The 143,221-nt window shown below is 42.1% G+C and overlaps 4 protein-coding genes across 4 annotated transcripts; all 4 read left to right on the top strand.

Annotated features, from left to right (window-relative positions):
* The first annotated feature begins 9,313 nt into the window (after positions 1-9,313).
* On the top strand, positions 9,314-19,911 carry EPCIP (exosomal polycystin 1 interacting protein). The gene is made up of 2 exons (XM_084262247.1): positions 9,314-9,512; positions 18,958-19,911. Exon 2 carries the CDS (start codon positions 19,026-19,028, stop codon positions 19,698-19,700), a length of 675 nt encoding a protein of 224 aa, XP_084118373.1. The 5' UTR covers positions 9,314-9,512; positions 18,958-19,025; the 3' UTR covers positions 19,701-19,911.
* A 3,726-nt stretch (positions 19,912-23,637) lies between these two features.
* On the top strand, positions 23,638-52,249 carry PAXBP1 (PAX3 and PAX7 binding protein 1). The gene is made up of 18 exons (XM_084279554.1): positions 23,638-24,094; positions 25,647-25,775; positions 27,333-27,506; positions 28,814-29,035; positions 29,666-29,769; positions 30,595-30,815; positions 31,750-31,939; positions 36,690-36,813; positions 39,100-39,199; positions 39,642-39,757; positions 41,218-41,417; positions 44,765-44,909; positions 45,064-45,185; positions 45,955-46,031; positions 46,293-46,359; positions 47,922-48,068; positions 48,473-48,627; positions 50,707-52,249. The coding sequence occupies exons 1-18, from the start codon at positions 23,644-23,646 to the stop codon at positions 50,822-50,824; spliced, it is 2,862 nt and encodes a 953-aa protein (XP_084135680.1). The 5' UTR covers positions 23,638-23,643; the 3' UTR covers positions 50,825-52,249.
* A 10,383-nt stretch (positions 52,250-62,632) lies between these two features.
* SYNJ1 (synaptojanin 1) lies at positions 62,633-128,987 on the top strand. The gene is made up of 30 exons (XM_084279531.1): positions 62,633-62,924; positions 74,862-74,948; positions 75,356-75,623; positions 78,013-78,238; positions 79,434-79,517; positions 80,307-80,368; positions 80,924-81,020; positions 82,348-82,517; positions 84,560-84,641; positions 87,295-87,447; positions 90,545-90,710; positions 96,821-97,012; positions 97,160-97,244; positions 98,570-98,710; positions 99,090-99,282; positions 100,571-100,729; positions 102,787-102,943; positions 103,256-103,373; positions 103,490-103,705; positions 104,512-104,590; positions 105,670-105,832; positions 107,949-108,155; positions 109,163-109,291; positions 109,911-109,949; positions 114,934-114,981; positions 116,671-116,709; positions 116,804-116,874; positions 120,783-120,891; positions 121,581-121,795; positions 126,196-128,987. The coding sequence occupies exons 1-30, from the start codon at positions 62,801-62,803 to the stop codon at positions 127,048-127,050; spliced, it is 4,734 nt and encodes a 1,577-aa protein (XP_084135657.1). The 5' UTR covers positions 62,633-62,800; the 3' UTR covers positions 127,051-128,987.
* Positions 128,988-129,499: 512 nt separating this feature from the next.
* Positions 129,500-140,438, top strand: LOC311192555 (cilia- and flagella-associated protein 298-like). Its single transcript, XM_084265071.1, has 7 exons — positions 129,500-129,901; positions 132,248-132,415; positions 134,793-134,860; positions 136,981-137,139; positions 137,640-137,771; positions 139,818-139,913; positions 140,019-140,438. Exons 1-7 carry the CDS (start codon positions 129,763-129,765, stop codon positions 140,127-140,129), a joined length of 873 nt encoding a protein of 290 aa, XP_084121197.1. The 5' UTR covers positions 129,500-129,762; the 3' UTR covers positions 140,130-140,438.
* Positions 140,439-143,221: the final 2,783 nt, after the last annotated feature.

Here is a 143,221-nt window from a genome sequence, read left to right as displayed (position 1 = left end):
ACCTTATGGTCTATTATTGGGCTGGCATTAAATGTCTTTGTGGTTTCAGTCCTCACCAACTCAAGTAAAACACGATTTCATCCTGTGACTTTATCACTTGTAAGAATTTCCAATGGTAAAACAAGTTCTCTTGAATGTGGGTGGTATTATTAAAAGCGGAATCATTTAGCATACACCCTCAAGAGTTATTAAGCCTTCTTCCAGTGGTGTATAGAAATATCATATGGTTTGTACTTCCAGCCACATGAGTATGGCTTATGGTCTCAGTTCTCAACCTAAGGAATGTTTATTTCAATAATTATTTCCAGCACAAGCAGCACCTGCAGAAGCAACACCCATCTAGGCGCCAGAGGTCAAATTCTTTGGGGCTATGATGTCCATTAAACTCAACACCTAATCCTCAGGTGCCCAGGTCCTGACATAAAATCCCCACTTCTCAGCTAGGCACCCAACTTTCCTGTTACTGAAAGAGGCTTGGTTTGGGGATGGGATGCCATTCACTGCAGCCAGCCCACCCGACCCAGCCCATAACATGTCCTGAAAAGGTACATCTGAAACACAAGCTTCACACATTTGACTCGAGCGATCCCATCTGCATTTGCACCATGCCACAACAGGCTGTCCCACAGGCCTCTCAAATGCTTATTTGCCTCCCTTTCTCTTTTCCCTTTGCTGTTCTTGAGCTCCTGCAATGCTGAGGATGCCTCACTAGCCTTTAAGAACAGACCACGAGATATACTTCATCCTAAGAGGAAAGTAGCTGTTGTGATGGCGGACCCCATTTCTTATGCAATGTCCCTGACATCCCTGTGAAATCTCCCCATTGGTGCCCCGTTGCCCAAACATCGTTTTGCTGGAGAGGCCATAAGTGCTGGTGAGGGGAAACCAAAGAGCAGAGCCCCTAAGGGAGCACAGCCATGGCACACACTCAGAAAGATTCAACTAGAAAGAGATAAGACAATGAAATATGTGGTCTCAAATCATGAGGATCCCCAAAGTCTGCAGGCATCACAACATGTAGTTAAATAGATTTCTCATTATTTTAGAGAAATAACTTCAGATCTGCTTAGGGCCAGAATATTCTCTCATCACAAAACAACTATCAGGACAGTGAACTTTTAGCTAAAGCAGTCATCTTTAAACAAACAGTAAAAATGTAAGGGGATGTTGCCTCTTGAAAGGCGACAATCTAAGATGATAGAAACCAACCTGAAGAGATTTTATATGAATACAGTTGTGCATATACTACCTTGGAAATAATTTGACAGAATTAACAAATTAACAAATTTGAACACCATCCTAGTTAAATGTCTCACATTTCTTCCCAAATCCTCACAATTCAATGTTTTTGAGACAAGTCCTGTTGGTATGTTGGGATTTATCCCTGCCAAGAAAAGGGAAAAGATGAGATTCCATCTTAGCAAAAAAAGAGAAAAAAAAAGTCATAACCTGCCCCCCCCCCCCCCCCCATGAAGTTAAGGTGAGGGAATGAAATGGAAAATTGTTTTCATATTAATAACTGAGATGATGAAGGCTGTATGAAGTACAAAGAATTGATACGTTAGAGTAGCAACAGTGTTAGGAGTCTTATGCCTCCACACTGACTGAAGTAATTGTAACAAAGTCAGTATCATGCTCAGTCTTGAGATTATTTCAGGGCTTTTTAGTGATTTAGTTTCTTAGTTATTTTCAGGGATTTTAATGATGTTTTTTCCCAGGGTATTTTTTTAGTGCAGCCAACAAACTACATGTTTGTAAACTGTTTCTGTTCTTTTACTGTGGTTTCTTAATTCTGTAAACTGAATTGTTCTGCAGGGCTGTTCAGCTGCTGCCCTCTGAATTCCAGGAGTAAAACACAGAGGTGATGTCCTTTTAGCAGGGAAGCTTCCTGCTCTCTGAAGATCCACCTGCTGCTCTATGAAATGTGTTAGTTTTCACATCCTCAGTCTTTTATTGGAGCAGAGGCAGAAACCTGGTAGGCAGGAGGGTTATTAAGAGTGCTAAGGAGTAAGTTAGCCTGCTGATCAAATTTGTTATTTATTTGGGTGTCACTGCTGGGAGCACAATAATCAGTGATGGACCTGAATCTTAAAGTAAACAAGCTTCCAGCCTTTGCTCCCAGTGCTTGCTGCTGGGTATGTTGTAGGAGAAGAGAGATCGGGGGTGAAGCTTGATGGAGGCTCTGCTTCACTGCATGTTCTGCACTTCTTTCCTCTGCCTGCTCTTTCAAAACCTGATTACATAAATTAAGGAAAGCCCTTTTGCCTTATCTAAAAAGATAAGGCTTGAGGGGAAGTTTGCTGGTACCTAGTTCATTCAGCCACACTTGCCTCATCCAATCCAAAGCCCCAAATGATGTCTGAACAAATTGTTCGGATTGAGATGTTAAAAGCTCTACTGTAAGGCTTCTTTCCTTCATTTTGCCTAAGGAGGTATCCTTTTCACTGGATGGTGCCTTATTTTGTGATAGCCAGTGAATATGGGAAAAGCAATTCATCTGGAGGATCCTAAGTAGGGACATTTTACATAGGAAACGAGAGGCACTTCTCAGCAAGAAATAAATGTGGGCTATTTAAATGCCATTCCTACCTTGAGTAATGAGATAAAGGCGGGACACAAAGGGAAGGATACATTATAGAAATCCTGTATGATACTTGGTGTGAGTGTACTGCATCAACATTTTAAAATGATTAGACGCTGATCATCAGTAAAGATACGATTGTTTCCAGCGTTCCGCTTCAAACACAGAAACGTATGAAAAGGAAACTCAGAGCATCAGTAATGAGACTTATCACTCTAAAGGTGAACTTGGGGTTCTTTAGGAAAACTGAGAAAGGATGTGCAGAGATGGGCTTGAAAAAATGGTAGGTAAGTGTATGTAAGAGTGGCGCAGTTTTTGGTCTTCAAACCTGGTTTTGATCAGATTTTTTTTACGTGAGGGATTTTAATGGCAATGAAAACTATTTGCTTTCTACTAGCATCACTGCCTCTGAGGGGTCGTGGATTTTCCTGTGAGCATATGGTCTAAATGCAGTTGGGAGTATCTTGCTCTCGCTTAAGCCAATTTCTTAACTGCCACTGAAGCCACCGAGTCTTAAGAAACCTTCTGCATTGTTTTCCTGACCAAGACATAACACTTCTCCATGATATCTCTAATATAAATCCTGCTTTCGTTTCCTTTCCCTGTTACCTTCAAGAATACAAACGAAGCCGGCATTTTCCCCTAACCAGACTCTTAGGAGGGTAATTCCAAAGGCTCGGGCAGGGAGACAGGTAACAGGAATCCCTCCCTCTATCCCCCACCCTCCCCAATAAAAGTTACCTTTGCCCAGTCCTAACACATAAGCTGTCCCCAGCTTCACAAACATCCCTGTTCCTCGGGGGGGAAATAAAAAGGGGTGGGGGGGAGGAGAAGATTTGTGATGGTAGCAGTACAGCCTAATGGCCAACACGCCGCCCACCCTGGGTGGTATGGAAGAGGGAGCCGCTCAGAGTACTGATGTCCAGGGCACCTGGAGAGGGGTCCTGCTCAGGAGCCCCTCACAACAGACACCTCTAGCCCCAGACAAGGCACCCCTGCCAGCGCTGGGACAGCCACGGGCACCCGTGGCTCGGCCGCCTGGGCCCAGAGCTGCCGGGACCACATCGGCAGGGGTTACCCCCAGTGCCCGCCTTGTTCCCCCCACGCCCCTGTCCCACTCCCTCCATGGCCAGGCAGGCTTCAGCGACGGCCTGCCCCGAGGGAGGGCAGCGGTCACCACGGGCTCCCTGAGCCTCGGTTCTCATCGAGACAAACCCCTCAGGTGCCCGCCCGGCCCCGGTGCCTCCCGGTTTGCGCAGACAGAGAGCCGTGCCCCGGAGCTGCCTGCGGCCAGGAAACGGAGCCGCCGGGGAGACCGCGGCGGGGGCTGAGGCACAGACCGAATGAGGGAAACTCAACCCACCTCCGGCTTCTCCCCGGCCACCTGCGCGTCCCACACCGTCCGCGGGGGAGCGGGAGGAGCGGCTACGCTCGCGCTGTGGGACTGGGGGGGTCTTCCTCCCCCGGGGGATCTGCTTGAACCGGCGTGGCAGGGAGCCGCCTGCCACCCATGCACGTCCTGCACAGCCTGCGGCGTGAGCAGAACAAGGAGCTCCTCTGCTGCGAATGACCCATCAAGGCTGCGGCGCACGATTCGCCCCCTCAGGCTGCTCACAGAGGAGGCTTGAACCCCTCACGTGACCTGGGCAGCACCGGCCAGGGAGCTGACCTTTCCCTTCGGCCGGGAAGGTCGGGTTTTCCACAGAAAGCGGGGAGGGAAGGGGGACGGGAGGGAACACAGGTCGGCATCGCAACACCACCCCGGCCCCGCTCCCGCCCCTGCTCCGCCACGCCGCCAGGAGGCGCTCTCCATTCGCGAGGCGGGGTGGGGAGGGCAGGGTGGCTCCGCTTCCCTCCCGCTTCTGCCGCCCCGGCGCGGCTGCCGAATCTGCGGGCGCCGCCTGTCGGCAGGGCCGGGCGCTGCGGGGTTGGCGGGGCCGGCCGCGTCCCGCCAGCGGCGGGAGAGGCAGCAGCACCCCCTGGTGGCCGTTAGCCGCTACTGCGCCGCCCGCCCCTCACGGCCGGCCAGGCGGACAGGCGTACCGGCCTGAGGGACCGTGCTGCCCGGTCCAGCCGCCCTCGCCTTGTTACCCCGCAACGCGGCCGGCAGCGGCAGCAGCAGCCTGGCCGGGGCGGTGGTTTTCGATCGGTGCTCCGTGGGGTGTGTGCGCCCCCTCCCCGCCCCCAGCTTTGCTCTCACATCTGTCTGTTATACAAACCCCTCCGACAGCACTGGGGATCCCTCTCCCCACGCCAGTTCCTTAATTTGCTGCTTACACCTTTGCAGTGTCTGCTGCGCGGACCCCAGGTATGTCTGGGCAGCATCTTGCCGGCGGGGACAAGGTCCCCCTGCCCCACACCCTGAGGCAGCTAAAGCAAAGCTGGCTGCAAATGGAAACTCTGCTGTAGGCTCTCTGTCCTCGTCCTTCCCGCTTCTACCCCACAGCCCCCCAGGAGGACCACAGAGACGGACGTGCCTGCAGCAACCGAGCTGCTCCTGTCCCTCCCGTGCTTCGGGCTGTCAAGATGAGCTGCCAGGCTGCCTCTCTGAAGATCAAACAGGTTGTTGATTGCTAGACGGGGTTTGTTATTAGTTATACTTAGTGATGTAGAAGCGCCTCAGAGACTGCCCGAGTGGGTAGTTGGTGCCCTGGAAGAAGAGGAATGCAAAGGAAAGGTTGGCGGGATAGGAAGTTTGGCCTTTATCTCAACAGCATGCTGGCACAGAGTTATGGACCTGCTACAGGTTGCATCTCTCTGAGGAACAGAAGGGCCCAGTCCCTCTCCTCCGCTCAGAGACCAGCAGCTCCAGCTGGCAGATGAGAGCTTCTTGCTGTCAAAGGACATGAAGGAATCGCACAGTTGGCTACCACATCACTCAACACCAGCAGTTCGATTTCCTTAATGATCTCTAAGCTGCTGAATCCGCACCCAACTGCTCAGTGGCAATGATGTTCGCAAAGCCAAGGTCAGCAGAGCCACACATCAGCCAAAATCTAGGCATAACCACCAAGGACCTGAACAGTGCCGTCTGCATGGAATCAGATGGAGGTTTTAGTTTAGCTGTTAGTGGATGACTGTCTCCGCAACAAAAACTACAGCCCTAACTGATGGTACAGTTCTTCTGGGGATTGTTGTATATGACCAAATCCAAGCCAACAGAAAGCCACGACATACAGCTCTAAACCAAACAATATTCTGTATAATGTATGTCCAGTCCTCGGTGCCTCATATGAGTACCAGCAGAAAAATGACTGTTTAGGGGAGGTGCATGGGGGAGGCACATGCTGCTCAGCCTTTTCAAATAACATTAATTCCTTTTTTTCCCCTACAGTGTGCAGTGATAAAATACAATTAAGCACCCTGCAGAATTATAGTCCTGAAATCACCTGTTGGCTTGGATGAAGTCAGTACAAGGTCTGACTTCAAGTGTTTTTAACAGGATTTTCATTGAGTCCTTTTTGTGTTATAAAATTACTTGTACTGTACGTCCAGCAGCAGCAGCAAGCATGGATGTGCTCTGGAAAGAACATTATGTCAGGAGGGGTTCACATTTTTGGCTAGGCACATCATTTTTTGCTTATTTCTGAGAAGAAACAAAAGTAAAGTCCTCTGAAATAAGCTGGCTGTCAGTACAGCTAGCTTCTTTCCTTGTTTTTCATCAGGTTGCTGGAGCCTGAGCTGGAAAGATTATCTCAATGTGTGTACGCAGTTCTTGGCCTGTGGGTTCAGAAGAGCACTGGTTGCCACCAAGTGAGGAAGTAGAGTTTTGGTGCTTACTTATTCATCCCTTGACAACAGGATATAACATCCGGTTCACTTTAAGGATGACACTGAACAGCGACTACCGACCGTAATGGTTAATGCTGTTTGACTCAGGAACAAGCATCCATTGCTCATACCCAATTATCATTCAATTCACATGGTTTTAATACTGTTGTTGTAAGTATATACAGGACATATGGGTTACTACTCTATGTCAGCATATGGGATATTATACTATTTCATACTGTGGGATGTTCGTTTCGTTCCATAAAACCTCTCTGCTACTCAGCCTCTTGCAGAGTTGCTGCTTGTTTTGATTCACCTCAGGCTGCAGCATTTCTGATGCCTGATAGGATTTCTCTTCCCATTCCCAGGAGAAGGATGCACAGGCCAAGGGGGAAAAGCACCCCACTCTCAAGCCTTCACGTTCTCCCTGGAGGAGCACTGACACTCGGAATAATTTCCCAGTTCCAGAAGCACACACAGAGAACAGCTAACAGTTACATTTCTTTTGCTGTAAAGACAAATGGCAAAATGTATTTATTATCTTACGCCAGCACTTCTGTCACACTCCACTTTGTGTGTAGACAGGAACATGTTACCTTTCCCCATGATGACATACTGAGAGATGCCAGCTGTAAGCAGGAGCACTGCTGGGCAGAAGCTGCTAGGCTCACCTATGAGTCTGTAGAACAGAGCCAAACCCAGACAGGGCTGACACCCCTCCCTTTGCCTGGCTCTGAACCCATTGGAGGTTGAGTCTGATCCTGCAGCATTGCGAGAGGTGAAATGACAGTGATGGGATTGCCTGGCATACTGCAGAACCTGGTCCTCTGGAAAGTAACTCAGCAATTAAGAAGAAATTGTTGCCTAATGGAGTATGGTAGTACAGGGATTGCTCACGGTACCCCCTTGGCTGAGCAGAGAGCTACCCTCAGGTAGAAAAGAGGGCTCGCTCCTGCCTTTCTGTGATTAATTTTGATTTGTCCAGCAGAGCCAGCCAACATGTCCACAACTAGACCACAGCAATGTGGGCAGTCTCTTTGCAGCAGGAAGGTGCAACTGAAACAACAAACTCTTGGACAGTTGGGTTGGATTTTTTTTCCTAGTTTTTGCATAGTTCAGACCCTTAGTTGGAATAGCAAGACTGTTCTCTCGTGTGGACAGGAAAGGCTTGATGACGAGGCTTATACCTCCAGGCAGACATGACAGAAAAGGTGCTGTCATTTCAATGGCAAAGCCCCCCAGTTTCCCCTCTGCTCCGCTGTGCAACTTGAGGAGCTCCCTGTTTCTTTCCGGACAGGCAAGGGCCTCCTCTCAGATTGTACAGCAGCTTGTGTAAACAGCAGTGTGGTGTTATTCAGGCTCAGAAGACATGACTCCAATGCAGATGCTAATAAGTGGTACCAACAGGTGTTGGAGATCCGGTCTGTGCCCACAGGCTGGCTGTGTGCCACAGGATGGCAGCCGTGCTCCTTGCACCAGGCCACCCCACAAACACCATTTTTCCACCTCCCTCTCCCCCTGCTAGATAAGCAGCTTGTAAAAAAAAGGGTGTCTTGAGGGAAACCACAGGCTTTGAAAACTGCTTCCCCTGCGTAGCTATAGCCAGGTACTGAAACCTCAGCTTTTTTAGCACAGGCCTGAACCTGCCAGCAGTTTGCTTCACCGTGTCGCCCAAGCGCTTTGGTTTGATGTTTTCAGAGCTGAAGCTATACAGTGACCTGAGGCAGGTGGTGTTTATCCTTTCTGGGAAGTGTAAACAGAGTCAAATTCATGCCGTAGGTGTGATATAAGGAGGGCAAAGTGTCTCTTACTGTGTTAACATTAATAAGAGAGAAGTACGCTAGTGAACAGATCCTATGAGCTCCTCCGATTTGCCTGATGCACACCCCATGCATTTTTTACAAAACAGGGCTTCCCAGAACATCATTTGGCTTCAGGAGCTGAATGGGCATCTTGTAATTTGAAAGGACAGGCCACTCATAAGCAGCTTCACAGAGGAAATTCATGTGTCTCAATGGGCCTAGATGACACTCTGACTTCTGGCTTTGAACAAATGCCCTTACTGAGGTAACAGCAGCAGCAGTTCCCAGAAGGCTCCTTGGGCGTGTAGAGGCCAGGTTGCTGGGTGGGTGTTTTGTGGGTTTATTTTTTTTTTAAATCACCAAATATCTGTTCATTTGAATCACAGTGATTCTTCCTCTTTGTTGCCCGCAGGTGCCTAGCCAGAGAACCTTTACCCCGCAGCATGTTGCCCCATGGTTTTTCTAGGTGTTTCCTTGTGAAGCTGCTTACAACTGGCCTGTCTTTACAAATAATCTCACCGGTTATTCTGGCTAGTCAGTACCAGGCTAGCAGCAGGGATTCTAGCTTCTGGTAGGTACTCCCCTGCAGTAACAGCATTCTACAACATGCCCCAAGTTGCTTTCTGTGCTGGATCATGGAGAAGGATTCACAGCATCTGAGCAGCGGCTGTGATGCTCTCAACCTCTGCTAAGGCTGAGCCTCTGTTTGAGCTTCTGTTAAGCTGTGAAATGAAACTCCTTCCAGGTGGGCAAATAGGCTTTCAAAAAGGACCTGGGATTTTTTTCTGTTTTAAACATATACACAAAGCCCCCAGAAAGCTGACAGAGCAGAATCCGTGCCATGGGGATGGCCACAGAGCTCCCCAAAAAAGGGCCAGCACAGTGCTGGGAGGGGAGCTCAGCACGCCAGAGGTCCCATCCCCCTCCCTGTGCACCACCAGACTGACCATCCCCTTGCGAAAATGGGTCACCATCTCCCACCACTCGGTTATACCCCAGCTCCCCTCCTGGAACAAGCAGGGAGGCTGTCGGTCACCCCTAAGCCTTTCTAGCCCTTCATGTGGGTCAGCACACCTGACCATGGGACCAGAGGTAACGAAGACAGGTAGGGATCCTTCCACTGTGGCGTTAATGATAAGGTTAGACCTTGGACCCCTCTCCTGGTTGTCGGGGGAACGGCAGGGGTTGCACGCCCGCGAAAACATAAAAGAGCAGCAGCGAGTGGGAGTGGAGCCACTGCCACCTGCCCCGCGGGCTGACCCCGCTCCCAGCCGCAGCCCAGCATCCCTGCCTCGGCAAGCTCAGCCAAGCGGGAAGACGGGCGGTGACGGACCCATCCGTTGGCATCCGGAGAAAGAGTAAGTCGCTGTCTTTGTTTCAGCTCTGAAGGGTGGGGGGAAAGAAGAGAGGGACGTTTAATAGCTTGCATTTTTTAGGAATGAGGCTGCTTCTCTTCCAGCACTATTATTTACTTGTTGGTAACTCTGTTCCTGGCAGGTTGTTGGGTGTTTTTTGTCAGACTTGTTGTTTTGTAATCATGGTGAAATAACAGATTCTGCAAAGTTTGCCTTTCAAGTGTTGCAATTGTTTATATGCTGTATCTGTGTGCCTTAGGTAATAATTAATACCTCTATGAATAGTACCCACAAAGAACAGTGGGTGCTTTTGCTTCATTTTGCAAACACTTCTTTAGGGAAATCTTTAAAGGTGACAGACGTGCTGGTGGGAATTATTCCAGTTGACAGGAGTTGAGTCGTTCAGTTAAAAGTGCCTTGGGAAGAGCACTGGCAGAGAAGGATCAGGGAAAGAGCAGCTAAGACCTGTGTTTTATTCTGCCATTTAATTTACCTGTGGTTTATACCTGTGGTTTATTGTGCCATTTAATTTACAAGTCAAGCCAGTGATACAGTAAGGACAGAACAAGGTGAATCCACCATCTCTACACATCTCAGTGATAACATCCAGTATCTGAGTGAGGGAAAGAGAGCAGAGATACCTGCCACCAGGGACCCCAACTCCTGAGTTTTGGTCTCCAGCGGCCTAGTGACCATTCACATTTCATAACAGCTTTCTACTGTGCAGCTTTCTCCTCTCAGTTATTTTTTTTCCTCCTCATTTAAGGTTTGAACAAGAGAAAATAAAGTGTTAAAGTATGCTTTTTATGCCATTTTCATTCATGAAGTAAGCATTACACTTGGGGCTTGGCAAATCTTTAATTTAGTGTAATGCTTAACTTGAACTTTTGTCCAGGTCAGGTTAGAAAGGGCACTGGGAAATAATAACAAAGAAATTGCAGTCAGGCTTTCTTCCCTAAAGTCCACTCACTGTAGGTACCCTTGCTCCAGGTAGTAGCTGGTTTGATGTAAAAAAAAAAAAAAAGATAATTTTTAAAAGTGGCTTTACCATTAATTTTTGTACTCAGTGTCCAAGTGCTCAGCTTGAGCCTCCCCAAGGATAACTCTGGTTTTCAGGCAGCGCTGACACCTCATTGCCCAGAAGGTGAGGACAGATGAATAATCAGGGATTTGATCGCATGTACCTCGCAATTACAAAATTACTTGCTGTTGGTGCTTGTGCGTTTGTGGGTGTATGAGTTCATGCTTTATGCAAGTGTACACACCTTCTTTTCTTTTGGTTTGTTTTTTTTTTTTAATACTTTAATTTTTTTAATACTCTAAGACTTTAAATCACAGAAAGCATAACCCCCCCAACATTGTAGCTTACATACATTCAGTGTGTTCAGAACCAGCACCATTATGATAGGAAATTGTATTTACTATGGGGTCTCATTTACAACAACAACAAAAAAAGAGGTTATTGAAAGGAAGAAGGCTAGATTGTTCAAGAAGCCAATGAGGAAATATTAAAAAGTCCTAACCTATAATTTAGAGTAGAAGTAAGATCCACAGTGTAACATATAACTATCTACTCTGGGGTTTCTCTCTAACACAAAGCCAGGGCGTGATTTTGTATTACTGACACACCTTTATGGTGCAGGGCTTTCTCATAAGCATCAGGACCAGAGTTCAAGCTGCTAGTGCTTCTGTTATTTGGAAGCTGCAGAAGGCACTGCAGAGAAGTATCGAACAGTCAACAGACTATAATAGATGCCTGGCTAGAGAGCAACAGGAAGAAACCTATTTTGCCTTCCCTCCCAGGCTCTCAAAGCACTTTGCAGCCACCCGTCAGACAACTGGGACTTGAGGTCCTAGGTTGTACTGGCCGGCGGGATGGAGGCACGCTGCCATAACAGTGCTGCTAGAAATAAAATCCTGATTTTCCATTTCATCAGATCAGATTTATACCACGGATTTCAGTGTGGTTCCAGAGGTGTAATAAATCCTGCCTATGGTGCTCGAGCGGATAAGGTACAAAGGATCTGCTGGTGCTTTTTAAAGCTGTGCAGAACAGTGCTCTCCTCCCAAATTGGTAAAGCTTTATACCACTTACCTCTCGCATTCCATATATGTAAATGCTTATCCTGGTGCAATTCAGAGGTGAATACCCAGATCAATGTGTGTCAGCCTTCCCGGACAGCATGTGCTGTGCACACCTCCAAGCTGGAACAGCTCCAGGTCTGGCTGGTATGGCAGAGCTAATCTTTGCCACTCATTTTAGCCCCTGGCTCTTTATCAGGAAGAGCGTAGTCTGCGTGTGTGCAGCGGGGCATGAAAATGAAGGCCAGGGCATGAAAATGAAGGCCTTACACATGCATCCTTTCTACTCTCTCGGGGATGGGAATAATCAGGCTGTGACCTGCCCCAGGGCGGCCTTCATCCAGGGGACAAAAGGGAGGTATCACCACTCCCTATTCTTTGGGAGGACCAGACTTCCTCCTTTCTCTTGAGTTTTCTCCAGTTAATTTGCCTCCCTGCAGTTACATGTCACGACCTTCCCCGCTGCAATGTTTTCCTCCAGTATGGACAGAAGCCTTGCACGGGACGGACAGGCCCGACCATCCCGCAGAGGGGTTTGTAGCTGAAATTATCTGCCCCGGCGTCTTCATACACCTGAATACCAAAATACCCCTATGGGAACATTTTCAAATGGTGGTGTTCAGGTTCAGTGCAACAGAACTGCTGATTTTATCATGCATTTTTGTCATTGCTGGGCAGGAATTTGCACCGCTACACTTGACAGCACCGTGGCTGCAGCAGCTGCTGCTCAGCCTACCGACAGCAGCCCAGGCTTTTGCTGCACAAGCAACCCAAGTACGGTTTTCAAGTCATTGCCAGCAGGCCAGGATCACGCTGCAGCCTGGAAGCCTGTACAGCATCAGCTTTTATCACACAGTTATTTTCCTACGTTTATCTGTGGAGTAACTAAATAAATACAGTCAATGTTTAAACAGAGGGATGGAAAACAAAATAGTACTTCTTCTGCAATCAACCCACTTACGGATCTCTTAAAACTCCCAGAGTAAAAAGGTCAAGACCAGCATTTTGTTTTCCCTGAGGCATGAGCCTCCCCAGGGCTTTCTGGTCAGATAAGGTAGCTGCTCTGCAGTGAAGGCTCAGGCTAGGCTTACTAAGGGACTGGCTATGCATTTTAGCTTAACCCTTTACACTTTCCTGTAATCTCATATTTTAACACCTGCTCAGTTGAGTAGATGTTAAAAGCTAACCTCACTTTCTCAGCTCCCTCTCTGCAAACCAGTAACAATTTCACCAAAAAAGTGTTTTGTTTTGTTTTGTTTTGTTTTCCAGAAGATCCGATAGGCTTTCAAGCAAATTGTTAGCATTATCTTTGAGGGGAAAAGGGGGGAAAAAAAGGGAGTCCGGTTTATTCTTTCGAATGCCAAAGAAATTGCACTTCAAAAAACTCCAGTTAGTCATGATGTGAACACAGCACAGCCCCCCAACAGTAACCCTGTGAAGTCTTTATGAACCCCTTTTTCAATAAACCTTTTACAGGTTAGACTGCTATTAAATATCACTGAAAGAGTACACAGATGAAGGCAAGCCTGGGGCATGCTTTGCCCCTTAGAGTAACAGGAGCTTGCCTGCTCTTCCCTCTGCACTCCCTTCCCCCCAGCTTTTTGGGGTTTCTGTTTGGCAGGTGAGTAACGTGCTGTCCCCAGTGAGGTCAGCCCAGTGAAGCTGCTGTATCTACGTCCTCGCTGTCACCTTCACTCTGAAATGCAGCGGGGGATTTTTTACACCTCCCTCCCATACCTGCGTGCAAATAGTAAAAGTAAGAGGCAGCCTTCATAGTTCTTCTAAACGCTTTTTGGTGTTGTCCAGCCTTTCATGCTATTTTGATCTAAATTGGGTGGTTTTGGTATTCATCCTGTGTACATTACTCAAGCTGCACAAGATTATATGGATTTAAGCTCCTCTTTGCTTAATACAGCACTTTCACATAGGCACATGTTAACACAAGAGATCAATGAGGGGTTTTAATTAGGTTTTTTTTCTGAATAGAGAATGGAAGAAAGCACCCTGTGAAGAAATTAATTGTATAGGCTCGGGACTTCCATTGAATAGGATTAACTTTCCTTGAGACAGTAGCATTCTCACACAACAGTCAAAGGCTTTTTATTGCTTTTTTGCAGTTTTCTTAATACACAGACCTGCAATTAGGAAAAACAAAATTAAAAAAAATAATTAGTGGAATGATCAAAGCAAATTCAGAAACCTGAAATGACACTATTACTAAATAAGCATTGAAAATCTCCTTTAGCTATCAGGAACCTGCAAAGAAAAAGGAGCGGGGATGGAATCTTGTGCTAGAAAACCAATGGGGTACCATGGAATAAAACAGGTGTTTCAATGCTGGAAAGAAGATGCACATCTTAAAAAATTGCATGGCTGAAGCAATCAAACCAGATTCGTGTTCTGCTGGTGTCCATGTCCAGTCTGATTTTCACTTGAAAGGCCCCCACTCAGCAGAAAAAAAATGAACAAATCATTTGCTAGATTTAGGTTACTCAGAATTGGGGTTTTTTAGATGCGGCTTATCTTATTGCTACAAGAAGCAGGTCAAATTTCCCTAAAATCATGAGGATTTTTTTTGCTGCTTCAGAGAGAAAATGCAGCTTCTCTTCTCCCCTCCCCTTTGCAGAGATCCCAGCTCCAAATCAGTGGTTGCCTTTCCCTTGCCCAGGCCGGCACTGCAGGCAGGAGGGACTATGAAGCAGCTGCTGAGATCTGGATTTTCTTTGGGTTTTTTTCAAGGCAGAAACAGTTCATTGCTGAACAACAAATACTGGATATTTTCAAAGCAGAAACAGAATGGGTGGCTCTCCTAGAGAAACACTGTTCCCTTTTTTTTACTTTCTGTCAAGTCATGCTTGTAAAGTGAGCAAAAAAACCTGCCCCAGGGACCTCAGTTTTGTACTCTTTCTGCATGTTCTGCCCTATCAAAGAGCCTCCTGATTTGCTGAGGAAGGCTTCCTACGCCTTCATTCTCCTTCATTCCTCCATCCCATCTCTGGTCTGGATTTGTCTGTCCTTCATCCAGCCACCCCTTCACCACCTTTCCCCTCTTCTTCTCTCTACAGCTGCCTCCACCCACAGCTACCTCCTGGGGTCTCCTCCTCACCCACCTGCACCTGCTGAGTCTGTGCTCCTAGATGCTCCTAGACATGCTTTACTATAGACTTATTTAGTTGTTATGGAGTTGCTCTTGGTGCTTAGGACTGACCTATCTGTTCTCCAAGCATTCAGCTTATAAGATCTGGTTATAACAGAGACCTCCAATCTGGGATGCTGCGAGGGCTTCCTTCCCTGCAATGTCAAGGAAGAGTCTTCTAAAGGAGTCTAAGAGGAAAACTGAATGGTAGCTTTGGACTTCAGGAAGCTTAAATGCCAGGTGAAAATCGAGCAAAGCCTTTTTGATGATTAACATCTTCAGGACAATTAAGAATCTCTTGAGCTTGAACATATCCTGCTTTCACCTCTTCATCTCCTAGAAGGCTCTTGCAGTGGTGGAGTTTCTATCAGCACTCTTTTTGTAATCACTGAACATTTGCCCTCTGGTACCTGAACTGAGGTATCTCCTCAGTTCCTAGAAACCAATATCCACACTTCAAAACCTTTCTGAGGTGTTTTAATGCAGTAATCAGCAGATAAAGCACAGGGGAAAGACTGCCAGGTGTCTGGAGGAGAACTGGATCCAAAGATCAGTAATTCCCAAGGGGTAGGGGTACTCTACCACTGCTCAGAGAAGTTGGGTGACTGCTTACCCAGCCATAAGGAAAATCAGACATAAGAAATGGGGCCAATGTTACGTGGAAAAAGGAGTATCACCCCTTTTGACTCAGACGGGAGTTTGAGATGTAGAAATGCTGAGTTTCCAATTAAAATCTCTCTTACTTAGTTCAAACTCATATTGTTAACATCATCTAGCAATTCTTCTTGCAAAAAATCACCTCCAAAAACAGTAAATCCAAATAATTTTATTGCATTGTGAAGGCTGAGAAAATAAGCACAGCATGGAAGTTTGGTAATAGGATTTTCATTGTGATGCATGATTAGATGCTTAGATACTGGAGACCAAATTAATCTAGCAGTAATGATACCAGAACAGCTACAGCTTGGATGAGTCTGACCTTTGAAGTTAAACATTAGCTAACAGTTGGACTGGTATTTCTGGTATGTTCCACGCCATGGATTAAACATTTAAGCATTAAAATGCCTGCGTCCTTCATTTAAGAGAACAACACACTAAATTAAATCACGTTTGAGTCAGTGTGCATACTTTTACACTATATAGGTCTTGTATGAGAATGGCCATGATCTGTCAGCTGGTCGAGTAGCCATCTCTGTGTGCAGCCGTACGAAGGTGCGTAGGAGAGATTTCAAACAGGACAAGAGCACCTGATACTTGCTGCTATGATTCTCTGTGCCTGCAAGTGTTTTCAGCACCGCAACGGGCCTTCTGTCACCAGGGCTGGTGTCTGTGTGCATGATCACTGCAGTGGGCTTCTCCTCACTGCCCTTACCCAGTCCTGCCCTGTATTTGTGAAAACGTTTTGCACCACCAGTATCCTTTGCTAAGAATCAACAAGTCAGCTGTGACCCTACTGCTTTTATTTGAGATGTCTTGCCCTTCTTCTTGGAAGAAGCAGTGAAAAACTGATCCTTACTCAACATCTCCATGCTATTTGCTCTGTTATAGGTCACCACCATATCCTGCCTCAACCCTCTCTTTTCCCACACAGAGTCCTACATTACCTAGTCCCGCCATACTTAAAAGGAAGGCCTTCCATATCTCACCAGTCTTGCTGTTCGTCCATATCTCATCATCCTTCCAGTTCTGTGGCATCCTTTCTGAAACAATGGAATCTGAACTGCACAAACCAGGCAAAGTCAGCAAACAAGTGATTTATGTCACTGGTGAACAGCACTGTCTCTTTTTCCCATCCTTTTCCTGTTGCATCTTAGCAATTTAATTACTTTTTGACTGCTTTTAAGCAACAAGCTGATGTTTTCATGCAACTGTCTATCACATGCTACAGATCACATCAGTGGAAAGGATCCAGTGGTAACATCTGGCCCAGAGTCCACTGCTCCTTATGTGCAGATTTTTCTCCCACGTGCATATAACTTTCTTTTTTCTTCCTTCTCCCATGAATGGCAAAATCCTGGTCACCTAAAAACCACCGTGGTTTCTACAGAGTCACTGACAGGAGACCAAACTTCAAAGAAAAAAGGTGGGCTAGAGGACTATACCCTCTTATAAGTGAGAAACGCAGGAAATAGGACACAAACTATTATATCAAGATGCACTTTTAGTGTTTTTTTTAAATGTAATATTAGTCAAAGAACACTCTCACTTGAATTTTCAGCAGGAATTGAACTTAAAACTTTTAGAGCTAAATCACATATTGGGTAAACTACCATGCAGTGTGGTGGGTTGATGCTGGCTGGAGGCCAGGTGCCACCCAAAGCCGCTTTGTCGCTGTGCTCCTCAGATGGACGGGAGAGAGAAGACAGAACAAAAGGCTCATGGGACAAGAGAATGACCAGGAAAGATCACTCACCAATTACCATCATGGGCAAAACAGACCCAAATTAGAAAAAAATTATTCTAATTTATTGTCAGAAAAACAGAACAGGGTAATGAGAAATAAATCCAAATCTTAAAACACCTCCCCCAACCCCTCCCTTCTTCCTGGGCTCAGCTTCATTCTCAATCTTTCTACATTTCTCCCCCGCAGCAGCAGCAAAGGGGGGTGGGTAATGGGGTTTGTGGTCAGTTCATCACACGTTGTCTTTGCCTCTCCTTCCTCCTCAGGGGGAGGACTCCTCACACTCTTCCCCTGCTCCAGCCTGTGGTCCCTCCCACAGGGGACAGTTCTCCACAAACTTCTCCAATGTGAGTGCTTCCCATAGGGTTTCAGTTCTTGACCAACTGGCCCAGCACAGGTCCCTTCCACAGGGTGCAGACCTTCAGGCCCAGACTGCTCCAGCATGGGTCTCCCATGGGGTCACAATTCTCCCCAGCAAAATTGCTCCAGTGTGGGCTTCCAATGGGGTCACAGCACCCTTCGTGTGCCTCCACCTGCTCCTGAGTGGGGTCCTCCCCAGGCTGCAGGTGGAATCTCTGCTCCACCATCATCCTCCACAGGCTGCAGAGGGACAGCCTGCCTCACCACGATCTTCATGGGCTGCAGGGGAATCTCCTTCGGTGCCTGGAGCACCTCCAATCCCTCCTTCCTCACTGACCTGGGTGTCTGCAGTTTTTTTTCACATCTCACTTCCTCACTCCTCTCTCTGGCTGAAAAAGCTGCTGCTCTTTTTTTTTTTTTTTTATATATATGTTATCACAAATGGTCTCCACTGTCACTGATGGGCTCAGCCTTGGCCAGTGGTGGCTGGTAGCTGAGAATTCAAGAGTCCCAACCAAACACACTCCCAACCATTTGAGGTGGAGCATGGCTGGGATGTTTCATGGTCATAAGGTTGTGTGGGAGCGCTGCTTTGTTTTGCCAGGGTGAATGAAGGGGGGCAGAGCAACCATTAAAGCCAGGATCTACCCTATGCTAGTTGCTGTATGGTGACACAGTGAGAGATGGTCCTTGGTCCCCAAAACTTAGTCTAAGGCTGGAGCAGATGTACCTTCATACAGATCAAAAGCAGGCTTTACTGGCACACCACCTAGCTCAGGATATGTGCTGCATCCAGCAGTGCTTCTGCCTTAACCTCCCTTTCCTCCTTTCTCTCCCCTTGCCCACTTGATTTAAAGTGAAGGTCATCACAACCTTTACTTAGCAATTCCAGTGTAAAACTGAACACTTGTCTTTAGCCCTTCTCAGACTGCCTCACTTGGTGAGTAGAGAACAGGGTCATTTGTTCATCCCTATCTCTTGGGAAGTGGATAAAGAGAAAGCAGAAAGGAGAACCAAGCAGGAGGCCTCCTAGCTTTACCTTAACTCCTGGGCAGGCTGAGGAGCTTCCTGGATAGAGAAAAGGGTGTCCAAGCTGCCTCATAATCAGATAAAACTGTTTAGAGCAACAGAAGAGTGAAAGAAAAATCCTGCTCACGAGTCACAATTCATTTTTCTCTGGAGATATTCAAGACCTGTCTGGACACCTTCCTGTGTGACCTGTCATAGGGAACCTGCTTTGGCAAGGGGGTTGGACCCGTTGACCTCTGGAGGTCCCTTCCAACCCCTACGTTTCTGTGATTCTGTGGTTCTGTGATCAGCGTAGTTGTGCTTCTCCTCTAATGCAGGGTGACCTGTAAAACTGCAACACAGTTCTGAATAGATGAGACAGATAATGAGTGGGGAAAGCAAAAGTAACATTAACTGTTGAGTGGTCTTTAGTATAATAAGGAAATTGTTTTTCCTCGTAGGTAAGGCCAAGCAATATAATTCACTGAGTTAAAAGAAGGAGACACTTGGCAGCTTGGCACCAGTACTAATGAAGCCAATAGCCTTCTCTGCTTTCTCCTTTTGGCTGGCTCTCCTTTTGGCTGGCTTCCTTGGCATACACATCACTGGCAGTTTTGTGAGAAGTCAGAAGAACCATACGCTGATTTTCACCAAGGAAAACACAATCCGCAACTGCAGCTGCTCAGCGGATATCCGCGACTGCGATTACTGCCTGGCAAACCTGATGTGCAATTGCAGAACGGTGCTGCCTGCTACCATAGAAAAAACTACCTACAACAGCCACCTGACCATCTGGTTCACAGACACCTCCGTGCTGGAGATGCTCCTCAACTTCACAAAGGTGTGGGATTTGAAGCTGTCCTTCTGCGGCACTGCTCCTCTCCCAACAGAGTACTTGGCCATTTGGGGACTTCGGAAGCTGCGGGTGAACAAGGTCAAGGGATGGTTTCCAGAGCAGAGTGTAACCATCTACAGCAGCAGCAGCAATGAAAAAGAAGACTCCCCTGCGGTGCAAAACAAAGACAGGCAAATGCTTGCATATATTTCTTTTCTGGACACCTCACTTTTCAACGGGTATTCTTTGCTGAAGTCATACAGTGTGGAAAACGTCTCCAGCATCACGGAGCACTTCTCCAGCCTGCTGTACTCTAATGTTTTCTCAACCTCGGATAACAAGAGCTATGTTGTAACATTCATTTACTGAGTTATTCACCATATTCAGTAGTTGGAGGCACGGCAAACTGCTAAGAGAGATGGGACTTCTTGAAGTCTGTTTGGCTTGGCCAGGAGGGGTTGTTATGGGATGGACCGTTCTGACTGTGGTAGCATTCTACAAGGAGGTGTTTAAAGCAATACAGGCTTATCAGACTAATTCAGTAAATGCTTTCTTAAAGAACAAAGAAAATGTGAAACAAGTGTTCTAGCAATGTTTGGTACACATTCTTTTTCTATATTGTAAGCTGAAGTCTGCAGATAGTTTTAAGGTTGTACCTCAGACAAAAAAAAAAAGACATAACCATGTGCCTCTGCTTGTAGAAGAACCAGAGCCTCATGGGGAATCAGTCAGGTTAGACAGCAGACCAAGAGGTCTCTGGTACAACCCCTTGCCTCAAGCAGGGCCACCTCTGGGATCACACCAAGCAGCGTGGGGCTTTCTGCACGCAGGTCCTTAAAACCCCCAAAGATGGAGCCTGAACAAGATCTTGTGCACAAGATCCTGCTCCACTGCCTGCCTGTCCTCATTGGGAAATGCTTTTCTATCTATGAACCCCAGCCTTCTATTTTCCAAGCTGAGCAAGCCCAACTCCCTCACGCTTTCCTCAGTCATATGTGCCAGTCCCTGACCATCTTGGCAGCTCGCCACTGGACTGCATTCGGTTGCTCATTATCCTCCTTACGCTGCGGGGTGTGTGGGGGGCAAAACTGCATGCAGTACTCCACATGCAGTCTAGTAAGTGCTGGGACAAGGGGAATAATCCTTTCCCTCCATCTGCTGGCTGTGCCCCTGTCGATACAGCCCACTGCTCTCAGATGCAAGGAGTGCAAGGTGGTCACAGGCTACTCAGACTAGGAGCGCTGCGTTGTCCTTGCCCTCCTCTGGTTCTCAGTCAGAGCTGGGAACCCTCTGCTCCCGCAGGGTAGCACAGCCTCTTAGGAAAGCAGGGACGAGTTACACAGGCAGCCACCGACCTCAGGGCACAACCACAGGTGTGTTTGGGGAATGACCAGGGAAGCTGGCACTCTCTGCCAGGACTTCATGGGAAAGCACTTGGGCAAGAGGCCCGGTGGCAAAGCAAAGATGTTTGTCCCAGGGAGAGGCCTGTCTCTGGCACACCTGGTGTGCCAATGCCGGCAAACACAGGGAACCTGACTTTTGTGGTTAATGGCAAGTCCTGCTCACGCTCTCCCCAAGGAGAAAAGAGAAAGACCTCCTCTGGTAAGGGAGATAAGGCTTCTGGCAGGCATGTAGCAGACGATTTTCAGATACGCTGCAGGAAAAAGATTAGCATCCCCTAAAATCCCACACATCAGGACTATATATATATATATGTATATATCCCAAAGACTGGTCCCTGCCTGCATCCACAGGATTTGTGTTCTATGACATACAATTAAGGCCAGGACCCATATAGTGCAACAAAGGCTTTGGAATAGCAAGCCCTAAGTCTTGCATTGCCAGCAAAGGATTACATGAAATTGGGATAAAAGACAAGTACTGAGGGGAATGGCTGTCTAGATTCCGAGGAACTGATGAAGTTGTTTCAGAGAGTTTAAAGAAAGACTTTTCCTGTAACTGTAATCAATGATGGATCAGTTTTGCTGATTTTTCAGAAGACTTAAATACACCTACACCTTCCACTACTGTGAGTCTTGTGTGCATGCGTGCGTGTTCTGAGCATGTTACGTGGCTGAAATGTATTACAGACACAGGCAATACATTCATGCTGTCTGCCCAGCAACCCGAAGCTACAAATATCTATGCCTTCACAAACTGGCTAGTCGCTAATCCTGTACAGGAAAATAAAATAAAATAAAATAAAATAAAATAAAATAAAATAAAATAAAATAAAATAAAATAAAATAAAATAAAATAAAATAAAATAAAATAAAATAAAATAAAATAAAATAAATAAAATAAAATAATTGAATTTTTAAAACTGCTGGCACAAGCAAATATATTGATTTCCAAGCATTACCAACCCTCTCTTTAAAATCAAGCCTAAATGACCTTCAGCGAATACACTGAGGCTCTGCTGCCCTCTAGTAAAAGATGTGGTGAACAACACAGCGCTTCCACATTGCCAGGGCAGTAGCGGTTGGCTGCTGCTGTGCGAAATTCACACCCACAGCACCGAGAATGGATGCGTCCTGGCCTCCTTGGGAAGAAACTATGAGATTAAGAAATCCATGGGTTTACTAACCCTGCAAATTACAGTTGCGGTTGTCTGCCACTGCAGTATTCTGAGTAAGGCTGATGTAAAAGACCTTTTTTCACTGTGCCCACGTAAGCACTGCAGAGATTTTCCCGGAATCAGGGAAAACTTTCCCAATTACACGCGCAGCAGAAATCCACGGTGCCAATATTGCAGTGATCTTTCCAACTCCCCTGTTCTTCGGCAGATACCAACAACCCAATTCTCCCCACCTCAATTTTATATGGCTTCACCACACGAAGCACTGGGCTCGAAGCTTGCAGGGTTTCTTCGGAGCAAGGCGTACAACGCGCATACCGAACACGTTGTGCGTCTCACCGGTTCTGTTGCTGGAGGTTTCTTTTGTCTGCATGTAAAGCACCGAGAGCGGTACATCAAGCATCCCTCTGCAGAACCAGTTATGTGATCTGGGGAATCTGTTTGAAAGCCCTGCGTAAGATACTTGCACTTCACCATGCTGGACACCCTGTGGCATCTGATCACGTATTTGTAACAGTATTTTTATACACGATGGTTTAATTCTCCAGGCATCAGCTTGAACCTCTTACGTACTGGCCAGCCTGTAACCTTGATGCGTGGTTACTGGATATGCCAATCAAGGAAATGTGATGCCGCTTTCTTTGCCCATCACAAAACAACAAACCCAGCGACGGGACATTTCCCTTCCTACTAGCAATTCCGGTGAGACGTTGGGAAGTCAATTCCGACTGTAAGCATGGAAGCAACGTGACGCGTTTGACAGATCTTGCAGCGAGAGGCTGCGGGCGGCCGCCCGGCCAGGCAGCCCCCAGCGTCTCCTCCTGGGCTGGCAGAGCCGGGCTGCGGCGGTGGGGGGGCCGTTCCCAACGGGCGGCACCTGGAGCGGCGGCCTCTGAAAAGGCCCGCCAGCGTTCTGCGCCTGACGCCAGCCTCGCCCCTCTCCCTTCCCGTCAGCGCGGGGGCCGCCGGCGCCGGCTCGACCGACTTCCGCGCCTCCCAGCCCAGGCGAGCCCGAACCCCAAGGGGCGCGGCGACGGGTCACCAGCGAACGGGACCCCACGTTACGCCCAGAAGCCCAGGGAGAGCAGGGACGCCCCGGCAGCGGACCCTGAGGCTGAGGCGCGCACCCCGGCCGCCGGGGAGATGGCGGGGGCCGGGCGCTGCCTGCGCGCCCTCCCCACGCCCGCTGCCGCCCTCCCCTGGCTGGTGGCGGGAAGCGAGCCCACCGGGACGGGGATGGGGAGGCCGGGGATGGCCGCCCTCTCGCCCGGGGGGCACACCGCGGCCATCCCCCCACACACACACACCAACATCCCCCTCCCCGAGTCGTGCAGCACTTCCACGGGGCCTGCGCGCGGACGCTCCCCGGGCCCGCTCGCGCGCTGCGCGGCCACGTGACGCGCGGCACCCGCTGGCGCCGCTTGTTCCACACAAGATGGCGGCAGCGGCGGCCGCCGGGAAAGGAAGGGGAGGGGAGCGGCGAGGCGGGCCGCTGTAGTTCCGGCTCTCCACGCTCCCCGCCGCGCACGCTCTATCCTCCGTATCCGCCGATCTCTCTATGGTTGGGCGGTCGCTCCCCGTTGGCGGGCGGGCAGCAGTGGGTGGCGGGCGGTAGGGGGCGCTGTGGCCGCCGGCGCGGCGGCTATCATGCTCGGAGAGCCGGGCCTGGGCCGCGGCGCGGGGTGGCGGGAGCGGGTGGTGCCGGAGCGGTGCGGGGGGTCGGTGCCTGCCGGGATGTTCCGCAAGGCGCGGAGGGTGAACGTGCGGAAGCGGAACGACTCGGAGGAGGAGGACGAGGAGCGCGACGAGGAGCCGCCCCAGGAGCCGGCGCCGGCGGCCGGGGGGGACGGGCCCGGCGAGGCCTCCATGGCGCTGGCGGCGGGCTCTGGGCTCCTGCCGCTGCCCGCCGGCTGCGTACCCCTCGCCCTGCCCGGCAGCCCCGCGGCCTTCGCCTGCGCCGCGAGTTACGGCGCGGCTCTCGGCTTGGGGCTGGGCCTGGTGGGAAGCGACAGGGCGGGCCTGGGGTCTCTGCCGGCGTCCGCCCTCCTGCCCCCCCCGCCGCCGCCTCCGCCGCAGCAGGGTAACGGGCTGCCGGGAGCCGGGCGCCCCAAGGAGAAGAAGCGGCCGCGGGAGAACAAAGAGGTGCCGCGGGCCAGCCTGCTCAGCTTCCAGGACGAGGAGGAGGGTGAGGCGGGGGGGCTGCCCGCCCGTGGGAACCGGGGCCGCGCGGCCTTTGCCTCGCTGCCTGCAGGGGCGGAAAGGACCCGGAGCTGCTCAGCATGCACCGGGCCTCCCCGCGTCGTCCCAAGTTTTACTTGGGTGTTTTTATGGCACCCGGCTTGCCCCGTGTGGCGCGGGGGTGGCAAGGGGGTGCGGAGGATGGGGAGAGCCCCGGGGCGCAGTGCGGGGGACAGGGGGATTACAGGGATGCAGGGAGCGCCTCATCGGCAGCCGCCTCCGCCGTGCTCGCTTCCCGGGCACAGCCCGGCTCCCGCCAGCCCAGCGTCCTCTGGGGAGGGAGAAGGCGTTTAATTCAGCTTTACCGGGGTAAATTGCTTCTGCTTCCGTGCTGCACTCGCTGCAGTTGGGTGGCTCTGCCGCTCAGGGTGCGGGCTTTAGCCTGACCCGGGTTTAGCAGGTTACAGGGCTCAGGGCCCGTGCAGCCTCGCCTGCCCACCCCCCAGGACCAGCAGTGATGCTCGAGGGGCATCTTTCCCGCGGCTTTGCATCGACTGTGTTTTAGTCTGACGAGGCTGGCGTTCGCAGGACATGTGGAACTGCCTGTTGTCCTAGTAAACTCCATGTGAAGCCGCTGGTGTTTTGTTGTAGTGTTAATTCCTGGTCCACAAGGCTTACCAGATTAACTTTCACAAAGAATGGAAAAAAGGGGTTGAGCAGTTTCTGGACTTAAGCTTTTGGAAAAATAGCATAGCTGTGCTTGTACAGTGCTTCAGCTGGTAATTCTGCAGGATTCCAGCAGGTACTGCACTTGTGAACTGGTCCATCCACGCTCAGATAATGATTATGGATAATCGTTATGACATATAAAAAATGATCAAAAAAGATATAGAAACACTGCTCAGACTGCAGAGTTTGCTGCATCTCAGAAGTTTGGTGTGTGGAATCACATTATAGACCTAAAAAAACCCAAGCCACTTGTGGATTTCCTGCATCAAACTTTGATTATTTGTTTTTTATTATTTGTTTCTTCTGTGTTATTTATTTCTTTAAGCTACCACATACCTTTTGGTAGGTTGTAGTGCTGCAGGCATTTGGACCGGTAGTACAACCAAAGCCAGCCATTCTCTAACTCAGTAGTTGTGTATATGCGTGGCTGTGAAAAAATCACCCAAAACGTTGGGGCTTCATGGTTGGGTTTGGTTTCTTTTTTATTCAAATTCATGGCCACAGCGAAGGATGAGCTGGTTTTTGTTTATGTGTTTTTAAAAAAAGATTCCTAGATTTGGATAAAGGCAGGCTGTGTGTGTACACTTTTGTTTAACTTCTGCCTTGCTTTTCTATGACTGTGAAGAATAGACTTGAAAACGACCTCAAAAAGATGAGGTAGATGTGAGACCTCGTGAAGGAATATAGGACTGGTTTTGTTGCAACAGTGCAGATGTGAAGTCACATTGTTAGTGATTGGTGGTGGCATTTATTAATTTTAAGAGGTTTAATATGTAAGTATTCTTCTTGGGGAGATCTAATGTAATGTTTTCCAACTTCTCTTTTTAAAGAAACTGAAGAAGTTTTTAAAGTGAAGAAATCAAGTTACAGCAAAAAAATTGTAAAACAATTGAAGAAAGAATACAAAGAAGATCTTGAAAAATCAAAAGTTAGAACAGAGGTCAATTCTCCAACAGATGGTAACTGCAAAACTAACAGTAACTTTTGTAATGGAAAAGTTTGAGGATTGTAAATGTGAATTATTTATTTTTGAGAACAAATTTTATTCTTCTTAGGGGATTTGGCATTAGAATTGGAAGTAAAGCATACGTTAGATGTCTATTTGAACCTTACAAATGCAGTTCTGAAGCTGGTAGAGAGTTCTTTGATTCTCTCTTATGCTCGGAAGGATGAAACTTTTCAGCTACTTGCCCTGTTGTCAGTAGACCTCAATAGTTGCCCTATTTCAGTTCTGCTAGATGAGTTTCTTCCTATTGAATTAGAGAAGAATTAAATTAGTTGAGAGCTATGTGTGGTGCCTATCTGACATGACAGGATGTGTCCCTGTAATGCATCTTCTCAAAAAGGAAGATTCTGAGATGAGCAGAGTGGTGTTCATTATTAAGTAAATTATTAAAGCTGCCTGTTTTGGGACTTGGACCTTAGTGTAGACTGGATGATTAAGGATGAAAGTTTTGGAGCAGAAGGATCTTTTAATGACATACAGTTCTCCAGATCTTGGAATAGAGCCTGGGATTTCAATTTCATTGTACTTCCACTATTGTTTTTTGGGAAACTCATTGGTAAAGCGTAATAAATCCTTTTCCAGTTAGGTTTTTGCGTAGAGTAGTAATCTATAAGGTTATGAGCACAAGCTGGTCTTTTAAAAATCTTTTTAAAAGATTTTAAGACTTGCATTTTAAAGGAGCCCCACACTTACTTTCTTACTAGAATCCTTAAGTTGCCTGTGTAGTGGTATGGGGCACGAGCGAAACCAGCAGTGATCATTTCTGTGACTAACGTGTAGGTGATCTGTGGAAACCTGGATCTTAACATTTGTTTCTGTTACAAAGATTCCTAAATAGCATGTTTTGTGCACAGCTAGTGTGGGCCTATTTTCTGTTTGTCTGTTTTGCAGCCTCTGAAATTGGTTTGGTTATAGCCCAAAGACCTCATGGCTGCTACCAAGTCATAGTCTGGATTCTCTAAACAGTTGCTGAAGTGGAAAAAATCAGATACAGGCAGTTTGGGTCAGACAGATGGGTTTAACTTGAGGTTTTATAACACTTGTACCTGCTGCCTGTATCTGTATATTGCCCACCTGGTGTAAGCTGGTGTTGCACCCAGCCCAAGAGGAAAATGAAAGGGTTTGGAATAAGTCTGTGCTTGTGGAAAAGTTTGGTGTGACACAGGCGATGTTCTGTAATTACATACGTAAGTGGCTCTGTGAAGGTTGCATCTGCTTCACTGTGCTGAACAATCTTTAATTGTTGAGTTCCCTCACTTTTTTACTACCTGGCAATATGGAGAATGTTTAGTGGGTTTTTGGGGTGTCTGGTTTGTCACGTTTCATTTTCAGGGGATGTCAGTGAGTTTTAATCCCAGTTAAAAAGGTGTATTTTACTAGAATTCAAACACTAAAATTACCCCTTGAAATTTTAATTTGATTTTTACTTTTGGTTATTAGACATTAAAAAAACTCTTCTGAATGATCCTTGTAAAAAGAGTAAAACGGGCCTTTGTTGTCTTACCGGTAGAACGACCACTAGAAAAGACAGGACATTCTAAGGATATAGGTCCAGAAGATGGGACTGCAAACAGTGAGCACGGTGAGGAAGAAATGGAAGTTGAAAGTGAGAAGGAAGAAGAAAAACCAAAAGCTGGTGGGGCTTTTTCAAGTGCTCTGTCATCACTGAACGTTCTCCGCCCAGGTTGGTGGTTGTGATAGGTCTGATGTGTGTGTTAAATGCTTTAGCCACTGTTTACAGCAGACCGATGTATTTGAGAGATTAGGAACTACTTTTCAGTATTATATCCAGCATCTGAGAATTCAGGAAACTGCTGTTTTCCAAAGCTGTTCAATTTTACAGGCCTTATCAGGGAAAATATTCTACTATAGAATGCTTCATCTGTATGTCAAAAGCAGGAATTAGTCTCTCAAAGCAATGTCAAACTGTAACAAAATCTAGATTTGGAATAGGTGACTTAACAGGAGTTTTAAATAGTTTCAGTTAAAATTCTGTCTCCTTGCAGACCTGTAGCTGCAAGATATCTCAAATGTTTTCCTATCTTATTTTGTCTATGGAGGTTCTGGGTGGGCCCCAAGGCCAAAGTTATCAGTCTGAGAAAGTGTTTTTAAAACTGGTCTACTGGTTGCTAGCTAACTTGTGGTAGTCTGCTCCCCAAATAGAAGATGGATGTCCTGGGTCCACAGACTTGGCCTATTTCAAGGGAAAAAGGCTTTCCTAGTTGACTCGCAAATAATATCTCCTTTTAGGGATAATCAGAGGGTGGTGCAGTATGTGTGTTATTGCACCTGTAAAGATACTGCTGGCTTGAGTAGAGTATCTCATGTCTAGTATAAAGAGAATCTAAAATGTAACCTTTTGCATGTGCCTAATTAAAGTAAAAAATATTAATATTTAAAAAAACATTTTTGGGAACCATTCTTTGTATGACTTATGTAAGTTGCTTTAATTTTGTGGTCGGGATCTTAGATTTTTTTTTTTTTTTTAATTAGAGCTGCTTTTCTTGTTTCCCCTCAATTGTGCAGTCTTCTCATCTTAGCTTTGGTTTGGTGTCCTTTTAAACTCTGAGCTGTCATCATCTGTTGAAATGGCCAATGTTTTTTGTTCCTCCAAAATAAGAGTTGGGAGCAATGTCAGGACAGGAAGCGACACAATCAAGTACCTCTTTTTTTTCCTCCCTTTGCAATAGCTCACGTAAAGGGCTTCCCCTTCTATAGGAATATTTTCGATGGGAGCATCAAGCTCCTGCTCTTAGAGCACGTGAGCTGCTGGAAGAAGAGCCAGACTTCTTGGGTACGATCCCAGCTTTGAGGGTTTGTGGTCTGAAGGTTTGCATGTGTACCTTATAAGTGGCTTTTTGTTCTTTGACTATGAATTCTTTTTTCCTCTCTCTTTTATTTTTTTTTTTTGCGTTTGCAAAAATGAATAAGAAGTTGTAATTCCTGTGTCTGTTGCTGTGGTGGTTTAACAGTGCAAACATCTGTCTTTAGGAGAAATTCCAGATGCTGCTTTTATTCATGCCGCTAGGAAAAAGCGTCAAATGGCCCGTGAACTTGGAGACTTTACCCCCGTTGACAGTGAGCCAGGTAAAGGCCGCCTTGTTCGAGAGGATGAAAATGATGCCAGTGATGATGAAGATGATGACGAGAAGAGGAGGATAGTTTTTGCAGTGAAGGAAAAGTCCCAAAGGCAAAAGATTGCTGAGGAAATAGGTAAAACCTTTTTAGAAGGACAGCTGATAAACATTCACACTGTTTTCACTGCAAGTGCTCCCGTTCAGTGTTTTTAAACAACATGTTTTTCAAGCAAGTGTGAATCTTGAGTTTGTGTTCCATTTCTAAGGAAAAGTATTACTTAATGGAATCTGCGTGTATAATTTTGGATCTAAACTATGTTCCTGTGCTTGGAAACACACAACTCCACTGGAACTGGTAGAAACTTTAAGGATCAATCAGCATTGTTCTTATATTTGATTTCTTTTTATTTAGGAAGTATATAGTTGTGAAAAGAAAAACATTTGTTCTTTGGTGTAGCACTCTTCTTGCTGACAAGCAGGGTAGAATAATCAATTGGAAAAGAACAATTAGTAACATATATAGGATTTTAACATCAAGGGGTTTTACCAGCGGTTAATAGCAAATTTATCCACTGGATTTTTTAGGCGGAACATCTGTCATGGTAATTCATTGGCTAGCATCCTTAATTCCTCATAAAGGGGAAGGGAGGATGCACTCAAATGTTCCCACCAAAGCATGATCGCTCAAGTGTTTGAACGTATGGCCCTGACTGTGAATAAATTATCTTCTCCTTTTTTGTTACCTGTCTGTTGCACTTGTATTAAGGTATTGAGGGAAGCGACGATGAAGCACTCGTGGCAGGGGAGCAAGATGAAGAACTCAGTAGATGGGAGCAAGAACAGATACGGAAAGGAATCAACATACCTCAGGCATGTATTTTGCTGTGAACTCTTTTTGATTTGTTTCTGCACATACTAGCTAAATCCATTACTATGGATGCTATTTAAGGAGACATAAGAGGTCAGATTTTAAGTATCCAGTGGTACCTGTCTCATTAGTCTCTCTGTTCTAGGTAGATACTGATTGTTTGTGGTGCTATTAACCAGCATTTCTTTGCAATCTAAAACAGAGCTAGAATAATGTCACGTTGAAGAGACCTCTGTTCTTGTTTATCACAGGGATTTTAGAGTCTACGTAACCAGTGTGTGATTCTCTGCTGTTTCTGTATCTTGTATTGCAGAGTAGGGTTGGAATTTGTAGCATATGTTGCCTGTGCATTTGCAGTGCAGTTGTGCTCAGTTGAAGAGGATAGGGTGGGTTTGGGGGTTGGTTTTTTGTTTTTAAATCGGCAAAATAGCAACCCAACATGCTGACTCTGAGAACCTGTGTCATTCTGTTAAAGAGTCTTTGCAAAATTTAGTATAGTTCCAAACCCTTGGTAATTTAAGGGTTACAGGCTGATTAACATTGTTATTAAATAACTTGTTATAAGTGATTTAGAATGATAATGATACAAAGAATTTGTCTGTTAGGGAAGTGTTTCTGAGGGAATTTGTTTCTTTGTGTTGGAAGTTCTACACTTAAATCCACTTGATAATTATGTTTTGTAAATACACCTGCCTCTGTTTTTCCACTTTAAGACCTGAGATGTGAAAGAAAATAAGTTTCTCTTTACTTTAGTAGTACAGTTTAGTTTCTCCTTCCTTTATTTCCTCCTTCCTAATACAGTACAACTGCGTTTCCTCTTCCGTTAGGTTCAACCAAGTCAGCCTGCTGAAGTGAATAATCTGTACTACCAGAACACTTACCAGACACTGTCTTATGGTTCATCATATGGCATTCCATACACTTATGCTGCGTATGGATCATCGGAAAACAAATCTCAAAAACCAGATAATACAGTTCCTTTCAAAACTCCCAGTAATGAGATGACTCCTGTTACTATTGATTTGGTAAAGAAACAGCTTAAAGACAGGTAGGACAGACCATCTTTTTAGACTTACAGACCTGTTCCCTAGCTTTCTGTTCCTCAGGCGTCTTTTAGTCTTGGTGAGCAAACACAGAGGTTCATCGCTGGAAGAGTACTGACTGGCACATCCGTTAAAAAAAATAAAAAGGCAAACAAAAAAAAGCTCAAAGTGAAGATGACATTGACACTTTGTTCGAAAATCTCCTTGGATTGCTTCTCTGGAAGTGAAGCTTAAAATATGAGGCCATTGATCTTGTTGAAGAGAGGTCTGAGTTGCGTCTTCTGGACACTGCACAGTCTTATAGTCAAGAATTGAAAGACCAATGAGGTGTTTAGGTTGTCAAATTGTGTTCTTTTAAACTGTGAATCAGATTTTCTCCCCTTAGTAGATAAAGAATGTAAGCTTTAGTGTACGTAGGGTGGGGTATTTTTGTTTGAAACACTGCAATCTGCTTGTCAAGTACGCAAAAGGTTCTGCTGCCTGAACAACCCCGTTGCAGGGAGAAATCATTGGTAATGAACAACTTGCACTTTACACGCCTTCAAAATTGGTTTGTATGTCCCTTGTAGTTTTACAGCCTTTGACAGCAGATCACGTTAGCAGAGGAGTAAGACTGCTTCGTATAAACTGTAGTGATTCCCCATGCCCCCCTGAAACCTTTCCTCCAGGTTTTACTTTGGGGCCAGCTTTGCAGTGTTGTAGGTGCTATCAGCTCCTGTACAAGGCTGTGGGAGTGGGCAGTGCAATGCATTGGGCACAGTCTAGCAGATTTACAGCGGGGGGTGTGTGGAGAAAGTGGCAAACGAAAGCTAGAGAAGAGGTCTTTGCAGGATTTCCCTTATATAGGCTTGCTGCTTGCACTGTCTGTTTAATATCTCAACGGTCTGAGATAACAGAGACTTTAGGATGTAAATTTGCTATTTATCCGTTGCCCTTCAGGTTGGACTCTATGAAAGAATTGCACAGAGCTAATCGGCAGCAATACGAGAAGCACCAGCAAAGCCGAGAGGACTCTACCAAGGCAATTGAAAGATTAGAAGGGTCTTCTGGGGGTATTGGTGAACAGTATAAGTTTTTGCAAGAAATGCGAGGGTATGTCCAAGACTTGCTTGAGTGTTTCAGTGAAAAGGTAAGGATGCAAAAACATTCATCTTTTTTCAAAAATTAAAAAAAAAAGTAGGGGCTCTTAGTACATTCCAAACACCACATCTCCCTCTTGATTTTTTTTTTTTTAAAAAAGTCCCCTGAGAATATGTTCTTCTAAAGGTTTGGTTATTTGAGGGTTGAAAAGATAACTTTTCATCATGCTAAGTTGTTTATGAGCAACCTGTCTTTCACAACGTGAGAGGTCACTGACTTTAGATTGCCCAAAATCACTTGTAGATTAGGATTTTGATAGATACTCTGGCATTTCAACTTTACTCAGGTGCTGCTTTTTACTTGTGTTGGGTATCAGGTTAACAAATATAAGGGCTGAATTACAGCATTGCTAATTTCTGGAATGAACTGTGGACACAGAAAGAGGGACTTGTATTTTGTGTGTTACAAACTTCCTACTGCCAGGCAGTTTCACATACTTAGATTAGAACTTGCTCTAATGTCTTAAGGAGAAAAGTTTTAAAACTAGTATAGCTGTCTGAGGACACCCAAACTTGAAAATATCCTTCTTTCCTGTAGTGCAATACTTTGGTTTATGTCTAATTCAAAAAAGTAGTTATTTTTACTTAGGTTATTTGTTATGCTTTAATTAATTACTTTGTTGTAAGTATAATAGGAGCTCCTGAATATATATTTTTATATATTACACATAGAAAGGAGCTGTAAAATTCAGTTAGTGGTACATAGGCTATCTCTTCATTGCCTTCTGACTTGAATACAATGCTGTGCTGTCTTAATACGTTTGGTGGCTGAACTACTTGAGTAGTCAAAGCTACTGCTTATGTAGCTTGTTATGTGTGGGAGAGGAATATAAAAGCAATCTGGTTGCTAATTGGTAAGTCATTAATTGTCCAGCATTAGTGGTAGTGGGAGAGTCCATCTTCAGTCCTCAAGTTGAAGAACAGCTGTCTCGTGAACAAGCCCAGGAAGCGTGGACCAGGTAATTCACGCAGTGAATTGATTAGTTGCAGTAGATGCTGTTCACCGACGAAGGAGTATTCCTGAGCTGTATTGGCATGAGCTGTTGAGGGATAGTAAAGGTACTCTCCTTTGCAGCTAGTGCTGGTTTTCCAGATGCCTAAATTTCTACTTCATGATAACAGTTTACATCCTTTCTCTGAGATAAATTTGTATTTCAAAAGACGAGTTAAATGCTTGTATTTCTCTTCAGCATTTGCTTTCTAAATACCTCTTGTTAAATCTCTTTTTTTGGTATCTATAAGCCATGCCTGGAGGTTCTCTTTGATAGCCTATGCTGTCTTATTCAAATGCTTTCTTCAAATTGTTTTAGAATGCAGTGTTCTGAGTATAAGCCAAGGCTTTTAGTCTCTCGGGTTTAGTATGAACCAGGAATATGTGCTGTTAAGTAATAAAGTAACAATTTCAGTTAAGTCTGTAGGAAGGTTATTGATCTATCTAGTTATACTAGTAAGGAAATCAGTCCCAGCCATTATACAGTAAATGACCTGCTGCTGATATAACAAACAGGCTTGTTGAAAGTTGCTTTCTTAAAATATACCTATGCTTTCCTGGCAGTTGGTCTTTCAAGGATTCTGCACCTGGACACCTTCCTCCCCATTCCCACCCTCCCCACACCCCACCTGCCATGCCAGTCTGTTGAAGCTGGCAGATGTGATCTTTATCATCTCATGTTTCTTAGGGGCATTCACAGAGTTTTGCTGTTTTCAGTTGGAGGCTGCTGCAGTACCTGGATGTACAATGAGTTGCAAAATTAGGAGGTGATGTTGTTTTAGAAGGAATATTTAATTTACTGTGATCTACGTATTTCTCAGTTTCTTGGCCAGATAATTGTTTTGGCATTCGGTGCTTTCAGCACCACAGAAGCACTGCCCAATTCAAACCCAGTAGCCCCCAGGAAACCACAAGGTTTTCTAAAAAGTAGATGGGAAGAGGGGACAAAATTAAGTATTAAACTCAGTGTCAGTTTTCATTTAAATGAAATAATGAAATGCAGCAAGACAGTATATTCTTTTGAGTGTAAATTACCTTCAGCTTTCTTGTAGAACCTGTGGCCCTGACTATTTCATGTTTACAGTGTGTTTCTAGTTAATAGACATACTTGTTATGATTATAATATATATATAAGCATATAAAATGTGTATCCATGGGGTGTGTGTGTGTATATGTAAGTTTATATGTATGCACACATGCATACATGAACACATATCCTAAATATGTGTAAAGCTAGGTTCCCCCCCATCCTTCAAATATGATGCTTTGATGTTTTCTCCTTATTTTAATACGGCTAGTCAAGGTGATTAGCCAGAGTTCACATTGGTACTGATCTGAATGAAAAAGTGGCTTGCTGAAGAAGCTCTAGTGGGTCCACAATATAATTCCCCACTCCAGTAGAGACCGTTTCCCTCCAGTTTTCTTGTATGTCTGTTGACTTAGTTTTGGAGAGCAAAATGCATCATCACAGATTAGACTGTCTGCTCCTACCATCTTGTTTCTGTACCTATTCACTGTGTTCAACCCTTTGTGACCCCCCAACTAAGGAAACCCATTTTGTTTGTATTCTGTTTTGAAGAGATTCTGAATGTTAGAAACGCTTTGCTTATTGGCAGTGTGCAGTGGAGAGTATAATGAGGCAGCCATTATGCAAATTTTAGAAACAAGCAATAGAAATGTCAAATCCTCTATGATGATTTTTTTTTCCCTGTAAATGATAAAACTAGTGGAGCAGAAGAGGCTTGCGTGACTTCCTTCACAAGTAATCACTGTCAGAGTTATGGTTTCTGAGAAGGCTAGAAAGTGGTAATGGTGTCTTGACAGTTTTAATGTGGGAATATGCAAGGGATGCAGAAAGATTAAACTGTTCCAAGCCTATCTTTGACAGCATGGTGAAATGAATTCTTATTTTACCTGTAGAAGCAAATTATCAAAACATACTCTGTGTCAGCGAGAGTTACTGTAGGTTAAAATTATTCTTGTCATCTAAGCATTCAGAAAGCTTTCCACTTCTCCTCTTGCACCGTTCGCAGTGACAGTGAAAGAAAAAAACCACCCAAAGTACCAAATTTAATGTATTGACTAAACAAAGCACAAGAAATGAGGGTTGTAACTTTGTAGTAGTCAGTGAAATTCAGTTACTTGCCAAGCACTGTATTGATTACAGAAGAATAGCAGCTTCTAAATCTCTTGTGTTTTAAATGGGAAGTATTTTGAGTGGATTCATCTATCCGAATACACAACTGGGTTTTTTAGTCCTGGTACAATTACAGGAAGAAACTCTAAAGAATGCTTTGAAAAAATTTCATTTAACTTTTCCTTTCTAGAATACCCTTAACATTTGTAAGGGAAGCAGCATGGAAAACTGCAGTAAACCTAGTATTTTTAAAATTATTATTTCTGTTTTCAAAGTTGTCTAAAATTCAGATTATACACTTCCAGCACTGGGATATTCCCTCCTCCTATCTCTCTCTACTCTTTTTCTCCAAAAGATGGTTGTATGGATTTTGCGTCAGTGCTGAGTTGCTTACATTTTGATCCCTGTAGCTCAGTTTACACCACAAAGATCTAATAATTCTTTCCTTCTAATATCTCCGCTGATGTGTGTGTGTCATTCTCAGATATCTGAAAAGGCCCTGTAGCTATAATCTCATAATCTTACATTTTACTTGAGGACTTTCTTTAATAGCTGCTGAGTCACATTTTAAATTACATCAGGAAACAGTTCCTGATTTTATCATTTGTCTTGAAAAAACCCAATCCCGGGTGGTAGGCAGCAGTAAAATATTGAGTTAAAAGGCTGGAAGACCATGGAGTAAGCATATGTCTTGGAGGTAAGGAGGATATGGCTTAAGTGTTCATACCCAAAGGACTTGCCTTTCCAAATTAAGAAACTGTGAAAGGTCTGTTTTGATTTTGAATCATTATAATAATCTAATTTTAATTTGCCCCCGGAAATGAATTTTTTGTAAAAGTGAGCAGTGAATCTGCTATTTAATTCCTAGTGGTGAGAACATCATCTGGTTTTGTTATAGGTGCTACTGAGATATGGCCTGCTTAAAAAAAGAAAAGAAAAAAGGTGGCAGGTCTGATCTGACCGAAGTCTGTTGTTCAGAGGTTATGCTGAATGCATAGCTGACACAAAAAGGACAATTTGGATGATAGGCTGTAGTAACATCTTACTGATTTGAGCTACCTGTTGGCACAGAGTGCTTACACAGTGTGGTGGTGTGTGTCAGTAGCAACATTACAGCATATGTTAGTAAGAGTTACAGCAAAGTGGTACCTGCTGGCTTCAGGAGGTTAGACTCGTGCTTTGTTTCTCACTGAGTACAGACAGGTTATTTTCTCATTGAAATACAGAATACTACTATGTTCTTGTTTAAAGAGGAAGAAATGAAGTCTGAGAATTGTCAGCGCCGTAGCACAATATGTAACACGCTTGGTAGAGAAACGAGCACTCAAAATAACACTTCACACTTTTTAAAATGGTTGTCTTACTGTGTAGGCTCATTCAATCCAGAGAAGTTACTTTCAGAACACTATTGCTACGGTTGAAAACTGTCAGTGTTAAATGCATGCCTTTTCATGTTGAAATACTTGCTGGTCCAAACGATGCAGATGGGTGAAAGGAAACAGTGTGTGCTGCTAGGAGTACAGTGACAGCGTTAAGCTTCGGAATAGTATGGTACCCCAGAAACTAAGGACCTGAAGAACTGGATATTACGTAGTGTGTTGTATTTTTACAGGTGCCTCTGATTAACGAACTTGAATCTGCAATGCACCAGCTGTACAAACAGCGAGCTTCCCGCCTTGTCCAAAGACGACAAGATGATATTAAAGATGAATCTTCGGAGTTTTCAAGCCATTCAAGTCAGTCCATCTTGAAGGTTTTTATTATTCATTAAACAACCTTGTTTACTTAGTATGGCTTAATTTAAATGTAAATGTTTAAAGTATCACTGTCTTATTAAAGCTTATCCTTCCTCTTGAGACAGGTGGAAGCAAGTTTAGATAAAAGTTCTCTAATCTGTTTTGTTTTAAACTCAGAGCCATTCTAACTCTGACTTTGTCTCACCTTTCTGTTGCTCTTAACTGTATTTTCTCTTTCCTAGCACTGAAAATGTGTGTGTGTGTGTGTGTGTGTGTGTGTGTGTGTGTGTCTGGTGGCAGTGGTAGCATGTGACTCCTGATTTTCCTCTTATGTCAGGACTACTTTTTTTTTTTTTTCCTAAACCTGCTTGAATCTGTAAATTTCCTGTAACATGTACAGTTAACTCTGTACAAAGCCGTGAAGGACAATGCTCTGTTTTGTAGGCAGCACAAGTGTTCTATTTTGGACACTATCTGCTAAAGCAAAAGAACTGGAAGAGATTGGTGTCACTGTTAAAAACCAGACTTACATAAAGTGTCTCTGTATGAAATACGGGTTAAAATTAGCCAGTTAAAATACCTGCTTGCTGTGAGTGTGGATGGGGGATTCTCATTGAGGACTCATTGTGGCAATTCTCAGTGTGTATATATATACATATATATATATGTGTATATATATGTATGTTAACTTGCATGGAAATACCTGTTCCTTGGAGGAAGTTTTACGCAGCATATAAAGCGACAGGTAAAATACATTAATAGTAGTGGCCTTTCTGCTTTGGAGAGGTTTCCATTTTTAAAAATGGCTTTCTTGTCTGTCCTGGTGCTGACCTAAAATCCTGTAATAGCAGTCATTTCCTACTCTGTCACAGTCTGTCCAGAGATAAAATTTTGTTCCTACCATTAGATAGAACTTTCAGAGGGCGTCAGGGTTGGTCGTCCCTTTATGGAAAGGTTAGTGTATGTATTCCCATTAGGGCTTTTTTTGGAGCTGTAGGCATCACAGGTAGGCCTTGCAGTTTTACCATGAAGATGCTGTCCGAACTAGAAGCCTAATGTACTAGAAGCTTATTTCCTAAAAGAAGCTTAGAATGGATTATTTTAGACTGGAATTTAATGGTGGGGTAGGAGTAGTTGTCATTATCAAGTCTGGGTTTAAAAGAGAGATCCTATTTAGTATCTGGGAGTCTTGAAAAAATGAATGTCACTATGTTTAGAAACAGTTCAGTTCTGTCCCTCAAATTATCACAGGAACTAGGAATCAGTGCCAGCCTTCAATTTGATGTGTTTTGCGGACACAAGCAATCTGCTTTTCCTTCATGTTGTGTCAGAACACTAAAGGGCTAGAAGTTTGTCTGCCAACTTTGGTTTACTTCTGCGTAAAGACAAGTGGCTCAGCGTCAAATAACGTTTTTAAAACTTGGACAAACGTGGCTTCATCTGTATGATAAGGTTCTTAGTAGTACTGGTATAGGATTGGAATATTGGCATAGATCATCATAATAAATATTTTTAATGATGGATTTCTAAATAGATTTAGTTAGAATATGTAGACCTACTTCTAAAATTTAGGTAGGTTTTTGGTTAAATTTTGTTTCTTGTATCTTTGTGGGTGGAATTGGCAACTGGTTAATGTTCAATCCACTTCTAAAACTTACCCAAGAAGGATGAGCTGGAAATACTCCTGGGTCTGCCTGCTGGTTGCAGAACAGCTTCACTGGTTAGCTGTGGTGTTTTCTATAACCAGGAACACCTGTAATCAACCACAGCTTAAAGTGAGGAGGGAAGATGAATTATTTTCCTGTAGATTTTGATATGTGTTAAACTTCGGGCAACCTTCAGCTTGTAAACTCAGAAAACACTATGGCTAGAACTCTGAAATATAATCTATTTCTGCCCCAGTCACTCTTCTCTACCTTTCTTTTTGTTCATTTTATTTTCAAAAGATACATGGTGAACACTTTTTTGGTCTTGAAAGATTCAATTCAAGCAGTTTCCATTAAGACCGGTTTTTACATAGTGGGCACTATTGTGAGAGGGACAAGAGCAAAGTATGGTGAAAACTATTTGATGTTTAAGTGGAGATTTTTCCAAACTCCACTGCTTCCTCTTTTAACCTCTACACTTACAAATTCAGGCTTCTGGGTCCATCTTTTTGAAAACTTCGACTTTCTACTTCAAATTACACTTAGTTTAAAGTAGGTAAAAGGCTCTTATGAAACTGCCTACAGCACATTTATATAATCACAGATAAGCATTTTAATTGTCATCCATGTAATTTTACAGATAAAGCACTGATGGCACCAAATCTTGAATCTTTTGGACGAGACAGAGTGATCTATCAGGAACAAGTAAAGCGTCGGACTGCAGAAAGAGAGGCTAGAAGGTAAAGTCCTGAGATTTCTTCTCCTTTAGGAGTCTCTGCTTGCAAAGTACAACTGTCCTATGTGACATACTAATGTTGGTAGCAATGTTTGCTCCTTTCCTGCAAAGGGAAGAAAACACTGAAGCTGGTGTGGTGAGCAGGGGTATTCTTGGATATCCCAGTGTGTCGTGCAGAACAAAACAAAGCACCATTAGATTGATACCGATATAAAATCGCTGAGAGGGTAGTAAACCCATCCAATATCCCTATGGTCTCTGTTGCCTTCTCTTCCTTCCATTGTTTGAGGCAGCAACGTAGTGGAATGTTTGGAGGTGGTGACGTAGTTAAGGATTTTTTTCAACCTGGATTTCCTTGCATTAAATGTTACTGCAAGATCGGGGGGGTCTGTTCATTGTTGGGAGGGGGGAAATAATAATGGGTGTATACTGCTGATCCTTTTCAGAGCTCGTCGTAGACAAGCGAGAGAGCAAACTGGGAAGATGGCAGATCACCTTGAAGGCCTTTCCAGCGATGACGAGGAAACTTCAACAGACATTACAAACTTCAACATGGAGCGAGGTTAGAAAAGCTACTGAAGCTTTGTAACACGGAAAATTTGACAGGAAAAAAATTTAAATTGATCCAAATGCACATTAAAAGAAATGTGGAGAAGGGGAGCGGGAAAGACCATATAAATGGAATGTTTGAGTTGTATGTGAGAAGGGATTAAATACTGGTTTTGTCTCTTCAGCTAGGAGGACGATGTTGACTTCTCACAATACGAGAGCTGGGGGACGTGAAGTGATAGGATAGGTTTAAAGTAAACAAGTCACTTCCCACAGAGAGCGTAATAAAAATACCAGAGTCATTGCTGTAGGTGGTTGTGGAGACCCAAAGTATCAACAGATTAAAAAAAGCAAGGAGAGAAACTGTCTAGCAGTTGTATCCTTCAGAAGTGCCAACAGCTTCGTCTTTAGTCACTGGATGATTTACCAAAACTGTGGATGCAATTTCTGCATGTTTGATAAACAAAGCAACTGTTAAGTGTTGTTAGGTGCTATAATTAACTTAGCAAAGTTTAAACATGGTGATTTTTAAAATCTAGATTATCTGCATTGGTCTTGGTAACCTGACTCGTGTACAAAAGCCTTTTGTGGGAGTGTCTGAGTAAGCATACTTCTAAAGCTTTTTTTAATAACTTGTAGCTTTCATGTTCAGAATATGCAAGCTATATGGAACAGAGGGGTGCACTTTGGCCTTGTTAACTTTGTGGCATCTCTTCTTGATCCCAGTGTAAGAAGTGCCTTTATATGATATAATCTCATATTCCCTCAGCCCTGCCTCTACCTACGGTGCCTGCTAGTTAGTTTTGTGCAGGTTACTACTGTATCTGAACATTTAAAGCTGGCTGCAGCAAAAATAACTCATTAAAATGAAACTAACCCTGTGAAGTAGAAAAGATGAAGGGAAATTAATATAGAGAGCAAACATTTTGGACTCCATACAATACTGTAGATACAAAACCCCCCAAAAGGTACCAAGGGATTGTAATGGTGCTAACAGCCATTCATCAGCATCTGCCAGGACCCGTTCCGTCCGAAGTGCCAATTCAGTTGGCTGATCTGAGGTGCCCTCTTGTACTTGCACTTGAATGAGCAAAGTTGTAGAATAAATTGGGTGGGAAGGGACCTGGAGATCAGCTCTTCCAAACTGCTGTGCAGAGCAAGGCCAGCTTTGGAGTTGGATCCACACTGAATACAGCCCAGTACATCCTGAGTCCAGTGCCTGGTAATTGAAGATCATTGTATGAAGCATTTAAAGCCAAACCTGTGGTGAAACAGGATATGGGAGACTACTTAGGCTTGTGTTTTTATCGCTTTGTGTATTTGAGGCAGAAGTAACAGAATTTTTGAAGGTGTTGGGTTTGTTGGTTTTGTTTATAGACGTTAGCTTATACCAGTGAGCATCAAAGTCTGTCTTCAGAGAAGGCGTGACAGGGAATAAGTGATTAACTTACTACTCTTTCTCTCCCCCACCAGATCGTATACTGAAAGAATCCAGCAAAGTTTTTGAAGATGTTTTGGAAAGCTTTTACTCCATTGATTGTATTAAGTCCCAGTTTGAAGCTTGGCGCTCAAAGTACTTCGCTTCTTATAAGGATGCTTACATTGGCCTCTGTTTACCAAAGCTGTTTAACCCTTTAATCCGACTTCAGCTTCTTATCTGGACTCCTTTGGAGGTAAGGCCCTCTGCAAGCAACTTCAACATAAGCTTCTCTATAGAGGTTCTTTCACAGTCCTGCAGAGCAAAGTAAAAGCACTTTTCATAACTGTGTGTTGTAGGCATGAAATTTAAAGTGTGAGCCTCTCTTGGGGTGTGGTGGTTTAGCCCTGGCTGGAGGCCAGACGCCCACCGAAGTCAGTCTGTTACTCCCCTTCTTAGTTGGACAGGGGAGAAAATATATATTAAGAGGCTCAGGAGTCAAAATAAGGACAGGGAGAGATCATTCGGTCATCCACGGCATGGGCAGAACAGATTCAACACAAAGTGACGAAGGCAGAGATAAACAACCTAATTTATTACACTACACTACAAAGAAGAAAAAAACTGGAGTTGGGAGCACGACCAGATCCTAAACCAAACATAACCAGATCTTAAAACACTTTTCCCCCCACCCCTCCCTTAGCAGACTTTAGTGAGGGTTTTGCTCCCTTCTTCCCCCTGTTCTCAGTACAGGGGGGGCAGGGACTGGGGAAGATGGGGTTCTTGGTAGCACCTTCCCCACACCCCTCCATTCTAAGCAGACTTGCCTTTAGCCATGGTCTTGCTCCCTTCTTCCCCCTGCTCACAGTACAGGGGGGCAGGGACTGGGAAAAGTGGGGTTCTCGGTTACTTCTTCATGAGCTGTTTTCCTCTTTCAGATCTTAAAACACCTCTAACCTCCCTCCCCACTCTCTTCTTAGCAGACTTCACTCTAGTCATGATTTCATTCCCATCTTCACCCCAATCACAGCACAGGGGTGCAGGGACTGGGAGATGGGGGCTTTGGTCAGTCCCATGCAAGTTGGTTTCCCTCTCGGCTGGGGTAGGGAGGGAGGGGGAGGCATTCATTCCACAGCCTCCCCCTGCTGCACCGTGGGGTCTCACCCACAGGAGATAGAGAAGCTCATGGAGGACTAACATGAATCCTTTCCCCAGGGCTTTATCTATTCACCAGCTGCCCTGGCGTGAGTCACTGCTATGGTGGGCAGTCATAAATCACAATGTCTCTCAGTCCCAGTACTCTGTGGGGTCACCAACCTCCCCCAGCAAACCTGTTCTGGTGCAAATCTCTCTCTCTCTCATTTCTGTGTCTCTGATTCTCCTCATGGCTGCAAGTGCTGGCAGGGGCTTATCCCACCGTAGGGTCACAGCATCTCCTCTATGTCTCCACCTGTTCCATCCAGCGTGGAGCCCCTCCACGGGCTGCAGGTGGGGTCTAGGCCTTTTCCATGGGTTTCTCCATGGGCTGCAGGGGCATCTTTCTCTCCGGCACCTGGGCCGCCTCCTCCCCTGCCCTGTTCAGGCCTTGGTGTCTGCACAGCTCGGTACATCTTCTCGCTCCCTTCTCCGGTGGCAAAATGCAGCTGCTTCTGGGTTGTTTTCTCCTCTATGTGATTCTCAGAGGCGCTTTGACTGTCTCTGGGGCTGCGACTTTGGCCTTGAATTGCTCGTTGTTTATAGTTTAGGCTGGCAGAAAACTCTTAACTGCTGCTTAAAGAAACGGTCTCAGCAGCACAGCCTCACAAAACTGCAACATGGGGTGAGATCCTTCTGCAGAGTTTCTGGGCTGTTGTCCCATGTGTTTGCAGCAGGCCAGAGTTCAGTTCAGCACATGCCAGTACCTTCTTAGTGAATGCTGTAGACCAGAAGGCCAGAGTGCTGCTTAAGCAATACATTTACGTTTTAAAATACTTTAAACTGTGATTCTAAAGATGTTGTTTCTTCAGAAGTGGAGCTAAGAAGCCTGTTTTTATGTTGACTTACAACCTGTGTTTCTATATTAGACATATTTTTCTCTCACCTTCATACCCTGTAGAACTCTGGCTGGCAATTTTCATGTCTTCCTCATAGTACTTGCTGCCCAGTTATTAGGTAGGGTACATGGGGAGGAGCAGGACAGCATTGTTGCACCCCTGGTACATGTTCATTGTCCAGCCTGCGTGTGTGTGCTGACGTGAGTAGCCATCAGGGCAAACAGTTCAAGGTAGCTTTTGACTCACACTCTGTTCTTCCTACCAGCAAAAGCTCTCATAAGGTATTTCTGCTGCAGTCAAGAGCTTATTTTCACAGTACTGGTAGAGACTTTTTTTCTCCCATACTGGCTTTTCCTGGGGAATGGAATTGAGTGTGAGTGCATAAGCTTGGTTTTGGTTTTTTTGTTGTTGGTTTGTTTGGGGGTTTTTTGTTGATTGTTGTTGGTTTGGTTTGGTTTGGTTTTTTTTAGAAGACTGGGCTAATAAGGCAAATAGACTTCTTCCCTTTCAAAACTTAGCTCATCTGTAGCCCAGTCAGCAGATGTGTCAGGTTATCTCACATATGTTTGAATCTCTCCTTTTTCAGAAATTTTTTTTTTCCTTAACTACTAAGTTAGGTAGAAAATATGAAGAGATATTTGTATAAGGGGATCTTCTGTTGCCTCTGCTGATTGCAGAGGAAGGGAAGCACAAGTCTTCTTTAGAGAGCATTTGAATAGGCAAGGGGAAATCTTTGAAGACGACCTCATTATATTTAAAACTGGTTTTGTACATTCTCCCTTCCCCTGTGCTATTTCTATGTGAGTTCCCAGGCTGGCAAAACAAGTTAGTTGTTGATATGGTACAGAATTCTCAAATCTAGTAATTTTCACTGCTGTGTGTTATTGGCCCTGGTAAGCACTTTAAGTTAGAGAGATGACAAGGCATTCATAAGAAGAGGTTTTTAATACAGAAAGTGTAACTTTATCATACAGCGTAAACTAACTACACATCTCACTTCAATCTGTGGGCTTTTATTTGGCTTAGATGTAATTAGAAGTTAAAAGCTGTATGGCAGTGGTCACTAAAGTCTTGCTTTCACCATTTTCACTTTCCTTGGAGGTGCTGGTGGCTGTAGAATGAGTTGGTTTGTTTGGCTGATCGTGGGAAGTTGCCCTTGCTCCCCAATTAGTAGTGACGGGGCAAAGAGGCAGAACATTTTCTTCCCAGGAATCAGCTTTGCCCAGTTTTGAAGGAAGTAATACCACAGCTTCACAATAGGGGAGTCAGAGTGGGTGAAGTAATTTGCCTGTCCTTGTGCCAGATTACGATATGGTTTGGTTTTGAAGTGGCTGCTGTTGTTACTTCCCGTGCAGGCGGGTACCTGACACACAGACAAAAAGGATTAGGTTTTCCAGTTGTTGCTGTGCTTCTCAGTTGTGGATTGCCCTGCCTGCTCATCACACTTGGTAGACTGTTTTAAAGCAGTTTTGTGAGTGTATCATACTTACATATATAATACTGCAGGTTTTTTTAATGTTGACTCCAAATATCAGTTTAGGAGTCTAACCTGAATTCTTTTTGTATTTAGGGCAAGTGTCGAGATTTTGAGACTATGTTGTGGTTTGAATCATTGCTGTTTTATGGCTGTGAAGAACAGGAGCAAGTGAAAGATGATGCTGATATTTCACTGTTGCCTACCATTGTAGAGAGAGTTGTTCTTCCTAAATTAACAGGTATAGTCTTAGAAAGTGGGGAAAAAAGGGGGGGTGTAAGCTGATACTTGTTTGTGCTTTTGGATTTTACTTGTTTGTAAATTACTCCCTCACTGTCTTAGTAGCTACATTTGAGTATTTGCAAAAAGTGGGGTAATTCTTTAATCTTTTACAGTGATTTCTGAAAATATATGGGATCCTTTTTCTACAACACAAACATCTAGAATGGTGGCAATTGTGCAGAAGCTAGTAGATGGATATCCTTCAGTGGTCAATGCAGAAAACAAAAATACACAAGTAAGTTGCTGTCTTTGTAAATATCTTGCTGTAAGTTAAGGAATTTAGGTATATCTTTAATCTACTATATTGGAGAGCACCACATCCTTAGTGAGGAGCAAGAGGGAGAATTTTGCAGTTATATGGTGCTCAGCAGCCTAGTTACAGCGAGTCAAGTAGAGTGATTAGTTAGGAGAAGGAATTCAGTGATGTCTCCCCCAAATAGATGCTAGAGATAAAAAGATACCTAATGTTCTAAGACTCAGTGGTCTGCAGTTCTGTTTTAAGGGTCAGCCTAAGTAGTCAGGCTTTCCTTTTTCTTTTTTGTTTTTTTTTTTTTTTAGGTTTTTATAACCTTTTCCAATGTATTGCTTTGGAATCCGATTGTTTTACTTGTAAGAGCCGATGTTGTGAGTTCAGGTGTCATAGCGAATGAAATGTGCGTATTACCTTTGGAGTAATGGGAGATAGGCCAAAGGGCATGTGCACAGGGAAGTTAGCAGAAGATTAAAAATTACAAAACCCTGACTTCACAGGAACTAATCATGTAGCCAGACTTAACCATAGAGCAATTCCATTGACTTCAGTTTTTTGAAAGTGTCACATTTTAGCTCTGTTAATTATTGTAGGCCTTTCTAAGACTTTATTTATATGTGGGCCTAAACATGTGTTGCTTTTACTGCTAGGGTCACAAATGTTCTTTGTTGCTTTGAAAAATCAATTTTTGGGTAGCTAACTACTGAGCAGTGCTTTGAACGCTTCTAAAAATATATGTATGTATCTGTTTCAGATGCTTTTAAAGGCATTGTTGCTAAGAATGAGGAGAACACTAGATGATGATGTATTCATGCCCTTATATCCAAAAAAGTAAGTGTGCTTTCAACTGTGACAAACACCTTTATTAGCAAGTTGGTGTCTTATGTCTGTAGCTACCAGGGCTTTTTCCCAGTATGGCTCGCTGGCTGGATACAGGAGCTCTTTCATTGTCATGCTGTGAGGATTTAGCAAAGGCAAGCAGGATAGAAGGGAATATTTATAGAAATGATCTGTGTGTGGGAAGGAGGAAACCAGCAAACTCCAGACAGAGGTGGTCGTGGTTGCTCATTAAAGAAATCTCTTACTTTCCAGCATCTTAGAAAACAAGAACTCTGGTCCATATTTGTTTTTCCAACGTCAGTTTTGGTCCTCTGTTAAGGTAAGTCAGTAAACACATCTGGTAAATCTTTGGTCTGGACATCATAGTATTAAATTCTTCTTCAAATCTATAGAAAATACAGATGGAATTGCTTTAACTTTACTTGGAAGAGCTCTAAATGAGGATTCTTAGCCTTGGACAGTGCACTTGTGCCATCTTCAGTAGGTTGCTGAATGGCAGCAACATCGTATTAACTTGTATGTTGGGGGTTTACTGAGCCTACTCAGCCCATTTTTTTTAAATGTCATTCTGCATGTCGGAATAAAATCTGATGCTTTTATTTCCCTTATGGAGGAATGAGAGCGTTTGGCTTGTTTGTTTTGTTTATATATTTATATAGTATGAGAATCTTCATAAAAATAACTTGGCCCCTTTTGGGAAACTCACTGCTATTTGTAAAGGGCAAAAGCTTTTCTAATCTTAGTTTAATTGAAATGATAAAGGTTGTGAAAGAAAGTCTCTCTATGTGGAATGTGCAATATAGAGTCTGCAAAGGTCTGTAAGAAGCTAAGACTGTTGTAGTTTATTTCAAATAAAAGGCTGTGAAGAAAATTATCGCTCAGCTAAACAGGCCTGTGATTGAACTGCTGACCTCCATGTTTACACAAACAACTCTTCTTTGGAGTTTTCTATTTAAATTGCAGCAGTGATGGAGACTGTATTCCAAATAGGTTTGCAAATACTTCGGTTACTTAAAATATTTGGCACTGAATTCTTTCACTTTGAAGTAAAAGTCAACTTCTTAAGTGCTGTCTGGAGCAAAAAATGCCCAAAGCCCGCTTTCTAAACTGCTGTTATTAAAAATGAAGCAAAGTGCTTGTTCAGGGCTTGTGTGTCTTTTAAGAATGAAATCCCCTGCTTCTAGCAATCTCTGCCAGAGCCTGGGCAGCTCGGAAGCATGCACGCCGTTACCACTGTTTTATTTTAGGGAAGCACTGAGAACAGCCCCCCTGTGCTAGCGAGTCAGTTACAGCTGCCCAGGCGAGCAGGAACAGCTGCTGGGAGGCCGGGGCTCCTTCCCTGCCCTGCAGCAGTAACCTGCTGACCATGTCTGCTTGTGCGAGGCTGGCAGCCGCTGTCCGCCGGCCACAGGCCAGTGGGGAGCAGCAGCTGTACAGCTGGCTTAGCCAGCACGGCCCGGTGACGCCTTCTGTCACCTATTACCCCATGCCTTGGAAATAGGATGTGTTGGCAGCGTAGCTGGGCATTCCGTTGACAAGGAGGGGCTGTGAATTTGCCCCTGGGTGGCATATGCTAGCTCTCACTTGGCTTGACATTGACACCACATTTTGAGAACAAGATGGCTTAAAACTTTTAATCCTTTTTTTTTTTTTTCTTGTACAAAACATGAGCAAAGTTGTGGTGGGGCTGGTTGCATGAGAATTCATAACACTCTTAAGCTGGTACTTTAAGGCTTCTGAACAGTTTTGAAACTGCCAGAGGGTATATTTCCACTGCTTACCTTGGCCTTGCTGTTGCATTTGAAGAGGCTCTAGAGTGTTTGTTCAACTTCCCTGTTTCCGTGTGTTTTTCCATGCTTATTTTCTGTCTTGTGTTTTCAGTTATTAGGAAACTTTCTCCAGTGGTATGGAATCCTTTCAAACAAAACTCTCCAGGAACTGTCAATAGACGGCCTGCTAAATAGATACATTCTTATGGCTTTCCAAAACTCTGAGTATGGAGAGGACAGCATTAAGAAAGCTCAAAGCGTGAGTAAAATCAAACCATGTTTCAAACTACTTGAAATTAGTGAGTTAAGGAAAAATGTAGATAAAATGTGATTTTTGACTATAAAATCCTGGCTTTGATAGATCAATATTGTAATGTCAGTGGGAAAATAGATATTTTTTTTTTTTTAAAATACAGAAACTAAACAAGCAAGCTTCTCTTGTTCATACCTGTTGACGGTTTAGGTTTCAATGTTTTACTGCTTGAATTTTGGACCTTATACACTTATACACCATGCCCCCGCCCCCTTTACCCCCACTTTCATACAGTTGGACCTTGTCAGTACAATCTTACCTGACAGACTTTGCAAATCACATTAAATAGCTTTTTTAAAAAAAAAACATTGTTGCATATTGTTTAACTTTCTTTTTCCTGTTATGTCTAGGTAATTGCTTGCTTTCCCAAACAGTGGTTCGCTAATCTAAAAGGAGACAAGACTATTTCTCAGTTAGAAAACTTCTGTAGATACCTTGTTCATCTGGCTGATACAATTTATAGGAACAGCATCGGTTGTTCTGATGTAGAGAAGAGAAATGCAAGGTAACTTCTTTGGACTTAATGCCCTATCTTGCACTGCAATTCTTGGGTTGTTCTGCTGATGCACACAAACATGGGTGAATTTCTCTGTGCTACTGCACGTCTTTAGAAACAACTCTTAATTCCAACATCAAAAATTCTGTGGTATGGTAGATGGGCAGATTTTTAAGGTGTCTGAAAACAGCGATTCCTAGAAACCTTGAAAGTTCCTAGCACGTTCTGCAGTACTGTTTAGCATCACTGATTCTGGCAAATTTTGTGGTTACTGCTCTTGCACTGTTTCACCTTGTTGCAGATTCCCACATAATGGCTTCTAAATTACAAACTGTGCTTTTGTACTGCAGTACCAAAGCTCTGGCTTTATTTACACAACCAACTAGATGAACCTGTTTTCCCTTAGATCAAAGAGTCATTTTACTTGTATCTGAGAACCAGCATAATTAGAAGTTCGGATGAGATGTGTAAATGTTACGTAAAAAGTAACCCGAAATGCTACGGGTATCTTGGGCTTTAAGTTCATCACTGCTTAAAAACCAAATCGTTGCACTGATACCCAGGAACCTAACAAGACTGGAAGTTTCTGTGCTATTGCATGAGGAGGAGAGGTTTCCAGGTCAATGGTTCGGTTGTTCCAGCAAACCTGAAACTTGGAAAGACGAACCCTTGCTACCTGCATTAGTCATTCCTGATAATTGAACTTGCTTGAGCCGTTGCTGAGTCGCTCTTCAATTATTGAGGCTCTCAGGGGCATTAGATCCTTCCCTCTTTTTGATCTTAGGCATAGGACTAAGACAGGGAGACAAGCATTTCCGTTAGCCAAGCTTTCTCTGCTGCAGTTCAGGAGGAGGGTTTGTTCCTGCTATCAGTTTGTTTTACTGTTGCTGTGCTGGTTATTAGATACTTTTCTGTCCTTAGAGACACTTTTAGCTGTGGTGAATGAATCATCTGGTTTCAGAGAACAGCAAGCTTTGGCGCCCGCTGGGTTGTGCTGAAGCAACTTTTTATCTGCTCACAGGTTATGCTTCAGAACTGTGTGTCCGCAGTGTAACAGCAGTGTTACCTACCGATTTAAATTTCCCCAGGAGTCAGATTCAGAGAGGACTTGTTTCTCTTTTCCTTTCTAAAAGCAAAATGACTAGCCTGGAATGGTGCTGGAATTGAAATGAAGGAGTTGAGAGAGAATCCAGTAGAGATCAAACTTTCTCTCTTTTTGGTAGCCTGTTTCTAAATGTGAAAGAATTTTCTTTACTAGATGAAATGATAACTCAGTAGAACTTTGTATTGGAAGAGAAACATCCAATTAATCCTTTTCCCGTATTAAGCAGAAAAATATAATCCTGCAGCAGGAAACACTACTTTTTATAACCAAAGAATATAATGTCTTTTCATATAAGACCCAGTACAGTTATTGAAAAAGGCATTAACTTCTGCTGATAAGGGAAGTACATCCTTACCTATGTCTGCTGGTGCTAGTTTTCCAAATGCTGGATGCTTTTTCACAGGTCAGCCAGGTTCCTTTTTAAGATTAATTTTGAACTTTTAGTGGGTTTTGTGCAACTGTTCTAAATTTCACGTCCATCCTCCTAGCAAGATGCCAAAATTGGTTTTGACAGCTGAAAAAATACGGTTCTCCCAGCAGTTTGCTTGCTGTGAGCTTCCTGGATTGGCCTGGGCTGTAACACAGTTCACTGGCGGTGAGCTCCTCACCCTTTTAAGGCACGCCTTAAAGCTTACTTGCTGCCTTTGGGGTTAGGGTTTTGGGGTTTTTTTTGGCTTACACAGTAGTGACTAAGAGAGTTGTGACTCACTGCATGGTGCTATAAGCAATCCATGACTTTGTCTTGAGGTTATACTGCATCTAGTAGTAAACCATATTGTATGATTAATTCCCACTCCCAAAATAAATGCTTCGATTTCAGTACAAGGCTCATAACCCACTTACCAGACTAAGCAAGCGGAGGAGGAGGAGGAGGAGGAGAACTAGTTTGCTATATGGATTCATAACGTCAACTGCTGTTGAAATACTAGTGCTTGTCCATGATTGTTGCGTTGCTGTATTGACTTCTCCTCCCTCTTTCTTAGGGAGCACATAAAGCAGATCATAAAGCTTCTGGCAAGCATCCGAGCGCTGGATCACGCTGTGACCGTCGCGAATGATCACAACGTCAAAGAGCTAAAGATTTTGATAGAAGGAAAATAAGACTTTTTCCAGCAACTCATTTTGAGCTTTAAAACCATTCCTGATGTGTAATTTATGTACATATGTAAAGTTTCTTAAACTGTAAAGTATTGATCTTTGTTTTAATACAAAGTGCATTCTTATATACAGCATCCTTACGAAAAAAAATTAAAACTTTGAAATCAAAAAAATGGAATCCCAAGATTGTCATATTTCCAGAAATCAAATTTTCCGTAAAGTTTTTCAGAATCTTGTTTACAAGAAATACTTTGTACCCCTGATTAGTCGCCCTCTACTCCTGTTAATTGTTCCATGGTTAACTGGAATGTGTATAATATATTACATGTAATGCAGTGTATGCATATATTTATACCACCATGTTGCTTTCACACTGGATGTAGAGATCTTGTACTGTTGGGATAAGCTTTTCATTTGCTAAAAGAATACCTATTTTGACAATAAAATGATCATATTATTGGTCAAAGGGCTGGCAAAACATTTCAACTACGTGAAAGTCATTTGAGCTGAAGAGTGGAGATGCTCTCAAATGGAGCCTGGCCTTCAAAAAGCAGCTGTGCTGTGATTAAATTGGCATAGCTAAAACAGTACTTGCATTCAGAATATGGAACTCTGAAGACTATTCTTAGAAACAAACAGAAAGGGAAACATAAACCAATGCTTAATTGGGTTGTTGGGTTGGGGTTTTTTTAGAACTTGTGATTATTGTGCAGATAAACACGGCACCGTATCCCAAGCCTTCCCCCCCCCCCCCATCTTTCATTTTGTAGGGGTAACAGTTTACCCATGAGTTCTGGACCCTCGTTCTTTGTGCGAGTTGGTTAAATTAACTGTGTCCTCTTTTTTTTTTTTCTTTGCTGTTTTTTTTGTGTTTGGGTTTTTTTTTCCCAGCCCCATAACTTCATACCTCAAATCTGTGTCTTCTGATCTGTATGGCTGAAGATGTCAAGACCAGTGAAGGTGATGAAAAGTTTATCTCCAATGATTTGAAGTACTGATATCATAGTAAATATTCAAATGTTACACTTCCCATTAAATACCATCTAAGAATAGTCTTTATAAAAAGTTTTTAATTTAAATGTAAATTAACAAGAAAACACTTTTTTAAAAATCTGTTGATTTACACCAAAACACATCTTGGGGCCCCAGGCACAGGAACAGCTGTAGTAGCTTTGGATGAAGAGCTATTTCCAGGTGTGCCCTGCTCTTTTTCGGGGAGCTGTAGCAATAAATTGGCATACTGAGTAACATAAGAAATCATTGTATTTTATGCTCATGTCGTGGTATAAATGAGTATATTAAAAATGTACAATCTGTAACATGCACACTTCATTTGGACACTGAACAATTGCTTTTCTGAACTGTTGGGAGTGATGGAGTACATTCAGAAATACCTGCTTTTAAAAATTGTTTCAATAAACTCGTCTGTCAAGGAGCTTTTTGCAGTGCAACTTGGTAAGTTATTCCTTTAGGATGGAGGTAAAGGAAATGATAGGCGTGCTGGCTGGCTCTGTTTTAGAACATAAGAAAACCGTTGGATTTTTGCAATGAACTTTGAAAAAACAATAGGATAAACAGGATTCATAGACCTGCATAAAAGGCAGTAAAGGTATTTTGAAAGGTTATTGTGCTGGTACTTACATGATATAATAGTGGCAGGTTGGACCTTTTCTGTGCTTAAAATCTTGGTGGGGTTAGTATTTTGTTAGACTGAGGAGGACACAATGCATGCTACCAACATTTCTAAACAAACCTTTATACTTAAGTGACTTAATTGTCAGATTCAGTGTTGTAGAATGTTTGGTTGAGGGAAAGGTGGTTATCGAAATACTCTAAAGTGAGGTTTTTAATTTTTTTCTTATATATGGAGGAATAATGCTGTATGGAGAACTCTATGCATTTTAATGTGTCCCTGTCTTCCAGTCCCACGATCTCCAGGATGCAGGTTGCATAGCTCCGACACCTTGTGCCCAGTCTGGCTTGGCTATGATTTCTAGTCCAGCCTCTGCAGTATAAGGCTTGGTGAGGGTTAGCGTCCTGGCTTTAGGATAAAGATGTGAACCTAGGCTTATATAGTATGACAAAAGTGCTGCTGGTACTCAGAAGAGCTCCTACACTACCCTTACACCTGGGTTATATATGAGGGGTGCGTATACACAGTGGACAGAATGAAATGCACTCAAGCAGTTGTAAGGCTTGTGCCACTAAGTTAGCACCCAGTTGGACAGCTGTCCTTACTGTTTGCAGGGGAGCAAACAGCTCATAGTGTGATAGGGGTGGAGATGTCTTTGGATATTGCAGACAATGGAATTTCTTTTGACTGAAATGGCTGAAGGAGTTGACCTCTCAGGATGTATTAATGGAAGCACCCGTTGTGTACCGTCAGATTCCTGCAGAATAACAGAAAACCTCAAATGCTAAAGCTTTTCACTAGTTTTCCTACCTCTGGAATACCAACTGCCATCCAATCCTGAAGCAGCGAAGTGGCTGATTCAGAGATTTCAGCACTGGAAAATAAGGGAAGTACCTGACCAGGAGGTGTCAGTTGGATTTTCAATCACTGGGGGTAATAAAGCTCCAGAGGGTGCAGGAAAGGGGTTGGAGTGGGCACTTTCTTTTGGCACCAGGTATCTGTCACAAAAGGTGTCCCATTCAGAAAACACAGTCACCAGTAAGTAATCCATGTGCCCTGAGAGCCCCTTCAGCCTCTCTTTGTGGCCCTCCCAGGCGCCCTGCAGGATTGGCAGCCTGGGCTGATAAACTGACAGTAACTGGATTTGGTTTGGGAATTATGTTTATTCACACACTTTAGTGCCTCTCTGGGAAGAATGCTTCTAATGAGTCATTCCTGTGCTCTCCCAGGCTATAGTTCAGGGGTGAGAAAAGCTGTAGGGTCAAGCCAGTTTACATCCCAAACTTTGCTCTGCTTCTGTCTGTATACGTATCTATCTATCTACATATTTATACATAAGCTACAGAACTGGAGTGCAGGTGTGTAACCACACTCGGTAGGTGTGCACACTACAAATGCAGCTCCAGACTAGCAGAGCAGCAAAGCTCAAGGCATTTACTATTGAAGGTACAGGCGCTTTGCTCCAGTTTGGATTGTGAGTAGGACTAAGGCAGGGAACGAAGAGCGTATCTTCCTCGTAACCTCATTATGAATTAGAACTATAAAGAATCTTTTCTTCAAGATAGCCTGTGGTCATTTTCCTAATTAACTACTGCAGAAGATCAGCTATTCATATCACACTTTGCCCGTCCTTCCTCAACTACAATGACAGCCCATGGCTATGGTGTCTCAGCGCTCACACACCTGAGGACTTTCTCGTCACGTTTGGAGAACAGTAACATGAAGAATCTTGCAGCACAGTATATTTATGGGTCATACATAATCTCCTTTTGGACAATGGTGTGCCTTTCCTATGTGTAAATGGTTGGACTTGTAGAGACTTTATGTAATTAATGTTACCCAGTTTTATTTATAAACAAATTAACCACTTCCAGTTCAACCACTTTCACTTCTACCACTTCACCTGTATCTCACCTATCGATACAAATTACGTGCTAGTAGCAAAGCGTTCATATTCTATGTAACCATCTGTTTCAGGTTTGGGTGGCAAGGTTTTGTCAGTGTGAGGAGGTGAGGGGGCTGGGGCTGCAGGGGTGGCTTCTGCAAGAAGCTGCGAGAAGCTTCCCCTAAGTCCACCAGAGCCAATACCAGCTGGCTCCAAGATGGACCTGCCGCTGGTCAAGGCCGAGCCAATCAGTAAGGGTGGTGGCACCTCTGTATTTATTAACATATTTAAGAAGGACAAAAAACCCAAATGGCTTTTGCAGCCAAGGAAGGATGTGAGAAGATGTAAGAAACTTTGCAGACACCAAGGTCAGTGAAGAAGGAGGAGGTCTCCAGGTGCTGGAGCAGAGATTCCCCTGCAGCCCATGGAGAAGACCATGGTGAGGCAGGCTGTCCCTCTGCAGCCCATGGAGGATGATGGTGGAGCGGAGATCCTACCTGCAGCCTGGGGCCACATGCTGAGCAGGTGAAGGCACCCAAAGGAGGCTGTGCTTCACCTGTGGGAAGCCTGCACTGGAGCAGGGTCCTGGCAGGACCCATGGCCCCGTAGAGAGAGGAGCCCAGGCCAGAGCAGGTTTGCTGGGGAGAATTGTGACCCCATGGGAGACCCATGCTGGAGCAGTCTGGGCCTGAAGGTCTGCACCCTGTGGAAGGGCTCCGTGCTGGGCCAATTGGTCAAGAACTGAAACCCTGTGGGAAGCACTCATGCTGGAGAAGTTTATGGAGAACTGTCCTCTGTAGGAGGGACCCCAGGCTAGAGCAGGGGAAGAGTGTGAGGAGTCCTCCCCCAGAGGAGGAAGGAGCAGCAGAGACAACATGTGATGAACTGACCACAATCCCCATTATCCATCCCTCTGTTCTGCTGTGGGGGAAGGAGGTAGCGAAATTGGGAGTGCAGCTGAGCCCAGGAAGAAGGGAGGGGTCAGGGGAGATGTTTTAAGATTTGGGTTTATTTCTCATTATCCTGCTCTGGTTTGACTGGGTAATAAATTAGAATAATTTTATTCCGTTTTGAGTCTGTTTTGCCTGTGATGGTAACTGATGATCAATTTCCCCCTGCCCTTGTCTCAACCCTGGAGCCTCTCTTTGTATCTTCTTTCCCCTGTCCAGCAGAAGAGGGCAGTGACAGAGCGGCTTTGGGGGTGCCTGGCCTCCAGCCAGCATCAACCCACCACACCATCTTTAAGCAATATAACACACAACTGCTGCTCAGTTCAGATATAACCTGAAGAGGACTGCTTTAATATTTTCTCCTGTAGTTTACCATGCATTCACCATCAAAATTAACAAATTATTACAGGATGTTTAGAGACTGATGTCCTAAATGATGGTGAAATCCCATGTGAGAAGGTACTAACACTTTTAGTGACGTGGCGATCTTATTTCTGCTCAGAACTCTACAGGGACTCTTGGAAAAGCCTAATAACCTCCTTAGTAGTTACTGGTGTTTAAGCAAAGGAAGGACGTAGAACATGTAAGAAAGAATTGCAAGTAAAATTGACTGTCACTGACATTTTTACAAACAGGCCCTGCCTGTGGCAGGGGGTTTGGAACTCTATGATCCTTGGGGTCCCTTCCAACCCAGACCATTCCAGGATTCTATGATATTACAGAATTACTTCCATTATTCTATTATTACAATTATCATTACAGTTAGTACAGAAAGGCCTTTCCCCTAAAGGTCACCGGTAACAACCACGAACTTTACAGTAAAGGAAACCAAAATGAAATCTGAGCTGTGAAATGGAGAAGTGGGAGGAAGAATCATGCAAATACAGGGAGTGATGTGATTGATGCCTCTTTCTCCTCCTTTCAGACACATCTAGTTTTCCACAAGTTTACTGATCGCTGGTTCTGCTTTCACTTGTCCCCAAGTTACTCTATGAAAAGGGCGTTTCTTAAGAAAGAACTTTAAATATATACACTGGAGGGGGGCAATATGCACCTGCAGTTTTGATGTGGTGTATAGCTTTGGTAGAATGACCCGGTGAGATGTGTTGTCCCAGGCTGAACTGTCCTCCTAACGTGTGGCAGTGCTTCAAAGCAGTATCCCTGTTACCTTGGCTTTATTAGTTGCCCAATGGAAATTACGTGTCCCGTGACCTAAAAGGGAATGATACCCGTGATCTGACCATGAGGCTTTCCCTGGGAAGGCACAAGTGAACCATTCCTGCCAGACACAGTAGCGGTGTGTACGAAAAGGAGAACTCCAAGGAGGCTTCAAAAAAAACATCATCACAAGAGAGGGAGAGGGTGGCTGTGGGTGTTTTGAGACACTTGCATGCAGCCACAGGATGGATCAGAGTTGAGCGGTTTTGCCTGCATGTGGCATAAAACAAACATCAATCGTTAGTTGAATTAGTCTGTCTGCGCCATGAAATAATGTAGGACTTCTTGCCCAAGAGTACTTAATTTCTCTATATAACCAAAACTCTTGCCCTAAATATGCAGAAATATTTGCACAGGAATAAAATAATTGCAATACTGTGAGGGCCTGCAGCTTAAGGTTCTGCTCCAAACCATGACTTAAGCATACAGTTTTGTTCAAATATGTGAACTACCCCACTGACTCATCTCACAGTACTTCTGTGCTTTATGGGCACAGTTGAATGTTTTCACAGAGCAGAGACCTTGAGGGAAGCACAGATGTATCTCCAAGGTTTGGTGTGGTATTTTTCTTACATGCTTAAGCCAAAACTTATATAGTCTAGATTTTGTACAAGACCTTGAGTATTGTCTAGTTACTGGTTACAGACTTGTGTGACACCAACCTAACAGAAAACACTAAGTGGGATGTAGGTTGCATCACTATGGACCTCACACACCTTGGGGACACCGGGCGTAAAATCACCATAGCGCACTTCAGTTGTGTATCGCCACTTTACCTCACAGCTCCCATCAGGGTAAGACACTCACTGACCTAGAGGTGCTGAAATTACAACGCACACACACAGTTACTACCCCGAGGAGCTAGCGGTTCAGAGAACCTGCGCCTGCAAACAAGTGGCGGACGGAGCAAACTCAGCCTTGAAGATTTAATGGGCAGCGGGAGCTTGCAGGAGTGAGGCCCAAGATAAAGGCTGGGGAGGCTATACACACTAAGCATGATTTCAAACCTTTGCTCTATCTGCTGTCAGTGTGCCAGTTTAGTGAGGTTCAGCACCACAGCTGTCCCCAGGAAAAAGGTGTTTCGAACACTTGGTGGGAAGAGTAAACCAGTTGGTGATCTCGCTGCCAGTGGTGCACGAGCCCAGAGCCTGGCAGCTCTGGCCTGCTGCTGCTCCAAGGGGAGAGGTGGAGGGTGTGTGGCTGCTGCTAGTGCTGAGGCCAAGGCTCCTGCTCTCCCTGGATTTTGCCACTGAGGTTTGTTGGTTTGTTTTTTTGTTTTTTTTTTTTTTTTTTTGCACTCCTTCTCTTAATTTTTCAGCAGGACCTGCAGGCTCAGAAACCTTCGTCTTCCCCCTTCAGGCATCGTCATTCTGCCTTTACATCTGCCTTTTCTGTGGCAAAAGGCAGTGCGGCCCTGGGCCTCCCCGCCTTTTGGATACCAAAGGTAACTGTTGCCCAGGCTGCTGAGCAGCCTTCAGCCGGTTCTTTCACACAGCAACGAAGTTTCGAGTAGGCGTTGCTCTGACCCCCTGTGAAGTTGTGACATGGTGACCTTGGACTGCAGCCAGGCACCCACCCAGACGCTCTCTCCCCTCCCCTCCTCAACCCGACAGGATGAGAAAAAAGCTCACAGGTCAAGTTGAAGATGGGGAGGTGACTTAACAGTTACTGTCATGGGAAACAAGACTTGACTTGGGCAATTAATTTAATTTATTGCCAATTAAAAGAGATTTGGGTACTGAGAAGCAAATACAATGAACAGAACACCTTCCCCTCGCACCTTTATTATCCCAGGCTCAACTTCACTTCTTCATTCGTGACTCCCCTACCTCCGCCCTGCTCCCTGAGCTCCCATTACAGAAGTTTGTCATGACACATCCACGTACCTTGAAGGCTGTTGAGATTCTGAAATTCAGTTGGTAGAGGGAAAAAATGTCACCAAAACCTTTTATTGCACAAAACTGAAGAATGAGTTAAACTTTGTTTGTAATATGCTTTGCCATATTATGCAGTATATTACACTGGCAATTAGGGAAAATCAAATATTCATTCTCCTTTTCCATTACCTTTGGAGCAGCAATATTTTCTGATGTTAATAATAGCTTTATCAAAGCTCCTGCTATTGGAGAGCAACACGCTTTTTACATTCGCAGCTGACATAAGCTGATACTGGGGGATGAAGAATTGGACGTGAGCTGGCGATGTGTGCTTGCAGCCCAGCAAGCCAGGTGTAGCCAGGGCTGCATAACAGGAAGTGTTATGGTGGAGGACGGCGATTCTCCCCCTCTGCTCCACTCTGTCAGACCCCACCTGGAGTACTGTGTCCAGCTCTGGGGTCTGCAGCACAAGATAGGCACGGACCTGTTGGAGTGAGACCATGGGGATGATTATCCAAGGGCTGGAGCACCTCTCCTGTGAAGCCAGGCTGAGAGAGTTTGGCTTGTTCGGCCTGGAGAAGAGAAGGCTCTGGGCAGACTTTATAGCAGCTTTCTGGTACCTGAAGGGGCCTACAGGAAAGCTGGAGAGGGGCTGGTTACAAGGGCATGGAGTGACAGGACAAGGGATAATGGCCTTAAACTGAAGGAGGGCAGGTTTAGATTAGATGTTGTAAAGAAATTCTTGCCTGTGAGGGCAGTGAGGCCCTGGCACAGGCTGCCCAGAGAAGCTGTGGCTGCCCCATCAACCCTGTTAGTGTTTAGGGCCAAGTTGGATGGGGCTTTGGACAGCCTGGGCTAGTAAAGGATGTCCCTGCCCATGGCAGGGGAGTGGAACCAGATGGGTTTTGAGGTGCCTTCCAACCCAAACCAGCCTGTGATTCTGTATTTTCGATGGGTGCACTTCTCTGACATTTTGAAACATCACTAAGCAAATGATGTAGTCAATTTTTAACTGTGTAATAATGATTAACTACCAGAAGAATAATTACCCTGAGGCAAAATACATGAGTTATTACATTATTATTACATTATTAAAATACATAAGAAAACCACCACACATGCCATCTGAACCTTTTATTGGCTGAAAAACAAATGTGAATAAACTTGATACATCATTTTACATTACAATTATGTACCCTTTTGGTCTTGGGTGTATCTTCTAAAACAAACTTTAAATTGCTGTCCCTGTTAGTGATCTTGACATGTGGATAAAACCAGGATATTGCTCCCACACAGCCATACTTTTATTGTTTTACAAAGCCATTCCTTTATTGTTTTACATTCTCAATAGTAAAAATGTTTAATGGGTTTCTTTTTGATGCTATGCTAGAGATAGTTCACTTACCTGTGAGCATCTGCCACGAGCAAGTAAGAAATAGCACAAGCTGTAAAAAGCTGGTAGCAATTATACATTCCAGTAATTTCAGACCCCATGAAGCTTATCTTTAAATAGTCTTTTAAAATATCATACTGTTATTTATAAATAGAGCCTTTTCACTAGGGTCGTCATAATGCATGTAGGAAGTTGGCCAGCTAAAAATATACCAAGATTACTTACACTGTATTTTACATCACATATATTTGCTGGTGTTCTCTCCCACCAGTCTACTCCGCTCAATTGGTACTTAGCCTATGGCAGGTATGTGGGATAAGACCATATTTAAATATCAAAAGAGTATGTATATGATCTACCATTTCTCCAGAACAGACCAGAGTTATTCGGGGAAATATCAAACATAACTCTTTGTGCTTCAACATATAGTTTGTAAGAAACAGAAAGGGTCTTTGTGGTTTTCATTTTTACTCTTAGCAACAGGAATTGATCTCAGATGAGAAGGTAGAGGGGAAAAAGCGCTCCCATCTAAAGTTAAAGATGGCCTAGCTCTTGTCTGAGGAGGCAGTGGTACTTCTCACACTCACCCTTACACACGTTCTTTAGTTCAAATTATAGTCTCAGCAAAGAGAGTTTCTCCACAGCTTTTCAGGTTTTGCTTTTTCTACTTCAGGTCTCCCCTCAAGCTGCCCACCGGCCCCAGTGCCAACTGATGTGTAGCAAAGCCCGCTTCTCTCTTCATTTTGGCACATAGCTCTCAAACCTGCCGTCTGCAGTCTCCCCAAGCACCTTGCAATGCATCCCCACCACCATACAGTGAAGCTCCCGGTACTCTACCAGTTACAGTCCTCACGGACCGAAGGGAAATTTCCAATGAGATGCTTACGACCTCTCCCTAACACTCCTGAGGCCCGTCAGGCAGAGGCAGGCTCTAGCCGCGATTCAGTGCTCGGTGAGCATCTGTAACGACGGCTTCCGCGCCCATCGCACGGTTTGCGCGGCGAGGTTTCCCGGTTCGCGCTGCCACCCGCCAGCCTGTCCCGAAGGTCGTTCTCCCTGCTGCACCCGTAATAAACGGCGCAACCAGGGCCGGGGCCGGAGGCGTCCTGACGCGGCCACACCGCGTTTCTCAGCTTCGAAGCCTGCAACCCAGCGCTGCCAGAAGACCAGCGGGAAAGGAGGGCGGCTTCCAAGGGCTCTCGCCTCACCGCCCTGGGGGGGACAGCTCTCCTCAGGCACAGCTCCGCCCGGACAGCCGGGCTCACCCAGCCCTCACCGGCAACGCTCTCTCCGGTTCAACGAGGCCCCGGCCGGGCCCACACAAGGGATGCCCCTCACGGGAACCCGGGTCCGGGAGAGCCGCCACCCAGCCTGGTGTCGCGGCTCCCGCCGGCCGACACCTCCATACCCGCGCCGCGCCGCCCGCAGGAGGCCGCTTAACGGCCACCCTCGCACACCGCCTCGCGCCGAGCCCCTCACTCCACCTCCCCCCCCGCCCTTCCTCTACACCCCGCCGCCGCCGGTGCTGCCGCCGCCGCCCCCTCACGCCCTCTACCGACTTCCGGTGGCGGGAGGCGCAATGCGGAAGGGACGGCGGGGCCGGAGCGGAAGTGAGGTGCCGCCGGCTCCCGCGGCACGGAGCGGAGCGGGCGGCCGTCGGTGGCAGGTGTCGCGGCCGGTGAGGGAGGCGCCGGTACCGCTGCGGCTGGGGGCGGGTGAGGGGGGGGGTAAGGGCGGCGGCGCTGTGGGGGGCGCTCGGCGCCTGTCAGTGCGTAGCGGAGCCAGCCCGGCTGTCGCTGTTGAGGGGCTCGGGCCGCGGGGGCGCCGCTGGCGCCAGACAAGATGGAGGCTCCGTCAGCGTCGTGGGTACCGGCGGCACCGGGCGGCGGCGGGCGGCAGGTGGTAGCGGGGCGGGGATCCGCCGGCCCGGTACGAGAGCCGGGGCCGCCGCTCGGCCGGGCGGTGGGGAGCTCGCGGCTGTTCGGTAGCCCCTTTTCCTCCTGCCCGGCGCGGGAGAGGGGCTTCGGGTGAAGGGCCGGACCGGCGCGGCTGCTGCCCGGGCGGGGCTGCGCCTTCGGGGGCTGCGCCGGAGGGTCGGGGCCGGCGCGTTCCGGACCGGCGGCGTAGAGTCCGTGTCCGCCCTAGAGGTTGCGGCCGCGGAGCTGAGGAGAAGGGAGCGGGCAGAAGCCCCGTGCTCCTGGCGCTCGGGGAGACGTCCCTCGCTGCGTGTCTCCGGAGCTTAAGCCCGTAAAACCTGGCTGCTCTCGCTTTTGTTTATAGTTCCGTAGTGTTCGGGGGTGTGTGTCGTTTCAAAGGAGGATCTCAACTTGGCGGCTCCAGGCGGTTTCGGGAGCGCGGTACCGCAGCGTTTCGTCCCTCGGCCGCTGCAGGGGAGGCTGTAAATCCAGACGGCAGCCTGCTCTTCCTTTAAAAGAGAAAAAACAGCATAGGGTGACGTTTTTCTACCGTCTTCTAAACCGTTTTAACAGCTTTAGTGTTTGAAATGTGCTGTCCTTTTGTACAAGGTCAAAATCAGTAAAATAGGTGTAGAATTTGAAGGCTGCCCAGGCTTCTGGTCCTCTGCATTTGGCATTACTTTATGATTAAGACAGCTGCGGTTCTTATGTATTTGTGGTGGCTAGAGAACCTTATTTTCATTATTTTATTTATTTCCCCCCCTACCCCCCCAAGAAGAAATCCTGTTTATTTTGTCTCTGCTAAGCTTTTGAATAAATCCTTTATTTTGAGAGATGATTTTCTGGGTAATTGTATTTCTGAGACGCTGTCATGTTGTCTTTAGACAGTCCCTGTATTTGTTTTAGAACATGAGATAAAATAAGCCTCGCTAGGTAGAAAGAGCGAGCAGGGTTGGTTTTCTTTTGTTGCTTGTTTTTTTGTTAAACACCTAAAATCCATAGGAAAGAATGGATGTCAGACCTGCTTTGCAGAAAGTATCTGGAAGCACCAGAAGGTTTCACTAACATCATCTTGTGTTGGACAGGACCGCCTCTGATAAAGGCAAAATGGCTTTCAGTAAAGGATACCGCGTCTATCACAAGCTGGATCCACTTCCATTCAGTGTGATAGTGGAAACCAGGAACAGAGAAGAATGTCTCATGTTTGAATCCGGAGCCGTGGCTGTCCTCTGTAAGTCGATCTGTTTTGATAACTACAATGTAAAAAAGTTGGCAGACTTGACATTGTGTAAGCTGTTTATTTATGGACTATAAAGAAGCTACTGTTCTCTTTTCTTATTTGCTAACGGAGAGGCTTCTGGTTTAAATGCGGGGGGAAAAAAGACATTTTCATATCTTCATCTGCTGAGAATTTTACACATTTAATTACATTTCATCATGCATGTATACTTTCACAAATACTAAATTTTCTTCATCTAATAGCTTCCAACAACATCTGCTTTCTTTGGTTACAATAACTTCTTTTTGAATATGTGATAACTCATTGAAAAGCTAATTATCTATGTTGTATTTCATAATAAAAACTTACATATTCTTAAACGGTATATCATCTTAATTTGTTCTTTAATCTTATTTTGTATCACGATTTTTGACAGCTTTTAGATTTTTAGCTTTATTTTATCCCTGTATTTTTAACCTATCTTGAGACTCTGTATTGATTTGTCTTGTAATAAAATGAGTAATATTTGGAGCGAGGTGTCTTGCATTGCAAAGTTATTTTTTACATTTTTTCAGTTGTAATTGCGTTAAATATTTGCCATAAATTCTTCCTCCCATCCGGATGTTTGGGGTTTTTTTAAGCCATAGTTGAAGGGCACTAAAATGAGATCTGTGGACCCTATAGATAGGGTTTTTAAATGCAGTTTGGTTTGTATTCTTAAGAAAGTCTGAGCACCTTGTTGCAGAGGGTTTCTAAGCTTGTTTTTGACTCTTTTGTAGAAAGCTTTCATATCATGGAAGTATTTTAATTTTTTTGTTGTCAATAACTCTTTGATCGATTAATTCTGATGCCTGTTTGCGGTTTTCTAGACGAGCTATTCTGAGCACCTAGTCAGAAAATGGGAGATTTGATTCCCTGCCTGAAGCCTGACTGGACTCAGAAACCTACCTTTCAGGAGGATACTGTGGCTTTGAGGCTGGGGTAGGCTGAACGGGGAGCGTGTTCTCTAACGATACCCAGAGTCAGAAATGTGATTTCCGAAGAAGAGTGGGACTTGAGTTATGTTGCCTTTATTTGGTATTGGCAATTGGCTTTCCTGTGCCTGAGTGTGCTCCTTGGCAGCGGCACAGTCTCTGTCTGAGGCACCTGACTGTCCCTGTGTGCTGTGCAAGGCGCTTGGAGTTGGGTCATAGAGCCATCTGCACTGGACAGGCTGTATGAACAAGTGCTGTGTGGCATACAGTTCAATCTGCATCTTTAACATACGATTAGTTAGAAGCTGCAGTTTTGGGTGCCACGGTATAGGAAGGACACTGAGGTGCTGGAGAAGGTGCAGAGAAGGGCAACTAGGTTGACAGGTCTTTAACTGTTAGAGGCCTAGTGATGGGACATGTTGGTGTGATTGACATTGTAGCTGTGACTATATGATGATCCAGGTGAAAAACAAGGAGTGCTTTTCTTATGTTTTTGAGACTTGGGTCTTTTTTTTTCTGATGCTGTTTCTTCTTCCTCTGTATTTAAGTAATTAATTTACTTTGTATGTGAAAGGTATTGTGTACTGTGGATTAGGCTGCGAATAAGTGTCCAGTTATAACGCTAGTGATCAGGTTTAGTGAGATCTGTAGAACAGGGGAAAATGAAGGTTTGAGGAAAATTTTATTCTAACATGTATTTAGTATTTTTCATGTATTTAGTAATTACTGAACATGCTTAAGCTACTTTATTCCTGGAAGTTATGCTCAAAAAGGACAGGAAGTTAGTAGCTTTTTGTGCTGTGACCCACTGCAGGAACCTGGATAAAATGCCTTCTCTAAAAAGTAAAAACCTTATCAAAGTTCCTGCCTTCTTCTATGCTTGTATTGTTACCAAACAGGGAAAACGGAACCTGAAGGAAGTTGGAAAGCCTCTTTCCTCTGGGGTTCTGTACTTAGTGTGTGTTACTAATCTGTAAAGGTTTGTCCTTGCTATTCTAATTGAAAGGTTACAACATAGGAACCATTCATGCTTGGCTAGAAGTAGTTACTCTGAGTATTGTTCTAAGTAACCTTAACCAATAAACAGCTTACCTTTTTTCTGTCTGGTAAATGCGCATATTTCCCCATGCTTATTAGCTGTGGCATTTTGCTTTAATTCCCTTTTTGCACCTAAACTCTTTAGGAACTGAAACACCAGTTCTTTTGTTAATGCTTGAAAGATCACAATGGATTGACAGGAGAAAAAGCTCTAGAGTTCCCTAGCTCACAATTTCCCCCCCCTCTTTTTCTGCTGCTTGTTTGCTTCTGATATCTAATCTTTTTAATGCATATTTAAAGGAGTATGATTCTTAGTGCCTGAGGATGATCTATAAAGTACTACTTCTCTGCTTCTCTAGTCATGCCACAGAAACCAGTCAGAATGTTCTAGTCTGTGGCCTTACTAACTTCTAGTTATTGGTACAAATCTAAAAGCCAGTGTTAATACTGGTTAAGACTGGTCCTTTGGGAAGATTCCCCATGTGTCTGTAAAATCTATGTGAATAGATGGGAAAACGGTCAGATCAAGTATGCATCAGTTTAATTCCAGAACAGCATAAATTTAAACTCTTAAAAGCTGGTGATGCTAACGTTTTTTAGACTCTACAAAATTTGACAACACTGATCTCAAACTGTTTGACATTTTCAAAAGGTTTTAATAAATACCTAAGATTAAAATAAGGCTTTCAGCCTTGTGCCCCGTCATAGTTCTTACCTGTACATAGAACGTGTAATACAAGCACAACCTAGCAAAATACACTTTGCCATTAAAAGTGATTAATTCACCTGGTTGAGTCCCGAGAGCCTTTGGGAACTCCATCCCCTTGCAGAAATTTAGATGTGAAATGGCCTAAGAGGAAGGAGTGAGAGCTTGCTGATCCTTTAACTGCTGTCTTAGATGAAGTGCATCTGTCATTTTGCTGAGGGAAGGATAACGGTATTAACCTCCTCCCCTTGCAGTGAAGCACCGCGAGATGATTCAGGGGGTTTAGTTAGGCCTCTGTGAAATGTTACACAACTCGTACGGTGTGTGACTCTTGGGTGCGTGTTGCATGTGCATGGAACCTGTTATTCAAGCCAACAAAATAAGATGGAAGAGAAGAAGAAGGCTGAAGGGGGAGTTCAGAGGTGGCCGTTGCATAATCACTCAGTCTTAACATGGAAGCAGCCCAGGCCGTGCTGCTGCTGGAACTGTTCTATGTACTGCTTGTGACGTGGGTTAGCAAAGGTTACTGTGACCAAAACATTGGAGCAATGCTTATCTTGCCTTTATGTATTTACTACCCCTGTTATTGACTTGCTCCTTTTATTGGGTTAGCTCCAGATATTGAAGTCTGAGGGGATCCTGCCAACTTGCTTCTCAAGGCCCTCTGAGAACACTTGATTTTAAATGTCAGCCGCTTCAGTGCTGATTTGTTTAGAATTTAGTGGGAGGATGTCATAGATCTATTTTCTTTTTCTTCTTTGACATATGAAACAGACAGTATATTTATACTTCGAAATAGGACTTTTTAATGAGATATCTTACCTGCAAAGATTTCATTGACTGAACAGGAGAGTGTTCTCTCTCCCTGTTCCTCTCTGGTGAGTCATAACGAAGTGAGTGGGAAGCAGTCTTTACTCCTGTCGCCTGCGATGAGTAAAGGAGAGTGTTCTGTCATCTGGGAAAATACTGAGCCCTGAGTGGAGAGAGCAGGAGCTATGTGCGCATCCTTTGACTTCAATCTTGTGGTAAAGCTGAGGAGAGAGCAGGTGTGAGGAGGAAGAGGTGCTGTGCCCACCCTGAGAGATGCTGTGCCCACCTAGAGAGGTGCTGTGCCCACCCTGTAGAGCTAGGTAAAGAAGGAGCTGTGATAACCTGTGCGCAGCAGGCATCCTGGTGTTCATAGTCATGTTTAGCAATGCTATTCTATCACCCACTTCTTTTTAAAAAGAAAATGCTTCCAAGCTGCATTCTCAGAGGGGGAAAAAAAATCCCAAACAAACAGGTTATTATCTGTCCACAGAAGCAGATGGGATGCAATAAATTTGCAAGAGATTTTAAATTTATGTGATGCTTGAAGCATCCTGACAGATGTGTTTGATGAGCCCCTGCTATACGTACATATCTGTTAGGGAGAGTAACGTTCTGTATGCTCACAACCAGGGCTGTTTTTTCCTGCTGCCACCAGTAATGAACTGCCACTCTCTGCTTCTCCTCAGCCCACTGATGGTTATACAGAGTTTTGAGTGGAACTGTGCTCCCTCAGCGAGGGAAGGAAAATATTTCAAAATACATGACTGCATTTTGTTTTTCATGATGGGGCCCTGTAAAATAAGCTTAATATAGGTATTTTCCTGTTTTATATACATATAAACAATACATAATAAGGTACAATAATAAGAATTAAAAGTTCTTCAAGCAGTAATTCATCCTGGGGAAAGCATGTGTTTATGTTAGAGAGGAAAGGTCAGATACAGGCTGTGGTAGAAAGAGATTTCATCCAAAGTCAGCGTGAAGGGACTAGGAATGGAAGGCAAACACCAATTTCACTTTCCTGGCTTTATTGCTCTTTTGATTGTCATCTTCCTCACTCCACCTTCCCATTTAATAGTATCTTAAAACATTGAAGGAGCTGCAGGGAAGCAACAGGTACAGTGGATACCAAGGGCACCTGTGCTGGTAGAGGAGGCTATTAAGCTGTCCTGTCATCAGGTGCCTTTCCTAGGATTCTGCCAGAATTCCCTGTCCATTTGGATTAGCTGGGAAGATGTCCCTCTCGTTGCTTTCCAGGCGTTTCCAGCAAAATCCCGTGGTTTAATGAAGACCATGTACGCTGGCTCAGCACGCTGTGCAAAGCACAAGACCAGCAAGACTCTTCCCAGGAGATTGGTGGGCCAGGGTGGTAACTCTCACCTGACAGAACTGTTACCTCTTTGAATGGCGTAATGGATCTGCAAGAATTTGCTCTGCAGTTCTGGAAGTACTAAAAAGCATTTAGTTGCAACAGAATCTGAAGGCTTTTTGCTTCTTAAGGTAGACTTAACTTCACAATAACAGTCGCATCATTTTAACATGGGATTTCACTGGCAACAAGTATTTCACTTTATGACTGTTCCCTTTTCAATTCAGTAAATTTTAATTTCTATGGTAGCACTTGTGATAGATTGGTTTTGCACTACTGAACATCCGGTGAATGATGGTTCTTGCTAATTAAATGTCTCTAAAGAACTCTAGTTTGCATACTTCCGGAGTTACTCAGACGTAATTTATGAAAACTAATTAGCATTTCTACATTTCAGATAATATGGTAGCTTTTTTGCATGCTAGCACCTTTTAAAATTGACAGTTGTGTAATTTTGTGAGTTGACTTGTGCCAGCAAAAATTGAAGCAGTTGGCTTTCATGTAAAATTTTATTATTTTAATTGAAGCATTCAGTATTGGAAGAAAATCTTTATAAATTATTAGTTCTATAAATTTTTATTTTCAGTGGAGAACATGTAACTGGGTCAGAAAGCCCAGATCTGCTGGAAGTGCTTGTAAGCTGTAGCGTAGGTAGGCTTTTGTTTTCACACTTTTATTCCTCAGTTGTTTGGGTTTTTTATCCCACTCCTCAGTGGTGGTAGTTGAAATGATGCATTTTGTGTAGTAAGTTTGCGTAATATTGAAAAGTAGTGCTAAAGCAACCAAACTTTTTAATTACCTCATTTGTTACAATTATTTTTTTTCTTTGCTGTTGTTCCAAACAGTGGTGGTTTGTTTTTTTCCTTTATCTGGTATGCAGTGTTTAAATAGAATTGCTAACACCTAGAGGTAGATGGGTGGGTTTTTTCATTGCTGGGTAGAGGTGATTTGTTAATTGTGGGTTCCTCCCTATAGTCTTAAGATACAGTAACATATAAATGTCTTTGAAGTGAATAATGGTACTTCATAATTTGTACTAGCAAATAGAGCAGGGGGAAAAAATCGTCTTAGTAATTCAAAGCAAAAATCATGTGAATTATGGCAGAGTTAAGTATCAGCTGTCGTCCAGTGTTCTGTGCATTTATTCATGTTGGCACAGTATGAAGAGTAATAAACTGGTTCTTCACTTGGTTGATTTATAAATGACAGTGGTGACTCCAGTCCTGTTTTAGTGGCACTAATGTGGTAATACTGAAGTGTTAGCTTTAATTTGAGTACTGAAGGTTTAACTGCCCTCATTTGACAGAGAAGCTTGAAAACATCAATCTTAAAAGCTCAAAACCAAACTAAGAATATTAGAGTTAATAAATTTTCCAGATTTTTAAACTTTTTAAAGTGACAATAGCTTTTTTTTTCCCACCCTCCTAATCTAACTTAAATAAGTCTTGTTTCTGAAGGAATGGCACATCATTTCAGGAGTGTGCCTTTGTTCCCAGCTCGGTGTCCTATGATCTAGCTGGGAATTGTAGCCACTGAATGATAATGTGTTGTCATGGCACCTTGTGGACCCACAGAGAATATAACTGCAGAAAGCCTAAATGAAAACTTTTAATGTTAAGCTTTGTAATTGTTAAGCTTGCAAAAGTCATTTCTAATCTGGTATTAAGCAGAACACAGGTTGAACCAAGTTGACCTGAAGACAGAATTTTTAATGGAGTTCCATTTGTGTAACAGGAAGGGGATTGACACAATTCTTTTAAAATAATTTAATCAGCCACCTTTCTTATGAGTCAGTAATTGATAAGGTGTGATTATTACAAATGCACACTTGTGATTTAACTTGGAACTAATGATATGTTAACATTTTAAAATACTATGACCTATTAATTTTTAATAAAGATTGACTTATAATTATTTTATTCTTTTCCTCTTGATACTGTACATTAAGCTTGCTGGCTTTCTACAAGAGTGCATTACAACCTGACCTGAAAATCCCTTTAAAAGTGCTGTGGTGTTTGGGTTTTGGGGTCTTTGTTTTGGTACTGCAAGTCATTATTTCTGTTCTAGACATTAATCAACTTGAATCTAATTCATGCTGTGGGTTAAGCAGAAGCTGTGTTTGATTTCCTTTGTGCTTAACATCTGAGCTGACACAAAATAATAAAAGAAATACTGACTAGTAATGTTTTGTGTCCATCTTTATCCACAGGCATATGTATGCTTGCATCGTCTACTGTTTAGTCCTCCTCTACAGTATAGTTTAAAATCTGTTAAATCCAGTGTTGTGGATGAAAGTTGTCATTCCAGCTGGTAATTTCTGCCTTTAGAAGTTGCATTTCTTAATTTTTTTTTTCTTAGCAAGTGATAGCATTTTATGTTTGGGTTTTTTTAGACAGCCTAAATTGTGTTTGCTTACTCCCAGCTATTTAAAGATGAATAAACAGAAAAGACAATTTCCCAAGAAGTGGGTTCGTTAATTTGTAGGACTTTGTTTTTTTAAGTGCATATTTATATTAGCTGCATTTTTTTCTAGAGACAGAGCTCATAAATCAAAGTCAAAAGGGCTCCTGTGGCCGCAGGCCAGCCTACCAATCTGGGAAGAGATGTTCTCATTCATTAAGAATGTAACAGAGGAAATGAGGAAATGCTCTTGGAAATGCTCTCTCCTTCTGTCAGGACTACCTTAGCCTTCCTGGTTTAACTTAGAAGCTGCAATTCACTCAGCTGGTAATTTCAGCTGTTCGTAGAGGGAACTGAAAGCTGCCTGTGCGTACGCTGAAGATGAGATGCTGTAGTGATGGGGCCGTAGCCATGGTTTTCCATAACTCCAGTGGCTCCTGCATACCCAGCTGTGTCCGATGGCTTTGCATGCTGCGTGCTGGGGTAAACCACAACCAAGTGAGAGAGTGTAGATCTTCGTGATGCTGACTGCTTTGGTGAGACAGGAAGAATTAAATGTGGAACTTCTCATGAGGAGAATATGGATGGTTCCAGAGCACTTAAATTGTTATTCGTGCTGTTTGGTACAGGGTGATGTGCAAACCAGCAGATTTAATTTGGTATTGTCCTGGTTTCATCTGAGATAGAGTTAATAATGATATAGTACTGTATTTTGGATTTTGAATGAGAATAACATTGATAACACACTGATGGTTTTAGTTGCTGTGAGGTAGCTGCAGTGCCTACCCTAAGCCAAGGATTTTCGGCTCCTCATGCCCTGCTGGGTGCATCAGAAGCTGGGAGAGCACAGCCAGGACAGCTGGCCCAGCCTGGCCAGAGGGATGTTCCTCGCCACAGAACGTCATCCTCTGGATAGCACTGGAGAAGTGAGCTAGGAGGTGGGATCACTGCTCAGAAACAGACTGGGTATTAGGGTTTTGGGGTTTTTTTTTCCTATGTGTAGTGAGAAATTGTGTTTGTGCACCACTTGAGGTTTTTTTAAATTTTTCTTGTTATTATCATCAATATAATTTTCTTCCTTTGTAATCCTATTAAACTATCTTTAAATCAACCCAAAATGTTTTTTCCCATTTTCCTCCCCACCCCCTTGCTGAGAAGTGAAGGAGTGGCTGCCTGGTGCTTAGTTATGTGCTGGGGTTACACCATGACAGGTATCTGCAGAAAAGGGAAATGCCATGTGCAGTGGCAGTCAGTAATACATTACACTCCAGCCTTGGTGTTTGTGGCTTGGGGTTTTTTTCCATCCATAAAGGAAAAGCATCCTTGTGGCTAGCACTACTGGAGAGGTGCTGGTTCAGGAAACTGTTGTAAAAGCTTGGAGGCTAAAAGGACTTTAGGTCTAAACCAGCTGTACAACCGTTTGTATGCTTTCATAGTGTTACTGCTTATTCCTGTCAGGGCCCTGAGGATGCCACCAGCCCTGACTGGCCCTGCCCAGCTCTCCTGGGGCTTCTTCTACCCTGTCCACAGCCCAGGATCCTGTTTCAGTCCCGCAGGGCTGTCAGTCCTTGCCCCGGTGATGCTGGAGCAAAGCGCTGGTCTCTAGCTCTTCAAACCCTGCCCAGCCTGGACATGGGCCTTGCCAAGCTGGGCTCATGTCCCAGCCTATCCTTGGCCCGTCCCTGTCCCCACTGGCCTACATGGCCATCCTGGGACTGTATGTGGCCCCAGTTAGCCTCACCAGGCTGATATCCTGGCCTGACCTCAGCCCATTCTCACAGAGGTGCCGGGTCTCCTGGGCTGGGTTTTCTCCCAGCCTCCCTGTCTTCCTTGGAAAGTGCCTGTGGCTACCAGTGTCCTGGTCCCCAGGGAGCTGTTGGCTCCAACAGTTCAGATGGAAGAAAATGCAGAGGACTGTAGTGTAGCTGTGTCTTGTTCCTCATTTTGTCTTGGTTTTCAGAGTACTGCAGTGCCTTTCCTTAATACTGTAGTACTCTCCATGGTGACAAGTCCCTTACGGTGCATTACCCCAAAAGCAGCCTGAGCACTGCAGTAGTCACCATCCAAAAGATGCCTGCGTGGTGTGGGTTGGTGCTGCTGTGGTAGGGCAGAGGCAGCAGTGGAGTTGCTCCCTTCTCTGCTGTCGGTGATACTTTTGAGACTGCTGCCTTTTTAGCTCAGCTTCTTAAGGAAAAGGAAGTTTGTGATAACCATTTTTAGCCCTTATTATTGGGTAATACTTGTCATCACCAAATATCCTAAGTCTTTCAGGGTTTGTGAACGCTGATGGCTGGAGGTTCAAACAGGTACCCTCAGTGAAGGGTAATCTGCCTAATGAATTTGTGTTACAAAGTTGTAACTTGCAGTAGGTATGGTTTGCCTTATGGGGGGTGGTAGGAGGGTGTTCCAGGTAAGCTCTTCTGTGTCCTGGCTACCTGCTGAGAGACTTGTTAAGTGTCCCTTGTGCCAGGACTTGGGTTCTGTGGAGACAGTGGCTGAAACCTAGTGGTAGATGAGGATATGCCAGGAGAGAAGGGATGAAATAAGCCTCCTGAAGTGTGTGATGTTTGCTCTTTAACCATGTAAATTTTGGCCTTAAAATAAAGGTAAAAGTGCCAGCAGTGGGAAATAGAAGTGCTTACTCACTATGGAAAAGCTTTGCTCAGAGCTCACACTGTATTAGATCTGATCTAACTGAAAAACGTGGCATAAAATGTGTTTAGTTGGTGCTTCAGTGCTTTGTTAAGGAAATAATAAGTGACCACCCACAGTAAGTTTTTTCTATTTTTTGTTTGTTTATTTGTTTTGCAACCCTTTGCCACTTTATTAGAAGTGGCTTTTTTGTTGATCTGCAGTTGCAAAGCCTGTGATATTTAATTTACTTTGGGCACTTATTTATTAGGACTTAGCAAGGATAACGGGTGTTCTGTGTAATGGACAAACAGAATAAATCCACAGAAGACAGAAAAAAACATTGTTCTGAAATGTCATTAAATGCTGTCAGGCACCTTTAATAAAAATCCTGCAAAAAGTTTGCAACTAAACCTTATCTTTCATTAGTAATTTGAAATGTGAAAGGAGAAGGTTAGCAATTCTCTGGTCACCAAAAGTCAAGTTTAGAAGAGAACATTGATGTGTATTGAAAATGGATAGAAAGATCTGAGTTTTGAGGTTTAGGAGTTCTTCTTTCCAGCCTGATGGTGGTCTGGTTAAGAAAAACATGGCCTGGTGATGCTGACAAAATCCCTGTCTGTAAACAATGTGTTTAGATTGGCCATGAGTCTTAACACTTGTTTGGGGTGAGGACTTTGAAAATAATTATGCTGCTATAATGCTCTTATCTTTAGCATCTGGATGATAGGAGAACAGTATATGAGTGGTAATAGTTAAAGAAGCTTTTTTAAAATGCAGTAAAAACCTTGAATGAGTTTAGATTTCAGGCTGTTTGTTTCATCTGTACTGGAGTTTCTGATCCACTGCAGTAATAGAGCTAGTGGATGTTTGAACAGAAGGGATGGGCTTGTACAGAGGCAGGGCTATGCTAAGATTAGGAAATACTTCTTAGGAGGATTCACAGTGGCAGTTCTAAAGGAAATACAGCCAAGGCAAGAGAGAGCACAGCAGAATGCCAGAACACTAGGTGTTTTGATTTAGTGTTTTCTTTGTGTCAAATTCCAGTTTCTTTAAGTGTCAAAGTGAAAATTTCCCAACAGGCCATTTCTCCAGAGGGAGAAGGTGCTGATCCTTGGCGATCCAAAAATCTTGATCACAGAATTACAAGGTTGGAAAAGACCTTTAAGATCAAAAAGTCCAACCATTCCCTGAGGATTCAGTGGCACAGCTGGAATTGTCGGTCTTTGTTCTTCAGGTGTGGTCTCAGTTATGAGCTCAGGAAAGGTGGGATCCAGTTTCTACTTTGCAACATCTCTGTCACGTGGCTTTGCACTCAAGCTCTTGTTTTTTGTCAGTCCAGATTAAAGTTCTAAAGTCTGCACTTGTTTTAACTCCCAGATGAACAACGATTCACTTAATTTCTTCCAAAATGTTACAATTTTTGTTTCCAAAATGTTTATGAAAATTGTGTTTTCCTAGCCTAAGACATGGCTTTTAAATACCATTATCTTGTGGACCTACAAGAGTTTTGATTTGCTTGGAATAAATCCAAAACCAGTTAAAATGTACTTGTGATAATCTTATTTACTTACATGGAAATCATACTGCCACATCATGGTTTTATTCTTAGAGAAAAAGGATATTTTTTTTTCACAGGAAAAAAAGCAACATTTAGCACTACTCTAATTTTAACTAATTACAGGAGAAAATTCTCATGAAGCTCATCTGCCAGTGCTTTAGATGCTTTTTATATTAGGAGATGATGATGATAAAAATGCCAACGTTCTCCTTCAGCATCACTTGGAGGTTTTGCAAGTCTTTTTTTTTGTTGTTGTTGTTTCCTAAAAATGTAGCGTGATCAATTCAAACACTCATTTTCCATTATAAAATGCCATATGCTCATACATTTCCATGTCTCTCCAGAAGTTTCACGTCAGTGCTACTTTTGTAATCTCTCAGATTTTCAGTTTAGGGTAGACTCATTCTTGCCATAGTGTATGGTCCTTTACGTCCTAAAGTCTTACGTTTTCTCTCCATAGCTTCTGCAGAAAAAGACACAATCAAGAATACCTACACCAAAGTAATGGATGCATATGGGCTCTTGGGTGTATTAAGATTAAACCTTGGTAAGTAAAACAATGAAACTTTTTTTTTGTCATTTGGGAAAGAATGTTGTGCCGCTCCTGTAGAACTGCAAAGCACAGGATCTTCAAAACAGGAACTGGCCTTTCTGTGGTTTTTTGGTTTGGTTTGTTTTTTCTGTCGTCTATGTAGAGTAACTTGCAAGTTTGGAGCACTCCCAGAAAAAAGGGAGTGGACGAAAATAACTTCCGTTTTCACAATCCCTGTTATTTGCAGCATATTTTTTCCAGTTTGCATTCTCTTTTCTTCTGTAGAACAGGAGGTTTGTTCTTTTTGTACTTTTTTTCAGGAAAGCTGGGATCAGATTGTGTGCATTTAAGCATATGAATGCGTCACCGTCCCACCCCCGCCCAGATGCATTCTGTGACCTGTGCCTTTTCTTGTTTTGCAGGAGACACATTGTTACATTACCTGGTTCTAGTAACAGGATGCATGTCTGTGGGGAAGATTCAAGACTCTGAAGTGTTCCGAGTTACTTCCACTGAATTTGTATCCTTACGAATCGATTCAACAGACGAGGAGCGGATCTCGGAAGTGCGCAAAGTGTTGAACTCGGGGAACTTTTACTTTGCATGGTCTGCGACTGGTGTCAGCTTAGATCTTAGTCTCAATGCCCACCGCAGCATGCAGGAGCACACCACAGATAATAGGTTTTTCTGGTGAGTTCATGTCATCAGATGTTACATAGGATAATGTATGCCTGTGCAAACTAAGCTGTGGCGCGTTTTCACCCTTGTCTTTACCAGCTCTTAAATGCACACCTTCATCCCACAGATGCTGATGAGGTAGAATAGCATAATTTTAACTCTAAGGACATAAGCATGTTATTCGTGATACAACATTCCCGTGGCCACTTGGCATTTCTTAATTGGAAGGCACAGATTTTCACTGGTACTATACTTTGATCTGATCAGTAGTCGTGATGTTGTGCTTTAACTTTGATGTCTCTTGATTTTTCATCAAGTGTGCCAGTTTTTAAAATGAGTGTAGTGATGGAACATTAAAGAAAGTGTTAATCTTTTGAACATTCTACATTCTGTAATGGTGTGGTGTTTATTGTTTCCAAGTGGGTTTCCAACATATGAAAGGGCTTTAAAAATTTTATCACACGTGTAATTGTCATATTGCTGGGTTTTGTTGGAACAGAACAGGTAGGCTGTGCTACAGTGCACATCGCTTGGCTGCTGAACTCACTGACAACTTTTTGCAGAAAATTTTTTGAATAGAGTATATTCAAATATAGCTAACTCTCTCACAGAGAATTCTTGGTAAAAGGAACACTGCTGTTTCTACCAATAAGCAACTTCATGCCAGTGATTCATACTGTCGTGTAGGAAATTCTGCTTGCGAATTTTCAGCCTTTGTTAAAAATGGGGGATGTGTCCCCAAACCTTGTGAGGGTCCTGAAGACTTGGCAGTGTGCTGACAGAATGAGTGAAAAACTGATCTTTCCCCTTTTGTCCACCAAACTGTCTCTGGCTACTCTACTCTTTGCCACTGTTTTGGTCAGGCGGAGGGATGTGATCAGGTTGCTATATGAGACAAAGTATCTGTTTTAAGACAGACAATAAGCTCTGGTATCCAGCACCTACATCTACCTTGATGTAGGTTTACAGGAGTTAGAGGAGCCGAGAAAGTTGTCTGGAAAAAAGACTGGGCTCTCTGTTGATAAGTCAGTATTTCAAGGCTTGAGGAATGATGATGCCTGTTGACCTTGTCCAAACAAGCTTGGCTGATTTGCACCCTTGTAAAACTTAAGTTACCTGGCTATTTTATTTTCTTTTTAATAAGAATTAGTCCTTACAGGAGGTAGACAGAATGTTCCAGGTTCCAAGCTCTAGAAATGTAAACTCAGTCACAGAAAATATTCTGCTTATGTATTTCAGGAAGCTTTCTTGGGCTTTTTCTATTCACAAGTTCCAGTCTCAGAGTGCCCAGGGAAAGAATATTGTTCGCTTTCTCAGTCTCCTATTGCAATGCATCAGTATACGTTTCTGTAAAGCAAATGCATACTTCAATCACAGGATTTGATTCTTTATTAGTGATTGAACTGAAGTGTTTAAATTTCAGGTTTGGGTTTTTATTGAAGTTTAGAATAAAATGGCCAAAGTTAAAGTTAATAGCTTCAACATCTCTATTGGATATAATATTTGTAGTTATAGTAGAGTTTTCTGAGCAGTGACAAAACCAGCTGTTTTACTAGATTTTACTTTTCTTAGCTATGCAGAAAACTTTAGCTCTTTTTTATAAAAGTGAATATTTCCAAAGAAGATCAAAAGCCAACCCCCAGTAGAGTGAGGTAAAACAAAAAAACCTCACAAAACCCAAAGGTATTTACTGACTGCAGTATTGATTGGTACTGCTTAATGCACAAATATATCCAAACTGTGGATCATTTGAGCAGTAATTTGTTTTAGAGAATGGTGTCTGCAATATGTAATGTACCAACACTTAACCCTGAAATTGATGTTTACAAAAGTTGAAAATCAGTTGGCTGTGAATGTATTCCTGGAAGATTGTCTAGGCAAGTGATGTGTTATGGTGAGCTGTAATAGAAATAAGCAATTTATGTTGACAAGATTTTTTTCCTAGCTTTATTTTGTTGTGGTGGTGTGAAGTCAAATGGTGGTTTACCCATCACAAAAAGTAACTCAATAATTGGAATTCTGGCTTGCTTTTCCCAGAATCTGTAATCTTTGTCTTCTCAAAGCAAGGCTGAGTAGAGAAATATAAACAAGCTGGGAATGTTGATTTTTTTGCTGGGTAAAGATCAGAGGTTATAAGGGTTATTTTTTTAAGGTCATTATAATTCATGGCTTTGCCCTGTATTCCTATTGTGCACGTGCTTAAGGTGTGCTTTTGTAAAGCTCAGTATTTCAAATGTGTTTAAATAAGAGTTAGATCACAAAACTATAACACGCGTATTTTATTTTTCTTATTTGTAGTAGTGGGTGTAAAACATAAGTTAGAAGCTGCCTTAACAATTTGAGCTGTATTTCCTTTTTTCCTTCCAGTTATTTTTCTCCCCCCCTGTTTTCTTCCTGATAGGAACCAGTCCCTGCACTTGCATCTGAAGCACTATGGTGTGAACTGCGATGACTGGTTGTTGCGTCTGATGTGTGGAGGAGTGGAGATAAGGACAATTTATGCGGCTCACAAGCAGGCAAAGGCTTGTCTCATCTCACGACTAAGCTGTGAACGGGCTGGCACCAGATTTAATGTTCGGGGAACAAACGATGATGGTCACGTTGCCAATTTTGTTGAAACAGAGCAGGTAAGTTAAGCTACAGCGCATGTTGCTTGGCTGGTGAACTCTAAATCAGCAGATCACAAGTCAAGGCTGTACCTAGCAGATATTGGAATAGTCCCTTTGCAGCTAAATAAGGAATCTAAGTAGGTTACATAATTTGATGATCTTGCTTTTTAGTGTAGCTTAGGGTAAGGGCATGCTTGGGTCTGAGTTTCAGTAGCTTAAGAAGCTGTTATCCATCAGCTGAACTGTTGTAGTTGGCTGTACTTCCTTTTAGCCTACTGGGTTGTAAGTGAATGTGTACATCTTTTGGCCTGAGCTTTTACTGGTAAAAGTAAAAGGCCTTAGAAATAAGCAAAAGAGATTTTTGGCAGGTAGACAGTACCTTCTGGTTCAGGAAAGATAAAAGCACTCCTGTGGTTGCATAACTGCTCCTCTGAAAGGCAGTTTTTAAAGCCACGTAATTCTGCTGCATTTGATGGTGTATCTTTGCCCTTGTTATTAATAGCAAGGTGCTATTAAATCATTCTTTGGTGGCCTTTCTTTGCTCCCTTCTTATGATACTATAGTTACCAGGACATTCCTGCAACCGCAGTCATGTGAGCAGGTATCTTTGGTTGACTCACTGACGCTTTAAAAAAGCCTGTGTGACTTCAATAGGGTTACGTCCAGCAAGGGGTCTGCTTGTTCACATCCGATTTCGGGAATTTAGTCAGCACACTGCTGTGAGAGTTTCTCCACCCAAGTTCCCTGGCATGCTGATGTCACTAGATGACCATGGCATATCATTCCACTTAAAGTTATCATTCCTCTACGCTTAATATGCCAGTGTATATAGTTTGGATTCTGATGCATAAACCTCTGCCAGTGTTCCGAGTCGGCCCCACTGTTGCTTTCTGTGCATTGGTGTGCATTTTATCTGTTCCTACAGGAAGGTCTTGACAAGTTACTCTTAGCACAGAAGTCATTCAGCCCCAAATAACAGCAGCTTGCTGTATTTTCTTAGACATTGTGAATCCTAATTCTGTAAGGAAGCAAGAGAGTGCCAGAACTTTTAATGAGTTGTTAGAGGGGTAGAGAGAAAAGTCTGAGAAACACAATATTGTAGCTTGTAGTATGGGGTATGCAATATGTAAATTTTATTTACATTTAGTGAAATCTTAGAAGCCTAAACCTTTACACTCTGTAATACCTACTAATGCACTGCTTTTCTTAACAGGTGATATTTTTAGATGACTCTGTGTCATCTTTCATACAGATTCGAGGATCTGTTCCATTATTTTGGGAACAGCCAGGCCTGCAGGTAAGCAGGAGTTAGATTTAATTATACAGACAATTATTATTCATGTCTCTTTAAACATCTTACACTAGTGTTTAGATGCTGTACAGTTACCTGTCAGGATGAGCTTATCCTTTGGGACCAAGCTGGTGCTATTGTTTAATTCAACAAGCCTGCTAATCTTAAGTCTCTGAATGCTGTTTTGCACAGGATTTGAATGGCCATTGCTTTTTAGATGTTTTCTCTTTAAAGTTCTGAGTTTCTCCGTTTTAATTTAAATTGCTGTTTTAAAATAGGATATCTGAGGGCACCCAAATACATGTTTTCTTCTGAGTTGTTCTAGACGATAAATCCTTTCAAGAAGTCAATACAGATCAAGAGTTCCTGTAATATTATTTCACCCCAGTTCACTTGAAAGAGGAATTGTATCAGAACCGCTACTCTGACACAATTTTTACAGAGATGAAAAAAGTTCTTGCCTCACAGTAACCCTAGGTTCCTGAAACTAGGCATACAAGCACTTTGCAGTAGAACTTTTGAAACATTTACATGCCTTTTGCTCAAAACAAGAAGTAATTAGATGATAGGACTGAGTATATTGAATTTTAAAAGTGCTTTTTAGAAAAAAAGAGGAAGAATTTAAGAAAAGCCTGTAAAAAGAAGCCCACCATAGCAAGTAGAATAAATTTTTGGAGGTTTCATTTAGAAAGTGAAATCAATTTTTAGGTTCTATTTAGGATCAAAAGAGGTCTTTGAAGAATGATTAATCAAATGTCTGAAGACAAATAATTTAATGTAATCTTCATGTCATAGGTGGGATCGCACCGTGTCAGAATGTCAAGGGGTTTTGAGGCAAACGCACCAGCTTTTGACAGGTGAAAGAATGTCTTACATTTTTGTTAATGCATTGTGAACCACTGATGAGCCATGCTTCAGAGGGATGGACTATGTTATTCCAACTGGAGGCTTTGTCTGTACAAATGTATGATTCAGCAAAGCAGCAAACTGCTTGGGCAGCTTTTTCAAACTTCTGCAGAAGTGCTTTGGTGAAAAGTTTGAAGAAAACTTAAAATAGTGAAATGTTTTGTTAAATTGAAAAGAAAAATATACCATCCTAACCTGAATAATCTACTATAAAGCTACTATATAAAAGCAAAATTTATGGTTGTATTTTGTTCCTACTGTGACACTTAAGCTTCACAGCATTGTGGTTTTAACTAAACGTATGTTGTTAAATTGGTGCTGTTATTCTAATTAAATAGAAGTCAGTGGTTGTATGCTACTGAGTTATATTGGTTAGTTTGGGCACGACTTAATAAAAGGCTTACAGCAGTATTAGAGTACTGAGTCCATTTCTGAAGGGTCTTAGTGTTGCATGATCATTTTCTGCATGCCAGAAGATAAGTGTGGAATTTTTCTGCTGTTCACAGGCATTTCCAAACTCTTAAAAATTTATATGGCAAGCAAATTATTGTAAATTTACTTGGGGCAAAAGAAGGGGAGCACATGCTCAGCAAAGCTTTTCAGGTGAGTATGACAGTTCTCTTGCTGTGCATGTCCTCAGAATTTGCCTGACTGTGGTGAAGCTTTTATATAGGCTTTGCAAAAATGAAACAGGTAAGCTATGCTCTGGAACAACTACCACTTGGGGTTAACATTATATTTGTTGTAAAAGCACTGCTTAAGATACAGAATGTGAAATGAATTTTTAAAAAGATCTACATACAATTAGTGTTTGGTTGTGTTCAGATTGGTTGTTTTACTGAAAAATTTCAGCAGCAGCGTAGATGATGCTGAGGGATTTCCAGTTATTTTCGTATTTCATGCTTATTAGTGGCTTATTCTAAAAATAAATCTTTTCTTCACTGTAAAATTGGTGTATAAATAAATGATGCTTAGTGGTATTTAATACTGTGAGGTTTATTTTTAAAATATACCCCTTAGAATTCCTGGATATATTCATTAATTATTTTTTTTAAAATCTGAAATTGATTTGCTATTTTAAACATAAAAGCTGCTTTATGATTAAATAGAAATGTTTGTTCAGAAGCTGTTAACTGTAAGTGTCCATTTTCATGAATTCCCACTAGTTAGGTTAAAAATAACTGTCACATTGTGGTCCATAAATACTGACAGTTTGAGAAGCTCTGTCTGAAGCCAAAGAACATGTCAATAGCCATCTGTTACTTCCCTTTCTCTTTTCCCTTTATATTATAATGGCTGAAAGTCTTACGCCATTCACTGATGTCTCTTCTGTATCCACCTGCCCTGGTAGGAGATTTCAGTGCTCCCAAAGAGGTACTGATGCCCAGTGCACATCACAGATTTGCCAACACATATTGTGTGAGCCCTTCAAGATTTTTCAGGGAATGTTAAGGAATGTTTTACTCAAGTCACCCTTTGCAGCAACCTCAATAATTTGTCTGTCTTTTTCAGTAGCAGCTTATGGAGTGTTTAGTCTGTCCCTGTTGCTGGCAGGTGTGTCTAAAATGGTGACTCTTAAGTGTCACCCAAAACCCCTTTGGTTTCCACTGAAACAGCTCTTTACAAATTAGGAGCATTTTAAGAGTAGAAGAGGCAGTAGACTGTCTTGGTGACCACTAGTACTGTAAGGAAAAAGATTGAGTTTAATTGTGACAAGGAAAAGAAAACATACAGGTGAAATAATATTTGGTTCTGAGTGATTTGTTGAACAATAGCGATAAAAATGGTTTTATCTAACAGAAAGCAGATAATGAACAAGATAGCTAATAAAACAGCTTTAAAATATTTATAGCCTCTTTTTGATTTTATACTACTGTATGTTGAAATATTGGTATGTTTATACATTTTTCTTCTCTTTTTACAATTTCAGAGCCATTTGAAAGCATCTGAACATTCAGCTGATATCAAAATGGTGAACTTTGACTATCATCAAATGGTTAAAGGTGGAAAGGCAGAAAAACTACACAGTGTGCTTAAACCTCAAGTCCAGAAATTCTTAGAGTGTGGATTTTTTTATTTTGATGGAAAGGAAGTTAAAAGGTTTGTGTGTATAACTTCTGTAAAATTCTTCAAATTATTGTATAATTCCAGGATGCTTTCCTTTTTTCTTTTTAGCAAGAAAATAAGAGGGAAAAAAGGTTACTTCTGTTATTGTGGGTTTTTTTCGTATCCAAGATGATGCTCAAAACTGAAATCTGAGTCTCTTATTTTACTCTATTAAAATTTTGTCTCATTCTGAATATGCTCTAAAAATCTTAATGGGAAACATCTCTGAGATGTTGCTGGGGCATGACTTAATTTCAGGCCTTTGACCTTGTGATTTTGGTCAAAATGGGAAATCCTACATGGGATTAAAAAAATGAATTTTTTTTTTCTTCCTGTACAATGGTATTAATTTTTTCCTCAGTGATGGAGCATTATATTGTCTGTTTGTTGTAAATGCTGATGTTCAGTGCAGTCTTTCTAAATCTGTTTGGACCTGGATCCCCTGTTCAGGGAGATTCAATTCTCCACAAAGGTGAACAGCATGCATGTTTTCTGCCCCAGCCTGTACTTCCCAGTCCTGCTGTACTGGTACTTCTGTCCCAATTTCCCTACCCTTCTTCCTAGAGCAAAGGTTGTGCTTATCTCTGCAACAAAAGGGAAGCAGGGCTTGAAATAAGCAACGTTCTTGTTCTTGTCCCTTCCACACCCTTCCTCCTTTTAATTAATGCCAGAGAGAACTGCTGAATGAGGCTCTTCACAAGAAAGAGAATTAAGTGAGGGGATTGTGCCATATGCAGTGGAGTTTTAGCAGAGTGGGAGAGGAGAGGAGGGTTCCAGTGCCCCACTCTGGGCTTTAACCTGGCTGTGGGATTAAATCCCCCAGGGGTAGGTTTTTAGTAGGCCTGAATAAGATTAGATTTAAGGGGGTGGGGTAGCAAAATGGTGTGTGTGCTTAGGTTCCTTCTCCATCTCAAAATGTCACTGCCCATTCTCCAAAATCCTTTAAAAGTGGGGTGACACTTTGTGTTGGGAGAACAACCTTTGGTCCTGATGGAGATTCAAATATTATTACCCATGAAGAGGACTGGCAACAGAATGAAAGCATAATAGGCTGTGTCTTGTGATAGCTTGAAGAATTATCTGCATAGAAGATACAATGATGACTCACATTCAAGGATCAAGTCCTTTGGAGAATGTCAGGGTTTTTTTTCTCACAGAGAGCAAGTTTCTTTGTGTTTCAAATCAAATAGAGAGACAGTAATGAAAAGAATAATCTTGGACAAAGTTCTTCAAAACTGTCTACAGTTTCTGCTTAGATTTCCAAGTAAATATGATGAAGCCTTACTGGCCTAACTGGACAAAGTGTAGTGGGAATGACAAAAGTAAGGAGTAAGTATGGGAGAGCCATCAGGATTTTGTACTCATAGCCAGGCAAGGAGAACATGGATGTTGCCTCATATGATCCTTCTGTGAGCTTTATATCATGACTTCTTTGGTGTCTCTCAAAGGAGAGGGAGCAGTTCAGAGTGCCCGAGGGCCACAAGGCTCTGTTGAGCTAAGGGGGAGAGGCTTATTTTTCATTTTTATTTGTAGAGGCAAGAGAAGGCAAGGAGGGATTGGAATTTGCTTTAGTTTTATCACCATTTCTTGGTACTTTTAGTTTAGTTGAACAAATCCAAGAACTGTCCTCATGTGATTTTGTTGTAACTAAGAGTTGTTATTTCCCTCTCGGATTCTTGGAAAGTGTGTTAGTTGGGTTATTCGAAAACAAGATTAAATCCTACATAAGACTTACTGAGCAAGCAAGGAGAATTGAGAAAAACTGAAGAAGAAAGACTCATGTTATTTGCAGAAAATAAATTAGTTTTGTACAGCAAATGCTGCTGCAAAATTCACTGCTGTTATTGGAACTAAGTCTCTATTGCTGAGGTATTTATAAACATACTTGCGATGGCAGTAACGTTGCACTGACAATACCCTGATTTACTATTCTGGTTCAGATCTTGATGTCCCTGCCTTTGTTGATAATATGTGTGTTAAATGAGTTATTTCAGTTGTTTTCTCTTTCTCTCTGTCTCTCGTTGTCCTTGGCACAGATCTCAAAGCGGTACTGTCAGAACAAACTGCTTGGACTGTCTGGATAGAACAAACAGCGTGCAGGCTTTCTTTGGCTTAGAGGTAGGAAAAAACAGTGTCCAGATACACAACTGCTCCTGATGCTTCTGTAGCAATTTAGGCTAAAAGTAACTTTACCTCCCTGAGAAAGATTAATTAAAATGTTTCATAGATGGCAGTTTGATTTATAGCGTGATGCTTTTCTTCTGGGGCACACCGAGCTTAGTAGTTCTAGAAGAAGCAGTTGTATAGTAGTTGTAATTAAACAGTAATCATGCAGCATCATGCAAATGTTCATTCTTTTTTAGGTGTCAGTTTCTTATGTCTGTTAAGGTTCAGCCTTGCAGTTCTAGAGGTGGTGTTGTAGTCCTTCACAAGAACGCTTGCATTGACAGTCTCTCTGTTAGATGTTCTTCAGCATCTGCCAGCGCTTTGTGTTCATATTTTCACAGCACTGTGCTGTGAGTTATTCACAGGACGATATCATGGTTGAGGCTTTGGCCACACTTGAATTGAGTAGTTTGAAATTAACCATGAAATTCATTCATTCAGTTGGGCTTCAGCATATTGGCTTGCTGTTGAAGTAAAGCTTCTTGCCTGCAGGCTTATCAGCAGAGCTTAAACACATGAACTTGATAGGAATTGATGGAGTAAAATAGTACTGATTGGGCTAAAAGAGTAGCTCTGAAAACCTTTTGACAGCTTCACTCATCTTAATAAACTAAGTTTGATTCCTAAAGATAAAATCTTTAGCATGTTTAAAAAGGAAAGTTATGGGTGCTACATCAGCCTACCTAAAAGTTTTATTCTTTTGTTTTCTGCATCTTGCTTAATTAAAATGCTCTTGTTTTAGCATTTGTAGGTGGAATTTCTTTGGCTGTAGAGCAAACATTTCTGATTCTGGAATACATAGTGCCTTGCTGCTACATTTACCAATTGAAGACTGTTGCCAGCTCACTAGTGTTTTAGTCAAACAGAATGCTGAACTGTTTACCCTTGTGCAGATACTCTAAACGTTTTTCTCTTGGCATTCAGCATCAGTACATACTGTAGGAGATCCAACACAATTTGATGCCTTTTTCTCCATTGTTTCAGTTCTGCATGTACCATAGGGGGGCTCAAACCCTTTAATTACTAACATCAAGAAAAGCGATTCTTACTCTTTTCTTTAGTTTGCTAGGTGTTGAAAAGAGTAGTGGCACACTTGGAGAATCCCACAGCAATGTATTGCATGATGTAGTTTGTGAATCTGCCCATCCTGTATTGACTTTGCCGTGGGAAAGACTAATGATGACCCGAAAGCCTTTCCTGGTCCTCTGTTTGCTGGAGTTCAACAGTTCTCTACAGATAGAAACACAAGCTTCTTAGGTTCTCTCAAATGAGCCTCTTGTACTTTACTGATAATATGGTAGTTTTTTATGGTATAGGAGCAAATCTTTATACATTCTTCATGCATATGGTATTTATGGCAAACTTAGCTTTGCAGCTGTATTTTCTCCCTTTCTTATCCTTTTAAGAACTGGATTAAATACTGTCTTTTATTTTAGACCAGGTGTGCCACATTTTTCCTTGGTGAGCTGAAATTATGATTTCAGCTGAAGTATGAGACCTTAATGTATAAAACTAATCCATAAGAAGAAAAATGGTAAATCCTTATGAGATGCTTAATTTTAAAATTCAATTTAAATGAGATATTTACAGTCTTCATTTTTTTAACATGATAGATACTTCACATAACAGGTACTGAGCTCTGAATGACCACATAAAATTACAAGATAAAGCACCCTATTTCTAGAGCTCCTTTTCTTGGTGTTTTGTTTGCAAGTTTCTGTTGGTAACTAGTTAATTCTTGCCCAGCCTTTAGAATCTTGCTATTATGAAATTTTATGTTCACTATTTTAGATAACTCCTTGCCATTGGACACCTCAAGATTTTAAAGAATTTCAAAAGCTCTTAAAAATAGATTTTTGTAATTTAGTTTTAATTTTTTATGTTTATTTTAACTTTTATGTTGGTAGCCACAAACACTGGAAACCTACTTGACTTTTTTAGAACAATCACTATTCCATAAACCAGGATTTCCAACAAAGTACAGTGTTCCATGCTACATCTACAAGTGTAATGCTATGTTTAATGTATTTCAATGCAAAATAACACTTTTATATGCATATTATATATATATACACACACACACACAATTTTAAAGCATTCAATGTAGAGTGTACATCACGGAAAATTAATTCAGTTATATTGATTGTAAGGGTAAAGACTGTAGTGTTTCATGCATGAAAACAGTGTGACTAACAGAAGCCATAGGTATATCACTGATCACAGAGCTCTGTTGCTGCTGCATTTGATAACAGAGGTCAGTGTGTTTGGTATTATACTTTCTTGGGAAACACATGAATTGCTCTCATTCTAGAACATATAAGTAGAAATATTTGAGAACTAAAACCAGTTTACCATGTCACTAGTAAATTTTAGATGAAAATAACTGCATAATTATTTTCCTATATTACCACCTATCTTGAAAAGAAAACGGAATGCTGGTGCTAGAGGTACATGTTGAATGTAGCAGTCGGTTCGTTCAAAATGACACACTTAAACCAAATAACTTTTTTGGAGAATATATGCTGAAAAAATTATGGACCTTTTAATAAATACCTGTAAAGATTGTTTGGTTTTCCTTTGTAAATGTTGTCTTCAACCATTACAGATGTTAACAAAACAACTGGAGGTACTAGGATTAGCTGAGAAGCCTCAGCTGGTTACTCGGTTTCAGGAAGTTTTCCGATCCATGTGGTCAGTGAATGGTGATTCTGTCAGTAAAATATATGCTGGAACTGGAGCCCTTGAAGGAAAAGCTAAGGTAAAGTACATTTTGATTAGAGAAAATTTAGCTGTATTCAGTATTGGTTTGAAAAACTTCTGTCATTAATATAACAGCCATAAGATTTTATTTAAATGTGCTTTTATTGTAATCTTAAAAACCCAACCAACCAATAAAAAAAAATTAACATAAAAAGATGGGTTATATTGATAACCACATCTTGTTTCAGTACATCCTTTCTCAGCCATGCCCATGCCTCCTAGATAATACCATCCTGTAGGAAAGGATGAGGCTTCAGACTTCTTTAGATCGTAGTTTAAAAAAATATATATTCAAATCACCTTTAGATTCTTTTTTTCATTGTTCTCTCTGTATCTCTGTCTCCTATTGTATGAATTTCATTCACTATCTCCTTCCCTTTAAAATGTGTTTCACCAGATGTTGTGGTTCATGCTTTTAATGTTTATTAACGGTGTTACAATTAAATACATTGTGGCTGGGTGATTTTTGTTTGCATGTTCCTCCAGCTACTTCTTTTTAGTTTTGCAATTACTGGAAAAAACCCAAATTCTGTTTCTACCTTGCTTTCTAATGTTGTGTTAACAATTCTGTACTACATGGCAGTGTAATGCAGTTTCTCTTCAACTTCTTTTGTCTTTGTTGATGCCTGAGTTGTTTGGCTTTTCTAATGCCCTCTTTTATTTTTCTTGTAACAGTGTTGCTTGTTTTTGTTTCCATAATTCTCTCTCTTAGCAGGTGATACCTGTCAAGACAAACAAATGCTGAACCGTAACCCTTTTTGCCCTTAGTTCCTTCAAGAACTGCTTTTCATACCATTCTTTTATTCTTTTATACCATGCTGCTTCTCACTCCCTATTATGTAGTACGTACTCATAGCAGACTCCCTTATTTTTCCATCACTTGTTCATTGAAACCATATCAGGGCCCTTCTCTGCACAGGTATAAGGCATTACAGTAAGATAGATAGCAAGAAAATAAGTAAAATAGACTTGCTGCTCATCCTACCCTTAATTGGTGCATACAATACTTTCTTTGGGAACTACTTGTATTTTAGTGTAGAGTGGAGCACTGTTTGAAGACGTTTAGTTTTATTTTCTTACCAAAATGTCACCCAGACCATCAGGAAAACTACAGTAAGTATGTTATGGGGGTGTCTCCCCTTCTCCTGACTTTCTCATTCGATCTTACTTGTTTCGTTACCTAACTTAACCGTCTTCTGCCATTCATTTGGCTACTTAATTTTTTTACTCTGTAAAATGCATTTACTGTATTTATGCTTCCATTTTTAATGTTTAAAACACAGAGTACATTTCCTCTGCTGTCTTTGTAATAGCAGAGGATCCCTGCCCTGGTACAGCTGTTAATGAGTACCACATCTCATAAATCAAACCCAGTGTCCCTGACGAAAGTCCATCTGTTTGAAAAGCATCTTTAATACTTGCAAAACCATACAATACTTGCCAGTATTTCAGTGAAAACTGATCAGGTCACTACTCAATATCTTTTTGAGTACTCTTAACATAACTTAAATTGTAGTTTTAAAGTTGTATTCTTATTTCTCAAATGAAAAGTTTGATGGTTGAAATGCTTCCATTTCTTGCTTGTCAGTTTGATTCTTCAAACTCCTAGAGTGTTTAGAGGTTAAAATATGTAAATTTAGGATAGGAGAAAAATTAACCTTAAATGTGTTAATATATGTCTGCACTGAAAACCAGTCCTTTTTAAAGTATTATAATACTCATTGTATCTAACTCCTTACCTACTCTTTCTTTTGCTTTCTCTGGGTTCCTTTCAATTAATTGCCTGATATGTGAATGGTGAGTGTGGTTTTTTGCATCATGTTATAAGTTACATGTTGTCTCACAGAAAGGGAGCAGCATCCTATTGCAATACTATGCTCCCGAACACCTCATCCACATTGTCTTCCAAAAATCACGGTGCCAGTTCACTACTATTTATCCTTGACAAAAGAGAAGTTACTTCCTTGTTGTCTGGTACAATCCATAGAGCTCAATGATGGGTTAGTTCAGCAGTTTTCTTCCGCTTTTGTCTTTTTCTCTTCTGCATTTAAGAAACCTTCATGAACAATGCAAGCTGTGAACTTGGAGTATTTTTAATAGCAATGTAATACCATGCAGCATTCCTGATGGACTGTGGTGTATATTTCATATACCTGCAATAGCATGTGTTTATGTACACCTCACAGGCAAAATACACTTACTACACATGAGACACAATAAACCATGTAATGGAGAAAATGTCCTAGTGCCTGTCACTGTCAGTGCTGCCTACACAGATTGACACCGCTGGTTTTTGAATCAAGTATGAGACTGCATGACATGCTGATTACATTATCCTCTATGTGGCTGCCCCACGGGGAATATCAGTAGTAGCAGTACATCTCTGGAAGGTTCTTGTTCAGTTCTGAGCAGCTGGATGCTGTTCTTTTGGAGCACCGTTCAGTCGTGCCTCTTGTGCGCGGTGTGTGCAACGACAGTGTCATCGTATGTACGTAGCTATAGAATAGTGTATTCCTTCCTTCTGGGATACTGCATGAGACTTGCATGTTATTTTAAAAAGTGAAGGGGTCTTAGTAAGTTGAAACTGCCTCTTTTTTAAAACCTGGATATTTCAGAATGTGAATTCTGAACTAATATGCTTATGTGTGCATATACATACATATTCATGTACCACGACATTTGGACTCAAGTGCTTGCTCATCTCTCACTATTTGGGGAAAAGCCCAAAATCCTGTATCATGGTCTAAACACGGCACTATCTCAATTTATGTTTTGAAGACAAAGGGTTTAGGGGGAAAAAAACCCTATTCCCCTTCCTGCAGTATTTTGTTTGTTCAATTTAAATAATTTAAACTGGAATAATCTGGTTTACATTCTCCTTGAAGGTATTACTATGTTATTTAGAATTTGGGGCAGGGTGGGGGGTTTTTGAAGCACACATAATACAGTAAGCTTGGAAGACTTCATTTAGTGCTTAAAGAAGGAAATTGTCTTAGATCTTAAAATCATTAATGCAGTTATGTTACTGAATATTGCCAATGTTATTGTGAGCAGTGTCCAACATAAAATATTTTATACGTGTTCCTCCCTAACAGGCTGGAAAGCTGAAGGATGGTGCTCGTTCTGTGACCAGAACGATTCAAAATAACTTTTTTGATAGCTCCAAGCAGGAGGCCATTGATGTTTTGTTATTGGGAAATACCCTAAATAGTGATTTAGCAGATAAAGCACGGGCTCTCTTAACCACCAGCAGTTTACGCGGTATGTGTCTTTCAGGATTTTAATCTGTCTGATAACTATTTGGTGTAAGAAAGCTGTATGGAGTCTGTTTGCAAAGCAATATTGGAAAGTATAAATGCTATTTTATGTTCTGTTGGCTTGTTAAAAGATGCAAGTTACCTCTGCTTTACTAATATTTCCAAACTAATGTGCTGCAGTAATATCTTTACTGTTTATATTTTGGTGATGTTTGGTGGTGTAATAGGTAAATATTTGTCAGATCTTTACTGGAAATGCATGTTAGATGTGTTCTGTTCAGTTGGTCAAACCTATTTATAGCAAGTGTTAATCATGACAGTTATGTGGTGACTTCAGGGAAAAAAACCTAACCTGATTTATTGAAAAAAATCAGGCTTTTTAATTATTTGTTACATGTTATGTTTCACTTGATCTGTCATGCTAGTGAAGGGATTCTCACCATGGTGTTAAACTGGATAGAAAGCATTTAATAATTTCTCAGGCTTGAGAATGATGGAATTTATCTTCATTTTGGTTTCTGAGGTACTGCGGATCCAAAAGGGGTTTGGTAGTGGAAGAAAATTTAAGGTAACAAGAGCTATGAGAAAACTCCTGAAGAATGTTTTGTTTTTTTTTTTTTTCCCCCATCACAAAATGCTTTTTTTGTGAGAAGTCTTTTCCTGGAATGAGTGCTGCAGAAGCACATCAGGCTGTGAGTGAAGTTCTGTATCAAAACCAGAGAGGGTTCAGAAAGAATTTCTGCTGAGGCAGAGCAGCTGTGTAGGGGACACTTGCGTGGCCTGGTTACAGAAAGGTGCTTCACCCGATGAGAATAGTAAGGTGAACAACAGCATCCTTCATCCCCAAAGATGTAAGATGTAGAGGTGTAGCCTCTGCCCAGAGGTGTAGCCTACATGGTTCCCAGGACTATGGTCATATCTCATCCTTTTGCAAGTCTGACGGGCAGGGAGATTGTGAGTGAGTGAGTTGTAGGGCTCTGCTTAAAGTACAAATAGAGGAGGTAATTCTTGGGCAAAGAAGGAACTTAAATTTGAGTCTTTTTCCCAAGATCCCAGGTAAGAGTGTCCTAAATGATGGGTTATTGCTGTTTTGGGGGATTAATAACATTCTTAGTTTTTCATTTTCTTCCCCCCTCCCTCTCGTTCTCCTGGACACTGCTCAAACTAGAATGAGGAAAACGTGACAGTGCTTCAGTGCAGACTTGTGGGACAAGAACAAAAAATCTTGCCCAATTGTAGTCATAATACTGTGGGTATCTATATATTTCCTATGTGGAACCTGAAAGACTTTTCCACTTGTTTCTTTACCACAGCATTTTGTGTTATTCTAACTTTTCTTGCATCTGAAATCTGCTAAATCAGCCTCGCTTCAAAATGAACTGAAAGTAATTTTTGTTTCTTCTCGCTTTCTCTGTGATTGCAAACTGCCCTTTCAGTATTTTCAGCTCCTGTCAGTTGAGGAACATTAATCCCTCTTCTACTGAACATGTCTTTGCATTGTCTGCTAGGTGGTGAATTACCTAGAGAAATACTTCATCATATGCAAATCCATTATTAATGCAGCAAGAAAAGAGAGTTTGTTATTACTGTTGTGGAACATTTTAGATTTTGCAGCATAAAAGTTGTGCTTTAACTGATGCAAATGGTTATGTGTGATACTTTGTATATGACAGCATGTTGTCTCACATATTGCTGGAAGATTTTAAAAAACGCTTATTTGACTAATTTTTTTCTTGTTTCCTTCTTACTGCATCCGTAGTTTCAGAGCAATCATTGCAATCAGGTATAGTATAGTAAATTAAGCTGTAAATATCTGAGCAGCTATTGCTCTTCTCTGGCTTTTTTCCTGTGCCTATTCATGTAATATTTGGTTGTGGGCTCACATTTTCCATTGGATCTGGCATTCCTGTGTGCCAAACCCCCTTTATTCAAGAAAAGCTCTTTAATACAAGAAAATTAAAAATATAAGGGATGACAAATGTTGCAGTTGTGATTGAGTGTGAATTATGAAAAGAGGCAAACAATTATTTAGGTTTTCTTTTTGCAAATGCTTTATTCTCACTGTAGAGAAATTTGCTTTTTTATCTGGTTTGGGAGCTTCTGTATTTTTGTTTAGTCTAAATGTTTTGTTTAGCATAAAAGGTGTAAAACTATTCAGTACAATTTGTAACTTCATCTCATTTGCCATTAGAAGGTTCTGTCTGCTTGTGCTCTTGCATGAATCAGGCTGACTTTGTAATATCTCCCAGCAGAGGTTAGCAATGTACTGGCATGATATGAAATAACATGCTGACACTTGTGTTTTGTGAAGCAAAAGTACAGTCAGAAGCACTGAGATACAGTTACGTCTGCACACAAGTGGAAGCATTGGAGCATCTATTTAGGTAAAGAACGGGCAGCGAAGAGAAGGGCTGAAGAGAGAACTTTATAGTTAACTCCTAATCTTCTACTCTGAGACATTGCAGCAATATCTTGACCAATATCTGTGGTGTTCAGCTTAAAATAAGAGAGGTTGGCTTTGGAGGATTCAGCAATACTGTGAACATGAAGAAGCGATAGGTAGCAGTAAGAATGTGTAGGGATGAGCCAGATAGAGGAAAATAGCATGAAAGATTTCCTCAGCTTAAAAAGCTTCTGAAAACTCTTAGTTGTTATCATTGTAAGTTAGCAACATAATGCCTTTGGACCTTGTCTTCAAAATTTCACAGAATCACAGAATCATAGGGGTTGGCAGGGACCTCGAGAGATCATCGGGTCCAACCCCCCTGCCAGAGCAGCTCCCTAGGACATATCACTCAGGCATCCAGACGGGTCTTGAATATCTCCAGAGAAGGAGACTCCACCACCTCCCTGGGCAGCCTGTCCCAGGGCTCTGTCGCCCTCACTGTGAAAAAGTTCATTTCCTAATTCTTAGTGGAAAGTCTCCTTTCTGTTGTAACTTAAGGTGTTTACATGATCCAGCTCCATTTGTAGAAACACAATATATGCATGTTCTGTATTTTTAAAGGAGAGCTGCATGTACTTGTCTGCTGTGCAACACTTCTTCATCTCCTTGTTCCCAGAAACTAGTATTTAAAATATAATATTCCTAGCATTTGTATGTTCAGATTTTACTATGTGTTGAGAAAATGTAAAAGGACATTTCCTATTGCCTTTATAGGGCTCATCATGCTACCTCTTGGAAGTAGGTTCAGTGAACCATATCAGATGCTTAGTTTCTGTGAGAGAAGGAAAACATAACGTATGTTCTTATATACGTGGGAAGATGAAGGGAGAGGAGGAGGGAGAGAAACAAGAAAGCTCTTAGTAACTGTTCAGACAAGTCTTTCATTTTAAGAGACTAGTGAAGTTGTGCGTGGTGTTCCCTGAACCTGTGTGCTCAGGTAGTAGCCACTAGCTCCATGTACTGAAGATTCATGGGGAGGATCCTTAGAAGAAAGCATGAGGATTTATTGTTGGCTGGATTGTTGTTTACACCTGAAGTGTGTAAAGGTTTGGTTTTCTTTTCCCTTGGAAAAACCACTTCAATCACAATCTGTATTTTTGAGCTTTAAATTTATATTTTTCCTATTTACATTAGTCTCAGTTTTGCATTTACTATTAATGTTTTACTGTGCCTTTTTAACTCTGACTGAGTACTCAGATAATGAAATCTGAGTCACAGGTAATACACACCTGAAATGAACTGTTTCACTAGCACTTTGTCAGTGTTAAAATCTGTTTACACACCATCATTTATGGTGTTACCATCTAGACTATGTCAGCCTAGCTTAGAACTCAGGAAGGTCATACGTGTCTGCTGTTTTTTAACTTCCTGAGGTAACATTTCACTAAGGATTTCATATGGATACGAATTGCATATCTTGAAACTCATCTACGGTGTAATTTGGATGTAAAATAGTTTGATCAAGTTCAGCTGCACAGAATATCCCACTGATCATTTTAAATTAATGTTCCCATTGTAGAACTGATTTCCAATGCCTGCCTGCCTAGCATGAACAGTTAAACAGCAGGTGAAGGGTTTGTTTTTTTTCCACAGAATTATAGACAATGTAACTGACTCAATTTTTAACATTGTAGAACGAGGCTGTTGTGTTGAAAAGAGCAATAGGTAGGAATGTGTAGGAAAATAATATACGCAGGAGGCTCAGGAACTCTGAAAACCAGTTGGCTCAGTGTTTTGGAAAACAGGTGAAAATTTCATCTTATTTTCTCCTGTTTTTTATTCTAAGTGTGGAAAAAAAACATTCTACAGTTTAGGAATTGTGCTGGTTTAAAGGTATAAATTTCATGTTTGTGATAAGCATGTTATCAGTTCGCTTCTAAAGTTAGATTCTATCCTGGCATGATTTTTCACATTAGGCATGCTTGGTAGCAGATACTAATTGTTTGGAGTAACTATTTAGACTTAAACTGGAAATTGCTAAATTTGCAAAAGAAAAAGAAGGAACTGCAGTGGAGACAACAAAAGTTCAAACTGCTTTTAAACTCAGAGTACTGCAAAGGCTAATCTGTGCAGGTCTTCAAAGCTTGTCTGTGGTGCTATTTTGGGTTCCTGGGGTTCAGCTAATGCTTTGGGTGATTTGGGTACTTGTATGAGTGGGGGCCACAACCTTTTGTGGATTGGTTTCTCTTCAGTGGGTGTTTGGGTAGTTTCTGTGCTTTTCTAGCATTTGGTGGACTTGTGGCCTGATTCCTATTTGGTGTGTAGCTGCATTTAGAACTAGACTCGGTATTTGGCTCTCTCCTGAAGGCATAGTGTTCTGTTGGCTCCTTGTTGTTTTCTTGACTTCGTTTACCTGGGTTATGGTAAGGAAGGCATGATCCCAAGCACGTTCTGCTTGTAGTACCCCAAGAAGACACTGATCAGTTCAGTGGGCTTTATATGTGATTAGACCATATATGGATATATGATTTGTTCAGCAGTGAAAGGGTTCACAAACAACAAATACAGTATGCTACTTTCTCCTGTCATTTGTTTCATAACTATGGTGGGAGAGAATCCCTGATTTTTGTTACAATTGAGTAGCCAAGCTTCTGTAGCAAATTCAAAGGTGTTAACCTTAAAAGAAGAGCTAAAGAGACAGCAACAGCTCATTAATCATCCTGGTTTGGGGATCCGAGTGAAAATCTTGTGCCCGGTAGGCGGCCGCTCTGCAACACGGCGCACAGCAGTGGGAAGAATCCCATCCAATATTATTTATGCGATTCGCTAAGTCTCATAACCATGAAAATATTGAAGATTAGGTAAAGTACAATGCAAGTGATGCTGTTTATACCTGATGCGATTTTTAATCCCCTGAGATGAAAGAAAAAAAGGAGCATGATTTAAAAAATATTCAGATCTGTTTGTATAAAGTATGTACAAACAAGTATGAAAATATGTCTGTACAAGCATATTATACAGCCCATCTATGAAGGGACTTTTAAAATCTCTGTAGTATCTGACCATTGGATAATCTTTTGTTTATTTCTCATGATGCCCTTTACAGATAGGTCATTGCTCTCTTCCAACTGGCAGATAGAAACAAGGCACAGAAAGGCTGGTGTGACAGAGAGATTGGTTTAATTGTTTTGAATCCTAGCCTACTTCCCTCAATAAAGCAGAATTTTAAGAATTCAACTGACCTAAAAAAATAATTCAGATTTGTGGCTTAAATAGACATACTCCAATATGATAAATGTAGTATATCAGTCTTTTTTACACTTCTAGAAATCAACATATGTAAGTTCATTTTGTAATGGAGATAGAGTTTCATAAATCTGATCTGTGAAAATGAGGTAGATATCTGTGCTGGCATGTATGAAAAATAATGGTTTCCATAGAGAATTGCAGGTAGGGTGGAAGAATGACAGATAGTTCTAAAACAAATAAATTATGTTTATTTTACATCTTACATATGTATTATTTTGAGCATCTTACCCAGACAAGTAATATGTCTGCAAAGGTAATTTCTCTGGTGAAAAGCTGCGTTCATCTTGCTTTCACAGTTTTAACTTTCTATATGTCTCTGCATGGATCTGTTGCCATTTTTTAAAAGGAAAGATCTCATTGCCAAGTTTTCGTAAAAAGCGTTCTATATAGAAATAATGCCTTCTCAAATGTTTTTGCAGCATCTGTAAAAGTGCTGAAGAGTATGTGTGAAAACTTTTACAAGTATGCAAAACCGAAGAAAATTAGAGTCTGCGTCGGGACGTGGAACGTCAATGGGGGGAAGCAGTTTCGAAGTATTGCCTTTAGAAACCAGACCCTCACTGACTGGCTTCTGGATGCACCAAAGTTAGCTGGTATTCATGAATTCCAAGGTATGATTTGCATTCTGTCCTTCTAGGGTTTTTTTTTTTTTTTTTTTCTTGAAAACTCTGATTTTGAGAATTAGATTTTAAAATAGATGTAGGAGCTCTTGGTCCTTAAGTTAACGACAAATACCTTTTCTTGGTATTTAAACACAGATCGAAAAAGCAAGCCTGTAGACATATTTGCCATTGGATTTGAAGAAATGGTGGAGTTAAATGCAGGAAACATTGTGAATGCCAGGTAGGTGATACAATTTATGTGTAATTACTTTCATTGATAATCATGTATTTTGAGTGCTTTTTTTTTCTTTTTAAAATGCATGTTTTTCCCTGTATTGTAATGGTTGGGATTAGTCTGGATTACTTTTTGACTGTATTCCGGTTCTCTCTGCCTGTTTCAGTGCCAAGGTTGCAGAGTTTGTCTTGTCCTTCCCTAGCAAAGCTGTGATCACTTAGATCACATAGAATGTAATCTCAAGGATCCAAACAGTCATTACTTAATCATATGTTGAACTGCACCTTGAGCAGCCCTTCAATTTTCTCCTTCATGTAACACTTTGAAGGGATTCACCGCCAGTGCTTGTAGTGTTTCACAGTCTCTGTGCCTTCCTACTACTGGGAGGGTCTTGTGAGATTCCTTCCAAAAGCCTGTAGTGTTGGAATGCATCAAATTTTGATCTTTATCAATCAAGCGCTTCCTTCAGTACTGTCAGTTCTCACTGTTGTTAAGAGCACAAGTAACCTTTGATCAGAACTCTGTCTATTTGTAGTTGTGTTTAACTGTATCATTCCATGTACGTATTATTGTGGAGTTTGGGTTTTTCACCCCTACCAGAGCAGGGTATGAAAATATATTTTTACCAGTGGTGGGTGATACCAGTGATGAAGTCCTTATGTGTGAAGTCTTTATGTGAGGTCCTTTGGATTGTATTCACTTTGTCTGTTGCTTTTGTCTGCTTGTTTTGTGTGTTTTCTGCTGTGTAGCAAGCTTTAACTCAACTGAAAAAGCAACCAAAGCCTGTTACACTGTTAGCCTTTGCACAGCCTTTGGTCTTGAGGAAAAAGTGGCTGTTTGTCACTCCTTGATTTCACACTATGTCTAGTTAGTGCTGTTTCCAGGTCTGGTGTTTCTCGTGTATATCCAGGGCTAGCTCTGAAAACCATCATCTGTTAGGTCTCCAAGGAAGTTTCTTCTTGATCTAAGACTGTGGATATCTCTGTTTTCCAATAGTGATTGAGCTCTGGGCTAGGAAGTAACTCCTAGAAAAATTTCAGTTTTTCTCCTCTAATCTAGCCTCAGAAATAGAGGATCATATCATTATCTATGTTCTTGAGAAAAATGAAGCAGCTTTTTATGAGGCTGAATTTGAAATGATAATGTCATTACAATTTATAGCCTGTGCTTCTGCTAGGAGGCATTTGAGCACCATTCATGTCTTGGCTTTGGCTTACTACACCAAGGTTTACTTGAGGTTCTTGTATGAAGTTTATTCAACAACATCAGCAGTTTAATACCTGCTTAAATTTGGTTTATTTTAAAACTGGCATTTTTAATCTCACTATTAGCACAACCAATCAGAAGCTCTGGGCTGCTGAACTGCAGAAGACTATATCAAGGGATTACAAGTATGTGCTGCTGGCTTCTGAGCAGCTGGTGGGTGTCTGCCTTTTTGTGTTCATCAGGCCTCAGCACGCTCCTTTTATCAGGTCAGTGAACATGCGGCTCTGCCCAACTTGGGTCACCTTCAGTTTGCTTTGTATTGCAGAGTAACCTACAGCTCTACTGGGAAGCATCTGGGGCTCTAAAAGAGCTATTCCATCATCTGGGAAATGAGTTACTTAAATTCTTTCCTCTTCATTTTAAAATGCCTCCTCACTTGCCAAGAAAGCTTGAAAAGCTGAAGTCTTACATTGTTATCCATTTAGTAGCTGTTGGTGGTTTTTAATAGCAGCCCAGTGGCCTGGCTGCTGAAAGAACAATGTGAAAATAATCTCTTACCTAATGTCTTACAGAAACATACTTAAAGATGTTTAAGTTAAATGCCATTGTGTTTGTAGGTTTAATGGTTGTTTAAAACTCTTGCAGGGATGTTGCTGTTGATACTGTAAAGACTGGCATGGGAGGAGCCACTGGTAATAAAGGTGCAGTAGCAATTCGGATGTTGTTTCATACCTCCAGCCTTTGCTTTGTCTGCAGTCATTTTGCTGCAGGACAATCACAAGTTAAAGAGAGAAATGAAGACTTTGTGGAAATAGCTCGAAAGCTCGGTTTTCCAATGGTAAGCAACAGTGTTTGGATTCCATCACGAATGAGAAGTTGAGCCCTTTGAACCTCAGCAGTATCATCCAAACCCTCTGTTTGTTTTTTTCTCTTTCTTAGATTCTTGTGGAAATACAAATTTCTTGGGTTAGAGGTCTCAGAGATAATTAAATTTCCACAGTTTTTATTAAAATAGATGCCTGTGGGAAAAAGTAAATCTTTCCAGTGCCATGACCGATAGAGATGATGGAACATGAATAAACTTTCATTAGGCATCAAGGATTTAGCATAGGAAAGAGACCTTATAGATTCCTGACGTGTGATAGAACTTTTATAGGCACCAGAGCTAATATGGGGGAAAAAACTTCCATGGGAAACAGCACTATTTTTTGTACACAAGAAAGTGTTTTTCTAACTCATTTAAAATTCTTGTTTACTAATTTTTGTCAAGTTGGATGATATAGTTCTGTACCATATTCTCATAAAGTATATTCAAACACCAAGTGAATACTTGATAAATCAGTGCAACAAAATGCTTCCTTGAGACTTAACGCTGTCTCAAATTTTCTTGTCAGACTGTCCTTTGTTAGTTTCTATGGCACTGTGCAGGAGTCTGACATCTTATTTTACAGGGTTTTTTTTTTAATCCAAGCAGATAACACTGGCAGATTGAAACAGCAGCATTTAGGAAACTAAAATGTACCATACTGTAATGCTGTTGTTTCAGTCTTTGCTTGGATTTACATAAGGGCAATGAAAAAATCAATACAAAGAGACAAGAAGTAGTTCTCACTTGAAACCCTAGTCTTTGTTTAAGCTAAAAGAGCCCTTCTGTCTTTCACCAGCCATGAAAATTGTATGTAACTGAAAAGTCTTCAATTAAATCTGAACACTAAATCCCTAGATTTGCAGTTTTTCAGGATGTTGTGCTGCAAGAGCCGAGGGTAGCGTGGTGTTCTCCTTTGTAACCTTTGTGACATAGATAGCAGTTGTCATGTTCAAGCAGACTTCTAAAACAGGAGTAGAAAGATGCAGAATTTTAGAATCCAATTCAGATGGTTCATGATGCTTTAGAAAGGCAAATCACATAAGAAATGTTACTTCTTTCCTATTTGGAATGTGTGGATGCCATACAGTTGACTATGTTGTTCTAACCATACCAACACTAAATACTAATGTGTATTTCAGTTGTCCTTGTCAGCTAGAAATTATGTGTATTTTACAGTTAAAGACTGAGCTTTGCACCTGGAAGCAGTACAGCTGTCACTTGGTTGGTTTTAACTTTGTGGTGTGCTTCTCTTTTACAGGGAAGGATGCTCTTTTCCCATGACTATATCTTTTGGTGTGGTGACTTCAATTATCGAATAGACATTCCAAATGAGGAGGTTAAGGACCTAATACGACAACAGAACTGGGATCCCCTTATCGCAGGAGACCAGCTTATCAATCAGAAAAATTCTGGACAGGTATCTGAAAAATGTTACCACTTCAGAATGCTTGAGTTTTCTTTCTGGCTTCAGCAATTTTCTGTGGGGCTTTGGTAAATCTATATCCTCAGCATGTTTTACTCATCACTTTTGTTCAGGTAGTGGTATGGAAGAGTGGGACATAGCAACATTTAGTAATTTATTTGTAGTAACTGACCTGAAGAAGTGATAGACACACAGTGACTAGCTGGAGGAGTGAGGTTTTTTCTTTCTCTCCTGAAATGAAAAGGAAACTCTAGACTCTTTAGAACTTTGTTTTAGAGTTTAGTAACTATAATATTTTTATTGGTTGCAACTATGGAAAAAATAATTGTGGAAGTTCTTTTGGTAATGTTACTGTTTACATTAAATTGCTAGTCTAGTGCCGGTACTGTCGTTCTGTTGGAAAAAGGAATAATCCAAACAGTAGCTTTTTAACTTAAAAAGAAAAGGCATGAGATAACAAAGGCTGAAGAAACCTTCAGGCTTCAGTTATTTACAGTTTCTTGGGAGGCAGCATGCAGCAATTAAAGGAGTATTTGTAATGAATCAAGTTTTGTGTGAATGTGTGTATTCTTTCTTTCCAACCTTATGTGGGAATGCTGTAGATGATAAAATGAGAGACAGTCCTCTCTTATTAGTTTTGTCTGCTTGCCAGCTCTTTGGTCACAAACTGTGTTTTTTCTAAATTAGAGTTCTTTTCCAATTGTGCATTGGAACAGGAGGGAAACCACTTGATAATTTATTTTTTTTTTTAATAATCAGGCTCTTTGAGACAGAGAGGCATACGTTCAAATGAGCAGACAACATGATTGTCTGTTAGTTCAACCAGAACAGGAGAGGTGTTGAGGTCTTGGGGACAGCAGTTACAGAGCTGGAAAGATTCGGAATATGAAAAAGATTCAAAATAGTCTCTTGGCTAGGGAGAAGGAGGGGTAGTACTGCACTGTTGGGGTAATACTCCATTGGAAGTGGCTGGCTGGGCAGCACAGGATGGCTAGTGAAGGTAGCTCCACAGTTGTTGGGTGTGGCTTTTCACCATGCAACAGACAAGATATTTACATAGCAACTTTCTTCCTAAAAGTAGGTTAAGAAATAATTACCGAATGTGGAGAAACGAATAAATTCTCTCAGAAGTTGCAGATCTCCTGACATGCTGACTTTGATCTTCAGATGCTGATTTTTAAATTGTCTGGATTTCGATTTATATTTCCAACAAGAAAAGCAGGCTAATGTTTCATTTTGATGCAGACTGTAAGATCTAAGATAGATTTATACTTTACAGATCTCTGATGTGAAGTAAGACTACCCATACAAGAGGAAACTCAAGATGAGAGCTGGTTAAGTTAACTAAAGGAATTTATCTTATATCCAGTTTCAGCGCTTGAGGAGTGAGCAAATCTCCTGGCATTCTAGGGTCTTGTGTCAGCTGGATGTATGTTTGTGTTGCAAAGTACCTAATGGATTCTCTTTCAGTTGAGACTGTATCTCTAAATACCATAGGTACTCATGACAGATATTTTCACATAACATTTCTTTTTATTCTGTTTTCCTATTTGTTTGAGAAGAAATGGTGATCTCTAATATTTCAGTTTGAAAGTTTCAAGGATTCTTTATTGTCTTTTTTTCTTTTTTTTTTTTTTTGTCCTTAGCTGCTATTTATTGGTTCAGATAGGTACATAAAATAGAAACCTCATTTCCCAGTTTTTGCTGACACATGAGCAACTAGTTCAAGTGCTGTGGAAGTTCTAGATGACCTCAAGTTCTGAACAATGTTGGAGGAGCTGTAGGTCGCTTGTCAGCCTGGGTTTAAAGATATAACTGTTGACACGCTTCTGTTTAGTGATGATCTGTCTCGGTCACTATTTAGTCTTAGTGGCAAATGTCAAATGTTTTCAGCAGATAAAATTTGGAGGACTCATGTTATCAAATGACTTCTTTTTTGAGATGTATACACAGGTTTTTACTGTTAGAAGAGAGAATTCTGATTAGTGTCAAGCTGTTTCCCATCTGCTTCTGTCTTCTGGCATGACACATAACTGCTTTGTTTCTTACAGATTTTTAGGGGGTTTTTGGAAGGGAAAATAAATTTTGCTCCAACATACAAATATGATCTGTTTTCTGATGACTATGACACCAGTGAGAAATGCCGCACACCAGCATGGACAGATCGTATTCTTTGGAGAAGAAGAAAATGGCCTTTTGACCGATCAGGTTTGAGTGTTTCCTTTACTCTGTAACTGGCTTCTAGAATGCAGTTAGTAACATTCACAGTGCCAGTGATTTTGAGTATCTATCTCTGACTTTGTATGAAACAGAAAGCTTATAATAGCATCTGCAGTTAATACAGTGATGCTGAACAGGAGGATCAAGAATCAGATACCACTTACTGATATTTGAGTAGTTCAAAAGGAGTTCCTGGGGTTTTTTTCTGTAAAACACTTGGTTTTGGTTATTTTTTAAAGCATATTCTTGCAATCACAGTGGCTTTTCTCTTTTTTTTTATTTCATTAATACTGAATGTAGCTGAAGACATGGATCTTCTGAATGCCAGTTTTCACGATGACAGTAATGTCCCTTATACGTGGAATCCTGGTACTTTGTTACACTATGGAAGAGCAGAGCTGAAGACATCTGATCATAGGTTTCAGTTTTATTTTATACATTACTTCTTAATCACCAAAGATTTACTACGCATGTTATATATTTTATTGCTCAGATACCATCCTTACAGGTTTTTCTCATGTATTTTTTCCCAAGGCCTGTGGTTGCATTGATTGATATTGACATATTTGAAATTGAAGCAGAAGAGAGACAAAAGGTATATAAGGAGGTGATCGCAATGCAAGGCCCACCTGATGGTACTGTAATGGTCTCCATCAGAAGTTCTTCAGCAGAAGAAACCTATTTTGATGACAACTTGATTGATGACCTCCTTCAAAAATTTGCCAGCTATGGTGAAGTTATACTTATAAGGTTAAAAAGACTTTACTTTTAATTTCTATTCCTCATTGTTGTCCTCATCTATTTCCTAAATAAAGTTACTTTCTTAATGGGCATTTCAGCTATGATCTGCTTCATTTTTAATGGTTAGATTTCAACTTCAATGCCTTTGTAACTGAAAACTAGTTTTACCTACCTGTATCTGCCTCAGTTTTTTCCAATTTAATTTTTCCAGATACTCTTTATTTTTGAGATAGAGTATCATACTGATTTTGTCATAAATCACTCAGTTTAAATTTGTTACTTATGTAATTTTATACCAATTTTGTATTTTAAAATCACTTTAGTTGTTTTAAATGAGATGAAGATAAGATGATCCCTGTGAATGTGGCATTTTTACTAAGCTGTCACTTGAATTCTAAGTGTTGTGGTTTATTGCTTGAGTTTTGGAGTGGTTCTTTTGTTTGTTTGGGTTTGGTTTTTTTTCAGAAGGATAGAAGCATAGTCCCAAGTCCATAGTGTGATGTAAGGTGGAGCACCTAATACAAGTGTCTAACCTGTATCCATACAATTACTATTGAACTTGTAATTGTAGTCACATAATTTTCAGAGGGACAGTGGTTTTGCTGTGTCATATTTATCTGTCTCCTTTGCTTTATGTTTTGTTGTTGTTGTTGCAAGCATACATTCAGTTAAAACCTATTAGCCCATTACATATGTTTCAATGAACTTAAATAATTCTTGTCCATCAAGTGAAACATTATCCTTAACATCAGAGGTTTCAAAAGTTAGTAGGTACGATAAAGTATTTTAATTATGGATTCCAATGGACTTTGCAGGTTTGTGGAAGACAAGATGTGGGTAACATTTTTGGAAGGAAGCTCTGCTTTGAATGTGATGAATTTGAATGGCACTGAGGTAATGTAAAAACTACTGAACTACTTTATAATGAGAAAAAAATCGAACAACTTTTAAATGAATACCTGTGTGGGTTGGATTTTTGTAATTGTTTTTAATTCTTAAAAGTTTTTAATGTCCCATACTAGACTGTTGCACCTAATTTTTTAATTTATGAGGGTTTTTTTTTAGTTTTGATAGCCACATAATTTGCGTTAAGTTTCAAAAGGCAGCTGAGAGAAGTACCAAGCTTAATTTATTTTCAGGAAGAGGAGTGTTAGATCCCATATTGAGGGGCATTATACCAAATGAGGGATTTCTAATTGGAGGGGGGTGTGTGTGTGTTTACTGATTTAAAAAGCAGAGCTTTTACTTTGAGTTTGCAGTATGAATCACAGTCGTTTATCATCTTTATAGCCTGCAGCTATTTAAAATTCAGCACTCCTATGGTGCAATCACTTTAAAAATGTCAAAATTTCAGCTCTGATTGACTTCTGTATGGGCCAGTATTTAATCTGTGTAAAAAATTTTAATTTTTATGTTCAAATTTTCACTGATCTTTGTTCCCATTAAGACTTAGATTCTGTAATGTGATGTTTGCAGATGGATCCTTGCATCTGCTTTGAGTTTCATGGTCAATCCATGCAGGATAGGAGCTCAGTGTCATACATCGGTTTGCAGAATGAAGGCCTGCTATGTTACTAGTCTCTAAAAATTATTTTATTAATGTATTTTATAGGCAAGCCTGTTTTTTTGTTACAAAGAGCAGTGTTTCTGTTGGATAAAGAAACCAGGAGCTTTCCTATTAACTGAAAAGGAAAATCTTATGAGACAAGGTGTTAGTTTTTCTTTCGAAAAACATTAGAGTTGTAATTAACTGTTTCAATTACATAAACGTTCTTGATTGCCAAAATGAAGTGAAAAGCAGAACTATTTTTGTGATGAGTCACTGTAAGTTTTTTAGTCACAGAAATTTGAATAACCTTATTTATGGTATCTTTGGTGATTTATTTGTCGTCTTTTTTAAATCTAGAATACTGAATTTTTATATTCCTACTCTTAAAAATTTCTGTTTTCTGCATATCTTTTCTGTAATTCAGCTACTAGGAAGGATTATAAACATAAGCTTGAAAAATCCAGATTGGATCAGAAGTCTGGAAGATGAAATGAATCTAGAGAAGATTAATATTGGGTTGCCTTCATCGACAAGCTCCACTTTGCTTTGTGAAGATGCTGAGGTCACTGCAGACTACGATATGGAAGGTTTGTTGAAGTACAGTATTTCTCATTTTGAAATGTATGGTGCTAAATAATGTGCTTAATTTAATGAATCTCCCAGTGCTTTAGGCAAACAAGTTTACATCCATGCAAAATGGATAAATTAGAAATCCTATTATTTCCAGCAGTATCTTAACAACTGTTGAGCAGTGTCATTTTGCACTGTATCTCTATCTAGGTTTTACTGTTATACTGACTTTCTCTTTATCCTTCCCACTTTATTTTGTGACCTACCCTCTTGGAGTTGTTTCATTCAGGCAACTTTTACTGTTGATGGAGATGCCCTATCAGGGGACTGTACACAGCTTCAGGGTGCAAAGCAATTTTTTTCTTTTTGCTAATACACATAATAGATTAACAGGACTAATGAGCTCCCATCCTAAGCATTGAAATGCTTGCCACCCCTAAGAAGACATCTGGTGAGCCTTTGAAAGGCAGGCAAGTACCAGTCAGGCAAGGACACCTTCAACCTCTGTTGCTCTTTGGAACAGGCTGACCTTTGGCATTGATGAGTGGCTGTTTTCCCTTTCCCTTTCTTATGCCAGTTTTGGGTTTTCCATGATGAAGGGGTTTTATATCTTTTCATGTCATACTTCTCTCGTGGAATCCTCATGTTGCTGAATATCACTGTTGCAGGAGCTGGCTTTGCTTTTTTTTACTTGCAAGTTATTAATCCATCTACTTTGTCACATTTTTTAATCTATTAACTATTTTTTGTGAAAGGTCTGCTTCACTATCTTCATTATCTATGTTAAATACATCCTTGGCAAGTAAAGCATTTTTTTTCCTAACAGCAACAAAAGAACCCCCACACCTTACCTGTGTGTGCCTATTGGTACACACACCACACCTCCTATGTGTATTGCATTTCTGTGTTAGTTTACAGGGTCATTTCCTGAACAGATGGATAGATGAGGTACTTAGGGATATGGTTTAGCAAAGGACAGGAACGGTTGGACTCGATGATCTTAAAGGTCTTTTCCAACCTTGTGATTCTGTGATTTAGATATAGTCATCGGGTCTATATTCATTTATTGTATTTAAGAAACTCATTTGATTTGCATTTCTATCCAAGCTCCTTAGTGACAAACAGTATACTGCAAAAGTTTCAAGAAAAGAGATGACAGCTGTGTGTAGTGTAAAGAGTAGACTAAAGTTGTTTTGTATGTGTATTTCATAAAGAAAGATTTTTTTGGTAAGGAGACAGATACAAGAAACCTGTGAGGAAAGCTGGAATATGAGTTAGTCTTGAGTCTCATCCATTTTCCAGTGCAGGTAGGAAACAGGACTTTAACAGTTTAGACACCTGATTGATTTTATTAATAGTTCTTTGTGAAGTGGTACGATTCCCTTAAAATGTGACATCTCAAATCCCACAAGACTCTTGATGTAAAAGCTAATATCTAATTAGCAGCCTGCTTACTCTGGTATTTGCTAAGCAGTGCAGAGTTAGAAGCTGGAACTCCGGTAGAACATTGTGTGTCATTTGTGTACCTTGAAGGAGAGAAAAGCCTAGGAGTTATGGAAGAAAGAATTGCTATGGTCTTATTGGAGTGTGATGGGATGTTATCTATTTTAGGCATTTCGAATATCCACATTAAAGTGTTCTAAATTAACAGTATATTTTTCAAAGGTACATCCATGTTGAACATTTTTTTAAAACATCAGTCCACCTTTTCAAACAGAAGGTATTGTAAATAGAAAATATCTTGAAATCATCCCCTGCCCAGCCTTCTGAAGAATATCTGAAGCTTGACATCTATTGCAAACCAGAGAAATCATTTTTGCAAAAGTCATCTTTGTAAAGCTAATTGTTTCTTAGATTAAGCAACATTACAGTTGCCACACTATTATGGTTACCTATAATATAGATCTATAATATAGATGGTGCATTTGGAGTATTTTCAACTGCTTTGAATACATACCCATTCTTCATGTGTAATTTTATGATGCAAGAATCATACCTCAGTTGTTGGGCTAATTCCCTGGAACTTGAGGGGAATCAGTTTATAATTTCCCCACTTTTTAAAACACGTAACTGTTGTTCCCTTCTTTTTTTAAAACATACTTTTTCTTTTTGGGGGTGGGGTTTGTAATTTAGGAGACATCGATGACTATAGTGCCGAAGTAGAAGAAATCCTTCCTCAGCACCTACAGCCAACTTCAAGCTCTGGTCTTGGAACCTCCCCGAGCTCTTCACCACGTTCCAGTCCCTGCCAATCCCCCACCTTGTCCGATGGGCCTACGCTCCCAGTGAGGCCAAGCCGGGCACCAACAAAAACTCCTGGACCACCTGTTTCCACACACGGTGTGTACTGCATTGCTCAACTGCCTCTATTCCTACTTGGCAATCTGGCAGCTGCATGGTCCAGTGGTAGCATACTATTAAATTAGGGCTTTTAAATTAATATTAAAGGCTATTATTGTGTTTTCCCTGCATGTTCACAGAAGTGGCCTTGAGCAAATCACATTCATTGTAACTCGCTTTTCCTAACGGGCAGTGGAAGAGCTTTGACTTCAGAGTCTTAATTAGTACACTGTCCACCGATCCATGCTGCTGCAAACAACCTGAGTTGCTCTACTACTTCAGCATTTCATTGTGAAAGAGACATCTCAAAAAGTCATGTTGTTAATGGGCTAAGTGGATTCGCTTGAAACCTCCATTCAAAAATTCTGTTGCATTGTGTCAGCATTGTGTCAGCTTTGTGTCCAGGCAGTGCTTCTCTCCAACCAGCCCCTTTTATGGGAGAGTGATGCCAGGCAGTGTGGAAACTGCCCTGGCTAACTCTGCTCACCTGTGCTGACTCCTTGGGGAGATTGACTCTGGCGTGGCCAGAACCAGGATATGGGTGTATTATATGAAGGTGTTTGTTTAAACACAACTTTATTTTACTGACAAAGTGGACATTTAGAATAGACAGTGTTTGGACTGGCTTCTATAACAGTTGATTTCAGTGTCATTTGGAGTAACTTTACAAAGACTGCTAAAATGCCTTCAGAATTCCCCTTGCCACATTTATTTTTCCAGAGTACTTTGTTCACAGATAAGAGTCAAAATCAAAATTTGGAACTCTGCTGTTTGTTTGAAAAGCTTAAATACCCACCCATTAAAGCACATGAGACAAAAATCTTGGTTTAGGAAATCTGCTTCTTTTCACCACTGGTTTATTCCTCTCATTTTCCCTCTCTCAAAGACTTCAAGGACTGGGGACTGACTGTCCTCGCTGTGAAAACAACTTGCTACTATTAAAATTTTACTGTGATCAGAATGTACAAGTGATTGATTTTTGCATTGTTGTCTGTCACATTCTTCAGCTGAATTTCAGCCTGGTACACAGCAGAAAGAGTCTTCTCAGAGCTTGGAGCCTAAACGTCCTCCTCCACCTCGCCCCGTTGCTCCTCCTGCACGCCCTGCTCCACCACAGAGGCCACCTCCACCATCAGGTAATGTGGTGATGTCTGTCAGGTGCTCACAAATAGTTTATTTCAAGTCTGTCACTTGAACCTTGATGTCCACATCCAAGCAACAATATTCTGTTGTTGGCTTGGGGCTCGAGGGAACAAATCTTTTTTTTCTCTAAAATGTTTAGTTGGTATGTTTAATTGCAATGACATGATGAGAAATAACAGCATTTCTCAGTACCATTTAAATGCTACTGCCTTTGCTTGGTGAATAAGCTTTAAAAAATTCATAAACTTATTTTCACAGTTGAAAAATAGAGGCTTCCTACTGCAGTGTTTATACATTTTCATTTTTATAGCATCTTCATTTTGAAAATAAGAGAGAAATAATCCTGTGCATTCATTGGTTTATATTCCTTTAATTTTGGCATCAGTATGTATACATTTTATCATGCCTAAGTTTTTAACATAGAGTTCATCTGGATCATCTGAAAATGTAAACAATTGAGCACTAAGTGAAACTGGATGTTCAGAAGCATATGGGCAACGTAGTTAATAACAAACTGACCCTTGTCATTTTTAACTTTCTCATTCTTTTTCTTCCCTCTTACTGTACTGATACTTTTCATTATTGCTGCATTCATTTCTTAAATACTGTAAGGCGGTAGGAGTCCTGCACCTGCTAGAAAAGAATTTGGAGGTAATGATTTTAATTATTTTCAAATATGACTACGTAGCAAAACTACCGTGGTAGTCTGTTGTGACAGTACTTAATATGATGATGTCCAGAGGTATAAAAATGGGTAATTCTTGAATATCAATGTAATTTCTTTCTCAGGGCTTGTATCCCCTTCTGAAATACGTTTGACATTTCAATGAGGGGAAAAAAAAATTCTCCAGAAGTTGGTACACCAGAGTTATTCCAGGTTTTTACTACTTTGTTCTGGTCAAAATATACCCAGGTCACTTTTCTGTGAAAGAGAACACTTGTCTTTATCAGTGCAAAGGCTGATACTTTTCCTCATGGTCTGTGACAAAGGAGCACTGTAAAATGGATTGTGACTGTAGCTGCTTGCAGTGATTATCCACACAATTGTTCAAGTTGAAACTATTGATTGTCTGGCCCGGTTTCCCCACACGATCACCAGTTAACAGAGAGCTCCAAGTCACTGAGCTATATTTGTCTCTAAGCTGAACACTGACATATGGGGAGTTTACTTTCTGTTTCCAAGTCTGAAATGTGCTCCTAAGCCCTTCCTGGAGACATGAAACATCCCCCGTAGCTCTTGGAGCTAGCATGTACTTCAGAAACACAAACCTAGCAAAGGAATTTATTCAATTACTTTGTAGGCGATTGAGAGCTACGGGTATTTCCAAAGTAACAAAACCCTGAAATAATTGTCCCCTAATTCCTTTCTTGTTGATAATGCTGAGGGCCTGATCAACCCTTCAGGCTAGTTTTGGGTTTTTTCCCAGCTAGATCAGGTTTTGCATGTAATGACAACTTAAGCATTCTCAAAGTGCTGCCTCTTGAAACTAATTTTTGTCCTTTGTCACATGGTTCATAGTTGAGCTGTCTTACTTGGACTTGAATCAGCTCATTAATAAATGGGATAGACTGAGAATAGTTAGTGGATCTGAAATACTTTTGTGATGGCTTTTCAGATGCTGCCACTCAGTAGGAAAGAGGGGGTTTTGAGACAACAATTCAAAAGTTCTGACCCATCTCAGAAAATAATTAAACTCTTTTACCTAGTATATAATTATCAGCTTTCAGGCAAAGAAGTGCCTGGCTCTTAGATGCAGCAGAGGAGAGGAGGTAGTTATGCCAAAGGTATAGTATTTCAAAGGAGTTAAAATGCTTGAGTTAGAAAATAGCCAGTTTATACATAAGGCACAACATATGCGAGACTTAATTTATTGTACTACTTCAGTCCTCTGCATCTTATGTGCACTAATTTATGTGCACTGGCACAATCCTGTTTGCCTAGTTTGTCTCAATTGTGCAAAGACCCCCATCCCTTTCCCAACATAGCTTTCCATAACCAAATGTAACTTGCATAAAACTTGGGTTTATGCAATCTTTTGAAAGAGATTTTAGGGGGGGGGGTGTGTTCAGATACTATCCTGACCTGAAGCTCATACCACTTTTTCTATCCTCTTCATTTTCCACTCATGGCATGAGCAGAATGCTTTCCTTCTCAGTGGTACCTGAGCTCAGCACAGGACTGAAAGCCGTGTAAATGTCAGAGCGTGTTACTAAGCTTGGGGAAACGGCATCTGTTTCTCGTACCTAAAGCAAAGGCTGCCGTAAAAGGCACTGTGACAATGTGCCTGTGTGCTCTTCATGTGTATTGAGCGTTGGTTTCACAGTTCTGTAGCACACACACAGTGATGCTGATCACATCTTGAAATGTGACTTTTGTTTTTTCTCATGCTTTTAAACCTTTTTTGGTCTGAGCACTGCACTGCTTTCAATGCCCATAACATTTCTTCTAATGGCTCAGTATGCTTGGAGGATGGGAACAGAAGGCATCTGAAGTTTATGTTTCAGAGTTTGGTCATATTTTACCTCAGAAGTAACTTGGAATTCAAGGAGGCAAGGCTATGTATTCGTTGCAGGGTTTTGCAACATGTAGAGTTTTCACCTGCTAATAGGAAAGATTTCCACTGAGGATTTTATAAGCTCTCAGTTCTGTGTAGTTAAAAATTAAAATGTTGCACTTTGTTTACCCAAGATTTTTGTTACAAGTTGCAGAGTAAATTCTTACAGAACTTTAAAAATTATAAAGGCTGCTAATCAACAAATACTTGAAATGTAAAAAATAACATTTGCTTTGTTTCTCCCTTTAATAATATTTCTCAGACATTTCCTGATAAATGCAGGACAGGCTTCTGGTTGTCCTTTATCATTGGTCTAACCTGTTAAAATGGGGTTAAAATTGAGAGAATGCATGGTGTTTTCAGTAAATGCAATCATTCGGGTAAAATGCATCACATTTTCACTGTGATTATCCTCCAAATAAATAAAATAAATCTAGAAAATACAGTCATCAAGTTGACATTAGAAGAAATGCAAATATGTTAAGCTATGGAAATACATTTACCCAGCAAGTACTACTTAGTGTACACTGGTATTTACAGTCACAGTTTAAACTTAGCCTTGCAAGAACCACTTGGCAGCTTTGTTTTTCCCTCATAGCTTTTCTTTTTCTCAGAGCAGAGTTTGGGTTGTTTGGGTATGGCAGTCATATGGAAAAAGCATTGCTAGTGGATGGGGTTTTTTTTATATATGGGGAAGAGCACCTTTCTTTTCTTGATGAAGAAGGAATGTTCAGTAATGGAGGAAACAATAAACCTTCATGTGAAACAGTAAATGCATTGTTGAAATGTAGGCAAATGGCATAGATTTCAAGTGTGTGTGTGTGTGTATCTGTGTGTGCATATATACACACACACACGCACACACATGTGCATATATGCACAAATTACTTTGAAATATTGGGTTTCTTTATGTGGGTGGTTCCATTAAGCTATTGTGTAAAATGTGATCTTTGCAAACCATGCAGTTCTGTCTAGAAGATGCCAGGATCTAAGATACAGGTTGTTTCTGTATAAATCCAACCCCTTTCCTTAGAATACTGTTTTGCAAAAGCATAGGTTATCTTGCAAAAATACCATTTCAAACTATATACAGACTAGAATAACAGTTCAAAATGATACTCAAAAAGGTGTTTCAGGTTCAGATGTACATTTTTTACCATCTTTGCAATTAAAATCTTACTATAATGCCAATTGTGATAGCATTATCACAGCACCATAGTTTTGCTTTATCACCGTTGAAGGGTATTGAGTGAATTTTGGGGCAACCTTACACCCTTTCTCTCCCGCATAACAAATATTTTCAAGTTTGCAAAACCTTTTAAAATCCTTGTGCACAGAGGTCTTCCTCTATGTGGTGCACCGACATAGGACATGTCTGTGTGCTGTGGTCACAGAAGTTCTCTGCCTTCCTTCTCCTGGAAGGAGTTAACTTTACTAATCATCTTGCATAAAACAAGATTTCCTTAATAAGGACATCCTGAAAATACCTTTTCAAAGTATGGGCTGAGATGAGCTTTGGGAAGGGAAAGTGCAGATGATCTGTGGAGTGAACAGGCTGGTTCCCTGCTCTTGCAGAGGTTTTATTGCGTCCATTTCCATTAATACTGTGAGGTGAAGAGTTAGCTTTGTGTCTCTGTAACCAGAGAGGGTTCAGAGGAGTGTCCCAGACTCTGCTGGGCTGCTCTCCACCTCCCTTTATTTTCATCTGGTTAGCAGGTAGGCCTTTGATAGCCTCTGGGTTACCACTGTCTTTTTCCCTCAGGGTTCTCCCCTGGGTTGCTTGGGAGAAGGGCAGAGCTGGTGGCTCTGAAGGCAATGAAATGTTCTCAGGCAGCATTCCCCACCCTGTTCCCCCACCTCACAAAGGCTCCCTGTTTGTCCCTTCTCAGTGCTGCTTCTCTCACTGAGAAGTTCACTGTCAGAAGCTGTTGCAATGGAAATCTGATGTTAATTGGCAGAGCCTGGAGCTCACACAGAATATATAACATATGCTAGTGTTTAACACCTTTGAACCAGATGTTCAGCAGAACCAGAGATCTGACATCTCTGGAGATAATCACGTACCAGCCTCATCTGCAACCTTCACTCTTCCTACTCTAAGTGACACCTCCACCCATATCTGACAAAATTCACAGCACTCTTTCCAGATCATAGAGAGCTCCTGAGCAGATACCACACATTGGCACATGATGAGAAAGCATGAGGCTGTGTCATCGCTAAGGCAAAAGTTGCTTTTAAGGTAGGCTGCTTGAACACTGGCTCCCTTTCCTTCCTCTACACTCGAGCCACTCCAGAGCTGCCAGATATTACTGTTACCTTTTCCTGTACCCATGCCTTAAAGAGTTCTCCTTGCCTACCGTCCAGTGTTATCTATGTCCTGCCATGTTTTTACCACACAATTTGATGGACCCAGTATATGCCCAATAATACCGCAGAAATAAAATAATTCAGCATGGTTATGCATGATTGAAAGTCATCTTTCTCTCAATCTGAGCTGCGCACCCATCGATACAGCTTTTCAAAGTACAGTGCTACTTGCAGATAACTTCATGAGACAGATCAGTGGGATACAATATATTACATAAAATGGGAAACCTGGGTGCTCCACAAAATTGCTTCTTCAAATGTAGCCTTGGCAGAAACATATGACGTAGTAATCTCCTAAGTTACAGGAAGCAGTCTTAATGCTGCCAGCTATAACTGATGTACCTGTTAATTTTCAAGTGTTTCAGTATAGGTATGTGCTCTGCTTTAGAACAGTTTCAAGACTGATGTGTAATATTCTGAATTCACAAAAGTTTGTGGAGAGTGAATACTGAAGAAATGAAATTTTCTTTCATCTATAATGCAAAATTGTAGTAATAGCATGTTTCTAAACACAGTTGTACTTCCTGGTCTCTAATTTACATCAGTCTGGTTTCCTCATGCTGCTATTGTTATCTCCTACAAGCAACTACAGTCTAGCTAGGCCATTTTTAAATGATGTAAAGCTGTCTTGTGGCAGTGTTCTTTCTGGTTTTACTTTCTCAATCTACTGCTTTTCTTCTGCAATATACAGCTTCTCTTCTTTCTCTGAAAAGGTCTTGGAGCTCCTCCCAGTCCTGGGGTAGCTAGGAGAGAAGTAGAAGGTAACATAACAATTTTTGTATTCTAGAAATGGATTTCTAATTTAATACCTGAGTAATATTATTGTCCTTGTGATACTAAAGGTGGTTTATTTAAGGTATTTATTGTGTAGGATCTTTTTTCTTTAATTTAACACAGTTTTCAGACAGCCAAGTTGCTTCCTGTTTTTCAGTGATGGAGTGAATTGTTACAGAAGGCAGTATTAAGTTATGAAAAATGAAGTTAAAACTTAGACTGCATTAATCAAAAAGAATGCTTTCAAGGCTGACTCTCAGAGGAAGCTGTAGCTGATGGATTGCTAGAGTAAATAATATACCCATAACTCAGGAATCTAGGAAGCCTAATTTTTCATGAAGAACTACATGTGTTCATATATTTTTGGGAGACAAGCTTCCATTTAAATCATTTAGCCTATAATTTAATATTTTCTCTCTTTCTAAAGATGATGGCATAGTATAGGTATTTTGATTCTGATACCTAAATGTACGTGACATACTTTTATGAGAAGCATTTTTCTTGCGGTCTTCTAGTTGGACTATGCATATAGTGCTGAATGGGTCCTCTTTCAGCCATGACAGTGGTCATGCTTTTGGCTTTATTCCTATCCCTTCAGGAATTGTGTCCCTTTTGTAGCAAATAGAGGTATGGCCATAAAAGCCCCTATATAGCCGCAGCCAGGATGTCCTCCTGTACACTACAGTTCATGTTGGCTAAATTGCTGGTTCATTTTTCCGAGTTGGCAAAATCACTATATGCATGGAACAGTTTAGGTTGGAAGGGATCTCAGGTGGTTGTCTAATCCAACCTCCTGCTCCAAGTAGAGTAAACTGGCACCAGGCTGCTCAAGGTACGAGTTGTGTTACTGAGAACTGTACCTTGATCCTCATTCTAACCGGGTCTAAGAAAGCAGAGTTGTCTGACAACTGGAAGACGATTTGATAAATTAAGTGTCTTATGTACCACAGAGTATTCCTTCCAGTCAGTGTAACTGATGTGGTGAGTTTACCTTCCTGGGAAATAGGCAACAGAAACACAAGCCAAAATCCTAAACCTATTTGCCTTTTAGAAATGGTGCACTTGCCTGAGGTAAAGGTACCTTTTTCCTGTCTTGCACTTCACAACTGGAATGCTACATACAGGGCTGTCGTTAGCATCAGCATGTAAATGTTGACATTGGTGCTGTAGTGTATTTATCCAACAAACTGAGAGAGTAGGTTCAGGATCTTTGGTGTAGACCCCATAGATTGCTGAACCATGTATAATTACAGATGTTCTCTTCTGATGGCATGACTTTTTGAATCAGCATGTTACATTAGTTCTTTTTGTTTTAAAGACTGCTGTTAGAATATTTGCAGACTATTACACCAAAAGATAAAACAACTTCACCCACGATCAAGAACACAGGGTACAAGTGGGCACCTTTAGCTTGCAACAGACAGAAGGTGATTTGACTTGATTTGTAATTAGAAGGGTCACATTACTTCATGTGTGCCATGGGATGAGAGTGTGCTAGGTAACAGCTTATAGCTGATGGATAGACTTTTAATATGTGACTACTTAAAAAAATTAAAAACCACTGATGTCTTTTTGTTCCCATTGCCATTAGTGATAATGCACCATTGCCATATAATGCCCATTTGTAGCTTTAACTAACAAAGATAATCTGATATTCTTTTTTCCATGCTGCAAAGCACAAAAAAGTCCTGGAACACAAAGAAAAGATAACTTAGGTAATACAGATACATGCTTTGTATTAATCATAATACAGAAAGAAGTTGATTTTGAAACACCACCTAAGTCAGCAATCTCTAATATCTGTTCCAGTTCGTAATCAACCTCCACCTTCAACTGGAATTTCGAGCGCGGGTGCTGCTGGATACGGTACAGCCAGACCGGTAGGTGTTCTGTCTTAAAATAATCTTCCTCCCAAGTTTCTACAGTTTATTATGCTGGCAGTGGCTTTTTGTAAGTCATAACAGAAGTAAGAAAATGGCATCATTGACTAGTCTTTTTAAAGTTTATATGAGTTAATTCCCTCAGCAATTCTTGTCTGAATACATGTAATGGACACTTTATTGCTTTGCACTATATGCAGTCACTTCATAGGCTCCCAAATAATACCACATTTTACATTCACTTTCAATTAACTGTGAAGTGCAAAGTTATTCTTTTTATTGCATGTTCCTGTTGTCTGTGTTGCAGATTTGGTATGATAAAATGTATTATCTTCTGTGCTGAAACGTATATCCTGATGGCAGCTAGTTCTTTGCAGGCAGTTAATATATTATGCAAGCAGTTCATGTATTATGTTACCAACTAAGTGATGTGTAATGGAATATTGTACCTTGTTCTAAAAGTTAATTTTTATAAAGGCCATGGGAAAATGAAACACTCGACTACTTCAGCAAAACATTCATCCAACTTCAGTTCTGCATTTCATTCTCTGGTTTGTGGAACTGAATGGAAGGAAGTGAATGAAGGATTTATGGGTGAATGCTTCACTACAAGCACAAAATGGAAGACATCTGCCTTATTTCCTTTAACAGCAGCAAGTAGGACCCTTGCATTAGGGAAGAAGAAAGTGTTTTAATTAACTATAGGTCATCTTAAAGAATTACTAAGAAATGGCATTGTTTGTTGATAATTCTTTAGACTTTGCAGCATATTTCAAAGAGAATTTTTGCAACAGCATGAAGGACTTTTCTTTCTATATCTACATCAACCACAGTATTTGTGCTTGCTTTCTTCCCTCTGTTGTGGCAGTTCTAGGCTTTTAGTCTTAGATCAGACCGCTTTATACCTGGATATTTTATAGACTAAAAACCAGCAAAAGTTGTCTCTTTCTTGGTCATTAGAGAACTTTCTTTTCCTTCTCTAAGGCATTTTGTTGGCATTGGGATAATGTTCACAACAGCACTGACAGGGTGGTGAACACGTGAGCCTTTAATAAGGCTAAAGAGCATTCTGCTTGCATAAATGTCAGTGGGAGAGACACTGATGGGGTTTTTGACCTATCTCCAAATATGGCACCTCTGCTTTAATTCCTTCTGTAGCGATAGACCAGTTGTTGCGACTGAGACAGACTGAGTGTGAAAAAGCCATTAAAGATGCAGCTAACACAGGAGTTTAAGTTAAATCCATATAAATTTGATTTATAAAAGCCTGTAGAGTCCTTTCACACCTCTTAAATGAGCCGGAAACAAAGAACACTGCCAGCAGTGCAGAGGTATTGGGGGAATTGGCCAGCCCCTTTTCAGTGGTCTGTGAAGACAGGACAAGGGGCAATGGCCTCAAGTTGGAGCACAGGAGGTTCCGCACCAACATGCGGAACAACTTTTTCACAGTGAGGGTGACAGAGCCCTGGGACAGGCTGCCCAGGGAGTCTCCTTCTTTGGAGATATTCAAGACCTGTCTGGATGCCTACCTGTGGGACCTGTCCTAGGGAACCTACTTTGACAGGGGGGTTGGACTTGATGGTCTCTGGAGGTCCCTTCCAACCCCTATGATTGTGTGATTTGATGATCAGAGTTCTTGAGAGCATAAAGGAGTTATGCCTCAGTGGCATTGCCATTTCTGTTGTACTCTTGTTCAGTAGTGTTAACTACTGAAAACTAATGTTGAAAGCCACGGCTGCAGTCACCTCTGCTGATTCATTTGTTTGAAGAGATTGATTCTCACAAGGAACAGTTCTTGATTTTTGCACTTTTTTGTTATTCTCCCAGAAATGTAGAACACCACCTTCTAAAATGTGGGTAAAGAAAACCTGATATACACAGGAAAAAATGTATTCACTTATCACTATATGCCTCACTTTTTTTTTTTTTTTTTTTTGGCTAACCTAGAGCCAGCACATGATTTTCCATTTCTAAATCAGAATAATTCAATAAGCAAATCTTGTTTGCAGAAGAGACTCCACCAGTATCTTGGAACTGACATAAGTGCAAGAATATTTCTTCCTATTATCATGGCAGAAAAAAATGGCAGTACTGTTCTCTTGTGCTGTGCTTCTCAAGATCTAGGCTGGACTACAGTTAAGAGCTGATCAGTGCAATTTCCAGAAAGAGCCCTGGCGCCACAATTGCCAGCATAATTTGATAAGACAAAGCTAGCTGCATTTCTTCCCTGGTGGACTTTGAGATTTTCTTCAACAAAAGTCAAAGAAAAAAAAACAACGAAAACACACCCCCAAAAGCCCGAAAAGCGATCAAAGGAAAGAACCCAAAACCACCAAAACCAAACTGCAAAAACACAACAAACCAACCATCAAATGTAAAGGAAGGTGTGCAAAACCATTTCCTAAGGTCTGCTTGGCTTTATCAGCCTTAGTGCAAACCCTTGTCTCTCGGGCTGAAGGATTTCAGCACCAGGGACAGTAGCTACAGCAGCCGCGGCTTCCTACCCGGTGGTCCCAGGATTATTTTGGACTTCCTTTCCATTTCTTTTTTCTGTTCTTTTTTGATGTTTTTTTGGGTTTTATAAAAATACATTTTGGTATTTTATCCAATCACCCTTCTGCCTGCTTTCAGAGTATTCAAGGCAATGACAAAATGCATCTTGGCAATTAGAAGGAGCGCAGGCATTTCAGAGGTTAGGTGGTTTAAAGCATTTAGAAAGCTGTTAAATGGACCCAGCCAAGCGTAATGAATCAGATGTTATGCAAAGTCTTTGAAGGAGAGTATATACATCTAGTGAAAGTAAAATCAAGGACGATGCTTGTTTTGTAGTGGTGAGGTTTCTTTGCTTGTTTTTAAATCATGTTTATGTAGAGACTTGTGTAATAGGCTTTGCTCTGAAAACCATTTCTAGAGAATCCACGGTTACTAAGATTTTGTCAGAACATACCAAGTACACAAAATTGTAGAGAGAATAAGTCTTACAAGCTGTCTTGCCTCATGATCTTCCTGCTCCCCTCTCCCCCCTCTTCTGAAATCCTGCATTTTTATTCTGATGCTTTAGATCCAGCTTCCAAGTGTGGTGTTTGTAATCCATTGTTTCATTTGTAATCTGGAATGATTTTCTGTTCCTCTCTAAATACTGATGTAGACTTTAACTTTGTTTTGAGGCAATTCCATTCCCAGCATATTAACTTCTATTCCAGCAAGTTTGGGAAGACTCCAGCCTTCAGATGAGGCAGAGTATGTTTCATCAATACCACTTGCTGAGGAACAGCAGTAGCTGCCTTACAGCTAGCAGACATAAGTTTCAGAGGAAAGAACTAACCATGGTCTTTTATGCATATCTTGGACTTACACTGTGTAAAAATTGACTGTAGCTGTTGTTTGCAAATGAGAGGCAGCAATTTTTCCTAGGGAACCTGCTTTGGCAGAGAGGTTGGACTCGATGAACTCTGGAGGTCCCTTCCAACCCCTACAAATCTGTGAATCTGTAATTAGAGCCTAAACAGTAGATGGGGTCGACAGTCTGCATTGATGGTGGGTTATTAGTGTGTCCTTACAAGATCTCTAAATGAAGTAGTCAATGTTGTTATTTACAGCAATTCACAGACTTATGTAAAATTAACTTATTAATGCTAACAAAATAATAAGTGTTTTTAATGTTCTTGCACAGGTAACTATACACAGTTGAGGACTGCTGTAAAAATCCTTTGCTTTGATTTGAACTCTTTGTGATGTTTTGAGAATATATTCCTTGCTTTTACATGTGCATAAAAAAATAGTTCACCAGCGGTTATCAAAGACTTAATTTTTCAGAGAGTCCTAATTATCCTGAATCATTTAGCAGTAAGTAACTACTTATCCAAAGTTGAACTAAAATGCTTTCTTCTTAACAATTGTTATGTCAGACTGTTCCACCTCGAGCTGGAGTTATCAGTGCACCACAAAGCCATGTCCGTCCTTCTGGAGGAAGACCAGGACCAGAAACTCAGACCAAACCAGCTGAACCACCAAGGGGTAAGTTTACTTTAGAAGTTAAATACCACTATTCAGTCAAGAGGTACTGTCTCTGGTTTGAGTGCTTTGTTTTCAACAGATGTCTTCATTTTTCCCTAGAAATTAAAATTCTCTAATGTAGTAGCATTTGACAGTGTCTGTTAATCATTCACAAGTTTTGTAGTCTGTTATCAGACAACAGGCTGCAGTTGCATGAGATCTAGACCCATAGATTTCGTGCTATCAGGTGAAACTTGGACCACATTGCTGTGTTTCTGTCCAAGCACACTGATGCGTCCTATCATGGGCATCGATCACTGGACCATTCTCTGCAGGGGTTGCTCTGTGATCATAATATTTGGAATATGTTTGACTCTTAAAGCTACTTCCTGGACTTAAAGAGGTTTTCAAATTGGATTATCAAAATCTGCATTTCATAATAGGGACTTCCAAAATACTTTTAAACAAAACTGAAGTAATTTACGAATGACATGGTTCCAGTTCTCTGTTTTGTATCTCTAGTAGTAGTTTATAACAGAAATATGCTGAGCTCTTGATGACTTCTAATCTAGTTGCCATGAACACCTGCTGTTCTTACAGCCTCTTCTTTTGCAGCTCTGGTGCTTTCCACAGCTGTGTGCTCTCATTCATGCTATTCTTAAGATTTCTATTGTACTTTACAATGCAAACCACTGCAAATATACCTGCAGGCTCACCGTTGCTTCCTGAACCACTAAAGCCTCAGGCTGCTGGACCTGCTCAGCCCACTGCTCAGCCTGTGGCACGGATGCAGGAGCCTCTGATACCTGTGGCAGCGCATCCGTCTCAGACAAGTGCCCCACAAAGTCTGGAACCCCCACAACCGCCTCCTCGTAGCCGATCATCTCACAGTTTGCCTTCTGAATCTGCTCCTTCACAGCAGCAAGTAAGTAACAAATAAATGTGTATAAACGTTTTATTTCATTATGTAAACTAACACAGTTTGTACTAAATGCTATAGAAAACTCCTAGAGCAAGCAAAAACCCCAAAAATAAAGGTTAAAAGATTGGATGCAAAGATCATCAGGCTCTAGTAGGATAACAGTAAATTGCTTATATGTTGTCCGTGAATAACTAACATCTTAAAACTAAACATTGAACTTAAGATTTCTTATAACAGACTTATAACTTATGGGCAGCTTGTTCTTAAAATTGTTATTTGACATCTCTGTATGGAAAAATAATCAAATTTAATTTTATAATGACATATGCATGACATAAACTGTATAGTAACTAGCTAACACAGGTTTTGGTTATAAAGTAAGCTTGATGGTTGCATGATGTAGTGCTCTATGTTGATGATAATTCATTGCAGGAAGATGATACAGATAGATACTTCATAGAAATGAATTTTTCCTGATTCCCCAGTGTCAATTAAAATATAGAAACATATTAAAAGGAATCTGAAAGTTTAACACAGGAATAATAATCCGTTTTGTGGGACTATTTATTTAAAAAAAACAAAAAAAAACCTTTTTCTATGAAAAGTCATAGTTTCTTGCTACTGTTTAAAAAAATCTAGAAGAAGGTTTTCAGTGTTGTTTATATATACATAAGACTGAACTTCTGCACTAAAGGCCAATGCTGTTAGATTTTACAGAATCAGGTGCTTGGCCAGGTAATAGACCGCTTACTTAAAAGCACAAACCTACTGAAGCTGATGGATTTGTGCCCAGCTCTTACCAAGAGTAAATTTGTGGTTTAGTTTTCTGGTGTTTAAACATAAACTCATCTGTGGATATTTATGACTTTTTCATCAGTATTTTAGATTTTTACCTAATCTCTACATCTGAAACTCACTTTTACTGAAGCAGTTAGTTAATACCTGTTTTGTACCGCAGTGAAACAGCCAAATTCAGTCCTCAGAAAGTTGAATTCTAATTGAAGAATCTTTAAATGCTCTTCCTTTCTTTCTGCTGAGCCCCTCTCTGTCTGCCTGTTATCTTCTTTCCATTTGGAAATGTAGGTGAAAAAACAGAGGCTATTTTTGAGTATACAGGAAGAATGTCAGGACTTTTTGTATTTGTTTTAGGAAGTATAAAGTGCTTCTACCAGAGAATTTGCATTGAGGCATAAGGTACTTGAGAAGGTACAAATTTTGTGACTAGAAACAGATTGTGTAGTGTCACTTTGGAAATCCCCACACCTTGTAAATCTAGTATTACTGCTGGCTGTTTTGTGAAAGAGATGCAAGCAGCTCTTTCAAACTTTTAATGACAATTACAATTATCTGTGTGTTTAACAGCACTGTAAACAGATTTTTAGGCTGTGTAATGCTGTGGCTATACTGTCAACATATCAAAATCAGGTAGTTCAAGACTAGTTCAAAGAGCTATAATTTTCTCTGCAGTCAGATTTCTTTGATTAACACAGGCTGTGCAGTCATGAGGAAGGCCCACTTTGAGCTTCATTTATTTTCTCTAGCTTATGTTATCTACTTCTGTTTTCCTTGGTCAGTTTTTTTTTAAGATTAGTTAAAAGATATTTACTTCCTTGATTAGCATTTGTAAATATGCAGTTTTCTGAGAATCGGTCTTTAAATAGACACAGAGTCTTTTAAAGATTTGTGGATTCCAAGACCAACTTTTGGTTTAAAGCTTGATTGTGATATTTGAGAAGCTAAATCTTTCCTTATAAAAATACAGGTTTGTATACAGTGTGAATATTTGGGACTCTGTAGATTATCAATGAAGACATGAGAAAAGTAGTTATTGTAAATTGTTTTATTTATTGTAAATTAAGGGGATTTGGGGGTTTGATTGATTAAGAAGTCTTGCCTTTTTTTTCCAGCTTGGAAAAACTACTACTGTAGATGAGTGATTATACCAATGCAGTTCCCAGAATGAGGGCTATAGTGCTTTTCATCTTAATAGAGGGTTAGAATTAAACCATCCATAGTCAAATTCTTAACAGTCAGGCTTCACTGAATGTCTGTAGGGAAATAACATTAGAATTGGCTTGAGCTGGTTGTTTTTTTGACTCTTAATGGTACAGCTTATAATTATTGGAATAAATTTAAAATTTACTGTAGTCTATAATATATATTTTTGTCTGGTTTTGTATCTCAAGAAATGGCTTTATGAAAACTGAAAGTATTTGTAACATGAGGTTTCTTTGTTACTTGGATTTCCTTCCTAATTTTCTTTCCTTTGATGTCTGTTTCTCTTTCACAAGCAGGAGCAACCGTCAGGGTAACAGGTATCTGACTATTTACCAATCTTGTATGTGGTCTCCATCTCTTCAAGCAGAAAGGATGTATGAACCTTGTTTTCATACATCTGCAGGCTCATCCACATTAAAAATCACCTGTCCACATTAATGAATTGACCGTCATACCATAGTTTGCTTTTCCCTTTCATAGTGCAATTGATACTGTTAACTGTATTTATTAGCACCATGGCAAATGTTTTGCTTCATCATCTTTTATGAAACAATTGGAACCTCGGTACGTTGCTTAATCACTGCCGAGTCTCCCGGCCTCAGTCAGTTTGGGAAAAATGAGTAGGTGTTGGAATTAACATTTCTCTTTAATATAAAGAAATCCTGATGCTAAATCCTGCCAAAGTTGGGTTGTTTTTTTTTCAAAATAAACCCCATATTTCGCATTGCTCAAAGAACAGAGAACTTGCTATTACTTCACCCAAAGTAAAATATATACTTGGTTACACTTCTTAAAGCAGTTGGTTCTATCAGAGAAAAAATTTACTTGCAGTAAAGAACAACTGGGATTCGTAGTTTCTTTGGGATCTTGTACTTTTTGATTACTTGGTTAATGAACACAGGACGCAAACAGCTGGTGCCAAGCTGCATTTGTCTACAGTTCCCTCCTCAGTTACCTGAGGCCTTTGTTTTTATATTATTTTTCAGAACACTTACTGACTTCATGTAAAAACACCCAGTGTTGAACTAGTCTGTGGGCTGGTAACATCAGGCTTCATCTGTTGTAGAAACTGTCTGAGGTAGTGCTAGCAGGGATGCACGAAACCCACACTCTTTCAGAAAAACCCAACCAACCGACCAGAGCAGATGCATTGTTGCCAGCATTCTTTGTTTCTCCTGCCAGCCAAGTCAAGCTACAACTGCAGTTTTTAAAAAGAAATTGCTATGCTGGAAACATTGGGGAAAATTTACAATATCCTTATTATTCCTGAGGTTGCTGAAGCCTGCAGACTAATTTCTCATGGCTGCTTAGGCGGTGGATGTGTGGAGACATGCTTCCAACTATACACAATAAATGCAGTAAAAACAAGATGTTTAAAGATCAAGGTTAAACTAAAATAATAATGTATTTTAATTGCCAGCTTTAGCTAGAATCCTCGTTCAGCAAAACATTAGCTGACAGATTTAACATGCTAAAGATCTGAACTGTTTGGGTCTGTTAAGGTGATGTGTTAAAATGAAACAAATTTGTTTCTGAAATTTGAATTCTCAGAAGCGGCTTTAACTTAAATTTAATTCTTTACATTCATTTAATAAGGGGAAGCTCCAAACACAGGTCTGTCAGTGTGATGGTTTGAACAAAGGTAGATGCACTCTACCTTTTGGGACCGTTGTTAGAAGGTATAGAAGTTGCGTTGTTTTTTGAAGAAATTTATAAAACCAGGAATATTTTCCTTTTAAAAGATGAGAACTTCTGTGGAGAAAACTCTTGTCTTCTCCATTTGGTATGATTCTAAACAATGATAACTTGCCATTTTAAAAGATTACAAACTTCTGATGGTACCTTTGCGTGGCAAGGAGCACTGGAGTGGCCTACAGATGCATATTTCTACATAGAAGTGCCTGGAGTGCATATACTAATAACACTAATTTTTCCTTTCATCGCGATGCTTAAATATTGCTTGTTACATCAGTGTTACAAACTCTCAAACAATGAAACCCAGGGCTTTTTATTTCACACCTGTGCTGGGTTATCACTTGTTTAGAATACGGCATTGTTGCCCGAGTTTCTTGAAGACTGTTTTACACAGTGTCCTCTAGTGCTTGTGGCTGTGATTCTGACCTGCATGAAGTAGATTCCAGCTGCATCAACCAACAAAGGGGGGAAATTGTGTTTAAGGACTAGCAGGCTTTTCCTTGGAGAAGGGCTTGGGGGGGTTATTGTTTCCCAGAAAAGAAGCGGTGGTTCTCCCGGCGCATTGCGTGAGTTGTAACCAAACGGCGCTGAAGCTTCAGTTTCAGCCCAAGCGCTTCTTTTCTTCCCACAGAAGAGTGAGAAGTGGGGAGGTAGCAGTAACCATAAGGCAGCCAGCCACATGATTCCTAAGCACCTTGTTTTCCTTCCAGATGAAAGCAAACGGCAGTCACGGCACGAAACCGGAGGCAGAGTTTAACAGTGACCCTTTTGAAGACTTGTCGTTCAAGCTGCTTGTGTCAAAGATGCAGACGTCTGTTCGAACATCACCCGTTCCGACTTCAAACCAAAAGGAGTGGACACAGTTGCCTTCAGCAACACAAAGAAACGCTGATACTCTGAACACTGTAAATTGCATGCCAGCAATGCCTCCTACTCCGACCTTTAACACATCCCAGGAACCTAAGCGCAGCTCTCCAAATCCATTTATTTCCGGACTGAACTGCACAAATCCATTCACTGAAAGAACTCCTAACGCTGGGAACCCATTTAGGACGGAAACACAAAAGCCTGAGGTAACTTCCCAGTTCCTAGAAGGACGTGCTGCTTGCAATCCTTTCCCTCCTCTAAAGCCCCCGAGTTGTAACACAAGCAAGCCTGTATTTTCTGTTGACGCTTCTGAAAACACTTTTTGCTTGCGAAGTAAATCTCTCATGGTAAAGAACGTACAGCCAAAAGGATGGGTAACGTTTGATGACGAAGAGGAGAATTTCAATGTAAAGCTAAAGCCATCTCAAAGTGTTCCAGATTTTAAGCGAATCGGTTCCGGGAAGTCAGCTGGATCTCCAGATTTGCTGGGCACTGAACAAAATACTTTCCTTGCTTCAGACTTGAACTTCGATAATGACTGGAATAAAAGTTCTACTCATTGCTTCTATACAATGCCAGCAAGAAGACCACCTGCACCTCCTATACCGTCCAGAATAACCAGCAACAGATCCCCCGCAGACCCTTTCACTTCTTTGGCACCTAAGGTGTCACCAACGCAAGATCTTACAGAAAGATAGATGTTCAAAAACATAAGAAGTCGTATTTGTCGCTACATTTATCTAGTAGAATAATTGGGCATTTGAGATTATTCTGTGTGCAATAATTAATTGTCAGATGCACTGAAACTTAACTCTACTCATAGACAGCCACTATTGTTTGTGTATAAATTTTGAATGTGTATATATGGTAGAGCACAAAAAAAATTGTCTGAAATTTATGAAAATCCTGGTGTAATAGTATTTGAATAGACAGAGACAAGAAGGACAAGCTACTTATCTCATTAAAGTATATCAATCTTGGAAATAGTTCTTGCTTAGGGAGCTCTCTCACTTCTGTTCCCCTTTGTGGAATTAAAAAAAAAAAATTCCTGCTGGTAGCCTCCCCCTTCCCTTTTTACTGTTTTTTTTAATTGATATTTATAAGTATTTACCAAAGAGCTGCCAAAGTTTATTGAGATTTGAATGTTGACAAGTATTGTTTAGAAGTTGTTTAATTTATAACAGAGGCTATGGATATTTGTGAGGCTTATATTTGAAGTTGAGGCACAACAAAAATAGTTTAATTTCAAAATACAAGCAAAGCTTTGCATATTAATATATTCAATATTTTAATTTTCTGTGTCAGTACATTTCAGCTATTAAATCTTGCTGTGACATGCACTCACAAGCAGTACTTCAGAATAATTGCTCCATATCATCCATTTACTCGTTGCTATTTTAAAGATACTCTTTCATCCACAAATTGGAAACGACTGATGCAACAAGTTTTCCCTCAACCTCCAGAAAAAAAATCCCCCTTGGGTTCTGAGATACAAAGTTGTATCTCTTGTTTTGAGATAAGAGTCATGTAACTTATGTTGGCTGCCTGCACGCTCCTCTTGCACATTAGAAGGGCTTTCCTGTCCTGCAGAAAGACCTGGGTGAGGGAATCGGCAGCCATGTTACAACGTCAGAGGAGGAGAAGGACATCTTAGGTGACTGGGCTGTCTGCTCAGCCTCCTCCCCATCTACAAGACTTGCTGCCACATCTTTCAAAGAAAACAGGAGAACAGCTGAAGGGTGTCATTCTGTCACTTCTGCAGTTAAACCTAAATGACGAGTGACGACTCCTCGCCCGGAGCCAGGGGCCATCCTCTGTGCGGTGCTGCTTTGAGGCGAGTGCAGGCTAAGTCGCAGCTCTGCACATGATGCTATAAACTCGCCCCTCTCTGTGCTCTTAGCGTTTCCTGAAGCTCACGTGAGGTCACATAACATAGGACAGGCAGTTTAAGAGAGCTGATTCCCTTAGCTCCGTTCCTGTACACTACGCAACCCTGCAGTGCTCCTGACAGTTGGCACTGTCTTAGGCCGCAACTCACACCCGCAGCGGCGTACGTTCCTCCAGGGCCGAGCTGTGGTCTCGGGGGCCTACAAGTACACGCCTATGCACGTGGGCTCCTTTCTGCACTAACTGTGCTGGCCCTGCGAAGCCCGGCACAGAAACACCACGCGCTGGCTTTACCTCTGTAGGAGCAAAAGCCACGACGGCAGTACTTTTTTTTTTAAAAAAAAAAAACCCCAATAAATTCTCAAACACTATCAAATTATTCTTTATAAAATAAGTATTAAAACGCTTTACACCAAGAGGATCTGGTTATTGGTGAGCTAAGGCTAGAGGAGCGGCAGCAGCAGGGTTTATTTCTCTCGTGCTTCTTTCTGTTCAGGTCATTAAGCGGTTCTTGTACCTTTGGGACAGCGGTTGGTACTATATATCCCGTGCTGCTTCGGTGTGTGAATTACCTTGTTTCAAACTGTTGCTATAAACATCTGTGCGATCGGTGTTCGGGTGTATTCTGACATTAGCAAAGCAACGGGGGGGGTTGGGGGGCACTTTTTTGCTAGCGGGAGTTCCGTGATCAGTATGTTCTTTGTTGGCTATTTAATTACAGTGATTAAAAACTACTGTCTAAACTGTCCCTGGTCTGCGGCACCCCTACGCTTCCCAGGCTTGCGGAGGTTGACAGCAACGCACCGCAGAGACAGCACAGCCCCTACGCGTCTGTGTGTGTGTGTGTGTGTGTGTGTGTGTGTATGTGTGTGGCCGCTGTGACGTGCATTATCGCCGATAACCACTCCCGAAAATACTACGAATTAGGGCGAGCACCGGGCTTTGACGGCCCGTGTGTTCCCTGGGCTGCTGGCACGCCGCTCCCCCTGCCTGTATCCCCCGGGGCTGCGCTACCGCCAGCATTCCGTAGCTCCCCCGGGGAAGGCGCTGGTGCGTCCCTGACATAAAACGTTCCCCGAGCTTCAGTTATCGCTGCCTCTGTGTGTCCCTCAGGGAGGCCCCGGGCGCTGTCCCGAGGAGGGGTAGCGCGGGCCCTTTAAGCGCCACTCGCGGCGGCAGCGGGAGGGCCGGAAGCGGAAGCGCTCGCGAGCCGGACGACAGGGCTGGAGGACAGGGCCGGTGCCGAGCGGGAGGGGCGGTTACCGGCGGCCCCGGGGACGCGAGGGGCGGGCAGGAGGCGAGAGGGGCGGGCGGCGCCGGCCCTCTCAGCGTGGCCGGGGAGCGTCGGGCGCGGCCTTTTCCCCCGCACTCCCTTCTCGCTACCGGTATCCAGGGACGCGGATCGGTTGCCGGGGGGCGGGGGAAAGGGAGACGCGCAGCGGCGCTAACGGCCTCGGCGCCCTCCTGCTTCTCCTCCTCCTGTCCCCGTGCAGGCGCAGGGCGCCGCTGGCCCCGGCCCCGCCATGGTGCGGCTGCACGTGAAGCGCGACGACGAGAGCCAGTTCCTGCTGGATGCGGCCGGCAGCACCCGCCTCGCCGACCTGGCGCCCCTCGTCGCCCGCATCTACAATGGGAGGCTGAAGGTGCAGCGCCTCTGCTCAGGTACCGGCCCGACGGCCGCTTCCTCCCCGGGCGCTGGCTCCCGAGCTTCTGGGCTCGCTGCCTGGCCGCGTTCCCGGCCCGTCCGGAGCTCCGAGGCAGGAGTCGGGGCTGCCTTGGGAGCGCGGGGAGCTCAGGTGGTTGTGCGATGGCTCAGGAGGAGCCGGGGGGCGGCGCTGGGAGGTTGCCTAGCCGCGCGCTGGCAGCCCTCGGGTGCCGCGCACGTCCCAGTTCCGCGGCGGACGGGCCACCCGCCCCTCGAGTACAGCGGGTTCCAAATCGCCAGGCGCCGTGTAAATCTCCACCTTCTGGGCTACCCGAGTAGCCCTCGGGTTTCGCAGGCCGTGCAGCTCCGAGCTACCCACTTGTGGTAGTTTTGCCCCAGCCCCGAGCCGGGCACCAGGCAGCCGCTCGCTCTTTAAGAGGGAGTAGGGGGGGGAGTTGACGGAGGGGAAAAGGGAGCGAGAAGAAAACCCAAAGATCAAAACCTTGCAGGTTGGGGTAAGGATAGTTTCCTGGGATAGCAGAGAGATAGATATAATAATAATAACAGGACTTTATAGCAAAACCATTATACGAAATGGGTGATACCCAACGCAGCTTCTCACCAAACCGCACAATCAGGGGGTACAGCTCAGAGCTGTGCTGAAACCAGGCCATCCCCAAAACCATGCATCCTGGAGCTGAGTGCTCCTCCCCTCACAAGCCTCCCTTTATGCTGAGCATGACATAACTGGCATGGAATACCCTCTTTGGCCAGTTTGGGTCACATGTTCTGGCTGTGTCCCCTCCCTTCTCATTAGCAGGGCAGTATGAACAACTGAAAAGTATCTGATTGCTGGGCAACAACTAAACCATTAGTGTGTTACCAGCACTGCTCCCATCCCAACTCCCAAACACAGCATTCCATCCACTACTAGAAAATAAATTAACTCTCTCCTAGCTGAAACCAGGACACCACTGTACGTGGCTGAAAGCTCAGCCGTTGCATGGCTGAACTGTGGTGTGCCCTGCCCCAAAGCAGCTGCATAAACCCTTTGTGACCAGTGCTGTACCCTACTTGGGAATGCAATTCTTGCTTGGTGCAAGGCATCCCCTTGCTGTGTGATGGAGTCATTGGATGTGTCTAAATTGGTGCTTTAGCTGGACCTGGGAGGTAGCTTTTGAAGAACATTTACTGTTTGTCCCTGCTGACCCACTTGGGTTTGCATTGCGCCTCAGCCTGGGGGTGCAGGAGCCCAGTGTCCCTTCAGATGAGCCTGACCTGAAGGATGCAGCCCATCTACACCTGATGTGCTCCAGCCACAAATACATGTGCCGTGTATGAGGCCGTACTATGGCTGCTCTTTAAATATAGAAGGTTCCAAACCCCTGACACTATGATTACCTTGTTTTCAGCACTCACTCTGCCTACAGATTTGCTGCTGTTGCTCCATGGTATGTGCTAATTTAGTCTTAGCCCTGATGTTTTCCTGGGGGTGCCTGTATTCCCAGCTGTGTGAAGAGAATCATCACATCTTGGGGTACTTCTGGTGTGTCCTGAGGTGGATGTGCTGTAGTTAATGTACTATGGTAAAGGGGCTGGATGGCCTTCACGGCAAGGATGCTACAAAGTAAAGCGCCTGACAGCTGGTTAGGTTGTTCTGAGGGAGAGTGGTGAGTGTAGCTTGCAGGCCGTGAGTCAGATGCTGTAGGTTAGGTAATATTTAGGAAACCACATCTGCGCACAGTCTGTTCTCACTGCATGAGACTGAGTTGGTAGCCAGCCTTTATGCTTCTCTCTTGTCTTGGCTAGAATTACCCTAGACAGTTGCTTCTTGACTAGACATAAATTCCTATAGAGACTTTATTTTATACTGAGTGTGAGTCTGACTGTTTAGGTCAGACATTGTAAGGGCAAAGCTGTAAGTACTTCGATTACATACATACATTACTCTTAAGTGGGAAGAAATTGATTACTGTATAACAATCAAATGCTTTTCCATTTAAAAGAAAAAAGAAGGTTGCTTTCCCAGAAGTACTCTGCAAAAGGAATATGCCTTCAGCTAAAGCCAGCTAAGGAAATGCCAAAAAGGAAACGTTTATGGCAAGTCTCGCCTAGGTCTGCGTACCTGCACCGTGTCATTTGTTATGTTGTTTCAGATATGTCAGATGTATGAATTGTAATGTAATTACAGCTTATATACCTTATTATATAACCTTATTATTTATTCAATATACTGAGGTCTTTCAATGCTGAAGGCTGGGAGTAAGGTTTTGCCTGCGTATACGTAATGTGAAAGGTTTTTTGTAAATGGAATGTTCTTGGTAACACAAATTTTTCATCTTGTTCTCTTAAACGCTTTGAAGAGATGGAGGAGCTGGCAGAGCATGGTGTTTTCTTGCCTTATAATATGCAAGGACTGACTGATGAGCAAATCGAAGAACTGAAGTTAAAGGATGAGTGGGCAGAAAAGTGTGTACCGAGTGGTGGAAGCGTCTTCAAGAAGGATGAAATTGGACGAAGAAATGGACACGGTAAATATTTAGTTCTTTCCCTGCAGACACAGATAATCTAACAATGAAGAACATAAACCCCATAATTTTTGACCTTGCTCTTTTACCTCACTGTCCTGTAAGAAGAAGAAAACAGAGTAGATACTAAGTACACGTTTGAGTACACAGAATCACAAGGTTGGAAAAGACCTTTAAGACCATTGAGTCCAACCGTTCCTGTCCTATGCTAAAGCATATCCCTAAGTACCTCATCTACCCTTTTTTTAAACACATCCAAGGAAGGTGACTCAACCCCCTCCCTGGACAGCCTGTTCCAGGCCCCAACAACTCTTTCAGTAAAAGATTTTTTTCTAACACCTAATATGAACCTGCCCTAATGCAGCTTTGTGCCATTTCCCCTTGTCCTGTCTCCTGTCACCTGGCTGAAGAGACCATCGCCCACCTCTCTACAACCTCCTTTCAGGTAGTTGTAGGTGGTGATAAGGTCTCCCTTCAGCCTCCTCTTCTCCAGGCTGAACATCCCCAGCTCCCTCAGACATTCCTCTCATGATTTGCCCTCCGGCCCCTTCACCAGCCTGGTTGCCCTTCTCTGCACTTGCTCAAGGACCTCGATGTCCTTCTTATGGTGAGGAGCCCAGAACTGGCCACAGCACTCTAGGTGCGGCCTCACCAGTGCCGAGTACAGGGGCACAATCACCTCTCTGGACCTCAGCATTGGTGAGCTGACATTACATGTCAGCACATCAGCTGGCTCACGTTTATTTGCTAATTATACAGATCACCTCATCAATAAATGATGTTAATGGCAGTTGTAGATTTGTTAAGTAGTAGCTATTTCAAGAGCCTGTTTTCACAACAGATCCGCTAACCATATTGGTTGCATGTGTAGGTCTTCTGTCTCAGGTTAGGACCTGGTGCAGTGGTGATCTAAAAGCCATAATAGTGTCTCTCTTCAGCGCATACGGTGTTTAACTTTGCAGCTGTAGTACTTGGCAACAAACTGGGAAGATAAGTAAACAATTATCAGAAGCAAGTTTGTTGCACTTGAGTCTCTTCTCCCTGTTTGTAAATGTGCACTTGTGGACTGTTTTTCTCCAGAGGCTCTGAGATCCATTAACAGGTGGTTCTTCTAAAATGTCTCCTTTTATTCCCCTTCCCCGTGACTCAGACTTCCTGAAGTCGCTCCTGTCACGTTTTCTCTCTGCAACTCCAGCCCAGAGGCTTTGCCTTAGCGCTTGCTGGGTGCACTGAGCACCACTTGACAGCCGAGAGCGCGAGGAGTGACTGACTGCACAGGAGAGACCGTGATTGTCACCTTGCTGCCTGTCCCTGCACTCCCGACACCACAACAGCCCTTCTCGTGTCAGAAGTGCTTTAGACACGGATTGTGGGGCAGCTTGGTTAAGTTTGGATGAACTTAAGTCTTCACTTGTCATGCACAAACAGCGTATTCCAGGTGTCTTGTTTTGGGGAGAAGCGTTCTAACACCACACGTTGCCCAATCGAATTTAAGCCCTTGTTGAGCTTAAGAGCTTATATTGCAGCTAAATGCTTTCCCTCCTAACTGTGTCCCCAGAAGCAGCTGTGTCTCTCACACGTAGGGGTGAGGACAAAGCTTGTCTTGCTGGCATGGGTGTGAGCAGTGCTGGGCCTTATGGTAAGAATTTACCAGCAGCTTTAACATAAGGACAGAACGGCTTTTATTTGCAGTTGTGCTCAGGCATTTATCTGTTAGTGGTAGGACAGCTTTGTAATATGAGTAACAAAGTTACAACATTGAACAGCGTGTCAATGTGGACCCAAACTGAGTGTCATCAAGGGGTGTGTTTAATGGTCAGCTGTGAATGAATAGGATTTAATTGGATTTTTGGTTTTGAGGAGAGGCTTTTTTGTAACAGTTCAACTAGGTGACTATAATATGAAATGCACATTATATTTGCAAAACTGCATTTGCTTTTAGATTGAAATTTTAAGTGGAAAAAAAAGTCAGAAAGCTCCAAGCTCCTGTCCCCTTTTATACCTCTGCCAGCACAGCCCACAATAGTTCAGTACGGCATGGGAAAGGGACTCTTGGCTTTGGTTGTGGTGAGCATGAAATTATGGTGGTGCTTTCTACTCAGTAATTTTGTCTGAGATGACATTCCAAATATCAGTCAGATGTCTTTGTGGAAGAGAAAGTTTGGCTCTCCCAGGAGAAATAGTATTTTGTTTCTTAAGGAGAAATACGGCCATGAACTAGCAAACTGGGGACTAGACTGCAACTTAGTAGTGTCTGTCTTGCTTTGTGATTTAACGACGTGTCATTTGCTTACAGTAGAGAATAACCTGGTGGACAGGTCATTTCCTTTGTTGCTTCACAGTAAGCGTGGATCATTAAATGCCTTTCTCTTGGTTTTAGCTCCAAATGAGAAAATGCAGCAAGTTATAAAGAAGACAATAGAGGAAGCCAAGGCACTGATCTCTAAGGTAAGTTTCCTTAGGTAGCGTGTGGTGCGTGGGGCTTTCTTAACAGGGGCTCTGCAGCTGGGCAGCTAAAGGAAAACCAGACCTCTTTTCAGTGCAAGGGCTGGCACTTTCTGGGCGATACCATGAAGTGATGCGAATAGCATAATAAAAACTGACATTTCTGTTAATGATTTTCCTAATGGCTTCTGGCAAGCCATTGGTTCACCCAGTTAAGGAATCAGATATTAAACTCCAAGCGAATGCTGGCAGCGGAGCCCACGTTGAATGATTAAATCGCGCTGGGTTCTATCCGCGCGCTCTTGGGTTGCTGCTGAGGCATTCTTTGGGTGAATGCTTGTCGTGGTTTTCTGGTGAAACATTAACTGCATTCTGTGATATTCCTGGAATAAAATACCTTTTGCTCGTTAACACAGTCCTTTGAGTTTTATGTACAATTAATTGAAAAATGTGTTCTAATCTCCTAGATTAGGCCTTGGTTTCATGAGTGCTTGGACTCGTGCTTAGTCCCAACCAGTTTGCTTGTTTAAAGATAAGCGTGAGGGTCTCCGAGCTCTCTGATGAGACCATGGCCTCAATTATTCAGCCCTATTGTAGGTGCTCTGCGTTGTGTCTCAGCTTTCATACGACTCTGAAACAGAAATTAAGTAATATTTATTATCAGATTGCTTCTTTGTAAACATCTGCAAGTAATTTTCTTCTCCCCAGCCCTGCAATTCAGGGAATTGGTATGTGTGGAACTGTAAACCAGCTCAGCACCAAGTGGGTAACGTTGCTGAATTGTTAGTGTTGTGGGTGCACTTAAGTTGCCCTTCTTGGTGGTTTTGCTGCTGGTAACAGTGTCATACCCATAATTTAGGGTGAGCAGCTCAGTGTTTCCAAAGGCCTCACGGAGGCTAGCAGAGGAGCTGCTCTGGCGCCTGGCAGCATGTCCAGAGCTCAGAGTCCCAGGAAACCTTTCCTGAATTGAGGTGGGATTTCAGCCAAACTGTTCTGAGTCATAGCAAAATGAACACAAATGAGAGATGTTTCAGATTAGAGCTTCTGGACCATAAAGATTTTCTCCAGATGGACTTTTTTTTTCTGTCCCCCTTCCCACCCCCACCATTGGTTTGCATCTCATCAACTTCATTTCTAAACAGAGAAAAAATTAATGATTGTTTTACTTCTTACATCAAAAATATCTGCAGATCTGGTCTCTACTATTTTGTGGGTCTGGCTGGGTGAAACTTCCAACCCCATACCCTGTATCATTTCCAATAAAAAGTTGTGAAGTTGCCATGCTGCGTGCTGACTCACCCCAGAAATTACTGCCAATCATTGGTGAATAGATCTACGTTTCATGGTTTGTGAAGTGCTTTTTCAGTTTCATCACTTCAGAATGATGAAAATGAAGAAATACTGTGTATTTACAAAAAAAAAAAAGTCCACCTGAGATGGAGAAACCAGTTGTACTTGCCAGTTAACTAGTTTAGGAATGCCCACAAGGAGGCAGCATCCTCTTACTCTCCTTTTTATAAACCTCGGTATTTGAAATATCAGAACTGTTAAATTCCTAAGCAAAACCCTGTTTCTTCTCTTCCAGATGCGTTTTTCTTTGTTTTTTTTTTCCTCTCTAGCCGTGGCAGTAGGGTTTGGAGTGATCTCGAGTATTTGATCTCTGCATAAGCTGTGCAATGTGCCAAGCTTAACTCTCCTGTTTACGTGTGCTCTTATTTTTTTTCAAGCTTTAAGCCCCTTCTCTAGCCCTTGAATTCTACTGTTTTGAACCTTGTTTACGAATCACAAGTTCTTGGGGTACAAAAAGATGCCCCATCCAGTTTCTGTGGTGGTAGGTGTACTTGTTCGAATGCCTGTATCCCGCAGACGTTTGTGCCTCCTGCACAGTTTAGCAAAGATCTCTCTCTTCCCCTGCCCCTGTTTAAGCTAAGTGGAGGGGGCAGAAGAGCAGTGATGCATTCAGAAGTCGATATTCAGCTGAGAAAATTGGAGCTCCTACTATCTTTGTACAGCCAGTCAGCTTTGCTCAGATACCCCACCTCCGGGCCTTTGAACCGACTACAAAGCAAGATCTTTCCGTGTGTTTCTCCTTACATTACCTGTGCCCCCTGCCTGTGTTTCAGAAACAAGTTCAGGCCAACGTGTGTGTTAATATGGAGATGGTGAAAGACGCATTGGACCAGCTCCGGGGGGCCGTGATGATTGTGTATCCGATGGGATTGCCTCCACATGACCCAGTTAGGATGGAGTTTGAAGATAAGGAAGACTTGTCGGGAACTCACGTATGCAGTAACGTGTTTGGGTTGCGTGTAGCGCCCGGGTTAGACGTGGGCTGTGCTCCTCCCCAGTTTATTCTGCACCACAAATGTTAACATTTCTGGCTGATAGCCTATGTAAAAGTAGCTTAACTAGAAATGAGATGAATGAAGTTTATTTTGAATGTTACATACAGGGTTGAGTTCAGGTACACCTTGGACCCATTTTAAATAGTTTGTTGCTTCTTTCTCGTGTCACTCTTGAGAATTTATTGCCCAAAGTGCTGATGTGAAGTCAAGGTTGAATGGAATATGACTGAAAACGTAGATAGAGATGAGGAGAAAAATACAGCAGAAGTATAGTGTAAACCCAGGGAATGACATTGGCCTTTCTTTTAAGATTTCCGGAAGAGTTTTCCCAGAAAATTTTTCTGGTTGGGGGAGGAGGAGAGAAAAGCAAAAGAAAATTAACACCACCACCCCCTGCCATCTCCTCCCAACCACTTCACCTTATTTGTTTGTCACAGGCTGGACTTGAAGTTATAGAAGAATCACAAGCCCAGTTATGGTGGGCAGGAAAGGAGCTGAAAGAAACCAAGTTGCTCTCTGACTACGTAGGCAAGAATGAGAAAACAACTATCATTGTCAAGATACAGAAAGTAAGTGTCGCTGGGAGATACCTTTGCAGGTTATCCACCTTTGGCTCCTTATGGAAGAGAATTGCCTCTAGGTGAACAAAATGGATTGAATTAGTCCAGGCTTGAGTGTCCTAAAGCATACATCTCTCAAGGTTTTAATTGATTATATTCTGAGTTTCTCTCTAGTAACTCCTTTGCTCCATAGCCCTTTCCTAAAGCACAGCAAAGAGCTATTTAAAAATAGATGAAATGCAGACTGGAAATTTTAAAAAAACCCCAACTGGCTGTAGGTTCCATCTCAGTGCAGAGCACTGAACAGGCCTGGTCAGTCAGCCTGGCCACTGTTTCTAATGGTGTTTGTGAATGTTTTTCTCACCATATTCTGGTGTTTTGGTGTTTTGCACACGTGTGGTGTCTGTACTTCTCATCCCTGCTTCAGTCTGCTTGGTGCCTGTCAGAGTGTTTCCTAACTCAGCTCCCAGCCTGTCCTCACACTGTCTCATCTGCCTTGGAAGTGTGGGCAGGCCTCCTCTTCCAGGGGACAGGTTAGGGAGGGGCCTGAACTTGGGCTTTCCCAGAGCCTTCAGTGAGAGCTAGCAGAGTCCTAGAAGGAAAAACAAACTGCAGGGCCTGCACCACCCAGTTGTGCTGTCAGCTGCAGCTCTCCTAAAGCTTCCAGCTGACCTTTCTTTTTAAAGAAACAAGATTTTCCAGTCCTCAGATGAGGCGAAGCAGACAAGGCTGCCTGTATTAATTGCGAATGCAGGTCTGAGTCATCCTCTGGAGTAATGAGCTAAAATGAGGCAAAGATCTCCTGCTGCTCCTCAGTCTGTAGAGGAGCTGGCTTCAGCAAAAGCCAGTCATTAAGTGTGTACTGGTGTCTGATGCAGCAGTGGTGTTCTTGCAGTATTAGAATCAGCATCGAGCTACTGGGGCTGTTCATTAATTTTTGGACAAAATGAGTTTATACTGGCTGCCTTGTCAGAAGGTGGTCACCCTGTTCGTGTGTGTATGTATCTCTCTGCAAGCACATTCAAAGGGTGCTTTTGTGAATGCCAAATATCTTGGAGTACTAATCCACAGAATTATGGATATTAAGCTGCACTTCAATTCTATGTCAGTGAGAGCTTCTCTGCCACAGAAAGGATTAATGGTTGTGGCCGAGCTTATTAATTGCAGGTGTCTGTATTAGAATTACTCAAAGATAAGTCAAGTCAAGTGATTTATGTGTTTGCTGTTCAGAAGACGAGAACTGCTTTCTCTTTCCAGCCAGGGTGACTGAAGGATTGTGTGACAGCTCAAGAATCACTGAAGTGCAGGTTCCCAGGAATTTTGTTTTACTGTTTAATTAGTTGATGGACCTCTTCAGAAAATGCAAAGTCGTAAGGTGGTTTTCTGTCTGACAAGGGATGTCTGCATTCCTGGGTTGGAGAGCTAATTTAAACCACCTCAGGCCTTTTTTGTTCCAGAGAGGATTCACCATCTCCATTCAGACTCTTCTGTTTGCTGTTGTTGACAGTAGCCGTCATCAGCTTTTTTTCCTGCTCTGTGTGTCAGGTCTTCATGAGGACAGTTGCCTGGAAGAAAAAAAGAATTAATTCTTTTCTTTTTCTTTTTTTTTTAGTAATAATAAATAAAATTTGTTTTATTTGCAGTGTTTGCAACTGCCTGCCTTCCCTGCTTTACTAAGTCATATGCTGTCCTGAGTCTGTGTCAGCAGGAGAGCAAAAGATGGATGGGCTCATCCTGAGGCATCTAGAACAGCTTTAAAGCAGAGAGATTTATTATGTCTTTTAGAGCAGAAGCTTAAGTAAAATAGACTCAATCCTGTTTGCAGCTTCCACTGTTGTCCATGAAATTTACAGCATGATTCAGATGCTGAGATGAAAAAATAATTCTTGCTTGAATGCAGCGGAAGTTTCTCAACATTTATTTTCCTGTCCCAAGGGATCTTATTAAATTTGAGAAATCCCATTGTCCGAGGAAGGACTCTGCTATCTTTGCCCAGCAGCTTCTCCTTTGTATTGCAAACGCCATCATAAATACAATTTACGATTTCCCTTTCAGAAAGGACAAGGAGCTCCGGGGCGTGAACCTCTGATTAGTCATGAAGAGCAAAAACAGATGATGCTGTACTACTACAGAAAGCAGGAGGAACTGAAGGTACCGCTCTCTTCTTACTGCAGCTGAGCCGCGCGGCGCTGCCCTCGACAGCGACCGCGGGTTCCGTCCCTCCCTGCTGCCTTAACCTGTCGGCTCTCTTTACAGAAACTGGAAGAGGATGACGACGACTCGTTTCTAAATGCTGAGTGGGCAGACAACCATGCTTTGAAAAGGCAGTTTCACGGTGTGAAGGACATCAAATGGGGTCCGAGATGAAGCTCTGCAGATGCTTTTTTGCCTCTTTAAGCTGTTTGGTCGATACACGTGTTTGCAGCGAGGAGTTGTGTTGTGTGTGGTGGGTTCTTCTGATGGAAGCTGAAATAGTCACTTCCGTAGCAGGTGCCTGTTTCAACCCTTAGGCTTTCGTTACATGTTCACATTTCCATGTCTCTGTAGCAGCACTTGTCTCTGCAGAGAATGGAATCGATCCCCTTGAGGTTTGTTTTCTTATTAGAAACCTGTAATTTGAATATTGAAATACTGAACTATTTCATAGGTACTATATCTAGTAAATATGCACTAGAATCTTTGGTATTGTTTTGAGTGCTCTTTGGACTTTCTTCCTGCTTCTTGCATTGCTTTTAGATGGTACAATCTGCAGAAGATAATTTATTTTATAAGAACTCAGTTTTCCCAGGCTAATCCAGTGAAAGTTGGTGATTTATTTTTTTATGTGCTTGTTTACATTTCAACTTAGCTGATTCCAAACCATCATTTTAAAATGAGTTGACCTCTTAACAATTGTTTAAAGGAAGTCTTTTTATACCAACGCAAATAACAAGGAAATGCTTCATTTTCATTCTTTTACTTCAGTTTTCATTAACACCAGGAAGCCAACCTTAGGGACTCCTTTCAGTTTAACAAGCTGCTAGCCATGATGCTTTTATGTGAACACTGACAGAGAGCTGCTTACAAAAGTAAGCATCGCTTGCAGTAGATTGGATACAATAAACCCAAGTTTAATGGGGCAGGATCTCTAACATGGAAGTACTTTGCAGGTCCTGACTGGATTAGGAGTGTTTAGTTTCAAACAACTTGGCATTTTAACATGAAAAGTGCTGAAATTTATGGGAGGGTGTTTCCACTATATGCTTGATGCGCAGAATCCGGTTACCACCTCTGGAATGTATCACCCATCAGCTCTGAGTTCAAGACTAATGAAGGAGATGCAGGTAAACTTGAGGGAAATCCGTCAGGTTTTGGAGAAAGAGTTCTGATTTGGGATGCTGGATGAGTAATGGGTAATTAAATCTCTAGAATTATCTAGGCAGGTAATTAATGTTTAGAAACAAGTTGCTCAAGTTTTTCATGTTTAGACTTCTGTCTGCTTTAAAGGAAATGCTTTTGTGGAGACAGATGTGCGTCTTCATCAGGCCATTGAGCTCTGGGAAGCCAGCAGTGCCCTGAAAATGCCATGTGAGGCTCAGCGAGTGTTTTGAAAAGAGGTGAAATGGAGCCCTTGCAGCCAACAGTTAAAACACTGTCTGCCTTCACACCCCAAAGCAGCTGTCCCCAGGGTGGCAGGGAGCCAAGAACCCCCACCTTCTCAGCTCTGCAGCGCAGAAAGGCAAGCCAGCTAAGGATGTTGGGTTTGTAGTTTGCAATACGCTTCAAGATAGCAAGTTGCCTCAGCACATGTGTGCTTCCTTCCCTCCTGAATCACAGAATCATTAGGGTTGGAAAAGACCTCCAAGGTCATATAGTCCAATTGTCCCCTACCACCTATATTACTAACTAAACCATGTCCGTTGGTACCTCATCCAACCTTGAACACCCCAAGGGACAGTGACTCCACCACCTCCCTGGGCAACCCGTTCCAACGCCTGACCACTCTTTCTGAGAAGAAATGTCCCTTAATTTCTAACCTGAACCTCCTCTGGCACAACTTGGAGCCATTCCCTCTTGTGCTGTCACTATTAGATCATGTTCATGCATTCCATCATGCTCAACAGCAGGAGGTAGCTCTTCAGCATGTCGTTTACATGTCAGATTTTGACATGAAATAATTTTTGCAGGTGCTGCTTTATGGCCCTGGGGTGCTAGGGCCACTCAGCAACCCTGGAAGTCATTTGCTTGCCGAACTTACACCCCCACTTGATGTTTTTCATTGATACTTTTTCCTGTCTCGTGCACTCTCTGGTCCTCATGTCGGGAGGGTTTAGTGGCAGAGACATTTGAAAACGCAAATGTCTGAGGTATTACCAGCCAGCAGCTTCCTGCCTTGCCAAACCTGCCATGGAAGTAAATCCTGTGGTCATTGACTGTCTGCTAATATTGCCTGGCTGTGGTTCACCAGATTCACCAGTCCCTGGCTGGAGGCCAGATGCCCACCAAATCCACTCTATCACTCCCCTTTTCAGCTGGAAAAGGGAGAAAGTATATATTGAGAGGCTCAGGAGTCAAGATAAGGGCAAGGAGAGATCATTCTGCAATCAGTCATGGGCACAACAGACTCAGCACACAATAAAGGAAAGAAACTCTTTAATGTATATGACACTGCACTGCACACCCAGTGACACCAGAGTCGGGTAATGAGAAGTGTGACATGGGGAGGGGCAGGGAATGGGGGAATGGGGTTTTGGTCAGTTCATCATAAGATGCTTTCCTTCTTAGCTGGGGGTGGGGGCATTCCTCACATCCTCCCCCAGCTGCACCATGGGGTCCCACCCATGGCAGACAGTCCTCCATGAACTTCTCCAACATGAGTCCTTTTCCATGGGGCTTCAGCTCTTCACCGGCTGCCTCAGTGTGGGTCACTGCTATGGGGTGCAGTCATAAATCATAGAATGTCTCAGGCCCAGACTGCTCCAGCCTGGTCATCCATGGGGTCACAAGCCTCCCCCCAGCAAACCTTTGGTGTGGGTCTTATCTCTCTGTGTCTCTGCCTCTCTCCAAGGGCTGCAGATCTACAAGAGGCTTGCTCTAATGTGAGTCACAGCATCTTCTGTATGTCTCTGCCTGCTCCAGTGTGGGGCCTCTCCATGGGCTGCAGGTGGTCTTGGCCTTTTCCATGGGCTGTGGGGGGACACCTGCTCCACCATGGGTTTCTCCATGGGCTGCAGGGGAATCTTTCTCTCCGGCACCTGGGGCGCCTCCTCCCCAACACCTCACCCCCTTCCCTGACCCTGGTGTCTGCACAGTTTCTTACATCTTCTCACTCCCTTCTCTGGTGGCAAAAAGCAGCTGCTTGCAGTTTTTTTCTCCTAAATGTGATTCCCAGAGGCGCTGTGACCGTCACTGATGGGCTCGGCCTTGGTCAGCAGTGGGTGCGGCCTTGAGCCGGCTGGTGTTTGCAGAGAGCTTCTGGC

This window comes from Gallinula chloropus, assembly GCF_964237585.1.
Source record: "Gallinula chloropus genome assembly, chromosome: 1".
Lineage (NCBI taxonomy): Eukaryota > Metazoa > Chordata > Aves > Gruiformes > Rallidae > Gallinula > Gallinula chloropus.
This window is presented reverse-complemented; position numbering and strand designations above follow the sequence as displayed.

Coding starts and splice junctions, on each gene's coding strand:
- SYNJ1 (XM_084279531.1), top strand. CDS start 62,801: ATGGCTTTCAGTAAAGGATACCGCGTCTATCACAAGCTGGATCCACTT. Junction 102,944..103,255: donor ATGGCCTTTTGACCGATCAG/GTTTGAGTGTTT, acceptor TACTGAATGTAG/CTGAAGACATGGATCTTCTG. Junction 116,875..120,782: donor GATACGGTACAGCCAGACCG/GTAGGTGTTCTG, acceptor TTGTTATGTCAG/ACTGTTCCACCTCGAGCTGG.
- LOC311192555 (XM_084265071.1), top strand. CDS start 129,763: ATGGTGCGGCTGCACGTGAAGCGCGACGACGAGAGCCAGTTCCTGCTG. Junction 137,140..137,639: donor AAGACTTGTCGGGAACTCAC/GTATGCAGTAAC, acceptor TGTTTGTCACAG/GCTGGACTTGAAGTTATAGA. Junction 139,914..140,018: donor GAAAGCAGGAGGAACTGAAG/GTACCGCTCTCT, acceptor CTCTCTTTACAG/AAACTGGAAGAGGATGACGA.
- PAXBP1 (XM_084279554.1), top strand. CDS start 23,644: ATGTTCCGCAAGGCGCGGAGGGTGAACGTGCGGAAGCGGAACGACTCG. Junction 24,095..25,646: donor CTTCCAGGACGAGGAGGAGG/GTGAGGCGGGGG, acceptor CTCTTTTTAAAG/AAACTGAAGAAGTTTTTAAA. Junction 45,186..45,954: donor CAGAAAACAAAAATACACAA/GTAAGTTGCTGT, acceptor TATCTGTTTCAG/ATGCTTTTAAAGGCATTGTT.
- EPCIP (XM_084262247.1), top strand. CDS start 19,026: ATGAAGCCAATAGCCTTCTCTGCTTTCTCCTTTTGGCTGGCTCTCCTT.